At 42.1% G+C, this 124,214-nt stretch overlaps 2 protein-coding genes across 2 annotated transcripts; both read right to left on the bottom strand.

The window, feature by feature from the left end:
* Nucleotides 1-24,284: 24,284 nt before the first annotated feature.
* LOC117453322 (protein diaphanous homolog 1) lies at nucleotides 24,285-77,127 on the bottom strand. Its single transcript, XM_034092133.2, has 18 exons — nucleotides 76,215-77,127; nucleotides 45,796-45,822; nucleotides 44,959-45,123; nucleotides 44,362-44,463; nucleotides 43,033-43,163; nucleotides 41,877-41,960; nucleotides 41,725-41,788; nucleotides 41,129-41,268; nucleotides 39,884-39,989; nucleotides 39,206-39,316; nucleotides 38,879-38,997; nucleotides 37,546-37,662; nucleotides 35,155-35,270; nucleotides 32,351-32,415; nucleotides 30,460-30,639; nucleotides 27,886-28,461; nucleotides 24,595-24,709; nucleotides 24,285-24,451 (listed from the first exon to the last, which is right to left on the bottom strand). The coding sequence occupies exons 1-18, from the start codon at nucleotides 76,311-76,313 to the stop codon at nucleotides 24,285-24,287; spliced, it is 2,484 nt and encodes an 827-aa protein (XP_033948024.2). The 5' UTR covers nucleotides 76,314-77,127.
* A 4,958-nt stretch (nucleotides 77,128-82,085) lies between these two features.
* On the bottom strand, nucleotides 82,086-84,383 carry LOC139434591 (uncharacterized). Its single transcript, XM_071204527.1, has 2 exons — nucleotides 83,760-84,383; nucleotides 82,086-83,510 (listed from the first exon to the last, which is right to left on the bottom strand). Exons 1-2 carry the CDS (start codon nucleotides 83,862-83,864, stop codon nucleotides 83,040-83,042), a joined length of 576 nt encoding a protein of 191 aa, XP_071060628.1. The 5' UTR covers nucleotides 83,865-84,383; the 3' UTR covers nucleotides 82,086-83,039.
* Nucleotides 84,384-124,214: the final 39,831 nt, after the last annotated feature.

The following is a 124,214-nucleotide window of genomic DNA, read 5'->3' as shown; positions in this document are numbered from 1 at the left end:
AAAAGGGATGAGAGGCAATGATGAGGAGAAAGACATCGTGATACGGCCAATAGAGGAAGAAGAAAGAGGCCATGAGAGCTTCAGCCGGAGTTTGCCTCAATAACGATGATGAACACACTCGACAGACACAGTCATCTCCGTCGAGCGGTCAGTGCAGAACCTAAAGCGACCACTTTGAACTGAAATGTATGGTATTTTATTTACAGCTTTGAGTCATTGTAAACACGTTAAGTACACACATCCTGCGATCCACACTGCTGAGAACGCGGTGAGCACTTCTTTGCATTTGTGTATGTGAACCTTTGTCTTTGTTGCCGACGCTTTGGGGAAACTACGGCAGGTGTTTGAAATACATCAATAACGCGAGATCATAGTCAAACCAAGTAGCTGGAGGGGGATGACAACCATGATCTGGCAACCTCCACCTCTGCGTGGGAACCTGGGGGAGAGTCTCTCTCATCAGAGATCCATTGGGGTGCTGCAGGGTTTATATTCTATGAAATCAGTTTTATCCCATCCCAACCCCCCCCCCCCCCCCTCAAATATACGACACTATAGAAACAGATATAGAAACAGCCGTGCAAATCCTCTCTGAGAACATCTGTCTGCTGGCCTCTCTAAGGAATTGGCTGTAGTTGGGGCTAAAGAAAAAGACGAGCATGCCTGCACACAAATACACAAACAAAAAACACACACACAACCAAGTACACACACGTAATCCCACCATGTGCTTAGTGAGCCATCGGGGGACGTGTTGCCAATCAGACAGCTATGTGAGGCTGGGCGAATGAAAACAATCAAGGAACAACACACATCATTGCTAGGAGACTGGCACATGTTTTTGTGACTGAGTGTGTGTGTGTGTGTGTGTGTGTGTGTGTGTGTGTGTGTGTGTGTGTGTGTGTGTGTGTGTGTGTGTGTGTGTGTGTGTGTGTGTGTGTGTGTGTGTGTGTGTGATTGATTGAGTTATACACACATAATGCCAAGCAGAGAGCAGCCTCTGCCTAACCACTGCATTACTCCGGGGACTGTGGGGGGGGGATGTTCTGGGTCTTCTGTAACGACACGTTTGATGGTGAGAGCGGCACATACAGGGGAATAATCAGCGTTTGAGGATTCACTGATGCTCTGCATATATCTTTGGACAAAATGAATATAATGTAAGAATTATCTTTGCACTGCAGAGCTATTTCCATGATTAACCTGCGGGCTGACCCGGATGCGATTTGTTTTTCTCTAATAATTGTAAGAATAGGAATGTAGCGCACTCAAATCCCCAATCTCTACAATGACAGCAGACGTGAGTGCAATGTTTTGCTTTAAACACCAAAACTAGGACAAAAGCACACACTTTGTAAAAAGAAAACTAACATCATTTGCCTTTAAGGTACTGTAGGACAAGACTGTGCAGTGTCTTCTCCCTTCTACCTGTTGTGTGTGCCGTGGACTTGTTAGCTTGCAGGCGTGTGCATGTCTAGCAAGCTATTGCTCTTCCCTCTCTCTTGTCTTTTCTCACGGCTCAGTGAGTGTGTCAGACTGCATTGGCCCTCTTTCAGAAGCTACTGAGAGATGGCAGCGCCATTAAAATTTAACCCACTATCTCACCACTCACCACACACTGACAAGAGAGAGGGAGAGACTGGCAGAGATAGGCAGGCATGCATACAAGGATATACAGGCATGTATCTAACCGCAGAAACGCACACACACGTCCCACAGAGTGTGTGAGATGTGATGCCAAGCAATGAGATGCGACGGAGCGAAAGATCCTCTACAGATGGAATAAGAATAAGATGGAACAGATTACTGCTTGAAAACCACACACGAACACACATCGGATGCATCGATGGCTGAGGAAATGAGTGACATCAATTCAGAGGGGGAAATGGAGACCGTGTACGCGCACTGCATCCTATCAGTCGACACGTTCCCTCTCTCTAAATCCACATGTCCTATTACTTTCTCCCTCATCAGCTCTGGCTTACCACTCCTTCACAGGCGGCAATCTTTCTTTTAGTCCCCCTCCCTTTCCTTTATACAACTATCACTCTTTCTATTCAATATTTTTTGACACAGCTTTTTCATTTCTCTGTCCTCGCTTTACATTTCCACTTTTTGTCAGCTTTCTCTCTCTCTCGCTCGCTCTTTCTGCTCCTGTCCTTTTCTGCCCCAGTGGAGTGTGGGATAGCAGGCAGTGCTGGGAGGCCTATGGTCTCTTAATTAAGAAGCAAGGCGGAACGAGGCCACAGTTATAAAAAACACACACACACACACACACACACACACACACACACACACACACACACACACACACACACACACACACACACACACACACACACACACACACACACACACACACACACGAGCCTAGACCCTCTAACACGGATTCAAATCCTAGCCATAAAGCCAAGTCCCAATCCTTCATTTGCACAGTGAAGAAACTGAGGCACATACTAATTGCCGACTTACTTGAGCATGAGAATAGACAAGCATGTAAACTCGATTGGCATTCAGAAAGCATTATAGTGCTCATCAGATGTTCCCATTACCCGAGTTTGGAAATTGTTTTTGATGTGGAAACAACATGGACCCTACAAAGAAGAAGATGTGTTGCGTTTCATTGCAGAGAGCTTTTAAATTAGACGTTGATAGCAGTGTTTGAGTTGTTAGAAACAACTGAATGTTCTTGTTCTTACTTAAGGTATCCCTGACTGGAATCTATGTATCCAATCATTCTGGCACCAAAGCAATGAATGACCTAAATGTACCGAAAGTAAAACACAATTTGTTTATTCCGATCTGTTCCAAAATGTATTGTGTTCTTTCTCGTCCCATGCTTTACCCTTCTTGCTAGTTTCATGAATTTCAGGCGAGTAAAAAGACAAACTCAGCCCGAAAAAAACATTACCTCCTCGGCGGAGGCAACAAGAACTCAGTGCATGCTCACAAAGAAGAGCAACAGACACCGTTAAAGACCATTGCACTCAGGTCAGACTCACACACACAGGCTCACACACACACGATTCCCTCTTTCACACGACACCTAATCAGAGGCTGAGGACCTGGGTTGAAATCTGCGGGACTAGGACTCAATCAGCTACTGCAATCAGACACAGGACACACACACACACATTCACACACTACTACAATTACACACAGGGACGACACACACGTAATAAGCCCTGAGCTCACGGACGAGAGGAAGGCCATTACATTATTCAGTCTACCTCATCACCACTGTCACACACACACACACACACACACACACACACACACACACACACACACACACACACACACACACACACACACACACACACACACACACACACACACACACACACACACACACACACACACACACACACACACACACACACACACACACACACACACACACACGAGGCGGGATGGAAGCTGCTATTTTGAGAGCGCGTGCGTCCGTTCTCTGCGAAGGTGACTTTGGGCTGGCTGGAGTGGTAATTAGGTACACATACAAATGCCTTTCTCTTTCTCTTCGCCCCGTTCGCTTCAAAGTCTCTCTTTTTCCCTCCTTCTTTTCCACCCAACGTGATCCCCCTGTTTCCTTCGACATAGCCCCCGAACGTGATTACATTTCCGACATGAGTGAGGGGTGGAGAGAGAGAGAGAGAGAGAGAGAGAGAGCAGTGGAATGAAGAAAAAAGTGAGAGACAGATGATTGACTTGGAAAAACAAAGAGGCTCGAAAACCAGCCCTTGCACTGGATGTAGACTCACGCCGACACGCATTAGCATTCCATGCCCCCTGCGAACAAATACGTACACCTATATATAAATACAGTATATCATTTGCTCTGCAGGAGAGCAAGGCAAAGTGGAGGAACAATACACAAAATGTCACCCTGATCTTTTCAGTGCAGACGCACACACACACGGACGCACACACACACGGACGCACACACACACAGAGCAATGGCCATCTCATTTCCACAGACGAGTGACATTTTCTCTCACTCTCTTTTTCCATCTCTTCTTCTGCACTCTGTTGCGGTGGTGATAAAATTAGCATTCCTTTCCCTCCTCTGCTTCTCCCTCCCTCCACGGCTGGACAAGAGGTGAAGACCACAGGGACAGAAGAAAGGAGAAAGAGAAAGAAGAATAAAGAAGGGAACAAAGAAGACATTAAGAGGAAGAGGAAAAGAGCCTGAGAAAAGTGAAGTGAAGGAAACAAACAGAAAGTGTGACAAGATGAGGAAGACAAAGACAGCAAGAGAGAAACATAAGCAAGTGGACAGGACGCAGACTTGTGCAGGGAATAAGGGGGGAAATATACCCTCGTGGGACTCTTATCACCATGACAACCCTCTCCTGTCTTCTTTGCTGTCCAGTTGCATGATGAACTCTTCCTTCTTTAATGGACCTCAGCACGGACATAATATCCACTCAGCATTGCAGCCCAACAATCCACCTTTGGTGAAATAATGAGCAGCAATAAGTTCCAAAGTGCGTTGAAGGACTCATTTTGAGCTACGTGCGTGTATAAAGGAGCAACTTATAACAGCTGGGCAACCATAGCTGAGCTTCCTTTGTTAACTCTGCGCACGACTGCTCCACGTCCACAAACCTGTCCTGCATGTGTTTCTACAGGGTGAGGGCCCACAGAGAATAATTAAAAGCCAGAGACGCAGAGTCCTTGGGAGCGACTGCAGCAATAACTTTATGGGGAGAGAAAAAGAGGGAGGGAGGAACAAAAAAAATAGAAAAAGGAAAACTGACCTTTAAAAACACAGAGAAAGGCGGAGAGAGATGAGAAAGGTGTAATGGAAGATGGGGTAGTGGGATATGGACTGCATTACATTATGCCGAATTCAATGCGGCAACGAAAGAAAGAAAAAAGTGAGAGCAGGAAAGAAAACATTATTGGACGGAGTTGTTTGTGGGGGAGGGCCAGAGGAAGAAGAGAGAGAACGAGAGAATCCTAATCAGAAACCTGAGGAACAAAATAATAAGGCTGCCTGACAGCAAATGTCAGCTCAGGGAGGGTAGCAGATGGAGGGGGGGAGAGAGAGAGAGAGAGAGAGAGAGAGAGAGAGAGAGAGAGAGAGAGAGAGAGAGAGAGAGAGGGAGGAGAGGAAGAGAGAAACGAAACATTCAGAATGAGACAGGTGGGGTTGGAGTGATGGAGACACTTCCCCGTCATTGCTCCCTCCAGGAGGAAGGCATAGCACCTTGGTGATGCAAAGAGGCAACCTATCACCAGGAAAGATATTCCCCGTCTCCCACGGGAGGGGAGCGGCGCCGCCGGGTCAGGCGGGTGCATCCTCATATGGTGCCGTGCATAAATGTGTGTGCTCGTACACTAACACGTTCACCGCCTCGCAATGAAGTGTTGCCCTTGAGCCAACCTTGACTGCTGTTCCACTCGAGCTCAGCTTTATTTCCCAAATCAAAAGCCATCTCTTCCTCTCTCCCATGACTTCATCCTGCCTTGATGGATCGTGACGGTCTCACACTAAACATATTGATGTTACCTATATCTCTTCATTAGGAAACGATCCCTTCTTAGATGCATTTACATTCACTGACAGTTTAATACATGTGACCAAGAACATCTACAACATACAGTATGTAAATGCCGTTATGTCAGGAGGGCACACATGAAAGCATCGGGCATGTGCTCATATATTGAAGGATTTCGTTATGTGCTAAGAACCAGAACAATACGCAAATATAATATGTCTATCTGCAATTCAATTATTCTTTTATTAAGATGTTGAACTTGGGTCGGAGTGTTTAAAATGTAAACACTCAACCGTGTCAAAAAGCCAGGCAACAGTCAGTCGTGAATTAGATCATATATGCTTTCTTTTAGTGTGAACATGAGCAATGTGAATCTTAAAAGGAAATCAAAGTTGAATGAGTCAAACAGTTATTTGAATATACCCAAGGTCAATGCTGTCGAGGCAGGGTTATTCAAAAGCATGAATCGCAGACTTCATTACAGCGAGGAGAGATATCGCACAACATAACGTTTTCGATCCATGTGTCTGATACTGCCCGTTAAGCAGAACGTGCCACGTTATCCATTGCCATGCCAACTCTTTTACAGAAAGTCATTTTTAGATAGTTATATATCAGCAATTAAGATTATTGTCAAGTGCAAATGACCAACAGGTGGCAGTTACATTTGAAAGCATGTTGTGTGTTTTGATCTAACGGAGATCTCCAGCAGCAGCTTGAGCCGTCAGAGTATCAATCTGAAAGCTCAATCTGTGACGCTTCACATCTGTCAGAATCGCTTCCGTCAGTCATTATTAGCACTCACTTTGTCATGATCAGGGAGAGCGTATTTAGTCGTCACAAGTAATCTTTTAAAATGTCATGATCAAATGTGCACTTTGCAATGGAGATGAATTATACAACTGAAGTCACATGTACTTCAATTGTTGCCTTCTGCAGTTTTACTGTTTTGAAGATGAGAACTCTCGCACAATATATTTCAGTGGGGCCAAATAAAAATAATAAATGTTTTCTCATATTTCATTTAAAAGTAGGAAGAAGCATAGCACCGGGATATTCCTCGTAACTGACATATTATAAAAGCTACTCACACGCCGCTATCTTAATGCAAATATAATAACTGTACATGTTCACATTGGGATCATACTTTAAGGATTAAATATGAATGGGTATTTCAAATGTCACCTCGGGATGGGAATCTTGACAATTATCTAAACTTCCCCTGAGAAAAGAACATGCTTTCATCCCGAGCTATATCTCTCGGAGAAGGTCAACATGAGATAGAGGTTATCAAATACTTAAAAAGCTGTTCCTGCATTTCCCCATAAACCACGGTTTCAGCCTCGCACCTAACCCGTCCTCCTCAGTAAGGACTTCTTCCCAATCACTTGTTCTCCCGCTACACCCACTGAGTAATGGCGGGAGCTAAGGATGGTGGCAGAGAGCTATAAAAGCGTCATTTGCTCCATTTTCCTTGGGAAACCAAATTCACTTTCTGTCCCACGTTACAATCTATTAACATTCAGATGGCCAGCATTGCAGACCGAGCATTACCCGCCTACACTTGCTACTAATGACCCTCACACAGAGCGCACACATACACACACGAGCGAGGAGAGCAAGGACACAGGAGTGTATACAGAGTGTATACAGAGTGTATACGTGTGCGCTTGCATGTGCACACGGCAACACATACAGACTTAGATCCAGGCTGTAATGGGGTGAAAAAGGGCAAAAGGGGGGGAGAAAGGAAAGCCAGGGGGATTGTCAAGATTGGATAAAACTGTGTAGAAAAGCTAAGTATGTTTCTCAGAGATAACTTCTTCTCGCTCACTTTTTGCTCCTGATGGAGGAAACACCCGACCTTTCTCTGCGGCCCCACAAACCTTCCTGCTCCTCTAATCCGTCTCTCCTCCTAATTCTCTCAAAGTCTTGTTCACATTCCTCCTCTGGCTTTTCCTTCCCTTAAATCTCCCAAAACTCTTGGCACTCTCTTTGTCTCCTTGTTCACTTCTTCCATGTCTTTCTCTCTCCTTCTCTCACAGCCAATTCGCTCTCACACTCTCATCTCATCATCCCACCCTCACAGCAATCCTTTCTCTATCCCTCTCCTCCATTTCCACCACTCCTCTCGCAGGGAGCTAATAGCCTTCTCCTTTGTTCTTGGAGAACAGCGGGGAACAATGGCGGAGTGGGGCTTGTCGTTGTGGCAACAGGCATGAGACAAGAGAGAGAGGGAGGGAGACAAAGAAGAAAGGCAGAGAGAGAAAGAGCAGGCGCAGAGGGGATGCTGGTTGTTAGCCGGGCGGCAGGGAAGCGAGCTCTGGCTAATTACACTCGTTTCTATGCACACCGCAATTAAACTCTGATGCACACACATACTCCGCCCGCGCTCAGAATACCCATCGCCAGCCACACATACAGACGCACACACACGCGCTCTGCAACATCAGAGAGGAAGAGCAGGCAAGAGGGGAGGTGGAAGAAAGAGAGGCAGAAAGGGGGAGTCTGGGAAGGGAAAGAAAAGAAAAGACAAGAAAAGACTGAGGCTATTTTAAATCAATGCTACGGTTCTCTCGAGTAGCACAGTGAATGTGCTTTAAACCTCTGGCTCAAACGCACCATCACATCTATTTAAATACGCCACGTTGACATTTAGGATCGAGGTGGCTTCGTGACCTCTTCACACCCAATCATTGTCTACCTTCGATCCAGCCTTCTATACATCAATGTATCCATCCATCTAACCATCAAACACCAGCGAACCTAACATGGCCTATGTGCTCACGAGCCGGCCTTGGTTTCCACGCCCGTATCATTTCAATTCTCCCCCTCTCCGCCATCAGTTGTGTTCCTCCCACTCTGCCTTTACCATCCGTTAATCAGCTCCTCTGGCTCCATCCCTCCAGAGATGTCGAGCCTTTACTTCAAGCAAATTAACAAAGCAGGAGTAGTGGAGGGTGTGAAGGTGAAGTTAGCATACATGTGAGAGAGAAGGAGTTGAAACGAATAGACTTACATCCAGGTCACACCACCCTGGAACTTACAGAACGTATCCACCATCTCATAAACACCCCTTTCCAGCTGCCGTCATCCTTCTAGCCACGCACCAACACTTTTCCCATTAACCGACGCCTTGGAGAAACATGTGTTCCACAAGTCTGCCTGTCTCTTCTATTATTCATGCATTTTAATGCATGCCCAAAGTGCACGCATGTATGTGTGTGTACGCTGGAACATGTCGCTACATGTGTGAAGAGCAGCCGATGGGCTGGTCACAGCAAAAAAAGCAGCCAAATGATGTGTATGCGCACATGCATACCGATATGCAGACAGCTTCACACAGCAGCATGAACACACACACACGCTAACACACACACACACACACACACACACACACACACACACACACACACACACACACACACACACACACACACACACACACACACACGCAGGGTGCCAATGAGGCAGATGAGGAGTGAAAGGAGTCACATTTAACAGCATAACTTGTCCTGTTTCTCTTTCATAGCCCCAGTCCATTTTCATAATGCATTAAAACCACCGCTGAGAGGAGACGGAGACATGGAGAGGAGAGGAGAAAGATGGGGAGGGGTAGAGAAGGATGGATGGAGACACAGAGAGGAATGGAAAAGTGGGGACACACGAAACATTCTCAAAGTAATCTAAAGCTGTTGGATGTATGGGGGTGCGAGAAAACAAGATAAGGATGAAGAGAGTGGAGGAGTAGGAAAAGAGAGCTTGTCTAAGAGGCGAGATATGGGAATAGAAAGTGTCTGATAGAGGCACAGACAGATTAGGGAGGTGGATAAAAGAAGATGGGAAGCACTGATAAAACAAGTAAGGACGACGGCGAGAGATGGGGGATATGATTTAGTGACAAACTTTGTGTGCGGGTGTTAGCAATGCATGCGGGTTTCTTTGTGAATGTTTTTGTGGTATTCTAGTGTGTGTGTGTGTGTGTGTGTGTGTGTGTGTGTGTGTGTGTGTGTGTGTTTGTACAGTGACAAGGGGCAGAAGGTTCTCTGTTTCAGCACCAGCAGGCTGATGAGAGTTTGGGGCCAAACAGCCTGGAGGCAGAGCTGGCCTTGTTACTCTCCATCTCTCCCTCTCTCCCTCTCATACAAACAAACACACATTTTCAAATGTAGCACAGCCACAGCCATTCCAACAAGCAGAGCCTTTAAACATTAAACCTCATTTTATAATAGTGTTAACAGATGTTCAAATATTTACAACCAATATCTGCTTGTTTCATAATTAACTGATACATGTTATTAAAATATATGTTGATGTCCCAAAAGCAATTATTGTGCAAATCTATAATTGAAGTCCCATATGCCAGGGGTGTGCATGTAGACCGGTAAAGCTCTATTGCATGATATTGTGGACATTAATATTGAATCCCGTAATGCCTACAGCCTATTTTGCAGGACTGCCGATCCATCTGGGAATGAACTACTCATCTGAGCTGCTTCCTCTCGTTACTGGGGTTGTGTCATGTTGTCCTAACCGACCTCTGTTTAAAACTGCAGGCGGCTCAACTGTTTGTTATCAGGTCATCAAAGACTGTGGTGGCAAAATAAATGCGTGGCTGGACAAATTCAAACATCTGACAAGCTCAAAAAGACAATATATTTGTTTTGGGAGTGAGTGGTACTAGGGCAAACGTGAGTATGTATTCAACACACCTGAATTCCCATGTTGCTCTGAGCTGTGTGCATTTTGTATTATACACTTGATGTACAGTAAGCCATAATAATTAGATAGCATACCAAGGGTTCTCTGTTCCAACTTGGTTTTTGGAAACGTTTTGATTCAGTAGAGGATGAGCATCAACTTGCTCAAAGTTGAAACTAGCTTGAGGTACATAATCCATCAGAGCTAACCTTTGAGCCATGTTATTGTCATCTGTGAAACTGCTATACAACTGAGAGGGTGATGTGTGTATGACCTGGAGAGAAGTAATATAACTCACATTAACTCAAATAACCTTTACATTATGCTTATCCTAGTGTTGTCTCCACGTTTTGATTTTGCTACAACATATTTTAATGTGTAGCAACATCAGCTTTCAAATGCTCACATTACTTTAGGTGTTTTTAAAAAAATACAAAGTTCAGAAAGTTCACTCATGGATTACTTCTACTAGGCTGACAAGTGCAGAAACAAATAGATGCCTTGAGGGTAAGAACAAATGCAATCAAACCCCTAACGAAAAATGGATGGTGGCAATTTGTGTTACATGATTTGCTGTCGGGTAAAACATGCAGAGCACCCGGTGAGATCTATTAAATGTCTAATAACCTTCAATCAAGTCTACGGAGAGAGACAAGAACAAGTGATTTCTTCTTATCGGTCGGGAAGGGAAGAGTTAAGGAAGCAGTCGGATGGAGGCTGAGGCATCCAAAAGCCTATCTCCTCCAAGTCAATGGCGTGAAGGCTATCTCACACACACCTGACAGAGACAGAGTGCTGCCAATAGTGCCAGAGGGAACAAGCAAGAGGGAGGATGGCAGACAGTGAGAAAGGAAGGAGGAAGGAGGGTGCAGATGAGTGCTAGAGAAAGGAGACAAAGAGAGGGAGCCTAAACCAGAGGCATGAAAAGAGAGATGGATGGATAATGGCGAGCACAGTGGTCAGGGAACTAACGCTTGTTGCTCATAATGAGAAAAGCTGACAGAAGGAAAGTTGAAGAGGCAGCATTTTGTATGTGTGTGTTACGAAGACTACACATCGATAGAGGGTGAGGTTGTAAAAGCACTGAAAGCTCTAGCAGCAACACACTTTAATCAGGCATTAATACAAACAATATCATTACTGTCTGCCTGAGGCATTATTAACACACCTCACTGCATCTGGCAGGCACACAGAATTACAGTCCATGGAACAAGCAGGCATAAACAACGTCATCACTCTTCCTATTTTCCCGTGTTCACTCTGTCTCCAATCTCCTCATCTTCCTTTTCCCGCTTCTTTATTGCCTCTCATCTTTCAATATGCCTTTACAATAGTTGTATAAGATAAAGCACAGAGAGGGTATGGACATAGAACATCACATACATCCACAAAAGAGCAGCTCGATGGGTGTAGGAGCAAAAAGCAGGAAGACTGAAAGCATCGACTCAAGGACAAAAGGTAAGCCACTCGACTCTAGTCTGAAGGCAGAGCTGCTTCGTACAGACTCCATCAAGCAATTGTAAGTAAGCACAGCTCCCCACTCGCACTATTCATTTACGACAGAAATAAATACAAACTATGAAAAATGGGAAGCCAGATAAAAAATGGACATACAGAGAGGCACACCTGAATGCCGTAGCCTTCTTGAAAGAGCAGCAGAGCTATAGAAATCTCCCTCACACTCTTTATTCTCTTTGACAAAGCTCGTGTAGCAGGATGAATGAAAGCATACACGGGACCTTAAGGGACAGGATAATGGTGGCACAGAAAGCACAAAGTAGGAGCAGAAAACAGGGGCGAAGAGAAGACTGAAAAACCTCATTTCATGGATGTTCCTAGAGCATACGATGGGAGGGAAGTTGAAGGGAAAAAGATAAGTCAGTCAGAGCAGGAGGGAGAGAGAAGAGAGAGAAAGTGAAAGAGAGAGAAAGTGAAAAAAACTAAAGAAATACTTTACTTTTCTTTCTTGGTTCCGAATGATCCTCGGCCTATATACACATTCTAACAGAGTGAGATATGTGAACGTGCACGGGCGTGCGCGCATGTGAACGGATCACGCACCGATAACATTACACTCCTTAATTCCTAATTAATCCTGGATTATGGCGCAGGGCATGACAGGCCCAGGATTCCACCCTTAGCCCTGATGACTGTGTGTGTGTGTGTGTGTGTGTGCGTGCGTGCGTGCGTGCGTGTGTGTGTGTGACTTCACTGCGTTTCAGCTTGAGGTCTCATAAGGCCGGCTTGTTGTCGGGTACATGATGTTGGGAAATGAAGCTGACAGTGTCTGTGGTCCCCTGTGACACACACACACACACACACACACACACACACACACACACACACACACACACACACACACACACACACACACACACACACACACACACACCACACACACACACACACACACACACACACACACACACACACACACACACACACACACACACACACCACACACACACACACACACACACACACACACACACACACACACACACACACACAAACGCGCAAGGAGTCCCTAGACTACTAGTCTTGAAACGCTTATGAATTATTGTGGCGAGTTGCAAGAGCTCGTAGCATTACTTTACACATTTTAAGTGAGGACTCACGGGGGATATGTGCTTACTCACATATCAGACCAAGTCCCCTGACACACACACGTGTCCTGGTTTGAAAGCTGCCACACAAACTGTCCCCTCTGATGTATTCTGCATGACACTGCAGTCTGAAGTCAAAGGGCTTTACACACACCAATGCTAATGAATTCATGTATGTTCTATTGTACTTTGTAGAGGAGCTGAGACGTCTTCTTTTCTGTCTTACTGTTCTTCGTCCTGCGCATGTTATAAATGAGGAATACTAACTTCTGCCTTTAAATAAGTGATTCCCTCCATTTAAACCCAAAGATCTGAATCATTATTTCTTAAATGACTTTATCCTGTTGCTAAATCAAAATCAGCGTACTGCTTATGGAAATGGGAATCCACATGATGTGTCTCATGGTTATATCTGGAAGGGTTGGGCAAGTCGACAAAACCCAATTTCAGTGTAAACTAACAATAAAGTAGTTTTGCATGTCATACAATCCCACGAGGTTGAACCTGGCCATGGACCTTTGCTGCACACCCTCTCTCTGCACACTTCAGATCTTTCTCCACATTCAACTTTGGACTTTCCCTTTTGGTAGAATTACAAAAATGTTACAAAAAAGAACGATCGCTACATTTGTTCCACAGTATAAATTAATAATGTGCAACATATTGCACTGCGTGAGACAGTGTGTACAATGGTATGTTCTATGTGCTGCTCATTAAACCATGCTGGCTGCAAAGTCAATTGGGGGGGTGTAGGAAGGGGAAGTAGAGTGATGGATGGAGGGGGGCGGGGGGGGGGTCACAAAGGGATAGAGTATGTTGGGGGGAATTAGCATGCTTTCGTGCATTCTACACCTCAATGGAACACCGAGGGGCTTGTTGGTGCCTCTAAGTGCTATGCAGTATTAAGCAGACAATCTCTATACAATCCCTGTGGTATAGTGTGTGTGTGTGTGTGTGTGTGTGTGTGTGTGTGTGTGTGTGTGTGTGTGTGTGTGTGTGTGTGTGTGTGTGTGTGTGTGTGTGTGTGTGTGGACTGACTGCTAACTCGGTACAGTAAAGTACTAAGCTCTAAATAACCTATTGGAGAACAGACGGAGGACGCACAGACCCTGCAGAGAGTCAAACATTGTCAGAAGAGCGAGGCGTTCAAATGCTGGCTGCGGCGCGTTCCAGTCTTCAGAGAGGAGGAGCACAGATAGAGGAGGAGCACAGATAGCGGGCGGCACAGAGCAAAAGAAAAAGATGAGAAAGCAGGGAAAGAGCTCGGTCCATCTGTCCTCTCTCTCAGTGTTTACGGAGAGGAAAAGATGTTAATCAAGTCCCCTTTTGTAAAGAGCAGCGGTGTCGTCTCTCCTGCAGCTATCAGCGCATGAGGTCACGACGACCAACCTGAACACCTGAACTCTCATGTCACCTTTTCCTCACTCAAATGATCTCACACCTAACTTGACTTCGTTCCTCATTTGACCTTACGTCAATCTCCAACTCCTCAATCACTCTCGTCGCTTCACGTCTCTCCACCTTTTGATCATTTGTCATTCCTTCCTCCCTCCCTCGGTGCTCTCTTCACTCTTACACAGATCATTCCCGTCTCAATTCGTCCTTCTTCTGAGCCTCAATCATTCGGTGCCTCTCTCCTTCACTCTCCCCCCAATAACGCCATCCGTCTTCTCGTCGACTGAACCAAGATCAGTCTCCATCCATCTGCATCTTTGACCGTGATCTCTCGTGCTTTTTTCAGAATAGTACTAGAAACAAAGTTCAGAGTAATTGAACATAGTAAATAAACAAAATGAAAAAAGCCTTATTATTGAAACGTTCCATTGACAAATATAAATCTACAGGGTTCTCTTTGCAGTCTTGAGTTTCAGAATTCAAGTTGAAACCTGCTACTCTCATCCGCCACTTTATGTTCATTTGTTTTCTGCCAAACAATGCAGTTGCCTTTATGTTTGTTTCCTTCAACTCGCTTCAATCAAGCAGCATACTTGTTATCATCACCCCACCTACCAAATATGTCTTTCTTGGGTTGGCCACCAGTCAACAAACAACAATATGTTCAGTAACTTGCTCCTATAAAGCAGAAGTGCTGCATCAAGGGCTACCCACATTTTTCAGAGCCTTGATGAAAAGGAAGGCAGCATGTTTGTAGTTCTACGCAGAGTGCTTTACAGCCCTTAAAAAGTAACTACCAATAACACTGTGTAATCTTAGCTTTTTATTTAATTAAATTCTGCTCAAAAGATGTGCGTCTTTCAATCGAAAATTCCAAACTTTAATGATTTTTATAATATTCTTTTCACAGCCTGCCAATACCTGATGTTTATTTTATTATTAGAATTATTATTGCATTGCTGGTGTGCTGGGCTTGCTGTTTTAAAACCACTGCATTCTTTGAGGCTAGAAACTAAAGACGGTGTGAAGTTAAAGCTTGAAAGTCAAAATCAACATGAAACTTTAAAAGCAAAAAACCATCTTTGTTTTCAAAAAAAAAAAATCGCAAGAGACTTAAAAAGCATTCTTGAAGAGATCTTTAGCTTTCTCTAGTGTAGCATGCCGTTCACCCGAACAGACGGGAGTTTCTGCCGTGTGCATGCACAACGAGTCCTGAAAGGTTCCCTCTGCTCTCTGCAGACAAACGACTTTGAAGTACACTACATACTAATCTAAAGTCAGAAAGTATACATGCAACCCATGTGACTCGCATTACTTGGATACTAGGGCTTGTAATGGATGGTGTCATTTCAGCTTATTGAAATGGCATTTATTCAAGTCCTCCTACCGACTGATTCCTAACACCACTACACATCAAGTTTGTTCTGGGTCTTCACTGACATGTCACATCTTTGCTCCAATGAAACAGGAACAGGCAGATTTGGGGTGAGGCTGGAATAGTTTTGTCTCTGGAACAAGCAAACAAACTAGTAACGTGTCCAATGGAGTGTTGCTCACACCACAGGCTTTGTTCAGGCCAGGACAGAATTTGTTATGTTTTTTTTTTTCTAACTTCAATGTTCAGGCCCAGTCAAGCTCCTCTGAAATGGTCCAACTTCAAAGCCCACTCACTCAGATCAATACTTACAATAAAATAGTAGCTCCATTCACAAGACGACAAATTACTCATCTGCTTTCTCTCCCTTTCTTTTACTGTTAGTCCCTGATGCCCTGCTACCATCACCCGGCTTTGCCAGTCTCAGTTTCCCCCTGCAGTTAATCTGCTGGGTGGAGTGATGAGCACTTGGGGAACCAACGGGAGGAAGATGAAGGAGATGAAGGAAGAGGAGGGGGAGGGGAATGAGCGATGGCCATGCATTATTGAGCATACAGAGTGGACTTTTTAAGGGGATAAATGTGAAAGCATGTTTAGGGACAACCTTTTTCCCTTCTGCCTCCCCCGCCTTCTCTTCATTTATTGCCCTCCCTCCAACTTTCCTTTCCCCACGAGGATGGACACATAACTTATTCAGTAGGGAGGTTAAAAATTCAAAGCTATGAGGAAGGAGGTGCGGGGGGGAAACAGAGTACCTGAAAATGGTCAAAATGAAGGAAAGTCTTTAGGGAGTTTTCTCAAGTGCTAATCGAGAGAGCTCCTTGCTTTGATTAGCTGTGTGTGTGTGTGTGTGTGTGTGTGTGTGTGTGTGTGTGTGTGTGTGTGTGTGTGTGTGTGTGTGTGTGTGTGTGTGTGTGTGTGTGTGTGTGTGTGTGTGTGTGAGTGACGGTGAGGAGTGGGTGGTGGTTGTAGTGGGAGAGTATGAGGACGGGGGTGGTAGATGAATAGAGAGAGAGGGAGGAGAGAGAGAGCAGGAGAGGGTGTCGACATACGGTTTCATGCAGTGCAGTGCAGTGTAGCACACAGCATGGTGAAAAATGAAGGTGCCTGCAGGGCGAAGCAGAACCCACGTCTCACAGAACACGACACATGCAGATACTGAGTAATGGAGCCGGGGCTCCGGCATGCAAACACACACACACACACACACACACACACACACACACACACACACACACACACACACACACACACACACACACACACACACACACACACACACACACACACACACACACACACACACACACACACACACACACACACACACACACACACACACACACACACACACACACACACACACACACACACACACACACACACACACACACACACACACACACACACACACACAGTTACACAGATCCTGGAAGCAAATTAAGGTCAGAAAGTGGAGCATGGCCTGCTTCACCAAACCTTGTAAATGCCACTGGGTTATCCGTATTACACAGTCTCCACCAGCTAGCCATGTTACACCAGCGGCAATGAAATCTGGGCACGTTTCCACACAGAGCTCACACACACCTCTGCCAAGCACAAACTGGGCACGCTCAAATGCCTGGACATAAACAAGATACTGTGTATGTTAAGAAAGTTTGCACAAGTGTGTGCAAAGTTTGGGGGAATTGATCGTTTTAATATGTGTGACTGTGGAAACCCTGAAGACATGGTCTGAGCCATCAGCATACTCGGGTAGAAAGTCTAATGGCACCCTAATAACTCACAAGCTAGCCAACACTGCACTGGTAGTAGCAGCTTAAGGCTACTGTTAAAGAATCCGACTGAGATAGGGGGCTTTCCACTTTAAAGGACATTTTCAAATGGCTCTGTTGCTGCCATCTATCTCGCCTTTTCTCATTTTACAGCTTGCTTTATCTTCAGCCCCCAACAGTCTTCCGTCATTTTTTCTGGTTCCATCCCTTGTTCACTGTCTCTTTTCATAAGAACCCTTTTATCAAGCAGAGATAAGAGAAGAGAAATGAGCAAATCAGGAGGGAGAAGAGGAAGAGGAGAAGGAGGAAGGGAGATGGGGGTTCTTGCTCCTATCTTGTCAACTCCATCTTTGAAGTTGTTGCTCTTTACCACTCCATTTTGTTATTTATGCTATCAGTGACATCAAAGTAGGCTAAGTCTCCTGTGTGTGTGCGCGGCGTGTGTGTAACTGCCCTCAGGGATAGGTAGCTAATATTTCAAAAACTAAACAGAGGGAGTGGTGAGGCGGGGAAGCGACGCCATCCACAGTCAATCTGCACCGCTCTTCTCCTCTCCTTATCTCTCCCCGTGCTCATGATGAAATGCTTTCTAATCAGAGAAACAGCCTCAGTACGACTTCCCTTCCTTCTCCTTAACCCATCAACATGAACATTACAAACACTTGGCATCCCAGAGACCGAGGCAAGGACACACAAACTCTACACACACACACACACACACACACACACACACACACACACAATAATTATACATGTATAGGAAATCCAGGAGGGGGAGGAAAAAGAGCTGCCGTTACAAAGAGCAAAACAGGAAGGAAGAGTAGGTGGAATGAGTGTAGGTGTGCATACACATATCCCTCCATTACCACATCCTGCCATCTCTGCTCATGTCGTTTCCCTCTTGGCCAGGGTGAAAAGAGACAGCATCACGCGCACTGGGGATACTTTGCATCTGTTCCAAGCTTTTGAGTCTATCAGCCAATCCCCCAATTAAAGACACACACACACACACACACATCAAGATCACACACACACACACACACACACCCCCTGCACAGCTGTCATATCACTGGAAACATTGAAATGGTAATGGTGTCGGGATGAGACATTTGAACGCTGGTTGGCTGATTGGCTGTCTGACCGACTGGCTGGCTGTTTGGGAGAGGAGCCGAGTGAAGTGAACAAAGCCTATTCCGGTTAAAAACAGGATAATCTTCAGGAAAAAGAAAAGGCAGCAAGGAGATTAGGCACACACAGCGGTAACGCTCCAGCATGAGCACACTTCGCTCATTTGCATGTAAAACAGAGGAGAGAGGTATAACGAGGGAGGGATGGAGTGAAGAGAATGAGTAGGACAAAAGCGCGTATGAGTGTGTGTGTGTGTGCGCGCGCTTACATGTGTATGCTGCTGCTTGTGCGTGTGAGTGAGCTGTTGCGCTTGGCAGTGAGAGCCCATGTGAGCACACACAGATGTGTTGGAACCTGATAAGGCCTGATGAATGAGCGGCGTGTTGCGGCTGTTTCCAAACCATAAAGAGACGGTGAATGAGGGAGCGCTTGCTCTTGCTGCACTGTGAATACACACCGAGGCTTAGAGCGAGCAGAGCCAGCCTAATGCACCGCCACTGTTGAGGGCTTAAGAGGTATAGTTAGGATTTCAACTTAAGCACTGGTACACATCAACAAGCACACAAACAACCCATAAACATCAAATCTCGTGTTTACAGATTGCACCTGCATATCTTAAAGCTTGTCTATACGTGGGCTGTGGGTGCTGCTTCGATTCATGTCTCCCACAGACACCACCGTGCACAGACCCATGGTTATCCAATCCTGTGGTCACTTGTTGTGGAGGGAGCGAAAACAGGGATTACTGATATAAGTGGAGAAATGGCTGCATCTCGAAATGGAACGAATAAGAGGGAATAGAATAGGAAAGAATAGTGTGATGTTTACCAAGTGCTTTGTACAGCACTGGTGACCCCTGCGTCAACCTGCTTCTCCTCCTGCAGTCCCAGCATGAACGTTGCATGATTTATTAACAGTGCCTGCTACTGTGGGATACACAAGTACAAACATACACACGGTAATATATACAAACACTAAGAGACTACTTAAAACAAATTATAAACACCAGATGTTCAAAGCCAATACTAATTTAGCCCAATCGCACACAAACACTCTTATGGCCTAATAAAGTGAGCCCGTTCCTCATGCGGTCCTCTAAGTGCTGTATTAGTATTAGTGCTGTATTTAAAACAGTCTCCGGAGACTGCTGCTCTGAGACTACACATCCCATAAACTGTTATCTAAAACTCTCCCTAATTATACACAATCGTGCACACAAATGTATGCACAAACACACATCTCACAAATATGTCTTGGCTGTGACCTAGGGGGGATCCAACTGTGGAGAAACAAACATCTTCTAGAAGTAGGTTGTGTGGAGATTAGCAAACTGGGACGGAGGCGGAGACGGAGGGAAGAACGGAGGCCATGGAAGTACACAGCAGGGTATTCCCCTCTCTCACCTGTGGTCATTTATCAGACCGGTCAAAAGTGGAGCGGCGACTGCCCTTCCATCAGGTACAGAATCAGAAGAGACATTAGACTGCATCATTGCTGTGCACGTCTATAAACCGTGCTTTATGAACGACCCGGGGGTAAATCTACAATGTCGATGTATCACTCAGCTGACATGTTTGCGCCAGCACTGCAATCATTTTGCTGTAATGTCAAAATTAAAACAGTGCCAAGAGACATGTGTTATTTCATTACCTTGGACATTTGTCTTTGGCTGACAATGACCTTGAGCAAGTGTACTGCAAGAAAAACAAGTCACAACATGTTGTGAACTCTGTTGAGCAGATGCTGTCAGAACCTAACCAACAACCCTGCAGCAGAACGCTCCATGCCTTTTTGTCTTTTATTGCTAATGTAGTAAATATCTCATGCCTTTAGCTGATTGGTCTACAACACGTGAGAGGCCCCGAGCAGCACGAACACACACACGGCACTTTCTTTCTGATTGGTGGCTCATTAAGGAGAAAGTGCATGGAACAGACATAAGATGAAACTAACCATCACAATTACACGCACACCTACAGAGAAGGAAATTGATTTCTTCTGAACACAGGGAGATCAAAAGGCTTATTATAATTGGTTTGTAAATGTGGTTGAGCTTACCCACCCACTCTCTCCAACACATCCTCCACACATCTGTATGTGAAGCAGATGTGATACAGGTAGGTGCTGTTGGTTGTTGTGTCGGTGTTTACAGCAGAGATGTGCAGTGAATGGCATCACAGAGTGACTTCTTGGAATGGGGGGGGGGTCTACAAGAAAAGGAAATGAGGTCGTCGTACTACAACAGACCACAGAAACACAGCGAGGGCGTAGAGGCTGGAGAATTGGGATATGAAAATGATCCTCACATTATGAGGATTAATAATCATATATGCTCCTGGCCCTTTCTCTCCCGAATCAAATTAATCACCAGCGTTCCCCCTAGCCCAGCCTTTCCCTCTGCTCTCTCTTCTTTCTTTCTTTCACCCACCTCCTCATCCTCTCTCTCATTCTTTTGCTAATTGGGCTATCTGAGGTGCCGACTTCAAAAAGGCATCTGCTATCAAACACAGTCTGAAAAAGTGAGAGCAGTTCAGGGTATCTACACCCATTTTAGATGAACAGTGTATGAATTCAAGGCTCGTCACTGTCCTGCACTTTTCAAAAAAATGGATAACCACATATGAACGACCTGTGTTTGGATTCCTGTTATCTGTTATTACCATTAGAGAGAAGAAAACAAATACTAAAGAGTAGAAAACAGACACAGGCACTTCAAAGCGAGGGGGGGAGAAGCCTCCCGTCTGAAACCGAACACATTACGCCAACCACACATACTTCTCACGTAAACAATTTGGCTCTTTACAATTGCAAATAGTCATATCAGGTCTCCAATGATAACGCTCTTACACACGCAAAGCACAACAATGGGGGACAGCATGGCAGTCTTTTCCATACTATTCTTAAAGATAGCAGTACAATAGGTTTCTCTACCACAATTATTGTTGGAGATTTTGCTAGGTATGTTCTTATCAATTCCTTTAAATACCAAACTGTATCTTTGTGATCAACGACAGTGATAAGTCAGAAGGAATATTCCCAAACTGCTCCTAGAGGTGGTGCACTTCCTGGCAACCTTGACAGTTTGCATCCTCGGTAATCCAAAACTAACTCAATTAGAACTCAATCATATTGACAGCTTCATTTAGTATTTTCACCCTGGTAAATAAGATGTTAGCAGTAGCTACCGTACTACTAACGGTGGCCTTGGGTGCAATGGTTGTTTGGCAAGTTAAGTATTTTTAGGTGAAAAGACTTTAAGCAAAGAGGGCTTGACTGGAATAAATCAAGTAAGGTGAAGTGTTCCTGTGCGGACATGTTATATTCTTGCCTGGGCTCAGCATCACGGCTGGAATACAATCTTATCAGGCAAAAGAAAGCCTGTGAGGGTTTTAAAGTTAGATGCAGCTCAATTAGAGCAGATGCTTTACTACATTAAAAAAAGAACAACCAATGATTGCTTAAAGTAAAGTAGATCGTGCTCAGTGTTCTAATCTGTAAAAACGAAGATCTTAACATTTTTCCTTCATTGTTAGAAAAATATTTTGTCAGTGATTGAAAATATTCAGTTAATGTGACACTGCATAAAAACAATGTTGGATTCAGACATACCTACGGGAAAGAATCTGCTCTTGTGGGGTCAAAATCCATCTTAATATATCAAAAGTAATATATCATCAACAGGAGACAAACAATTAGGGATTGTTCAACGATTGTACCAGGATTTGTTTAGGTCATTTCCTACATGCTCAACAGCTGGTGGGAAACAGGATGAAGGATGAAGAATCACTGGCCTGATCTTCACTGCTGAACATGAGCCTGTTTTCAATGAGAGAACAGACACGTAGCTGGAGATTTACAGACTGAAACGGAAATAACTACATACAGTAGATAGAGAGCCGAGTATAACATACATGTAAACGTGTGCGATTGTGTGTGTCAAAGTGTGGAAATGTGTCCATGAGAGCCATGTGCAGCCAGAGGGCGTGTCTCCCCCCATCAGTGCTATGCTCTTCCACCAAGCGTCAGAGGTCAACACCCCCGACCCTGCCCTGAGCACAACACCCCCTGCACGTGTGTGTGTGTGTGTGTGTGTGTGTGTGTGTGTGTGTGTGTGTGTGTGTGTGTGTGTGTGTGTGTGTGTGTGTGTGTGTGTGTGTGTGTGTGTGTGTGTGTGTGTGTGTGTGTGTGTGTGTGTGTGTGTGTGTGTGTGTGTGTGTGTGTGTGTGTGTGTGTGTGTGTGAGAGAGAGATGGGGACTAGAGCTCCAGCTGTGCTGCTGGGCAGCTGATGGAGAGCAGGAAGAAAGGTCAGCAAGGGTCAGCAGTTGCTCGATGTGTTTTCTGTCTGTTTACAGTGTAACGAAGAATGGGAGGCGCAAGAGGAAGATGAACAGGAGGATGAGGAAGAGTGAAGACTCTTTTTGACTGAGACAAATGTAACATTTGTGATATTGGGCTATATAAATAAACATTGATTGATTGATTGATTGATTGATTGATTGATTGATTGATTGATTGATTGATTGAAGCCGGGCTTGCAGAAAGGGAGGGATTAGGAGAAGGATAGGGAGGTCAGAAGGAATGTATTATGCCTGGAGCGGTGTGTTTAAGCAAGAGAAGGAAGGACAAGGGGTGAAGGGTCGATCTGCATTACCAGAGCTGGTTGCTTATTGAGCGTGTATAAATGTGCAACCGCAAACGCACACTCTTGACACAGTGTGGAGTAAACCACACATGCTCTGAACAAACCACAAGATGCTTACACAACAGTTCAATCAAATCCTAATTATGTTATGAAGAATATGTTATTCTTAACTACCCGACAGATTCAAGAAACACACGGGAAATGAACAACACATACAGCGAAATAAACGCACTGGACCTGGTCTCTTTCTTTCTTTCTCTCTCTCTCTCTCTCTCTCTCACTCTCTCTCTCACTCACTCTCACACACACACACACACACGGTACATCCACACAGGCAGAGATACAGACAGGTGCGGGGCAATGAAAAGGCCACGGTGTCTTTATAGTCAGCTCTCAGAAAAGGTTATTAGGCATCAACCGGAATAGGACGGCTGTCTCAGCCAATAGAAAGTGGAGGCATGGGTGCAAGGGCCGAGAGGGTGGAGGGGTCAAATCAAGGAGTGACAGGCGGACGTTAGGACTTGCCATCCAGGTGAATGCAGATGGAACAGCTGCCAACACTGACATTTAACTGACATCAACAGCTAGCATTAGCAACGTGTGCATGTGCACTTCTGTTTATGTATATGACATAAGCAACTGTGTGTGTGTGTGTGTGTGTGTGTGTGTGTGTGTGTGTGTGTGTGTGTGTGTGTGTGTGTGTGTGTGTGTGTGTGTGTGTGTGTGTGTGTGTGTGTGTGTGTGTGTGTGTGTGTGTGTGTGTGTGTGTGTGTGTGTGTGCTGTGAGTAAATCTGAAGGTCAGACAGAATTATATACAAATCACACACGGTCTGTCTGTGATTTCCTGGTGTGCTGGTTATGATATGAATATGGAGGAGTTGGAGCAGAAGGCTTAGTGACACTGGGACAAGGTGATAGGAGTGGACAGGTGTGCGCGTGTGAGCGTTCGCCGGTGTGTCAGCGCTTTGTGGCAGGACAGCAGGTGGCTAGTCAAAGGACATCAGTGACCTTCTCCTTATCCCTCCCTCTCCCCTCCTCTCTTTGTCAATCTCTTCCTCTGTCCCCAAGTCCCAATTTATCACACAGGGCGCTCTGCCTCTGCACAACAAGTCACGGGCACGTTGAGCAGATGAACACATGCACAGGTGTGGGTGGTTTATTCATCAACTTTTGTGAGATTCTGTTTTGACACTGTGTTGTTGAATAATGTAAATGCAGTGTGTCCTCCAAGCAGAGTAAGTGAAGGGTGAGAAAGTCTGGAGAGGATGTGTGAAAAAATAACTAAATGGAAGTGTGTGTGTGTGATATGCTTACCTTTAGCGGCTGATGGAAGAGGATTGAAATAGACATAGAATTGGGGAGAGAGGGGGGGTGAGAAAGAGAGTGAGACATTGCTCATTACCGTGAAACACAACATAACAGTATAGGTAAATATAATAAAAAACAAGCCAAAGCCACACACTCACGCTTCGTCTGTGAGGAGAAGGCCAAGGTGAGTTTTGCAAAGAGCTCGTTGCTTTCAAATGTATTCTCTTTTGCCTTGATCCAGAAACTCTTCTCAGAGAGGTCCTCAGACCCGATCTAAAGAGAGAAACGCCAGAATAGACAGAGAGAAAGAAAGAAAGGGGGATTGTATTGTATCTGTTAGATCAGTGCTTCTCAAACTTTTTTCAGTAATGTACCCCCTTTGAAAAATGCTCTCAGCCGAGTACCCCCTGACCGACCCCGAACATTTTTGATAGAAAAAGCCTATATACATAATTACAATATAGTGATGTTCCATCAGTGTGTGATTTATTAACTCCTTCATGCATGCATTACAACAAACTAAAGGATTTTTTCATCTTTGTGCATGAAAAAAAAGAAGTTTTTCAATTGAAGTAATATGTTTAACAAACCAATGAACAAAATACACATATTTGACATCTTTATATGAGGACCCCCTTGGTGGTTCTAGAAATATTGTATATGTGACCTGCTCTATCGAAATCAGTCGCATTGACCCGAAGACACATTTTGAGTTGTATACACTGTTGGAAAGAGGATATTCCTAGCTTTCTAATGATATCAGGATTGTTGTTGTACTCCAAATATTAAGCGAAATATGTCACATTATATAATGACTGTCACAGAGTCCTCATTTTGAGAAAAAGGCCTTTAAAGTTTCCTCTTCTCTGGAATCCATCGATCTGATTGATTATTAGCGGAGCAAATTATCAAAATACTACAGAGGGAAGATATTTTCGAGTGTGTGTGTATACGTGTGCGTGTGTGTGTGCGTGTGTGTGTGTAATTTTGCGTTTGTGTGTATTGTGTTTGTTTCCCGGGGAAAACACTCACGAGAAGCACCGGCTGTTGTTGTGCCTGCTGTGACGTTAAGTTACTCCGTTCCCCGCTTGTAATTATGCCGTTACAAGCTTCAAAGTTGTATTTATTATCTGAATTTGCCGAAACAAGTTTAATATTCTGAAAGCCAAGACTTTGTTTAATTGAAATCAGATGAAAACAAACTGTAACGGACTCTGCCGTGTTATCTATGATTACTATACTCTTACATTCATAATGTCAGCCGGAGGGAGGGGGGGCGGCGCTGCTGGAAGAGCAGAGTGCGAGTGAGAGGTGCTTGTCTTCGTCCCTTTACAAGCTTCAAAAATGTATTTATCGTGTGATTTTGGAAATAAAAGTTTCATATTCTGAAAGCCAAGACTTGGTTTGTTTAAAATCAAACAAAACACCCGAACCCGAGTTTTTGACGTAAATCCACGTTTATTTTGAAATTAGCCGTTGCGACTTCCGACTGATTTCGATAGAGCGGGTCACATATACAATTGTGTTTTCTATTTCACTTATTGTACTAAGATTCTTTTTGTAATCATGCATGGTATTTTTTTTAATTAACCTTTTTGTTTTTAATCTCACGTACCCCCTGCAGTACCCCCAGGGGTCCGCGTACCCCCATTTGAGAGTCACTGTGTTAGATAGCCATATCATCAAATTGACTAAATTTCCCCAAAATGGTCATCTGTGCACCTGGCAAACAATGAGATGAGCAGATAAAGGAGTCGGCAGAACAAAAGAAACAGCCGGGCTGTCAAAGGAAGAGGCAGGGTATGATAGAGAGAGAAGAGGAGGTTGAAGGAAGGAAGCATGGCACAAAGAGGAGGAAACAGGTAGTTATTTCCTCTAATCTTCACAGATTGTCTCTACCACAAAGCATCTTCTGCTCCAGAGCTTCACACACAGAAACAAAAAGAAATACAGAGCCGGGTTCCATTCGTTCCTGCTTCGCCCTTACCCAGCTGCGTTCTCTACATCCCCCCCCTTTGTCTTGATATCGCTCTTCCTCCCCCTCCCTCTCTCTATTCTGGTCTAAAGTCACAATTAACTTTGTATGTTTTTCCTTTACTTTCTGAGTGTTCTCATTAAAGGGAACGAGAAAGAGAGAAAGTGAAACGGAGAGAAATAACTGGTAGTAAATGTAAAGATATCACTCCTTTCATTATGAACCAAGCCTGAGGGATGGGGGCGTTGGACAGAGAAGACAGAGAGAAGGGAAATGTGATATGGGGATGAGCTGAAGGAGCAAGAAAGAAAAGCAGGAGTGTATGCAAAAAGGAGGATGAGACCAAGCCAGAAAAAAAAGTTAATTTAAATTACAAAAGAATACTGTCCTTTCTAGCAGCAATTTAATTATCTTTCAGTGGCGCAGTTAAAAGAAGAAGGCTTATTAAAAAGCAATTTCTGTGACATCCTCGTCAAACACTCTCACCAGCCCGAGAGAGCAAGAGAGAGAGAGAAGAGAGAGAGAGAAGTTACAAGCTGATGAAGTCTGCTGAAGCCATTAAACAGTAGCTTTAGGCTACAGAAAGACAGAGGGCCGTTTTGATGTTTTAACCATCACAGATGAGAGGGTGGAGAAGAACATGAAGCACATGTCATGAGATACACGTATGCCTGCGAGTCACTTTAGGTCAACATCTCACTGTAGAAGCTCCCTCTCACCCGGAGCTATTTCTAAATATATTTTAAACTAAACACAGTAAGATTCACTTAACTTTAAATTAAAGTCATACCTTCTCATTAGGAGCTGAAAAACAGTAGGCTATATTAGCAGACACCTGCCTCATCGAAACAGTATACCCCAAAAACAAGAAAGTGTAAATTATTTTAATTGTTGTGAAACAATAATACCAAACAAAAAAACCTGTATGCAAGATTTGACATTTCTGGGGATTTCATGTGCCCAATTAAAAAGAAATGTGTTGCAGAAAGACACACAGCTTTAATACTGATAGTAACCATGTGGCCAAACCTATGCTGAAAAAGGTTTGTTCACAATAAAGAGAGATCTCTGAGGACATTAAATACTAACTGAACTCATAAATGATGTCAAACCTCACCTGTCTGGTTCCGTTCATCGTAGTCAGGTCAGGCCATGTATATAACCTGATAAGGCATATGTTTTGGTAACCATAGCACATATGCATGTCAGCATGTTCCTGATGAACAGGTCAAAAGCCGGTAGAACTGCTGTGCTTTTCTCCAAATCAGAACACTTTGTCAATTCATCACGTCCAATTAAAAGTGACAGGAGCGCCTTGGGAGCCCAATGGTTAGGGACCGATGCCATATGGCTGCAAAGTCCCATGTTCCCGCGAAATATCTACTATTTTTACTCTACCAGATAAATAACTGATGATTTTATGATCACTTTTTCAAAATGAATAATATATTGAACCATCTAACTAAGGACTGACCTTGCTCCAGTTGGCTCTCTTCAGTTGGACCTCAGGCTTGTACTCCTTCTTAGGCTCGAGTCCAAAAGGCAGTGAGGGTGGTGCGGGGGCGCCCCAGCCCCCCATGCCAAACGGTGGAGGGGGAGGCATGCCTGGGCCTGGCGGTGGAGGGGGGGCACCAGGAAACCCTGGCGGAGGTGGTGGTGGTGGAGGTCCCATCCCAGGTAAAGGTGGAGGGGGTGGTGGTCCTGCCATGCCCGGGAGGGGTGGGGGGGGTGGAGGTCCTGCCATGCCCGGAAGGGGTGGGGGGGGTGGAGGTCCTGCCATGCCAGGGAGGGGTGGGGGTCCTGGCATGCCCGGTAAAGGAGGTGGAGGAGGAATACACGCTTGACCCGGTAAAGGAGGAGGGGGAGGGGGACCAGGCATGCCTGTCTGGCCAGGTAGGGGCGGGGGTGGAGGTGGATGGGGCATACCTGCATTCTGGCCTGGGAGAGGAGGGGCGGGAGGTGGAGGCGGCAAACCTGGTGTTGGCACGGGAACAGTAACTGTGACAACTCTCGTCTTAGCCTCTTCCAGATCTTTAGACAGCTTTTCAATCTGCAGGAGAGTAATGAAGGATGTTATCATACATTTGAATCATAATATGACTCGATATACTACTGTAACTCTCCACACCACAAACTGTCATTTATCAGTATTTATGCATGTATGTATGTATACGTACAACTTGACTGTATATTGTGCATTCCTTGAATTGTCATTATTGTGTTTAGCTTTGGCAATCTCCACCATTTCAAAAGAATGGCCATGCCGACAGAGTGATTAGATTTGAGAGAAAGAAAGAGTGACGTAGAGAGGGATTCAAGCATGGGAAGGATTGATGGAGGATGGAGGACAAGTCACAAAGAGAAAAACATAACAGGGGGAATTAAGTCCAAAGAGGAAATCAAACGAAAAAAGTTTTTAAGAGGACAAACTGAAATTAATTTAAAGTGAGCGTGAAATTATTTTTTTTATTTCCACACTGAATGACTAATCACAGTATTTACATCAGTGAGGCACAACTCTTGAGAGAAACTGTCCAAGTCATTAAAATCAGCCAGCTAATATTGGCCTCTGCAAGGTCGGCGCTTTGAGATGGAGTATACTTTACACAACTCAGAGCGTAGTACAGAGAAGTTGATTCACTGGGTGTGTTCGACTTCCAGAAGGTGTGTTGAGTGTGAAAGCGTGTCTGTCTGAAGTGTAACAAATTGTTTGTGTCGTTTCCTCAGACTTTGAAAAGAAGACAGCGACAGACATAAAGGGCCTTGGAGGCAAGCTTTCTTAGTGAGGCAGCAGATGAAGAGTTGGGCACAGCTTCACACGGAGGGACAGTGAGAGATCTCTACATGTGAAGAAATCTTGGATGGGCAGCGCCTCAAACACAGAGGAAGTGAGCCATCTTAGTATGAGAAGCTTGTCTGATGCCTGGCTGGTGATGCTGTTGATGCATCGGACAACTGTGTGTGCATATGTGTGTTAGGGCTTTTGTGTGGTGAGACGATGACTCTGCTGGCATCAGCCACTTTGGATGAAGCTCATTTTGGAAGCTGTGTAGTTCTCTCGCTGACTGACAAACACACAAACACACAGCGGAACATCTTCACGTGGTCATGAGCACACATGCACAGAGGCAGACTGTTCTGGGTCACTTGGTGTGTTTGTGAGTTCGGGTGTCACTGTGAGTCAGAGTCCAGCTGGTGTGGCAGCTGGACTCTGACAGCTAAACAATCCTCATCTTTGCCTCCCTACTGGATGAGTGTACACACACACACACACACACACACACACACACACACACACACACACACACACACACACACACACACACACACACACACACACACACACACACACACACACACACACACACACACACACACACACACACACACACACACACACACACACACACTCCCAGTGTGTGTATCTTGGCCTTAAAACATTCAGTTGGTGCCATCTCCATCATTTTCCTTTCTTCTTCTTTCTTCTCCCTTTAGTCACTCTTTATACTCCAATTCCCCCACTTTCCACTTTTTTTTTTATTGAGTTTCTTAATCTCTAAAGGATTTGGCTTATTCTCACGATATCCTTTTAGTTTCTTTCCTATTTTCATGCCATGCTGGCAGTTGGCGAACTCATTTAAGGCCAGGGGGCTTCTGCGTTTGTGTGGGTGTGCATAGATGTTGGACAACTTTTGGTGCTTAGACTTCTGCACTATTGTATTCATCGAAGGCTCAAAATATTTCACTTCTTGCAGCTCTAGCAGAAGTTTCTGTTTTGTGTGGGTGTGTGGTTCCATTAAACTCACTGATTCAATTATCTGACGTGTCCTAATGTTCTGGTTATGATGGAAGTACTGTATGAAGTCTGTTGGAGCTGGTCACCTTGTCTGTATGAAGTGGTTCAGGTTCAGCTCACCTTTTAAATAGATGTAGGTGTGTATTGTAAGATGAATCCACTCAGCAAATACTTATCTTAAAATGCAAACAGTTCTATTTTTATACTTGGAGTTATTTGAATTCAAACAAAGGTAAGTATGTGTTTGTGTACCTGCTGTTGCAGAGTGCCTAGCTGTAGTTGCAGTCCCTGGTTCTCCTTTTCTCGGTCCAGCTTCGAATTGGCCAGCTGTTCCTTCTCTTGGCTCAAGTCCTGCAGCTTCTGCTCATAGTCACCCTCCAGTTTCGTCAGCTCCACCTGCAACTCGTGGCGTGATGTCAGCTCTGCATCCAGCTAATACACGTGTGGAAAGTCATAGAGAGGGACAGGCTTAGTTGCAGTATTCTTGAAGTGCAAAGTAGACTTTTTGTTGGCTTTTCCATTGTTGTGCAGTGCTCAATTCCAAGAAGAATTCTCTTGAGGCTGGCAAAAAATATTCTCTCAGGCACTAACAAACGATCCAATTGGCAACAGGACTGCACAGATACGGTGCTATTGTTGAGAAAATAGTGTTGGTGATGTGTATGTTTTATGAATATTCAGTTATACGCGTGCAACTTGTTCATAGTAAACCTGTCAGAGTAAACTCTTCCCCTGGATATTAGGCACAGACTCTAGTCAGCAAATATAAAGGACCTTTGTGCCAACAGTCTCATGTAACTGATACTAAAACAACAAACGTACATTTACCCTAAAAATATTATTTTAATTGAATGATTGAATTAAATTCAATACTGAATAGTATTAGAACTGAATTACCAAAGGAATATATTAAATATTTTACAGCATTCTTGGTATAAAATAAAGGATACAGGATTAGGTTAGAGCTAGGGGTCTTCAAACGAAAGATCCTTTTCTATACAGTTGAATTTAAAGGATAACTGAAGAGCAGTAAAAGCTCAACATAAGATGCAGAGCATCGATATCAAGCCCAAAGTTACCAAAACACCACGGCTCTCGACTGAGAAAGCAAAAGCTTTTAGTCGCCCTCTTGAAGCTGCAGCACTTGTTCTAGCTCAAAGACCAGTCGAAGCCATTTCTTACAGTCTAGTGCTTTCAGTTTCATTATATAATTGTACTGGTAATTAGTGTCAATTATTGAGTTAGGATGCTCTAGTGCACTTGTTCACGTCTCTCTTTCATTTTAAGCATATGCATTTTTTTTTAAAGGGAAAAAAGAAAATGTTGTACCCTAGTTTAATGTCCCCACTTTCATAAATTGTCAAGTGTTTTCTTCTAGGACACTTGACAAACAGGATAAGAGTATGCAAACAGACGACAACATGAACACACAGACACACATGGCCGTTTCATTTAATTTCCGACAGCCTCATCCCTAATTCCTGCCAAAGAGACTGCCTGCAATTACCCCTAGCACTGTGTGTGTGTGTGTGTGTGTGTGTGTGTGTGTGTGTGTGTGTGTGTGTGTGTGTGTGTGTGTGTGTGTGTGTGTGTGTGTGTGTGTGTGTGTGTGTGTGTGTGTGTGTGTGTGTGTGTGTGTGTGTGTGTGTGTGTGTGTAAATGGATATGATCCAATGTCAGTGTGTGTCTTTATGCATGCCTGAATGAAGGCTAGTTGCAGCTCTCTCTTTGCTATTATCCTGTCACTGGAACAGGAACATCATGCCAGCGGCGCGTCGCAATCAAGGCATTTACCCCCGTGTGTGTGTGTGTGTGTGTGTGTGTGTGTGTGTGTGTGTGTGTGTGTGTGTGTTATTTGCTAGCCTATAGAGTATTTGTCTGTCGGACACATGAATTATCATTTTCACCCTCTGTCCCTCCCTTTTTTCTTATTTGTCATCTCATGTCAGACAAACACCGGTCGCATAGAATTACAATCTCAATGTGTGTGAGCGGGAGACGTTGACTTTAACAATGTATGAATCTTTTTTTATTGTGACAGGTTGTGTGCTTCTGGGATGACGTGAAAATATGTGTGTGACTTGCTGTTGCTTGTGTGAGCATGTCTGGTTATTTAACGTGAATCATTTTGAGTGCGTTTCACCTTCTTTTCCAGCTCAGATGCCTTGGCCTCGCTTGTTTCTACCTTGGTTTGGTCCACCATGTTGTCTGCGGACAAACAGAGAGAGGACAGAATAATAGAAAAGAGAAAGAAAAAAAAAAGGTGGTGGGTAAGATAAGGGTTTCAGACAATGCACCTGCACACGTCTGGAAGTGAAGACATCGCACCCTTCAGTCTGGCACATGCGGTGCGCCCAGATACACATTCACAAACAGATGCATACACACAAAGAAAGCATCCTATCGGCCTTCCTGTTTCTCCCTTATCACACCACTCAAAGTCAAGATCTGCGAGAAGATTGTGGAGCCATCTCATTACAACAGGGTGCCATCTGTTGCATTCTGCTTCTACACATCATTACCTTTTAAACATCCAATACATACACCTTTGTCTGGCTGTGTGTCTGTGCAAGAGAGGTGGGAGCACACGAAATATGAAATCTGACACCATTTTATAATATTTTTTATATAAAAATAAAAAAAATACTATATAACAGTGTTAAAGTAATCCACTATCAGAGGTTCTTCTTGGTATAGGACCAGGTGAGAAGGACACATGCTGACCAATAGGGTTCCTTTGCAGAATAAGTGCAGGGCGGTGCCGTAAAATAACTAATTAACATGAAGATGGATGCCACAAAGTCACCGGATGAAAGACAGCTAATCATGATCCCAGGAGAGGGATCAAACAGATAGATAGCAGAGATAGAAGAGCTGGAAAAAGCTAAATAGTAAATGAAGTAATGGAATAACTTATAGAAAGTGAAATATACAGATTGTGAAGAGATAAAGTTTGAGTCTGAAAATATGGCTAGTGGAAAAAGAAGTGGAAGTTGCCTTATATCTAGATAGGGTAGGCAGAGCAAAAATGGGAAATCTATTTTGTGAGAGAGAAGATTTTGCCAGATGAAAGGACTTCACAATAATATGCCAACCCACACACAATTTCAGAGCGTGCATTTGTATGAGTTTACATGGTTATTGGATGCGTAATGGAAGAAGGGGGGCTGTTACTTCTGTCATGGTGGCAAGGCTAAATGGGACAAACTTGGAATAGAGAGCACTAAGGGAGCCAGAATATGGGGAGAAAACTGTACTGAATTTCAGAGTTCAAAGAAAAACACTAAATAATGCATGCAGGGCAGAATTGGGCTGCTTTCCACCGATAATAACTCTGGCAGCATTAAAGGAGGCCAGCCAGTTTGTGTGTATGTCAGGACCCATTTAGAAGCAGTGCAATTAGAGCCTCCTGCGGTGAGCAACGGAGACCCGCCATAAAGGAGTATTGAACTCTTGAGACATGGCCTGCAACTCCATTATGCTCTGGTTTGGTTTACTATAGTCAGCAGGTGTATCCTAGTCAGTTTCCAGTGCTGTCACTCAAGTCCACAATTCCACATGCACTTAAATGCATATGCACCACAGCCAAATTCAGCATTTCATGTGTGTAAAAAAAAAAAAGTGCTAGGAAATGACATGGATCAGGGGCCATCATAATGCTTTCCTGATACCCGTGGAAAAGTCTGTTATGTTCAATTCAATTCAAAACCTTTATTTATCCAGGTAAAATCCCATTGAGATCAATGATCTCTTTTTCAAGGGAGACCTGCAGCAGTAGGTTCCACAAGAAAACATAAACAACAGAACAACATGTTATTCCAGTAGCTGGTAGGCATTCTGTGTCTCACTCACAGCCACTTATGATAGGTTCACAAGGTTTACCATTTGTTTGTATCTGTCTTAAAACTATAGTTGTGTGCATACATGTGCATCAAATGACTTTAAATAACTTGCTGTAACCACTACTAGCCATTAAAGCTCGTTTCCAAATGTGCTTGCAATGGAAGCGATAGAGGGAAAACTATACAGTCAGCGTTCTGGGCAAAAACATATTTATCTGAAGCCAATATGAGGCTCTAGCAGTCTGTGTTAATCAAATCAAGTGAGAACCCTCCAAAGTCTTCCTAGAATTTCCTTTTTTCCGTTTCCCCTGAAACAGTTTTCTCCAAAAGTGTCTTCTTGCTGAGCTGCAGCAAAGGCATAGCAAGCTGAAAAGGCAGTGACTTTGGAAAGTACTCAACTTGATTTGATTAACTCAAACTGCTTAAGCCTAGCCTATTTTATTATCAAGAAGAACTCTCTAAAATGGTCCTTTTTACTCCAGTTGAAAGGACATCAGGACAGGATCTTTAAATGGCCCGTTTGAAAAGGAGGAATAATCACACCTTTGATGCCCAATTCAAAACCTTGTGAACCTATTAAAAAGGCACATGAACACATGTACCTGGGCCTTGCTGAATTCATACCCGTTTCTATTAATACATTCACCACAAGCGCCTGAGAGTTTACATAAAACCAATTGTGTGTCAGGGATCAAACGTTGGAGATATCAGATGAATCTCACCTACCATATAGTAAAATCACACCCTTAGCTAAAGATCATATTTTACCACCAACCTGTAAAACCTGTAGCACAATTCAGCTCAAAGGTACACTCTTCCACTCTGGCTCCACCCTGTGGTTGTACTGTACAACTGCACAATTGACAACCATGGAATTATACACTGTATTATGACCAAGGTTAAATCACATAGGCCAGGTATAATCATGTCAGGGTTTGTGGGTGGGGCTGGCCAGAAGTGAAACATGGTGTTGAAGTTTAATGACTGTGAAAATAAATATGGCTCTACATGTTTCAGGGTGTTTGTTGATGAGCCAGAAGGTGTCCTGTATACTTGAGAAAAGGAAACGGAATATCACATGTGTTTTCTGGTCCATGAAACTCACCTATCAAGCCTTCGATGTTGAAGCCGATGCTACGGCACTTGAAGTCCGGGTCCGCTCCATTTCTGTGAAGCACAACCTGAGCAATACACTCGTCTATCAACTTGTAGTACTGGGGCCTGCAGGATGGAGAGAGTGACAGATTTACAGAGAGATGGATTAGAAGACGGAGAGAAAGAAGTGAAGAGAGAAAATGGGAAGATGATGAGAAGGATGGAAAAACAATGGACGACAGTTAGTATGTGATGCTGGGGGGAAAAGGAAAGTGTCACTTTCTACACCATACTTCACATGTTTCGACCACAATGACATTTATAGCAAATGTTTTATAACAAATATTTGTTCTATACCAGTGTAGCCTGCATTAATAAGAACATAATGTTGAGCGGGGCATGGGACTGAAGAGATGAAAGGAGGTTCATTTGTGTGAACACACATGCTTCGTCACTTTGTCTCTGTCTGCTACTGAGATTGGCTGTCTGTGTGACCATGACAGTTTGAGTTTCTTGTCACAATGATTGATTGTGTGCAACTGTGTTCTTGAGAGTGTGTTGGTGTATGTCCAGCGCCCTGTGTCTGATCAAACCAGCTTCACACAGACACTCCATTTTGGAGGTCTCTTTTTCCCTGACCTCATTAGATGCTCTCAGAGTCACAAACTCAATACTTTATTTATTCTGTCTCCCTGCATCTCGTCTCTCTTATTCATTCTGCCTTTGTCTAACACTTATTCCACTCCTTCAATATACTTCAAGGTTGTTGTTTTTGTAAAGCTTAGATTTATCCGTGGAGCAAGAGAGACATCTAGTGTCTTTCTGTAAAACTGGAATAGATGTTTGTTTGGCTACATCCAACAGCTGGCATTTAATACAAGCCTGACCATGTTTACTTATTAGATATAATAGGAGAAATGTGGTTGGTAGGCCTGAGGATATACACATTTTGAAAAATTATAAAACACATATTACATTTTTAAATCTATAAGGCTGTTTGCGGTCTGTGTGCATGCTTAGTATGTGCATGACTAGAGGTATGGAAATACATTTAAGTGCATTTAAGTATTCTGTTAGATCCTCAGGCAACCGTTTCCACTTGAGCTTGAGAAACTGTAAGAGTAAATCAGCAGGTGCTCTTTCATTCATTCCCACACAGAGGCAAAGCCTCCTTGTCCCTGTACGTCTCTCCCTCATTCCCTCAACATCTACCTAGCAATTTGCTTCAACTCTCAATTTCTTCTTCATTATAGTCTCGCCCTCCACCTCGCTTCTCTCCTCATCACTGTAATTATCAAGAGGTATTTTCTGCCACGATACAGCTCTCCCTCCCCCTCACTTCCTGTCTCTCTGAGGAGTCCATTACAGACCACCTCTGTTGTGGATCACAGATCACCTGGATGGAGGAAGCAGGACAGGAAAGAGGGAGGGATGGAAGAGAGGGGAGGTCAAAAAGACCTCAGCTGGGACCATTTGTTTGGTCCAACCTACCTATTCAAGCCTCACAATTTATTCCCCAAACTGTGTTAAAAATAAACCACAATTTCCTGCCTGTCTGATAGCATCAAGGCAACGCTGACCATCAACACTACAACATCAAATGTGTGCATGCCTGGGCAGGCTGTTGTGAGTGTTTGCCTGTTTTCTGTGATGTTCAGTAAAGCAAACATTATTCTCGAGTGTTGCTGACTGTGAAAGTGGACATGCGTGTACAAATGTGCGAACAAACACTATGCCGTACAACTCTCCACTTCCTTAACATTATTCTATCCCCGTCTTGTCATTCAATTATTCACTCTTCTCTCCTCCTCTGTTTCCCCAGCTAAACCCCCACGGGCTTTGGAAGACACAGGGAGAGACATTAGCATATTTCTGGTGATAAGAGGTGATGGTGTTCATTTCTATTAAAATGGAATTGGACTTCTTTGCATGTATTAATTTCTCAGCCTTTGAACGGTGCTCTTGAAGACAAACAGCAAATGGAGGACTGGACTGAGAGAAGGGAGAGGAGGACTAATTCCTTTTGCCTTGATTGTTTTGCTGTACTTTTATGGGACTGCATTGAAACTGCAAAATCAATTGCCAGTGACTGTGACATGACTACTGTCTTTATGATATGGCTGCAATTGGGAATCTGAATTCTTATTCTAGAGTCAATCTCTGCATATTTGCCTTTTGCTACATGCACTGTTTCTCTGAATTCACAATTATTCAGACCATTTGAATAATTAACCTTATTGTAATGTTCACCCACAAATGAGATTTAACGTATGATAATGATAGAATGTATGTAGTCTCATCACAAAACCTATATCACCATTTCAGCTCTAATAGGTGAATGGCTGGGTCGGTGCAGTTGTGAGTGTGGACATGTATGAGTGTGTACATGTCTGTGTGTTACCTGGCCAAGTAGTCATTACGGACTAGCAGCAGGTGCTGCATCATGGACAGGAAGTGGGTTTCTCCCTTGGAGTCCTTCACTGTGTTGACTAGGATCTCAAACACTTCCCTCACATCAGTGAAGCAAAAGCAGTTAAGGCTTAATTAACATAATACAATAAAAGAGTTCTACATTTTTTTTTAAATATAAACAACATCTTTAACACAAAGTGACTATTCTGAATAGTCTTGCAGTAACTTTTGCTGTATATACACCATTTACAAGGCAACAAACCTGAACACTGAATATCATGTTTGAGTTCAGAATGTACAGTGAACTAGAGACCAGGCTTTTAATCCCTCCTAACATGTCTTGTACCACTACCCGTTATATCACACAAATATGTTTAGGTTTCAAAATGAATTTGACCTCCGTGGTTATTCAATGCTGCAGTAGGACTGTGTTTACACTGTGTTGGGTAGCCCTTGGAGACACCTGGTGTTGAAACATATTATTGCAAGCCACAGACTGCACACAGAATTACAGGAGTTGTTTGAATCATTTTTTAAGCTGTTAATCAAAGTGTGCTGTAGTAGTAAGAATGCCTTTCTATCAAAGATCCCTGTCCATCCTGGATGTCACACTGAGTCAAATAGCCTCAAACAGTAAGTGTTGTGTGATAAAGATCACAAGAGAGTCCTTTTAAATCTTAATCTGTAAACATGCTTTTTGTCAAACCAGGACAACATCATGATGGACATAAACGTTTAAAAGGTGGAGATCATATTGGAGAAGAATTGAGCTGCACACAACTTAGCAGTCATTGGACTGACCCTTCTCTGGACACAAATAAAAGAACAGATGGTTCTGACCTGCAGCAAAGCAATGTCAAAGTCCACCAGTGGTTGGATGTTTTGCTGTTTTTACCGCACTGCAGATGAGTAGCAAATGTCTGTGAGCTGCTAATTGGCAAAGACGGATTTGGCTGAAAAAAAGTCAGACAGGGTTACACTGCCCCTAGAGCCTGAAAGATTATGCTTATCAAGTATGAAAATATTCATTTCTGTTACGAAAAAAAAGGCACAAAGTAAGGGGTCGGGCTTATAACTAGAGAAATCAGATTTTGTGTGGATTGCTCCTTAAAAACTAATTTTATAGTAAAAGGACACGCGCATTGCTATTTCCTATTTGTTTGTACATATTCTTTCAAAACATTATAAGTTATTCCTTTGACACTAGCAAATAAAGTAAAAGCGAAAACACAAGCATGCAAAGTTATGTCGTAACCACGTATATAGATTTTCAAGGTCAAAACGTTGACCCTGAGGGAACATTTTGCCCAGTGGAAGGATATTCCATCTCAATGCGGATGTCATCAAGACGCGCTTTGAGGTCCTCAGAGTCATCTTCAGCCTGCTCATCAAACACGGTGAGTTGCACCCTCAGCTCTTCGTTTTCTATCTTCCGCACCTCCTGCAGAGAGAGCGATGGGATACAATGAAAAGGCAAGCGGGAGAATGACAGGGAGAATGTGACAAACATTGAGTCAGGACAGTTGAGAGAAAAAAATTCACAGCATAAGCAAAACAGAGGCATCAAGAGAGAGAGACATGAAGAGTAAGTACTTGTTGTGTTGTTAGAGAGTCACTTTGAAAACATCAAAAGAGAGTTTTTCCTGTACCGTCAGCAGCTCTCTGAGTCCCAATCTCAGCAGTTCAGAGCGAATATGGATCCTGAAGTCCAGCTCTTCTCCGCGGCTTATCAAGGCGTTGATTAGCTGCATGCAGCCACCCTGTTGAAAACACGCCGGAAAGTTAGCTTCACAATTAAGACTAACTGGAAATATGAGAACTATAATACAAAACACAATAACGGCCTGTCCACACTACAGCTTCGACAGCTTCAAAAATGGTTTCCAACGCGTCTGCCCATTCACTTTGAATGGGGTGACGTCACTTTTTGCCGAACTGCATTGTGGGAAGCAGAGCGGAGCTTTCCTGGCGTTTCAGGCTGCAAAAGTTGAGCAATGTTCAACTTTTGAAGCTTCTGAAGCTTTCGGTGGAAGCGTCAGCCAATCAAATCATATGCCAGTACAAGCTCTAGCCAATCAAACCGCTGCTTGTGTCTCAGGGGCGGGAGATTCATGTGATTGGTTGTTGGTCGAGCTTCAGACACGCCCAGCTCCAAGCTTTATTTGAACCTGTAGTGTGGACGGGCCGAAGGTATCTGCTGAGTCAGTCTTTTACAGGGCAGATTGCATTGACTAGGGCTGTCTATCAAATGCAATTGGGTCTGTGTCTTTTATCAACAAGAATACATGTGGGGATTTATAATTGGTAAAGTGCGTGTGGATGTGCACCTTTAGAGCGATGTTGTGATTTCTCATGCCAGAAAGGAGAGGCTGGAACCTTTCGATGTCCTGTCTCTCTGCCTCCTCTGTGATGGCCTCCAAAACACGCTCATGACTGCAACAAAAACAGACAATTATGCATCGGATATAAAACATCGCTATATGCTGTTACTAGAGAGGCATGCCAAGTTGCCCTCAGCCTATTGGCAAATGAGCTGACATTCATCCATGGCAGTGTCTGAGTTGATCTGTTTTGTGCATCAGTTTAGCACCCGATAAATGTGCAGTTATTTGCAGGCAGACTCTGAAGCAGTCGCTGGCATACCGAGCCGCTGGCTGGCTCAGGGAGGATGAAGGAGCACAATGGGTAGCGGCATGCACATGTGGTTTGTATACAAATGAAAGAACATGTTGACCGTGTGGGAGTGTTACAATGTCTCTCCAGAAATGGGGCCACTCTAGGTTGTTGGAGAAATAATCACCTTTCCAGCATTATGTGCTCCATGGACAGTGAGGAGCTCTGTGTCTCACATGTTGGATAAGAAAGGAAATAGACTTAGCTTAATAGCTTAATCAATCTTTAGTATCATTAGTAGTGAGCGGGCAATAAGTATAGGTAGTTGTTGTAGCAGGATGAAATGGCTTTTAAAGATGCTATTCAGTTATTTTTTGCACTCTCATTTGCACTATGTACATCATCTTTTTTGATATATATATATATATATCTATCCTGCTTACTTTAAGTAAACGGTTATTTTGTGTTTTTTTGTAAATATTGAGTGTACTTGTACTTTTAATGTGTGTTTTTTGTATTCCTCGGGACTTTGGGAAACAGTATTTTGATCTTTCTGTGTGTAAAAACATATTTTGAGATTGACAATAAAGTTGACTTTGACTTGATTCAAAAGAACACTCACCAGTTAAAAATGTGTATCGGCTCAGTAGCCAGACTAGGTGCATCTCTAGTTGTTACATCACATATTAATACACAAATACTACATTTACCTTGAAAATAATGAATGCAGAAAAAAGTGCATTCTGTCGCTTTGCTTGACAGTTTTAATTGAAACCTGACATACAGGTGAAAGAGACAAAAGTATGTTCAGTGATAAATATTAAATGCTGGATTATTCCTAATTGCCAACAGAAAACATATTAGACTTTGAACTGTGAACAATAATTGCTTTTCCAGGGTCATCATTTCTGCACATTATATTAAGGACATGGTGACGTCAGAATTTCCCTAACACCTACAGGTTCTCAGGATGTTCCATTATGGAGATGGCAGAAAGCAGCTTGACAGCGTCCACCATCATGTGAGACACCCGGGGGTTGATGGCTTTGACCAGCAGAGGAATCCCTTCCACTGACTCCAGCATGGATTTTAGGCCGCACTAAAGACAGAAAGAAAGTGTGATGATGAGAGAAAGCTAAATAAGCAAGATAACGATCAGCCTTTCATGTTTAAAATGATAGTGTTTACATCAGAATGGAATTTTCTCTTGCAGGCTCCACATCATTTACACTTATTAAAATGATGTGTAATTATTAAATGTGATAGATTCCTGAGATATTTATGCTAATTATCTAGTGTTGGTTGCATTCACAAATAAAAAAAATGAAAGCACAAGAGTTATTATTGACAGCATGTATTGAACAGCCAAGTTGGTCACATTGACTTTATGCCCTCTAGTGGAAGAAGTGCTACACTGCAGATAGGACACAACATGGGCTTAGAATGATTCTATTACTTGTTCTGTAACAAGTAATAGACCACAGGCAACAACAATGTAAACCATAATAAAGACAGAATGAAGTATTTCTATGCAATTAATAATACATTGTGTTACCTTGTTGTTCATGAAGGCTTTTAGACAGCGGATGATCTCGTGTTGACATTTCACTCCGATGTGTCTAGTTTGTGGAGAAAAGATACAAAAAAGACATTACAAACACACTGCCAAAGAGTCAAATTGCTTATCGTGTGGTTTAAATGTCTCACGAGCACTCTTCTTTGTCGTCCTGTAGTTTTCTAAGCAGATTCAGCAGCAGGGCCAGCCCCTCATCTCCGAAGTTCTGCACCCAACTGGAAGAGATGAGAGGACATGATCGATACACTGTACTTTCATAATTTCACATTTTATGGCTCACTTTCTATTTGGTAGTTTTTAACATTGACATTATCTTGTTAGAAATAATAATACAAATGTAAAAGTGTTTTTTTGTTTACATTTCAGCTAAAGCATTATTTGTTGCCTTCTTGGTACTCCTTTGAACGTACTGAATAGAGAGAGATACTGCGTGAATTGTGACAAAGACCTACTGAACCTACTCTTAACCTTAAAGTCCTTTTAGGCATGTATCATTTGAGTAGCACTAGCATGAAGTACTTGAATTTCTGGTGTTAAAGTAAACTTCAAATGTCGTTTTCTTTTAATGACGCATGTGTTGGCTAAATGATAACTTGTTATGTTGTGTATGTAGCTGACGCTGTAGCCTGTAGGCTCTCTCTCATACAGAAGAATCGCTGACACCGTGGTTAAACAGTGGTTTGTGTAAGTAACTGAACTTGCATTGCCGTCTGCCATTTTGTTGTGATGTGTTGTAAATTAATAATATATTTATATGTTTCTAGAATATTGTAATCGTAAAAAAATGTAGGGCCATATCTACCACAGCTGTGTGAGGAACAAAATGTTGCTACCTTTAAGTCAGCTTTTTAAAATAAAAGCTTCTTAATTAGCAAGTGAATCATATGTAAATAGGATGATATCACCTTTGCACCTGAAGACACTGCAATGCTTATTTTCTTTCTTTGCTTAAGTTCTGTCAAGTTACATGGCGATAATTAAAGATCAGTGAAGTTTCAATTGAGTCGAGGCCTCGAGTTCACACAAGGAGATTGACACAGTTCAAGGAGTTATTGCATGAATCTGGTTTGATGTGTTATTTGAATAGACACTGTGTGTACCTGGATATCAGTGTGTGTGTGTGTGTGTGTATGTGTATGTGTATGTGTATGTGTATGTGTGTGTGTGTGTGTGTGTGTGTGTGTGTGTGTGTGTGTGTGTGTGTGTGTGTGTGTGTGTGTGTGTGTGTGTGTGTGTGTGTGTGTGTGTGTGTGTGTGTGTGTGTGTGTGTGTGTGTGTGTGTGTTACCTGACGGGGTTGTTGTTGAGTGAGACTCGCAGAGATTCCAGACAGCTCAGCAGCTGTGCGTCTCTGTAGTCTGACTTTAACTCCTGGATATACATCATGGCTGATTTGGTGCTCTCCTTCTGGTTTTGACCCTAATCAACAAACACAAAATCACTTTGTTTTTTGCTTTTATATGCATCTTGTTACAGGTTGTAATTGGTGTTCTCTTTACAAGCAAGCACGCGGTCGGGCCCTAGGGCAACATTCAAGCCTAAATTGACATTTTGATTAGCAGATTTCAAGGGTACTGTGCGCAGTATTTTCTGTTAATAGGCTTATTTCAGTTAAATTAACTTAGGAACCATCTGTGCTTGCGTATATAGGTCCTTCTAGCTACTCTCTTTCACTATTTTGGATTATTTTACACCTGCTGCTTTATTTACCCAATGGTAGCTGGTCTTTCTAATGCTGGTTGTGACTCTACATTCACCAGGGAATATATTTGTATAATGTCTATAACAAAGCAGTCTTGAGTCAGCAACTCTATAAGCAAAGGGATCCCTGACCACAGAGTCAAGGCATTTGACTCCACATTTGAGTAATCAAATATTGTTAGAGCCATTTTCATTTAGTCATTATGGTTTGAATGTTAGGCTTAATAATTATATATGGATTTAGCTTAAACTCTTAATCATTTATTTGTGTGAGTCACCCTATGGTTTAAAAGATATTAATTTAAGGCTCACTTATTTGTTACCAAATGTGCGTCAGGTATATATGCATGTCTACATGCCTATATATGGCAGGACAATGGGACACAGCTGATTGTGATGAGACGGGGAAGCAGTAAAGTCTTTTGACCGTGCTCTTTTTGTTCTTTTTTGATACTGATCACTTTGAGTTACTATGAAGCGAGGAAATGTGTCTTCCTGTTTCTATGCCGTTTGGATCAATTAATAAAGCTGATCTCGTCTGAACAACGATCTCCGCTAAATTAGTTTGGAAAGAAAGAGAGGCGCGTCAAAAATATATATAAATATATATTATATAAAACCCACAACCCTGACAGAGAAGTGGCTATTAAATGTAGACGTGGATTAAAACGCCACCACAAATATAATAGTGTCACTGTATGATCGGATCACTTTTCTTATTTAGCCTAAAAAAAAATCCTTCTGGTTTCATATATTTTATCACTTTGGTTTTAAAAATAAATATGAGAAAACCCATACGGCATGTAAAGGCCCAACCATTTAGTTCTTCTGAGTGCTGAAAAACAACAACTTGCATGAAGCGGTCTGTGTATTCCCTGCAGCACTCTGTATAAGCAAAGTGTATTTTGGTACTGACCGCTTTAGACGTGTGGAGGTACTGGGAGACCATCTCTCGTTTGATCATAATGTCTTTTGCCCTGAGAGGCTGCTGCTTCTCCCCATTCAGGTTCATATCCACCTGAAGAAAGACCGGAGGAGGGGAGTTAGAAGAAGAGACAAATACGGTTGGATGACATTTTCATCTGTAGACTCATGCAATTAACAAACAGAAAATGCATACTAAAATGAAAATCACTTTGTATTTCATGACATATTTTCCTTTTAGTCTTTACTAAATTAAAGGCAAGGGATATAAAGCCCCCAGTGAGATGACAGTGGATGCTTTAACAGAAGTTTAAAAGTGCAAGGTTTGGATGTGCTAAGTAACATAATGAGGAGAATTATTAGATAATGTCATAACTTTTATAAATGTAAACATTTAAGTCGCAAGAAATGTGTGTTGTGTGTTTAAAGGAAGTACTTCACATGTGTGTTATTAAAGCATACATATTGGGAGCATAGACAGAAATAATGAAGGTAACTGAGAGGAATATACAATGTACACGTTTCCATGGCTGTTCACAGGACATGGTGAAGCTGACTCTTTCCCACACAAACCAACAGTCTTTCTCACCAGCATCTGTTCGAACAGGTCCAGGACAGACTCATCTGAAAGATCGTGCAGCATGGCACTCTGAGCGTTGATCTCGTAGTTGGCCGCTGAAGAGTGCCGCTGACTTGGGACCGGGCCGGGCTTCTCCTTGTCCTTCTTCATCCTCATGCTGGTGAAACGCTCCAACTGGATTATCAGACGACATGACACGGGTTAGAGGAAAGGGGTCGGAGGGAAAAACAAACCGTGTAAGCATCACTGTAAGGACACACAACAAGCTGGCAATCCCTAATCAACGCCCAATGTTAAATAAATGAACAAATGTAAAATGCATTAGGGCTATTTGTAAATGAGTTTTAGTATTTTATGTTTAGTAATAAAACAGTAGAAACCTTTCAACAAAGTGAGACGAGGATTAGGGATTAAAGGCGTCAAACATTTTGACAACAGACATTTCACACATGCAGTGAGCGCTGGCACGAGCAGAGCATAACACTCATTTTTTGATGAATGTGCTAAACCTTGTGTTGAAGAACAGACATTTTTGGTTATACATGTAATCTTGGCACATTCTGACAGTGACCGTGGAAAAAGATTCATGAATAATAATCTGTTAATATAAGTATGACTGGCATCCTCCATGAGTGCATCCTCAAAGCATGCACATACAGTGTGGTGTGAGTACAGCACAGGACAAAACACACACTTAAAAACATTTGTGTTATTGTGGATAAGGTTTGTGTGGCAGACATTGTGAACATGACAGGAAATGGATAATTGTCAGTTGAGTTATAGGTAACACGGACAAATGGACAAGTCAAGCACATATGTGATGGTCGAACGCAATAACAAACCTACCTCGTCAGGAATCAGGCGTTTGAGTTTCTATAAGGGACGAACGGATGATGGGGAGAAACATTTAATGGAAGGGAAGGAATATCAAACAAACGGATTGAGGGAGAAAAAGAGAAAGAATCAATTAGACAGAAATTAAATAAAACAGGAAACAGATCCAAGAAACTGTCTACAGAGTTCATAGGAGATTAACGGTAGGACAGAAGGAAACGCCATCAACAAATCACTGTCATAACTGAATGCAGTCATTGATACACATTTATAGAGAATTCATTTCATTAAATTGGAGTTAAAGTTGAGGAAATCAAAGGTCTTAAATACACGAGTGACCAATAGGCAGCAGATCAGCAGTCAACACTGATCAGTCAAAGGCTCAGAGACATTAATACATTTTTCAATAGTGGAAATGGCCAAATCTAATATATGTAAAATACATTTGCATCTCTTGGCCACAAGGTGTCAGGCTAGCTCTACTAATGTGCCCATAGGAAACCCAATGTTAGCAGAAACTCAAGCACATGCCCTGACAAAGTCCAAGCTAGGCAAATAACAGATATATCATTCAGAACCAATATTAAGGTTACGAAGTAGAGGGGATGAGCCTGAAGAGAAAAACACTGCTTCCAAGAACCTTATCAAAGTTAAAGTACGACAATATCCACATTTAGTTCTTGATTGAAAGCTGGCCTAGTATTACAAGATCAAGTCAATACTTTTCCCACATATTTTGACAGTGGAAAGCAAAAGTCACAAGACACTTCCAAGTGCCTCACTACGTAAACAACGTACAATAAATCCAAAAGGAGTTAACCTTGGGGGGGTCGGTCCCAGAGGCAGAGAGGTCAAAGCAGTGCTATTCACTGATGCTGTCCCTGTGTAGGAAAGGTGCATTAGCCTGTGTGTGTCTGTTGGTAGACAAAACAACTCCAGGTAGGAAAAGCTTTTTGAAACTGAATTTAAACTTCAAACGGTTTAAACGGGTTGTTGTGGCGTTGCTGCTTGTTGATCTCATTTATCAGTTTACTCAAACAGAGCTTCGCAGATATTATAAAGTCAGTTGATGAGATGAAATCATTGAATTTGAATCCAAGTTGAATGAAGATCAAGTTTCTTGTTGAAGCAAAGACAAGACCAAAAGAGAAAATAATAAACATGATTGTAGGTATCTGCAACTTTAACAATTCAAGATATTCATATTATTATTACACCGAACTCATCAACCTGTAGAGGACTCCTGCCGTGTTGTGAGAGCAAGCACACACAATCAAAGTGATCAAATAGTGTATTTTTTTTTTTTTCATAGTTACTATTCTATAACTTCGGGTGTTTATTTGCTGAATTTGTGTTTTCCCGTATACTTTATATTCCGATGATATATATTTCTATCTAATATTCTCTGAAAAGTGCGCTTCTCTTTGAGGTTAATATAAATAGTAAAAGTATAGACCTAAACAGCTTAAAAGTGTAAAGTGGCACATTATAGCAATATATCTGGTGACATCCTTTGCAACTTAGATTGTTTCATCCCATTTTCTTAAAAGCTCCACTTATTGTTGTCAGCGAGAGTCAAAATGTATTTGATTGTGTATCTTTTACCTCCAGTTTGCTCATTGCCTCAAAGCTCTAAACGAAAATAGGTCTAGAAAACTAAACATAGGACAGAACATTCCTACAGCTTACTGCGATACATCTGCTTTGCATCATGTGGATCCGGCTGGTGTAAACGCATATATCTTTGGTGTCTAGATACAACCATTAGTGTTTCCTAGAACACCCAGCAGAGACGTCTACGACCGTCATTAAAACATTCACACATGCCCTAAAAAGTTCTTAAGGGAGCCACTACTGCAACATCAAAAGTCTTTTATAGTCTCATTAAAACTCAAATTAGAATAGTAAAAGATCCCATTAAGAGCAAGGCCAGAAAGTAGCCATGCTTCCGGTGTCATTACTAGACTGACTAAAGTTTCACACAAAAGAATGACTAATGCTTTATTCTTTTCTATCAATCAAAATGTTTTTGTTTGTGTGTGTGAACACCTGCTGACAGCCTTGACAAACAATGTCATGTTTTAAAGGAAATAAATGATGTTGAGAAAGGCAATGAATGAAGGCTGAAGTGGGATCTGCTGCCACACACACACACACACACACACACACACACACACACACACACACACACACACACACACACACACACACACACACACACACACACACACACACACACACACACACACACACACACACACACACACACACACACACACACACACACACACACACACACACACACACACACACACACACACACACACACACACACACACACACACACACACACACACACACACACACACACACACACACACACACACACACACACACACACACACAGCAAAGAGTAGTCTTCACACATTCAAAAGATCACTGAACAAACACCAAAAGGGTATGTATTATTTTGTCTAATTCTCTATAGGTTTTCTCATAACCTTGGTGTAGTAATTAGGGATGCTCCGATTGCCAATTTTGGGGCCGATCGCCGGAATCAGTATCAGGATTTCTGCTTCACACACACGTTGCATACCGCTATTTTACGGTCTTTTTCGGACACCTTAAAATACTGCCAGACTGGTGAAGCCATTTTGGTGAGCTTGTTTTGCCGCGCACAGAGAAAAGTGTCACGTATTTGACGTCATGTGATCGGCTCTCCTGATTGGCCTTTATAGAGAGCGCACCGATCGATCGGCAGAGAGTGAATATCGGCCGATAACGATCAGCGCATCCCTAGTAGTAATTAAGCCTTCCTGTGCAATTGTCTACAATAATGTGGGCTGCCTAAAATAAAAAATAACAGCTACAGATGGACAGGTTCATCGAGAGCAAGAGAATAGGTAAAGAGGAGGGAGAAAGAAAAAGGCACTTAGATTATGTGGAGAGCATTCAAGGGAAGGATGGTTCCGCTTACACAGCTGCCATTAAACAGCCCACTTACCCATGCATACAGACAGGGGCTGAAACACAGACACACACAGCTGTTGTGGTGCTACTAGCCCACAGAACGGAAATATACAGCTAACAGCGGGCACAGAGGATTGTGGGAAATAATCGCTCAGGAAACTGAATATGAGGAAGGAGGAAGACAGTGATAGACATAAATGCGAAGGAAGAGAAAAATGTGTGTAAAGTGTTCAGTTCCGCTTTTCAACCCATGTGTACAGTTGACAATACATGTACTACTACTCATATATAAATTCACCACAGTGTTAGAGTGTTAGAGCCACGGCTGTCTTCGAGGGCGTCAAACGGGCCTGAACTGTGTCTCTGTCTGAGAGGAAGCATGAAGGCAACAGTGAATCGCCTCAGAATTAGTTTAAAAGTACCAAAGCCTCCGTTAAATAAATGTGAGCAAATGCTATTGAGCAAAGTATTGTAACTGGTTGTTTATACAGCTGGACAATATAGCTGAATTTAATACCTCAATAGTAAAGAGAATATTTTCAGATATACAGCAAATGTCATTGACTGTAAAAATATGTATCAAAAGACGTAACTGTTTATCTGCAACTGTTTTTCACTGGTAAGCATCAATTGAGACAGAACTCTTTCAAAACTGACTTTGTGTTAGATTTGAATTACATGTATATCATATATCAACTTAAAGTGGACCTATATCATGCTATATTTGAACAATATATTGTAGGGCCATACCTATATAACATACATTTTAGCCATGCCTCATTTTGCTCTATTTGTTCTTTCCAGCCCTGTTTTTGCAGGGGGGTGATTCTGTGAGCTGCAGCTGACCACGCCCCCCTGCAGGAGAGGGGAGCGTGCTTTGAGATCAGCTGCTGGGCTGTCAGAAGAGGGGGAGAAAAAGAGATCTCCCTCCTCCGTGTTTTATTCTTATATTATTATATAGAGTCATTATTCATTTGTTTTAAAGCTCAATAAATAACAAAGAAGACCTTTGACTGGCACTTTTCTAATTTTGTCCGGAAGATTTCAACTTTAACGGACATCTTGACCGGCGAACTGAAACTCTGCCGCACGGTCCCCTCGTTCCTTGGAAGAGCCCGGAGAGGTGGGGGTTTGTCATCTGCTGGTGGACTACCGGAGAGCATTACAGTGCTTGCCTCGACGGGGAGGGATTGCATTGAATTACAGCAGCGGGAGCAAACGCTTGCCTCGGGGAGGGAGAAAAAGAGCCACAGCAGAGAATAAACAGAAGGGCAACCATGGTAACCATGTGCGGGAAGTCTTCTTCACTGCTTTTGTGGCAGACTACAGCGCCACTTACAGGCCTGGCATATGTACTACAGCGTCTCCAGCGCTTTTGAGCGGCAATGGCCGGCCGTGGCCCAACCCTACATTCCCCTGATAGGTGGAGAGTTGGCCATATAGGCGGAGCTCCTCCTTCCTGACGTCAGAGAATTTTCAAATCTGTATCAGTCTGTATCAGATCCGTTGCAGCCCCGTTTTTAGAGATTTGGGTATGGAGGAAAAGAGAGAGGATTGTGTTTTCTGACACTTGGTGAGTTCCCTGACACACCGGGGACACATATTCATGTATAAAAGATGTACAAAAGTGCATTTTGCACGATAGGTCCCCTTTAAAGAATATTTTGTAAAAAGAAAGCATGATATGATTATATAATACACTGACCGTCCATAAACAATTATACTAAATCATTACGCTGCTCAAGTATACCATCATGAAAATCTCTATGAATGTGTGTACACATTCATAGAGATTTGTACACGTGTCAGTGACATTGATCCCTAACAACACTGAAAAATAATCCACACAATTAGGGTTAAGTTGAAAAAAAGTTGACATTACAAAATGTAATTTGTATTTGTTTATGCTAGGTGTTGGTGGAAATTAAAACTGCTAATTTGCAAGTGAGAGGATATTTATAAAATTAGGAAATTAAACACAATGCACTGATTGCTTCTTTGCAATTTTCTTTGCAGGACAAACCCCCTCCAGTGCCAACACGAAGCCCTTTACAAAACATCCACACATGCAAACATCCACACATACACACGCACGTTGAGCCTAAGTGTTCCAGAGGGAGCGTTAGTACACAGCCTTGAAGGCAGAGGCAGAAATAAGGAGGACAGGGAATGGGCTCTGTCTCTAGGACCAGACAGCCTAAGAGAACACAAATCAGCAGATGCATTTGGCTTGTGACACTGACAGCGATATAATGAGACAGTCACACACTGCTGGTGTTTCTGTGTGTGTGAGCACCTGCCCCACACACATATTGAGGCAGCAGGTCCTAAGGGTGGTGAGAGAGATTATGTCAATCAAAGCAAGACAACTAAGTAAATGCAGACTGACAGAAAACAGAGAGGCCACGTTTTCAGTGAAGTACCAACAGTTGTGTTGTGTTTGATTGATAAACAATAGTTTAATGGCTGGGCTGTACAATGGGGACAATTATTGTTTGTATACTGATATAATTACAAATGTGATAAGGATGTGACATGTTTTGTATTTGTCTTAGGGCTTGATTTACAATGGTGAATAACACCCCATCATTACAAGTAAATCTTATATCCTGCATTAGCTTCATTCCTGTAAAATACTAATTTGTCTACAGGTATGCATATATTTTAGTATTCATCATCACAGAACAAAAGCCTTAATGTTTCATGGTATATTAGTTGCAGTAGAATATATCCGGTAGGCAACATCTCTCTGATAATCATAGCCCTATACAGTTATAACTTGAACAACCTAAAATGTATTGTTACGGCTGCACAGATAGCACTGAGATCGGCCATGATGCTAAACAATTAAAAAGTCTGTGAGACACACTAGTAAGGTTTTCTTATTAAATCAGGATTATAGCCACTGGGCAGTAAACTGCCCTTAAACTTTGAGAACGTCTTTGCAATCAAATGTGTTCAAATGAATGGACTGGGGGTCTTAAAGTCCAACATAAGCTGGATTTACATATATTTCTGTGTTGTCAACATGAGTTATTTATCAGTGATCTCCAGGCAAGAATTAGTGTCACGCCCTGCCTGTTAGAGAGGTCCAATGGTTCTGATTCTGTCTCGGCCATGTCTGCCGGTTTGAGCAGCAGCTGGGGACTGGCCAGGGACCTTCGTTATAAAAGGCAAGAAAGCCTATAAAGCTGGATTGCAACATCAACAAAGTAAAGAAAGAATATTAATAAAAAAGTGAATTGCCGATCTATAGATAATTTACACCGCTTTGTACATTGCCAAACTAAACATACAACGTTATTTGTATGCCTATCAAATGTATAACACAGGAAATAATCCCATAAAACCACTGAGGAAAGAAATGACCTGTGTGTTAAGATGGATGTGGGACGACTGCACTTTTCTGGGTGTGTTCTGTTGCATTATGGGTAAAAGGGGGTATTGGGGTTGTAATATTTCTGGAGGAGTAGTCAGTGGGGACAGATTAGGGCCTGGGTGTCATGAACGCAAGAAATCATACCCTCGTGGGGGCGCGCTCATATGATTGGCTTAGAATGAAGGAGACATCTGATTGGCGATAGATAGAAAAAAATACAAGTACGAATCGGCTGACCGTCAGGGGAGTCTCAAAAAACCCACACACGAATGCACAGCGATCCGTGCACAGAAAGTGGTTTGTATTAGCAGGTTCAGAGGTTTTAAACGAAAAAAAAATATGTGAGGATCAAAAGTACATATGTAAAACTTTTTTCCGTATTTGGATTTTATTTACATGTATATGAAACGGAACACATTTGGGGGTGCATTGAAAAACACAAGTGTGGATCCGGAAATACAAGTTTGAATCCTTTTGCGGATCATGAAATACAAGTGTGAATCCTCCTGTGTGCATGTGTGTATTATGAGACTGTTCTGAGCCCATAAAAGTGGGGTTGGAGATGGAGGGTGATGTAATTGTAAAAGAGAGCACATTATTCCTAATGTGTATTTGGAGGAAAGATGGGTGTTGTTTCGAGATATATATGAAACATGAAAACGTCTGGCCAGTGAACCTTAAAAACTGGGGAGATGCAGGGTAGTGTGTGCGTCATTGTATTGCTTAAATTGTTGCCATGGCTACATACACAGTGCAATCATGATGTGACACAGTGGGAAGCTGCACTTGGGCAGGCACACCCAACCGAAAAGTTTCCTAGTAATACTGTCAAGCAGGAAATTACTAACAAGTTCAACCCAGATGTACTGCACACACAAACAAAGCTGATTGGTTAACAGGGTTCCTCAATTCACTTTGAAATGTTTGCCCTAAGATGACATTTCACACCCTGAACATGATGGGGCCCCTTTTGAGCTATCCAAGAACAATATTTGAGTATTCTACTAAAAGAGCGGGCCATGCTAATGTTGTAATCTTGTTTCAGAGGAACCCTGTCTGTTGACACATCCCAGTGTAGTTACAACTTCTAAGCAACCTATGGCAACCATTAACTTTGAAAACTTAACACACAGAAAAAGGGGCAAAGGAGAGCTGAGGTCCAAACTTCACAGGTCTCCTCTCCACTACAACTAGCTGCATTTGACCTCTTCCAATTCTTTCACATCCGATCTTCTCCACGCCGCACTTTAGTGTTGCACGGTGTACCGATACTTGAAAGGTACCGCGATACCCTGCCGTTAAAAACGGTACGATTCCTCCGTTTCATTAGTATCGGTACTTTAAGAATGACGGGGGAAAGTACTCCCGTGAAAAAGCGCCGTTTTAATAAGAGCCGTGTGTGTTCAGCGCTCTGCTTCCACTCCCTGCACTGCAGCCGTGCCTGCAGTCCCGCTCCTCTCAAGCACGTTCTAAGTCCCTCCCCTCTCTCGTGCACGCGGCCACGCACTAGCTGCCAGAGCATGTGAGAAAACGAGAAGCATGGCTGCAAGTGGGAGTGCAACTGCCGCTGCGCCTCGGCTTGTTGACACAAAAGACGCCAGAAGTCTGTGAACGGGCCGTTCAGGTGTTCAGAGCAGAGCTCCCTGTCGGAGCGGCAGAGCGTGATGTGCACTGAAAAGTTTTTCTGTCGCAATATTATCGTTGAGCAAACTTAACTAGCAAACTAGCATCACTATCTGCTAACGTTAGCTTTAGCCTTCGTTTTCTATTAGTTTTTTCCATAGGCTAAACGGAGGTGGTATAAGTATATATCTTGTACTTGAGTAAAAGTAGAAGTACCCAGGTCTTGTACTTGAGTTAAAGTAGAAGTACCAGAATGTAGGAACAATCCTGCAATCAAAATGTTCCTCAAATAAAAGTACAAAAGTATTATCATCAAAATATAGTTAAAGTAGCGACAGTAAAAGTAGAAGTGCTCAGGTCTTGTACTAGAAGCACCATAGTGTAGGAATACTCTGTTACAGTAAAAGTACTGCATTCAAAATGTTCCTCAAGTAAAAGTATTAAAGTAGCGACAGTAAAAGTAGTCATTGTGCAGATTGGTCCATTTCAGAATAATATATATGATGTTTTATAATGATTGATCATGAAAGTGTTCTCAAAGCTGGTAAATGTGCAGCTAGTTTGAATGACTTTGTAGACTGCAGGGTAGCTGGTGAAGGTGCAGCTAGTCTGAAGTACTTTGTAGACTGCAGGGTAGCTGGTGGATTTACTCCAGGTGGAACTAAAGTCTGATTCAACACTTGATTATATTTCACATCATTCATCCAGATCTGTGAAGTAACTAAAGGGATTAAATACATGTAGTGGAGGAAAAGTACACCATTATTTCTGAACTGTAGTGGATTAGAAGTACAAAGTAGCAAAAGAAACATTGAAATACTTAAATAAAGTACAAGTATCTCAAAATTGTACCCAAGTAGTACTTGAGTTTATTAATTTAGTTACTTTACACCAGTGGCTATAAAGATAGAAAGACTAAGCCTTGCACAGAGGCATGACAATACATTTTCAAAATGCTCAACAGTGCTGCCAAAATGTTAAACTCACTGCTACACAATTAAAATAAATGCTTTTATATATATTTATATTAGATGTGACTCTTTGGCGTTTCTGTTCTTAGTAACACTGCTGCTTTAGTTGTTCTGACTGCTAAAATCATCTGTTATTCCTAATTTTAAAGCCGATATTCCGTGTTTCCCTTTTTTTAAGAAAAGTATCGAAAAAGAATCGGAATCGCAATTCTTGACTTTGTATCGGTATCGAAACCAAAATGTTGGTATCGTGACAACACTACCGCACTTAATGCTCCGACACGCGTCAGCGACCCACAGATTCAAGGTGCGTTTGAGTGCACTGACTGCCTATGATTGTATATGTCGGGGCAAGTGGGGCATGTTTGCTGCATGACTGCTCCTCGTAGTTGGTCTACTGTTGTTAATGGAGACACAAAAGCCAACCACCCCCCCCACCCACCTCTACTTTAAACAAGGGACGCCACTGTTGCCATGTCTCTTGTTGCATCCCTTCCTGTATGTCACCTAACATCGACTGAATATACTATAATATTCAAATCTCATGACATTTGTTTAATTCATTTTGATTGATCACATTTCATTTCAACAGTGTTGTGTTCATTTGGTTTTCAGAATTGGGATTTTAGTTTCAAAATTGAGTTTGATAATACATTTTCAACATACATGAATATAACCTTGACTATAACCATTTACCAATAACACAAGTTTATAAAAAATAAAAAAACTACATTTTTCAGGGACTTTCTACATCATCACAAGAGGGTTGCCTTGCCTATATTCATATATGGGTCAGGAAAAGAGAAAAGCGGCCCTAAAAGAAAATATGGTCAAAACCCCCACAAACTTATTTTGTTTGGCTATTTTGTAGGGCTGTCAAGTTACCACGTTTACTGGCGTAACATTTTTTAACGCCACTAATTATTTTAACGTGCGATTAACGCATGTGTATTTGTCCTCGGCCCGCCCCGTAGTTTCAGAGCCCAAATGCTTGACGTTGTTGTTGTTGTTGTTGTTGTTGTTGTTGTTAGTTGGATGGTGGGAGATTATAGCGAGAGATATGGATACAAAAAAGGTGTTTTAAACAGCAAGCCAAGCACACAGCTGATGCTGACAGCCCCGCTCCTGCCACTCGCTTACGGCAGACCACGCTTGAAAGTTTGCCGGGGAGACGCCTGGACACGGCGTCTACGAGCAGCAAACTTTCAACAGCGATAGCTAAATAGGTGGCTACAGCTTAACATTGTGGAGGACGAGGGGCTGCGTTAGATAATTTGGATCGCATCCAACGTGTCGACTGCACATCACAGCGCATTATTTTGACCCTAGGGGAGAACTTCAGTCTCATGCTTTGACTGTTATGAAGACAGAGGAGCGGCATTTCGCCGACAACTGTAAACAGGCAGGGTTGGGTTGTAACGGAATACATGTAACGGCGTTACATAATCAGAATACAAAAATCAAGTAACTGTATTCAGCTCGCGTTACATTTGAAAAACGAGTAATCTGATTACAGTTACTTTCGTAAACCTGAAGTGAATACATTTTGGATTACTTATTGGAATTATTGGTGGAAAGATTTCCTCTCAACATGTAATATTCATTACTAGTACGGTACAGCCGATTCGAATCATCAGAGCCGCCGCAGATGGACCAAAAAAGCGTTTTAAAAAAAAAATCGCGGGTCCGCTCGCTCAGTGAAACAATAACAACGAAACATGGAGGAACAAAAGTCTGCGTTTAAATCGTGTGTGTGTGTGTGTGTATAGGTGTTTGTGGTTACAACACATCAGCCTGCGGTCGCTCTTTAGTCTTTAGCCTTACTAATGATTATTTCTGAAGGTATACACAGTGAAGGCGGTGCGTGAAAGGCACTGCGCGGCACGCTCGTCTTCTCAGAGGCTGAGTTAACCCTCCCGCTGCCTCCTGGTGCTGCAGAGATTTCAAGAAGTGAAGGAGGTTTTCATTCTATAAAACAGCTGTGGGCAGCAAATACTTTGAAAGTCACAGACATGAATACATAGATCAAGGCAGACTGGTGCACACACTCTCCTGTTTTGCCAATCCGGTGCTTAAACAAATATAGCTCTAAACCCCTGGCCGAAATGTCCTTAAAATTAAGTCCGAGTTCGACATTTTAATTAATGTCCTGCCAACACTGGCAGGACAGAAGGCGACACGCCCGTTCTAAGCCGTGTCCTTCACTCCTCACAAGCTGCATCCCCAAAAAGTGTATTATGTTGTTACATCGTTTCAGATGTTGTGTTTTAGTTGTGCTCTTGATAAGCCATTAAAACGGTAAAAACACGTTCAGTTTCCTTTTGCTTTTTGTGTCTCCTGTTCACCAAAACATCCATCTGTGATGGAAAAAGAAAGTAATCCAAAAGTAATCTATAAGTAATCTGATTACACGTAACTGTAACTGTATTCAGATTACTTTCAGAGCCATGTAATCAGTAATCAGTAACTGATTACATTTACAAAGTAACCCTCCCAACCCTGTAAACAGGCTTGTCTGTTTGAGCAACTGGCTCAGTGCAAAGAAGTAGACAGGGTGTGTGCTTCTACTTTTACTCAAGTACAAGACCTGAGTACTTCTACTTTTACTCAAGTACAAGATCCGAGTACTTCTACTTTTACTCAAGTACAAGATCTGAGTGCTTCTATTACTCAAGTACAATATCTATACTTATACCACCTCTGTTTATAGCCTATGAAAAAAACTATTAAAAAACGAAGCCTAAAGCTACCGTTAGCAGATAGTGACAATGTATGCTAGTTCGCTAGCTCAATGATTCATTAAATAATATTGCGACAGAAAAACTTTTCAGTGCACATCACGCTCTGCCGCTCTGACAGGGAGCTCTGCTCTGAACACCTGAACGGCCCGTTCTAACAGCTGTTCACCAGCGGTCCAGTCTGTGCCACAGTGACTCCGGACCACACAGTTAATATTAACGAACGCACCCGTAGGTAATGTAGCTGCTGAAGCTAGACCATCATGGCGGAGCAGCAGAGCCGACAGGCAGGACGACTCGAGCACACAGCTCGCGCTTCATTATAATATATAAAAAAAGAACACCATACGTGTCATGATGGCACATAACAGCTCGTGGCCACAGATTACTCCGGGTCCCAAACCCCCCCCATACCCCAAATTGTTTTTATTGCAGATCTACATGAATCATACAAACAACCTATTTTGGATTCAAAACAGCGAATTTTGCCGAAAGGTGACAAGTTTGCATCCCTGTAAATACAAAATAAAGGTAAGCATTAAGGTGCAGCATTTCGATGAACTGAAATAATCTGTATTTGAACTGTACTGTACTAGTAGCTAAGCAGCCAGTTTGACATTTGGACTTGCTTGTCATTGTATTTTCATGTTTTTTTTAAGAAAAATTAACTTGTCCACATTGCTTGCCGAAAGGGCAGATATGCTGGCTCTAATGTCTCCTGCTGTGGAGAACACCCTCTCGCTAGGGACAGAGGTAGCAGATACAGCCAGGTAGCGCTTTGCTAACATGGCAACATAAGGATATTTGCCGTTTGTAATAGCTTTGGCTCGGTCTGAATTTTTTGAAAGTGGTGGAGGCTTACATGCTAGTGGGAGTTGGGTTTGCACTTCAGTCTTTTGGTACCGGTGATATTCACGTTCGGGTGATGCCTTTTCAAATGAGTGTGCAAGTTTGATGTATTGCCAGCCGCGTAACCAATTTTAGTTGAACAATGCCGACAAACAGCTTTGGTTCGGTCCACCTGTCTTTGTCCGTCATCCTTGTACGTAACTGCGAAACCAAAATGTTCCCAAACCGGAGACTTCAATGATGCTGGAGGATTTTTGAGCTCAACTTTATCTGCGTTCGCCATTTCGACAGTTCCTCAAATTACTGACTAAATTTGAACGCATCCCTGTGACCAGCTCTCATAGTATGCCTCTCGTTAGGGCTGCTCGATTATGGCAAAAATCATAAGCTCGATTATTTGGGTCAATAATTGTAATAATTATATATATATATATTATAATAATAATAATAAAAAGTAATGATAATAATAAAAAAATAATCGTTTTATTTCTATTACGTTGTTTTCGTAATCGTTGCCAGCCATAATCGTAATCGCGAATAAAATACGATTAATTGAGCAGCCCTACCTCTCGTCCAATGAAATGACGCGTTGAACCCAATGTGAGCAAATTATACTGAATGCTGCAACGCAGCACCTGAGATTACTTCCAAAAAGTTGCTCACGCGCACATGTGTACCGAACCGAAGGGCCCAGCCCCATACCGAATAATTTCGATACGAATACGTATCCCGTTACACCCCATTGTGCCAATGATAATAAACAAACATTTGCATAAAGCATATTTGTCCACTCATATGTTGATAAGAGTATTAAAAACTTGAAAAATATTCCTCTAAGGCAGGGCGGACTGGGACAATAAGTCAGGCCGGGAATTATACACCCAGCCAGGCCACTACCAGTTTTGTGTGCCATTTTGCTGGATTTATTTGTCAATATTTACAGCATTGCTGCCCATCGTGATAGCCCTCTAGTTAAAATCTACTGGCCAAAAATAAACATATGGACATGGGTTACTATCTAAAAAAATGTGCAAATCTATTTAGGAACCCGTTCATGTGAACATATTTTAAGTGGGGGTGGACCTCAAATCCTATTGGGGGGTCCGGGGGCATGCTCTTTGAGGGGGAAATAAAGAGACTACACCCATATGAAACAGAACTGTATACATTTAAATAATCATAAAATCATAAGAACATGGCCATAACCAATAACATACCATATCCAATATGAAAAAACATTGTTTATTTATTTGTTTTTGGTTCATTTATATGTGTGAGTGTGTCTGTGCTCCTGAACCAGCTTCTCCTGTCTACCTCCTCTCCCTCCTTCTGCTCCTCTTTGAGGCAGCAGCAAAGACTAGTTTTAGCTCTCAACAAGTTTTAAAAATGTATCTTGCCTTTTTTCACCTAGTCAACATTTTATTTGTATTATTCATGCATATTTTACTAATCACTCCCCCCTCAAATGGAAATATGTGTTTACATAAATGGTGACCAAACCGTTTGAGACCCACAGAGAAGTTAACTATCTAAACACTCGGAGTCCTTTACCTCACCAGGGGCCTCATTTATAAAAGGGATATCCACTCAAAAAATGGCGTACGCCAGTTTCTACGCAATGTTTGCGATTTATAAAATACTAACTTGACGGGAAAACGTGCGGTCCTCCACGCAAACTCTAACCCATGCGTAACCCCACCTAAGCACAAAAATGGGAGAGACGAGAAACTGCGACACCGTTGGCAGAAGGAAGAATGGAGAGAAATATGTGGAAATAATACCATAAATAAAATGTTACCTCTCATTTATCATATATGAAGAATTCATTTTCAAACATTGATTAAAGCCAATCTTAAAATGATTAAACAAAGGCCTGTTCGAGACTCCTCAGTGCACACAAAAACATAACTTGGAGAAATAAATAAATACGGATATGTTATTTAAAACCACCTCAAATATGTTGTGTTAATGTTATGAAATGTTTTCTCATAAATGATGCGGTAAGCAGGAGAACAGAATTACGTCTAAACTGACGCCGTTTTGCATTTCTATAGGTTGTGGATACGAGCATCGTTTTATATACTATCATGTTTAATCGTGTTTTATGCCGTTTGCCAAGACTTGATAAGTCACTCGTAAAACACAGGAGGTATGGAAACTAAGAACACCATATGTGGTAAATTGTACAGCTAATATAACGCAACACATTAGTTGCATTTCCTTTAACTGGTGGATATAGGGTTGCTGGGGGGGGGGGGGGGGGGGGGGTTGAGATGCACAGGATGCAGTGGAGACGCTGCGCACAGCTGATCGACAGCTGGGACACAAACCACCAAATACAAAAACATAATTCAGATCCAGTCGTCATGACTCCACTCCGGAGGGATTCCCCGATCATTTCTTACAGTTTCTCATCAAGGGGGGGGGGTCTCCTGTCCCCGGTACAAACACACTGCCTGAGGAAGGCTATGTGTATTTTTTTTTAGAGATGTCCCGATCCGATCACGTGATCAGGGATCGGAACCGATCACGTGATTTTCAAAAGATCGGAATCGGGAGAAAAAGGAAAAAGGCGGAGGTTCCGTGTGGTGGAAAGAACAGAGCTACGTTCTACGTTCAACACGACCAATCTAATACGCTACCTGAGAAACAAACACCAACAACAACACGACGAGTACACAGCGGCCACTCAGGTAACGGCACTGAAACAACCGACACCTTTAAAAGGAAAGAGAAACTGCCCCAGAACAGTGAAAAGGCCAAAAAAATAACAGCCAAGATAGCTGAATTCATCGCGTTGGATGACCAGCCGTTATCGGTTACCTTTTTTTTCTCTTAATGCATTGCATAAAGATCGGAAAAAATCGGTATCGGCAGATTGTCAAAATCAAATGATCGGAAGCAAAAAAAGGTGATCGGGACATCCCTATTTTTTTTGTCATGAACCTTTTTCGGACCACTTATTTATTTATTTTGGTGACGATCCGACCTCCATGCTGCTACTCTGGTTCAAACTACATCCACCAAACAATATGATTTATCTCCACCTCCCCAAAATAACCAAAATCTGACACGGTGTGAGATATCTTTTTTAGCTGTTCTGTCGTCATTTCCTGTGATCTTCTTCATGCAGTCAGTCAAAATGAATGAATGAATGGGCGTTTCTTTGACTATTTATAGGCAAATATGGGCGTTACGTGAAGCCGCAAAAGCTGCTCGGCATTTCGAGTCGATTGTGATTTATAAAGGGAAACCGGCGTAGGAAGTTCTGTACGCACTTTCCTCGCCGGTACGCAATGTTTGGTGAATCGGAAAATGTCGGAACATTTCTGTACCTATTTTTTGGATTTCTACTATGTAAGCAACCTTCCCACGTGAATCCTACGCACGGCGTTATAAATGAGGCCCCTGAGCTGTAGTTATAAGTCTCTCAGTCTGACAGCAGAGGACTCTCCTCCACCTTGTTGTTGAAACAGCTCCTTATATCCGTTAGCGCAGCTAGCTAGCACCAGATGCCAACAACAACAATACACGTAACCGGTGCGCGCGCTTTCTCTCTCTTGCTCGCGCCACACATACACACACACACCCTCCCGAGCTTGAATGACACACAGAGACCAATCGAGGGCATTAGTATGATCTGTATGAAAGTGGCCATGTCGGCAGGCCACATCATGTAGACAGCCAGTCACCCTCTGTGAGGCAGAGTCAGACCCACATTTGCGCAGCGTTGAGGTCACAATACATACGTATAAACATATTTTTTTTAAAAATCCTCAGAGCAGCAGGCCACTTTGCAGGCCAGGCCATCGGGAAACCTCCCGGTCCTCCTGATGGCCAGTCCGGGCCTGCTCTAAGGTACATTTAGAACAGATTAAAACATGTGCGATTAATCGCGATTAACTATGGACATCATGTGATTAATCGCGATGAAATGTTTTAATCGACTGACAGCTATTTTTAGATCCAAACAAGTGTAAAGTCAAAAATAGTCGTGCCATAGTTGCAACACTACTTGTTATTGTGTTATTATTTATTTATCTCAGACTTATTTATTTGTGTATGCTGGGGCATCTTGTGATAACCTCTTTAAGATTGTTTGATTTTTACTACAAATTATGTAAACTAAAAAAGTAGGGTCCTGTCAGTGATGATATATTTGTTATTTGTAAGGCAAAGTGATGCCAGTGTGTCTTAGTGCAATCAAGAGTTAAAAGCATACCTGAGATCATATCACGCATAGCAATTTTAATTGCCAAGATAATCATGAGAAGAAATTTCACCAAGCGATGCCTACCACCAAGACCATCACCTAGCCTGACGCAGTAACCAATCCAGACCAGTTATACCTCTGTAAGCTGTTTTGTTTTATGACTCAATTCACAGACCTTAGCTTACTTGCACCTCTGATAGGTAACTCTTGATAACTCTGGTGGTGGTGTTAGGTCTGAAGAACCATTCAAATAAACCCTTGTTTTCTTAGAAGAGAAGAGGCTGTCACACAGCACATTTGAACCTAACACATTGTCTGCTCACAAGTGGAGCATCCATTAGCACACTTTGCAGTAAGACCCGCACACACACTGATGTGCTGTTCGTATAGCCCGTTCGTTCACACGAGGCCGTAACGGAAACGCGGAAACGGACCCTGCAAACGATAACGGGTCCGAAGGTGGATAGATCTGCAACCGGAACGCTCTGGGGGGCCGAACGGCTCCGTGTGTACGTCCTCTACGATAATTTCTTGATAACGATGAAGCCATAGCCCCGCCTCTCCCCACCTCTGCTGCTCACTGCTGTAGCATGGTCAGTAGCTACTGTCAGTAGCTACTGACCATGCTACTGACCATGCTACAGATGTTAGTGCAAAAATCTACAGCTCCTCTACCACAACCATCAGCAACAAGTGGACATGGAGAATTACATGAACTACATGTTGCTAAATCCACCGCGGGGCATAAACAGAAGGGCAACCATACTCTGGGGTCTTTGCTGCTTTTGGTGTATTTTGTGGCGAAAGTACAGCGCCACTTAAAGGCCCGGCATATGTACTACAGCGTCTCCAGGGCTCCCTAGCGGTCTCGTGTGAACGGAAGACTTTTTTGATATCATATTCGGTTCATTTGCATTTTGTTTGTGTGTAAATGGGGTCTAACACAAGTTCACATACTGTATACAAATCTCAAACTTTCACCTCCACATTAGCACACAAACTGGTAAGTGTCTCCCACACACACATTCTCACCACTTCCCTCGTACCCTAACATACTCGGTGCACTGTTACAGCACAGAGACTTGGCTGATATGCGTGCATCATTGACTGCTCCTACGGATGACTGCAGCCTTCTGAATCCACAGAGACACAGGCAGGGATTGTTCCTATGGTGGCTCAGAGGCCCAAGAACAACCAGCTCATTACACACCTATGCCCTTAGACAGGCGTAAGTAATGAGAACTGCCTAAAAAATAAACAGCACAAAGCTAAAGAGGGAGCGCGCATGAAGGTTCTCCGTCAGTGTTTGTGGGTTTTGGCGTGTCTCTTCACCTGTGAGTGTGTCGCCGCAGAATGAACTCATGCAGAAGCTGAACGCCATGAATCACAAGCTGGCACATAGCTGATTAAGATATGCTGTTAATTATTATTTGATACAAGCCGCTACCCAAATAGCAACCGATGATGTTAACTAAACAAACACAACAGCGGATAGGGAAATAACAATACGATTGTTACCTTCATTACATTAGCTCACATGACAATGTACAGTCCAATGTCATTTCCACAACCGGAATTCTATTTTGGAGTTTTTCATTTCAACACAAATATGTTGCATCATTTGAACAGTGCATTGTCTTTGATTTGTTCAGGCAAATATGCAAGCAGGACCGTTGAAGATTCAAAATGGACACCAATGACCACATGTTAGTCTAATTAACCTTCAACTAACTTTTAAATGTAGACATTAACCATGAGCTGTTATCAATACAATTTAAACGTACACATGTAAACAGTTGTTTAAGCAACACAATCAATCAACACACACATGTTTTGCTGTGCAGATATGTCGCAGCCCACCTAACCATACCTGCTATATGTATCACCTTCAGCTACTGTAAGGCCAAACTCCTTTGATATGTAAAACATATGGTGTAATAGACCAATTCAAATGATCCAATCCTCATTCCCTATGATACCCACAGAAATCCCCCGAGCCGAATTTGGCAGTAGACTATAAATGTGAGGGAGTTTAGTGCTATTATTTCTTTAAAGTAGCTCCATAGAAACCTACTGTACAGACTAAGCCACAGAGAGTTCTGTTGAAATGAGAACCTGAAATAACACTAATCTTTATCTAAGATGTTTCCATAGTGACAGTGCCATTCACTCATTACCTGGTGATGGCTATTAAAGCCTCAACTATACATCAGCTAACAAAGTGATTATAATGTGAAGTAATGACAGATTTCAGGTTAAGCTAAATTTCCTACAGTCCTCGCCAAGACACCACAGGGTGTGGATTTGTGTCCAGCAGCTACATCTCTTCGACAGCCTCGAATGGCTTAACGTCTTGCTCCATTCCTACAGGAATAGACTGTCCTGCAGACACTGCTGTGGGAGCGCCACATAGGCCCGTGCTGTCGACAGTCGTGGTGTACAGAGCAGTCTGAGATTAGCTCTAATCTGTCAGTGAGGACTGGGGAGTCACAGAGGAGGACTGACACTGTAATCCTAACTAAACCCACCCCATACACAACAAAGGTAGGAGCATTCATATCTGTGAGAATCAGTCTACAGGTCTGTCCATCCACCTCTCTGCTTACAAGTGAAACAGAGAGTATTTATACTGGGAACATCCCATCACGACAACACTGCCCAAAATACAACCATACTTGTACAGAAAATATTTCAACAAATACCTATTTTGTCATATAATACATTCATGTAAGTTAATGAACTTAAATGAGGTGACGATAAATAAATACATTTTACATTTCTGATTTTATTTCAAAAATATGTATCATTGCTGATAAAATAATAATCTAAGCTTCTCATCTACATAGCTGACGGCTTACATCTGCCTACATTTGTTTTTTTAATACAGTTGGCAGTATCATAAGGCAAGGCAAGTTTATTTATATAGCACTTTTCAACGCAAGGCAATTCAAAGTGCTTTACAAAAAATGAAAGACATTAAGCATTAAAAAAGAAAAGCTAATAAAATAAACATTAAAAGGAAAAATACATGGATAAAAGTTACAGTGCAGTTTAAGATATGAATAGTTCAATTAAAAGCAGCGGCAAAAAGAAAAGTCTTCAGCCTGGATTTAAAAGTAGTCAGAGTTGCAGCGGACCTGCAGGTTTCTGGGAGTTTGTTCCAGATGTTTGGAGCATAATAACTGAACGCTGCTTCTCCATATTTAGTTCTGACTCTGGGGACAGAAAGCTGACCAGTCCCTGAAGACCTGAGAGATCTGGATGGTTCATCATTTAGCAGGAGGTCAGAAATGTATTTTGGGCCTAAACAATTCAGTGCTTTATAAACCAGCAGCAGTATTTTGAAATCTATTATTTGACACACAGGAAGCCAGTGTAAAGACTTCAGAACAGGAGTGATGTGATCCACTTTCTTAGTGTTAGTGAGGACTCGAGCAGCGGCGTTCTGAATCAGCTGCAGCTTCATAGATTTTTTAGTGAGACCTGTGAAGACACCATTGCAGTAGTCGAGTCTACTGAAGATAAAGGCATGGACAAGTTTTTCCAAATCCTGCTGTGACATTAGTCTTTTAATCCTAGATATGTTCTTTAGGTGATAGTAGGCTGATTTAGTAACTGTTTTAATGTGACTGTTGAAACTCAGGTCAGAGTCCATGACTACACCTAGATTTATCTGTTGTTTTGAACATTGCAGGCTGAAGCTCAGCGCTAACTTTTAAACCATTACCTCAGTTTTATCTTTGTTTAATTGGAGAAAGTTCTGACACATCCAGTCATTGATTTGTTCAATGCACTTACTCAGTGTTTGAATTGGAGCATAGTCTCCTGGTGAAATTGTTACGTAAATTAATTAACAATCATAATTATCATAAGGTAACAGGCAATGGGGGAGGGGATTTCAAAGCTATTCTACCATCCAACAAGCACTTCTGAAGGACCAGCGGCTTATGAAGCGACATATCTTAGCCTAACCCAGCTCAATCAGCCTTATTTTACAGTATAAACACAAAAGTTGACACACACACACACAGTTTTCTTTACATGAAATAAGCACAACACCCTGACTTACTCTGGAAGAATAAGAATAATAAAAAGCAATACTCAAAAGCCTGCCATATGCTTCTTCAGCAAGTCTGTCTTTAAGAAGCACCAAAGTACAGAAGTTAGTCACAGATGGTGCAGTTTGAATGCACAACACACGTTCTGTCGAAGGCTTCATCATGTGGCTTCTGGTGTGTTGACTAAGCAGTATGTAACTTTCTATAATATTATTTGTTGGCAATTCCGCGGCAGACAGGAAACAGGTGATTGTATTTCACACCATCCTCTGCCTTGCATTGACATTGTCAACAAATGTTTTTTTTAATTAATGGAGAAAAAAGTAACGGTATCAGGATAATTAAAGCAAGTATTGCATGACAAAAGTATTGTACAGCGCTTCGGTGATGTGGTATGAAATCTTACTGTTCATCTACTTAGGAGCCGTAGTCTATCACTTTTTGAATTAAACATTACAAGCATTTATATGTCCAGTTTATTAGTTGTGGGATTTCCTTCTCTGTCATGTGTAAACCTGTGAAGCACAATCGCAAATGTTTCCCCATTGTGTTGACCAACACAATATTCATTGATAACCAAACACAGAGCTCACAACACTAGGAGAGGGGTAACACAGCCCAAAACATAGACCACTACCATGGTTTCTATTGTATCTAAGGTTTGAAAAGGTGATGATATTTCCGCCACTTCTCCAAACAATGTCCAGTAACTCAATAAATAATACCTTCACACAGCAGCCTGGAATGTTTTAAAGCTCCTGTGATGAAACCTGCTCTGTGTTTTAACATCATCCAGGCCTCTAAAGATGTGGGAGTGGGCCGTGTGCAAACATATTTAGTAGACCACTGGTACCTCCTTGTACAATGGATGGAAAGCAGGGAAGGAAAGAGATAAGGGTAAGAAATAATGTGGACCAGTACGGAAGGATGAGCGTTATTTTTGCACAACTTCCTGTCACAGCCCGCTGTATTTAAGCAATAATAACAGGGTGGAAACGCTGACACACGTACGCGCGCGCGTGTGTGCGTGCGTGTGTGCGTGTGTGTACTTACACTAGAACACTAGAAAGAGCGTCTCTAACGCTGACAGAAAGTGCAGGAGATGCAGAGGTGGCCGTTTATTTGGAATAAAAGACACGAGACAACAAAACAAATCATACGCCATTGTCTGGACTAGCCTGTTTATTCCTTGTACCTGCTTAGACTTTAAACCTATGAGATCCTTCAACAAATATTTGAGCAAGTGAAACTGACTATGGCAAAATAGCTCGGGGCAACAAATGCAAACGTCACAGGCATTTGGTGAAAGTTGTTTTCAGGATAGAGGGAAATAAGCATGACAAAGAATGACATGCAGAGAAACAGAATGCAGCTTCCTCTACAGCCTCTCAGTAACACTGCACAACACATGCATGGTACAATATGAAACACTACGCAAACACAGGCTGCAAGACCTGATTTCATGCACAAACAACACACAAGTAACACAAAGGGTGTCAGCTGCACTTTCTGACAAGGACAATGGAGAGTTATGACACCGACAGTTCTTCATCAGTAGAAGTTAGCTGTCAACCGGCCTAGCTTTTCTTTCCGTCTCGTCAACCATTATTCATACTTCCTGTCTGCTCAATGTCAGGCCGTGCTACTGTACGACTTAGCTTTGCACAGCAGTCTCAGAATAGGATGCATCTGATCAGCTTAGTAGGTGACAGTATGACATTAGTAGTAGCAACAACAAAAACACTTCCTCCTCAGCATGCGGTTGCTATGGTCTGGTCTAATTTGACAGCAACACTTGCCTTCTGTGAATTGTTCATGGTGACACAAACAGAAAATTAACTTCTTCTCCTTCAAGTGAATCGTGTGAAAATAATCACGATAATTGAAATTCACAAAGATTATTATGTTTTATTTATTTGAAATCAGTAAGCAAGGTCAAATCCTATATCATGCAATCCCTACTCGAGCTGCAACTTATGATTATTTTATTATGGATTCATCAGAGAATGTCTTACTATTTTTTTCTGTTGATTAACAAATAGAATAAATCAATTTATGATGTCAGCACTTAGGTCCACATTGTGATGTATCCTAGATGTGTTGTAATGTTTGTCTGGAATTCCTTATAAAAAACACTTTATAGATGAAATACCACACGGGAGTGTCTCCTTTTAGCAGAATGAAATACTGGACATTTCCTAAAGAGAGGGGATCTTCATCGTCTCAGTAAAGCTCTTATTCACAGTTGCCATAACACATTAAAGTGCCAGTCCTGATCAAATGTATTACAACATTCAGCAAGGTTAATGTGACAATTCAGCAGTCTGAGTTATTAGGTCCATTTAAGTGGGAATTATATTACAGCAATGTTACGAGGAAATTCCACGTCTGCGGTGGTGGAGAGGTAGCTGCTGAAAGTTTGGAGACTTTGGTGCCTGAAGCAGAAAGCTAGGACCGCCACCATTACATAGATACAAAACGATATTTCATAACTAACCAGCTCTCAGACAATTGATGTTGTCTGATTGATACAGGCTCACAAAGTGAAAGGGATGAGGAATAAAAAACTTCAGAAACAAAAAAAACAACCCAGGTGAAGATGAGATTCCTCTCTAAGTATGATATTTCAGCGGCGTGGTGACTCTGCATTCCTCTGTGTGTTACAGCACTTTCATTACACAACTGAGCTCTACCATCCAGTCACAACAGGCTTCAGAGCAAACCCAACAGCTGCTCGTCTCTTTCTGTAAAGCACAGTAGGAGCACAGCGAACAGAGAGCACTTCTGTGTACATGTTAGGGCTGTGCAATTAATCGTATTTTAATCGCGATTACGATTATGGCTTGCGACAATTATGAAAACAGCATAATTGACAAAATACGATTATTTTGCTGGGTGCGCTTTCGCCCCTCCCTAAAAGCCCACTCGGCCACGTGGGAGTGACATGTGTTGTGAGTGTTCAGCGCGAGCGAAGATGTCAGAACAAGAGCAGCAACTCGTTAAAAAGAAGGGTAAAACTATTTCTACTATTTGCAAGTACTATTGTCATTACATTTCACATCGCTAAAGATATGTGCCCAGTTAGCACTGTTAGCAACCAGGGCTTCAAGCAACTTGTCAACACGTTGGACAAGCGTTACGCGATGCCGTCTCGGTATTATTTCAGCAGGTCTGCGCTGCCTGCACTATATGACACATGCCGTGGGGAAGTTGAGAGAGATGTGGCTTCAGCTGACTACTTTGCGACCACAACGGACCTATGGTCTAGCCCAGGGGTGCCCAACCAGTCGATCGCGAGATGTGTCTAAAAATAGAACAACAATATTTTGTTTTATCGCTAATGTCCTGTAACATAATCTTCCTGTGCCAGAATAATGCACTTGAACGCATCAAAGCTTTGTGATTGGCCGGCGTGACCCCATGTGTCGGGGCGTGGCTGAGGGTCTTCAGTACAGGTGGCTTGTCACCTGCCTGCGCTCATCTCTGAAAACCAGACCATGTCAACAGGCTGGTGTTTCTTGCAAAAAATCTGTAAGAGATGAAATGAGCAGCCCTACCAGCATTTGCCATGGTGGCCTAAACATTTTTATTTGGTCTTAAATTCTAGTTCAACATTTATTTCCTGTTACTTCTGGACCATGACGGTTGGCCAGCCTTCAACGTTTAACTGAGTGGAATAATGAATATGTTTTACCAAAATGTTGGCTATATGTTAAGGAGTTTTCAGTAGGTTGTGACAGTGCACTGCAACATATTTGATTTAATTTATTTTGGTCTAATTTATTTTTATTTATCATATTAATAATATATGTTTAGTATGGTTTTGGAAGTGCGCTCCAACATATTTGTTGATCTTGTTTATTGGTAAAATATTATTTGTTTTAAAGTTCAATAAATGGTCAATGAATAATCGTCAAAATAATCGTGATATCAATTATTGACCCAAATAATCGTGATTAGGATTTTTGCCATAATCCCTAGTACATGTTATTCATTATTACGCTCGTCCATGGCAGATTATTGTAGAGCTGCAGTAAATGCACCTATTTTAACTATTGCGTTGACAATGATTAGTCTATCCGAGGATGTTGAAGAACTGGGATAGATATTTGAACGTTATATTCTGACATTTTACAGACCAAAAGATTCTTCTGCAGATAAAAATATATAATATTTATTTGCAGCCATAATTATTCCAACAAGTGTCTTCATTTCAACTTGTTATTAGAAATCCATTCTCTACATGTTCATCTATCACAGGTCTCATTAAGTTAAACATGTATAAGATCCACAAGAGCAAACCTGCTCTCTGTGAATTCAAACTTTTATTTCTGTTGTACTTTTGTCTTCATCTCATCAGTTATGTCACCTATCTTCCACAACTATAACACCTGCAACTAAATCCCTGACTTGGGGAGTGTGCACAGGAGCAACATGCGTGAACGTATAAACTATTGACAATTATTGAGAATAAAATCAGTCATTTTAGCTCCCCAAAGCCATCACCTGTAACTTGTTATTATCGTTGACTGCACCCCCACACTCCTGTGCATTTTTCTACCTCCATTAATCTTCTTATCTCCATTTCGGGTTTTCTAGCTTCTTTATCACTCCCTTTTTTCTCTCTCACTGTTACACACTCTCTCTTCTCTCCCTGTTTCTGCCTCCCCTTCTCTCTCTCTCTCTCTCTCTCTCTCTTTCTCTCCCAGTCGCTCACTGCAGCTCAGCTTTGCTCTGAAATACTCCCGTTCACTCCGAGCCAAGGGGCCCTGCCACTAGCAGTCCATAAAGCACTCCAGTTTCATGCTGGCACTCTGTCAACCTATTCTTCAGCTCACAGTATGCTCTTCTTCCCCTGAGATGTAGAGAACACGAACTGTGTCTGTGTGTTACTAGGGGGGTGTGTGCGTGCGTGCGTGCGTGCGTGCGTGCGTGTGTGTGTGCGTGTGTGAGAGAGAGAGTGATGGGGACTAGAACAGACATAAATAAAACGAAAGAAGGCAAAAGACACATTGTAACTACTCCACTTGCCTCAGACGACATGAGTCAGACTGTGATTAAAGACGTGTGACCTGGCTTCATTCAAGGGCGTGTTTGACATTAGGCTTCTGCTGAGGTGGTTCCCCCAGGAAGTCGGTGCACTGCTGCACAAAGTCACATGCACAGGCACCAGATTTCCTGCTTGAATGAAGGTGCACTTATCCTTGCAATTAGTCATGATCAACACCAACATGTTAACCTTCCTTAACCCGTGCCAAATGACGATGTATGCACCTTTGCAAAATACAAAGATGGATAAATGTTAGTCTGACAACGAGCAACAAGTGCCACATAAATACAAATGTAAAAAAGGTTGCGAGTGAAATTATTTGATTGCGGTATTCCTTTAAAGCTGCAACACAACTTCAGTTACAGGATGGGCCAAATGATCATGAGACGAAAATATGTCACAATATGCATCAGGAAAGAACTAAAACTTGAAATCTCTTCTATGATCTGATTTCAATTCAGAGAGCTACAATCCAATTGCTAAATAATTTGTTATGAACCCATGTGTTTTATTTCCAACTATGTTCTTATTGTGAGTCCACATGCACACTCAGATGAAATCAGTCCATTTGATTTGATAACAGAAGTAATCCAACAGGTACATTGACGCTGCAAGTAGGCCTGTCGCGATAAGCAATTAATTGACTTATCGTACGATAAATAAAAATGAACTTGATAACTTTTCTGACCTCGATAAATTGCCGTTTACATGCGTGTTTGTTTACATAAGGATGTGACCAGTATTTTAGCCAGGCGCGCTGTGTCTGCAGGCCCGGCGCGCTGTGAGGGGCGGGGCTCACACACAGCCAGGTCAGGACACTCTGCGTGCAGCCAAATTAATAATATAGAGCAGGAGACAACGTGTGACTTACTCGAGGGGAATTTGAAGTTAGATGGTGTGGGAATATTTGGGATTTAAGCCAAATCAACGAGGCGAACCTACGGACTTGAATGAGCCGGGCGGTGTGTCGCATTTGTTTTAAAAAGGTAGCAACAAAAGCTAGCAATACGACCAGAGCCTACGACCAACCTTAAACTGCACCTGAAACACAACCACCCCATTCCGTTTTCGCAGCTGGGAGCAAACACGGCAGCTCGAGAGCCCCCACCTTCCCTACAGTTTGCAATCAAAGATGCATTTGCCCGACAATGCAAACATTCAACGTTGGTGTTCCTTGCATATATCATTATATATATATATATATATTAGGGCTGTCAAGTTAACGCGTTAATAACGCAAAAAAAAGTTGTTGTTGTTGTTAGTTGGATGGTGGGAGATTCTAGCGAGAGATATGGATACAAAAAAATGTGTTTTAAACAGCACACAGCTGATGCCGACAGCCCCGCTCCTGCCGCTCGCTTGCGGCAGACCACGCTTGAAAGTTTGGCGTCTACGAGCAGCAAGCTTTCAACAGCGATAGCTAAATGGGTGGCTACAGCTTGCAGGACAATTAACATTGTGGAGGACGAGGGACTGTGTGAGATAATTCGGATTGCATCCAACGTGTCGACTGCACATCACAGCGCATTATTTTGACCCTAGGGGGGAACTTCAGTCTCATGCTTTGACTGTTATGAAGACAGAGGAGCGGCATTTCGCCGACAACTGTAAACAGGCTTGTCTGTTTGAGCAACTGGCTCAGTGCAAAGAAGTAGACAGGGTTGGGAGAGAGTGTAAGAGAGAGAGGTTCCAGGTTGTTGTACTATTTGTCATTGTTCCAATGATAATAAACAAACATTTGCATAAAGAGAGGTTTTGTGTGATTTAATTCATTTTTTATAATTTAATGTATTTGTTTATTTCAATTATTATATATAATTAATATATTTGAATATTATTTCACATTTCATTTGCAATGTTGAATGTTCAATAAAAAAAGTTCTGTTTGAAAGGATGTACTTGAATTATTATTATATATTATCATTATGTCAGTGGTCTAAAATGTATCGTTTATCGCAATAATTTACGGGAAAATGTATCGTCCAATAAAATTAATTATCGTGACAGGCCTAGCTGCAAGCATGAGCAAGTAAGTATATACTTAAACTCTATGAATGCTCAACTAAAAAGAGAAAAATATGTGCTGCTTAGAATCAGATACATTTTTCTTTTGATCACTTGGAGGGCCATTTCTGCAGTCCATCCTCTGACACAGCTGTTAGAGCCTGAAGGGAATACTATGCAACACAGGCTCAAAAGCTAACCTATGGTATTATAGAAAGAAATGCATTCAATTATTATGAAACGCCAATAAGTGGTAAACAGCCAATGAAGGTCTGAGAGAAATGTCCCAGAAGCCCCAGAAGAACTTCTACATGACAGACTTCAGCAAACCCTCCTCCTAATAAAAGAGTACCTGCCAAACTCAAAGAGATTCCCCAGAGCTCAAATCTGTGATCTACCAGTCACCTTGTATCCCACACAACTGTCCAAGACAGTGAACCGTGGCTAATCCACACTGCCCCTGCCTGCTGGGTTGATCCAGCCTGTTTGTGTCAACAGTCTTTATGGACGCTGATGATGATGCTTTCTCTCTGAAGAACACTATAGCGCTTCACAGAACACAGCTAAAGGACCAGCTTATGGCTTCAAACGTACTACATGAATCATGCTCAGTTACAGAGGTACCTGTCAGCACAGTGGATCCTGGTAAGCATTCCTGTGAAGGTCACGTATGTCAAACAACCTGTGTGTGAACTGAGACACACAGGTTGTTTGACACACACCCATGTGCTCACGATTACACACATTTTTAAACAGCAAGCGAACATTAAATCAATACAGAAGGTTTTTGTAAGATGAGTACACTACAGGGGTGATGTTGCGGTTGAGAAAAATGTGACGCAATGCATAGAGAGAGACTTGGCTTCTTATTGATGATATTTTGGGGGTTTGAATAGTATGTTTTTTTATAATAATACATACATTCTCCATGCTAAAAATGGCTATAGTAAGCTATTTGGGTTAATTGCGAAGTTTGTTAGTGACATTATTCCAACAAAAAAGACTTCAATCCTATTTCAGTCATCCAAAAACTGGGCCCGTGTCTCGAAAAAGACACAGTGACTAAAACTGGATAACCCACCCACACCGCTTCATTCAGTCCCTGGTGGCATAACGGAGAGACATTCACACAAGGATTTTGGGTTAAAAAGAAAGCTGGCTGGCAACAATACACACATCCTTCAGTCTTATATATCTCATCAAGATATCACTGGTATGTCTGAGGAGAGGTGAAAGCGGAGCGTGATGAAGTCAAGATAGTTGAGAGCCGATGACACACTGTAGATTAATGACAGCACACATGTCTACACCCCATAACCTCTTTCTGAACTATGAAAAAAAAAACCTCTTCTTAAGTCGGGCAGTGCTGCTGGACACATGCACTCACACCAGCAGGCAGAATGACCCAGACTCAGTGCTCTAAGGACATTGCACAATCAATGTCCATGACGCATGTTTACTTATAGCCCTACTTAACCTGTATGTGCAATTGAAGTACTGTAAAAATATGCGATTTAACACATACTTTATTTATTTTTAACCATATTTGTCACTGTTTTTAAACACTGAAGAAGCACAAGAACATGCATTTATTAACACTACCACACAGGCAGTTTTCCCTACTTTATTGACTGTGTATGTTCATTAAAACAATGCTTGTAACAAGAAACACAAACTCCTACAACTATCTCCTAGCCATAAGCATGTTGGCCTGTATTAGCATACTATCGACATTGAAGGTTCTCAACAACAAGCATGCAGGGTTCTGTATGTAAAAATAAATGTTATTTTGTAAGAAACTGTTTGAGTTGTGTGTGTGTGACCAGATGTGACTTTTGTGCATCATCTTTGGTTACCGTTCACAATATCAGTTTTCACTTGTTGCTAGACATTGCCAGGGGGTTAAGTTACGCAACAGTTTGCGCTGGCTGAAGAAAGACATAAGTACAGGTGACTCTTACTGCTCTGCTCTCACAGAGACACCACACTGAGTCACAGACAGGTAGACACCATATCTGATGTCATCCCAATGATTAGGTCAGCATGGGAACATTCAACGTCCCTCTGCCACACCTTACCATAAACAGTAAGGTCATTTGTTTGAAACAATTCCATTAAATAGTTTCAATTTGTATAGTGTTTACAATACATGAAGTCCTGTTTCTTTACAAAACACAACAGTACAATGCTGGGTCTTCATTTAGTGTTTCCAATGTTAACAAAAAGTACACTTGAGTTAGTTCTTGACGTGTTGCAATTTGACAGAATTGACTTACAGTTTATTGCACAGTCTCTGTTTTCATAGTTGGAGAGCAAGCTTCTACTTCCTCATATGTTGTCATTTACTTGTTGACCTGAATCATGATTCCTACAGGGTAACATGTTGAGCTCTATTGACAGCTGGTGCACAGCTCTTGGTTTGAAGGTAATTACAGGTATAGTGGCAGTTAGTTGCTTTGTAGCTTCACTTTGAAACATGAGAGGAAGAATATGTAACCCTCTATGGAGTAAGAGGCACAACTTTTGAACCCATGTACAAATCATTAAAAGTGCAACAAGTTGAACCTGATACTCACAAATTTCTTTTTCCCATCTCCATCCTCGTAGCTCTTCTTTGATTTCTTGTCCTTCTTGGGACCGGCCGCTGAAGCAGAGTTCCCCGTGTTTGGATCCATACTGATAATTTAATCCGTTTCCTTGAGTTGGGAGACAGAATAAACCCTTGTGGCGGTAATCTCCCCGAACTCAATCGTAAAAAAAATAGCAAACGTATCCTCAGAAGGTGTTTCAAAACTTTGTTAAAAAGCCAACTGTTGATTCCCTTGGGCCTAAACTAGTGCCTGGCTAACTTAGCCACAATTAGCACAATGCTGCTAATGATTTGGTAGAGAGCCAACTACACCAAACGAGCCCCTCGCTAAACCGCCTGTCTGTATCACTGAAGGAGGGAAATTCAAAGCACAACCCAAGCCCTCGGAAGGAAAAGTACGAACACTTCCTGTTGCGTTAATAAAATACAAAAAACGACTTATAGTATCCACGTGTGACACGAACCGATACGTTAAACAAAGTGAACTTTGAGTCTCGAAAGTATGCGGTAATAAGTGAGCTAACTGTTAGCTTCAGCTACGCTAGCTCTTCTGACAACAGTAGGTAAAGCCCCGTGGAAAGAAAAAAAACTCCGCTCTTCCCACTTCCACCAGTTGTTTCGGCGACTACAACACGGGTGACGAGATGGTATTACGGATGAATTGGCCCGACTTGTTTTCTAAATTAGTTTCCATGACTGCTACAAGTTTATTTAACTTTTAACCCCTAAATGACAGGGGGAAGCGAGCGACTACGGCTTTAGCGGCAGAGGAGTCTGTTCTTCTGACAGTGGGTCAGAGCTGCTGGGAGGAGCCTGTGCGTTGCAGCTACACCTGAGAGGATTTAGCTGACAGTTCTGCCTGCACATAGCTGTGGCTCCAGCCGTACTGACATCATTACAGCTCCATGAAAGAGTTACCCGGGCGGGATTCCTGGTATAATGAAGACAAGTCTCAATACTTGCTGTCCTGCTACAACAGAGGATGCTAAAGCCCCCCACAGACCGCAGGAAAGCAGAAGCTCTGCACATCTTACGTTGCAAACTGAAAACTCATCTATTAAGAACTGCATGACGGCCCAAAAAAACTCTGGTTCATGACCTCATCACACAAAATGTGTAATTATCTGAATACATTATTATTATTATGATTATTATTACTTGTATTATAATTATAGAGTCATTCAATCTATATTAAGGCCTACTAACATGTACCATGTTGTGTGTGTGTGTTAATTATTTTGGGTAGAGGTTCACATAGGCTACCGATTGGACCAAGAAAATATGGTGTGGACTGGTAGCTGGAGAGGTGCCAGTTCACCTCCTGGGCCCTGCCGAGGTGCTCTTGAGCAAGGCACCAATCCCCCAACTGCTCTGGGCGCCAGCTAACTGGCCGCCTCTTCACTCTGCCATGCACCTGTCCTATCCTGCATGTGGTTCTGTTTGTGCATGTATAAGACATTTCCCTGTTGGGGATTCATGAAGTATGTCTTCTTACATCCTTTGTGAATGCATGTGGGTCTCTGTTGTTACCCACATGAATATGATCCGTTTAGTTTCCCTCCTGACTTCCCCTTGCTTTTACTCTCCGGCCTCCCTCAGCCCCTCTCCATCTTTTAATTAATGTTTTGAGTGTTTATGGCTTCTGGTGCAAGTGTCATGCTCTATCACAGGGCTACTGGACCAGAGACCCTCCCAACCCTCAGACAAGTACCCACTTACCAGGGGCGCCCTCTCCTTTCCCTCACTGATCCTGAACACAACCTCCCCAAAAGGATGCACATTATATATGCAGAAGGAAAGAAGGAAACAGCTGAGGCGCAGCTTTTCTGCTGTTTGTTTACCTTCCTGAAGATCACACTTTTGATACCCAAGTGGTCTTTATCAAAAGTGTGCTCTGTTGCTATCACAAAGTGAAATAAAAACGTTTTGTTTTATCCTATACTGCAACAATTATCTCCCAGATTGATTTTGTGGATTATGGTATGCTCAATGTTTCACTTTATTTAATAAATGTAACTTGCATATTAAATATCTGTAGAGATCTGTAGAGCAACAGGGGATAAGAACCTTTGTTTTCCAACATTCTATCTGTCAGGACAGGTGCTGTCTGTTTGCTGTAACACGAAGTATCTGGGACACATCATCACAGATGAAATGGCTGATGATGATGACATGTATAGACAGCGGCGTGTCTTATATATACAAGCCAACATGTTGGCTAGAAAATTCTCTTGGTGTTCAGATAAGGTTAAGGTGAACCTCTTTAGAGCGTATTGCACTCCTCTCTATACTGCCCCCTTGTGGGTCAAGTATAAGAAGGCGAGCCTCCGGAAGCTCCAGGTTGCATATAATGACTGTTTGCGTATACTGCTTAGAAAACCAAGGTGGTGCAGTGCAAGTGAAATGTTCTGTAATGCACGAGTCAACACGTTCCATGCTCTTTTGAGAGGTCTGATGTACAAATTCATCTGTCGATTGAATGTTTCTCATAACTCTGTCATTATGCTGCTTTCAAATCCGTGTCTCAGTGCTGTACGATACCAGTCACCTCTGTGGAAACATTGGTATGGCTGCCTTTTTTTAGTTTGTATTTGAGTGTTGTATGTTTTGTAATAATGGACCAAGAGTCTCTTTAAATAAAGATGATGATGATGATGAAATAGTGATGGCTCTTTACGTGAGAGTTTCAGTGGATTACAGCTCCTGCTCATTTTGAGTCTTTGTCATCTTTACTGTGATAGAAAGTAAATGGCCCTCCTTTAATTCCTCCCTGTGATGAGGAGCAGCATTTGGTTTTCTGTAGAGATAATCAAGTGACTAATTGCAGAGTGTCTGATTTTTGCAAATGGGGGCGTTTGATGCGCTGGCAGGGAGAAATCCTATTTTGCCCAATGATTTTTTTCACAGGGGTGTAAACATAATTACAGATAATGAGAGGAAAGTTATTTGGGTGTCACATTTTTGTTTGTGTGTGTGTCTGTGTGTGTATTTGTGTAGATGATGTAACAATGTTCTTCGTCACGATTTCTATGTCATATTATTTCAAATATAAAATCAACGAAGAACAACAAAAAGCCCATACACTTAATTCCAAAGTCAAAAGAGCAGTGTAATATACAACCCACCACAAGCGGGCAGTACAGGCCAGTACAGTTATCAAGCCACCAATTTATATCACAGATATCCCTTCTCTACTGACTGACGTTTCTGGAGATAGTTTTAGTGCAGAACTAAATCAGTTTAAATGAGAACAAGTTTCCAATTTGACAATATACTTCCTTCCCTGTTGTTTTATTAAAAACAGTAGAATCAAAGCTTTTGAAATGAGAATGTATTGCCTGTAGCCATGGGCGTAATTTCCACTTTTCTAAATCCCATTTGTGTCCCCCCCACTTTTTAAATGTGTTTATTATTTTATTTTTTCGCAAGCGGTCATCGTCACGGAGGATCGTGTGTGTGGCACGAGCGCATCTTGTGAGAGAGAGAGAGAGAGAGAGAGAGAGAGAGAGAGAGAGAGTTAGTTACAGGGTTGTTGTTGTTAACATCTGGTGCTAGCTCGGAGCTAACGGATATTAGAAGCTGTTTCAACAATAAGGAGAGGGAGAGTCCTCTCCTGTCGGACTGAGAGAGATCACGTCAGCTCAGGGAGGTAATGGACTCTGTGCGATGAGGTCGTAAACTTTAGCCTAAGTTATCTCAGTGGGTCTCAAACGGTTTGGTCATCTATGTAAACAAATATTTCCATCTATGTAATATTAGTTGTATATAAAATAAGTTAAGAAATCCTTCCAATGTGTACTATAGGTCAGTACAAAAATAAACACACCGTTTGAAAGGGGAGTGATTAGTCAAATATGCATAAATAAAAAGAAAGAATGCAGACTAGGTAAGATAAAGATAGGAGAGGAGTTTATCAATTATGTGTTATTGGTTGTGAGAATATTCTAATGGTTATTTGATTATTGAAATATATACAGTTCTGTTTCATATGAGTATTGAGAGCTGTGTCCATAAATCTCTTAATGTTGTGCAAGTGCACCAGATTGATGCATTCAACTTCAATGTAAAGAAAAAAAATCTTCCCGGGGTGCATGCCCCCGGACCCCCCTAGAGGATGTGAGGTCATCACAAATAAAACAGGTTCACATGGATAGGATACTATATAAGTGTGCACACTCATTATATACACTACACATTTTTCTTGAATTTGTTAACACTATAGTCCCTAATATATTTGTAGAAAGGCAGGAAATAGAATTAAATTGAGAAAATGTTTCATTGCGGAGGACCCCCTGTTTTGTGTCCCCCCCACTTCTCAAACCAAAGTTACACCCTTGGCTGTAGCTAAAGACCACTCTATTGTGATCTCCTTTACAGCCAGGGCTGCCCCTCCACAGAACATGTGCAGTGCCTCATGACAAAATGTTGCGTTAGGGCCCCAATTTGGACAGCACTGTCTACAGCCCTTGCTATTATTTCTGTACTAACCTTTCCACATTAAACAAATCCTCTATCTGTACATTTCTATGACTTTTACTATTAAGTTTTGATGTCAAATTGACCAGAAAACCTCCATTCGGGCTTCTTACAGAATGTTGCACATTGTTATTACACAAACAAGTAATCATATCTCACGTATGTGAAGGGGATTTGGTGCATATGGCTAAGCTATATCTTCCTTGTGTTGTATTGATCACTGACCACTTTGTTGGATACGATGTGAGGGTCTAAGGACAGAGGGTGTTGTATTGTCATACTGATATTCTGTACACACTGTGAAGACCACTGAGACAAATGTAACATTTGTGATATTGGGCTATATAAATAAACATTGATTGATTGATTGATTGATTGATTGATTGATTGATTGATACACCTTGTGTAATGCAATACAAAAGCTGTGCCATAAATTCTACTTTAAGAAGCATATACTTTTGTTTACTTGAAAATGTTAAAAACCTCTCTGACAGTGTCAAGCAAAACTGATTTGTTTATTTTTAAAACAGAGATGTTCCATTGGATCCATGTACAAGACGTACCCAATGAAGTGGAATATGTATAAAATGTTAATCATGAGTCACATTACCTTCCTTATTTAACTAATAAGACCAGGGGTGCTGCTTCATTTCGTTGTCTTTATTGTGTAGTTGTTGTTTCTTATCTTTTAAATGTGCAGTTTTAACATGCATGGCTCGTGAACTTTTTTATTTTATATTGTGATCATACGTTTCCAAAAATAAATTAGGTTGGGGCGCCACCCAGTGGTGGCAGCTGCCGCAGTGTCACCAGAGTTTAAACAGCAAAGTTAATGTACTAGGAAGCAACTGTGATGATTTTTGATCCCTATGATGATTTAGGATGATTTATTAGCATTCGCAGATGTAATTTGCACTGAGTGGCAGTTATAGTTGTGGAAAAGAACATTAGAATAAAGAAGACAATTGCAACAAATGATTGAATTGAGAAGGCACACATTGTCCTGAACATGCTAAGTGAAGCAACCCAATTATTTGCGGAATGCCTTCTAAAATCAGCGTGTAGTTTATCATTATATAACTGCAGGCAGTGTTGGCCTTCTCTCCTCTGCTTGCAATGCGTTATTTTCAGTGTTTCTAAGATTAAGTAAATATTGTGAATACGCACCACAGACAACAATAATCAATGTGTGTTTCTCTTACAGACATCGGCTATACACACAAATGCGACCACACACACAGACACCGGATTAGATAGATAGGCTCATCTATCTATGTGAGACATGTTTTCCAACAACAAGATTGGAGAGGATTTGCGCATCACCGTTGGCACTGAAACCAACAACAGTTTGGTTTATCGCCAAATATCGTCATAAACTTCAGCCTCAGTTATTAGTTCTCCGGGTTATTGGTGGTATAAATGGCTGGCTAGAGGTTAATTAAAGTGAAAGTGCACAGTAAGGTTAGCAGCCCTATGGCACTCGTGGAAAGGCCTTTAAGAATGAATTAAAGGACAATGTCTTTCACATAATCATCAGCATCATCTTCAGCATCGCCATATAAGCAGGTGGAAAGACTGAGAGACTGCGACTTGAAAGTGCATTTGAATATATTTATGGGACAATATGGGCCTATACTTTGTCCTTTAATCAGCATTTTACAATGGAATGAGGGACATTTTGTGTTGATTTCTTAATTTTACAAGACAAGAAAGTTACAGTCATACAAAATATTATACAATCTGCTATAGACCCTTTCTGTTACCATAAGTCATATTTCCATGGAAAAAATAGACACATTTTGTCGGGGCCTGTTTGAAATACTGTGAATATCTGCAGATTGCAGACACCAGGTCGAATTTGGCTGCCATATGAATAAATATAAGCTTGCGAGTGTACTGAAAAGGAATATGTAATGTGTTTCCAAAGTGCAGTGGTGGCATCACGAGGGGGGTTGCAGAGGATGATGGATTGTTTCACATTTTATTAAGTCATTACCAAAATATATGAGTCACTAATTGAATCAGGAGTCATAGTGGTATCCTTCCACCTGAAGTAAGCCCAAGCCCCATTAATCTTCTGAAATGGCACCCATTGCCTGAAGGCTTCAGGCAATGGGTGCTTCAGGATGAAGGGCATTTTCTGGGATGATGCTTTGCCTTAAAGTGAAACATGTGGGCACACTTTAATTATGGCCCTGATTTAGGCTTTCCAACACAACTACTAAAGGCAACCATTTCGTTAGTCCAGTACGTGCAGCAGTTCTTGGGTGACCAGTTAGTCCTTAAACCCCAACAACAGCCTCAGAGTCCCAGGGATTTGTCCCGGGGGTCTAGCTTACTTGTAGGAGGTCCGGGCCTCTCTCAGTGACCTGTCATATGGCATGGAAGCGAAGAAAGAGTTCCGCAGCTGGCAGTTGATGAAGAACACAATGAGCAGCACCAACAGGAAGAGCAGCAGGCACATGACTATGTATGTGATCAGGTCCGGTTTGTGGAGCTCGCCCTCCCGGAGTCCTCCTCGCCCCACGGTGGGTCTCAGGAGAGCGGCCACGCCCACAGACCCCCCATGGGAGGCGTTCAGGGAGGAAGGGTCGTGCGTAGAGGACTGGGCCATGAGGACCAAGTCGAAGTCCGAGGTGTGGGTCGAGTTGAGGAGGATCTGTCTTAGCATTGCGCCCCGTGTGCTCACCGGCTGGAGGGTTAAAAAGACGCGGAGAAGGTTATGAAGCTCACTGACCCCGTGTGGGTTCAGCCTGGGTGTCCTGTCTCTGATGATGCACCGACAAAGAAGAATCCGTAGCAATTCCTGTGAGACAAATTTGGGAACAGCCTTTTAAGAAAGGAATATAAAAACTCATTCCATTGCAAGCAAAATGTCTTACAAGGTCACTGATAAACATCAAGTGACACATAGCCTACTTCATGTACAAATCAGGTAGCGATGCCTTAAGTTATAATGAAAGCAACATTGAGTAGACAGGAGTCAGGGTTACGTGCAATCTGTTGCCTACATTTCTCGAAATACCATATAGGAGCTAGTTGGAGAATTACTTACTTTGGTTTGTGCTGCGAAGAGTTCCACGGGTGAGCTGGAAAATACACAATCCCGGCTCCGCATTCCTCGATGTGCCCAACTCTGTCCGCTCCTGCTCCAGAGCATGCGCTGTGGAAAAACGGCAGGTTGATCTCTTCAAATGTCCATATGTCGATGAGGTGGGATATTAACGCAGCGTCCCCCAACATTAATGAATCCAATCCACGTGTCAGCCCAGACCAGCGTCCCAGTGAAAGAGCACTCTACCAATTTCACTTGTTGCTGTTTAAATCCAAAACCTCCTGCCATGCATATGGTCAAGCACAGACTGCAATATACTACACTAGTGATATCCAAATGAATCTAGGCTCTGTCAGAGAGGGTGAAGTTCAACGTTGCTCCCTGGTGCGCATACATGTCCTCTTGCGCGTCTTGGTGCGCATCGACAAGATATCCTTTGACTGTGCGTACTGAGCGCAGAGGAAGGACAAGCCGGATCCTCAGTTTCCCAACCCGTCCCCTTCTCTTTTATCCAGCTGCTGTGGGTCTGCCCTTACGGGAATATCGATTCAGTATGACTAAAATGAGACGAGAGAAGGGATTAACGAGGGACCAAACACAGCAGCACGCTGGGTCGTGAATAGCTTCCCATCTTCGCCCTGGGTCTTCTGACAAAGTGAAGGAAACAGGGGAGAGTGAGAGGGGAAAAGGGAGGGAGAAGGAGGAAGGGAGGGAGCTAGAGACACGTCAAGACGTGTCAATGTGTGTTACTTTTAAGAGTCACAAAACAAATTCTAATCAATCGATGTATCCATCTATCCATCCATCTGTCTATCTATCTATCTATCTATCTATCTATCTATCTATCTATCTATCTATCTATCTATCTATCTATCTATCTATCTATCTATCTATCTATCTATCTATCTATCTATCTATCTATCTATCTATATGTCTGTCTGTCTGTCTATCTATCTATCCATCTATATATCTATCTATCTATCTATCTATCTATCTATCTATCTATCTATCTATCCATTCTTCATATTATTACATCAAAGAGATGAGAGAAATTTGAGTCAGTCCATTTATTCTGGGTCAGTGTGGGGAATGTCTCACACTGGGGCGATGGGAGAACAGGAAAGGGTGTGATATTGGTGAGTGTGTGTAAGAACTCATAGAGGGTGATTACATTTTAGAAAAGGTCGACCAGGTACTCTTTGTCTGAGTCTTGGAGCCTGACTCATTTGCAGTCCTTTGTATTGAAGAAAGACTTAACAAGCCTACAAAACAGCTCTGCATCTGTGTCTCTCATGGCCTCGTCTGACTGTTTAGAACGTACATTTAGCTCTCTGTGAAACAGATTTGACATTGTAAAAAGGTGCTAGACTGGAGATTGGGAGCCAGGTTGCTCTTACGTGATTCCTCAGACATGAGCATGCATACAAAGGACCAGACCCTAAACGCTCTGCCGAACTGTTTCATATTCATCTGCACCTGTTTTGTCACAATGGAATGGCTGGCAGGCATATGAGCAAGGAAGGAGACGTGCACACACACACACACACACACACACACACACACACACACACACACACACACACACACACACACACACACGCACGCACGCACGCACGCACGCACGCACGCACGCACGCACGCACACACACACACACACACACACACACACACACACACACACACACACACACACACACACACACACACACACACACACACACAAGCACACACAAACAAACACGTGAATTATGTGAACTTACAGCAAACATTTTAAAACTATCCTCAAATTGGATCCATCCTGCATATAACAGACGAGAACAAGTTTGAGGCAAGTTAGTCTACAAATACCTTGTGGTTTCCTGGTGTCCCACATCCAACTGTATTTAACATTAAAGAGGATAACAGTGGTCACATGAAATCTGCATTCAGCCTGAAGCTTATAGTTTACATGGAGGGACAGTGATGGTTGTACGGCTAAGGAGATTACTATTTATCATTGCATTTTTGGATGAGGCACTCATTCCCTGCTTTGCTAGCTTGCTGCAATTCCCTTATCCCTACCAACTACTCACACACACACACACACACACACACACACACACACACACACACACACACACACACACACACACACACACACACACACACACACACACACACACACACACACACACACACACACACACACACACACACACACACACACACACACACACACACACACACACACACACACACACACACACACACACACACACACACACACACACACACACACACACACACACACACTGATGATACACACTCCTCTACACTGTCAGCTAACTGGAGAATTGGCTTTGCTTATGGGGTTATTTGTTTACTCTTATTTAACATTATTTCCAGGAAGGAAAGACAATTTGAAGATCTTCCCATGAAGCCTTATGCCTTTACTCTAGTAACGCGTAATACTATAAATTATTCCACCAAAAACAAAGCTTAATGTTGCCAACTCTTTTCCATTAAGGGTAGCCAGAAGCACTAGCTCCAAATGTCACTAAATCTATCGAGAAAGTCTCCTCAGGCCTCCCTCCAAAACCATTCCCATAAATTGTAATTAAGAATTCAAACATATCAGAATTAACATATTGATTGCTGTGTAAACAATATTTCAACAAATATTTAAAATTAAGAAAAATCCAAAATACACCACCTATTGTACACTATTAAGTTTCAGTCCCCTCAATCCATACCATGTCAAGTATTTATTTATTTTTAAATCTTTTTTTTTTTTGTGTGCAGACATGGCACCTTTATTTAGTACAGGACAATGTGTCTGTTAATAACATGTAAAGTTTGTGTGGAGTAAACATGGAGTATACAGTCTATGGGAGTAAACAGCACAAACCAATGCAATGGTATAAGCACTTGCAGCATTGCTTTGCTCAGCCATTATCACTAATCCCTTTGAGACAAAATTGCTTGAGTCTACAGAGTTTAGTTTATTTTATTTTTTGCTTTATGAAAGAATAATACTGTTTTGTTTCTCTCCTCGGCTGCAGCGACACACTGGTGGGATAAACCCAACAGCCAGCAAAACAAACTGCTTTTCACTGCAGGATGGCTACTAAAAAACAATGGTACCAAATCTCCCAAATCATTAATGATGAATCTAAATAATGAAACCGTCCCCTCTTGCAAGCACACAGAAGACACACTCACACACATACAGTAGCATCTGATAACAGTGATGCTCCCAGACAGACTCTCCAGACAAAAACACACAAAGCCAGAGAGAGACGGATTGTGCATGTGCACACACAAACACACACACAGGAGACATGTGTCGTGTTTAAACCACAAGCAGCAACATACAGACACATGCACACAAGCACACAAAAGCCTACACCCACACAAAGGCACATCCAAAGACACACAAAGGAAATCCAACCCATTCACACCTCACACAGCACAGACAATAATCACTAATGGCTACACAAGCAGCTAGGACTCCTTTATCTACTATGTCAATACAATTCAATTTTCTGCCTGACCGATTTCCAACATAAATCGTCAACAAACAAAAGACGTGACACTGAAACTCCTCTATCATTTTCTATAATTGTGCTCATTTTCTTCGACCTATCTCCCTCTTTAACCTCCATGGAAAAATCAGCCGTAAAAATAGGATTTCTCCCTGGAAGCGCATCAAACGCCCCCATTGGAAGAAATCAGAGCCTCTACAATTAGTCACTTGGTTATCTCTCCAGAACACCAAATGCTGTTCCTCATCACTCGATGTAAACAATGACAAATTAAAACTCTGAATAGGCAGGAGCTGTCATGTAAACACACATGTATAAAGAACCCCCATACACTAAATATGCAAAAATGACCATCATTCAAATCATATGTCATACCTTAGTAGTAATACAAATGCCACTTCAATCTCATTAGTATGCAGAAAAAGTGACAGGTCGCCCCGCCCCTTTTGACCGGAAGTCCCGCCTTATTTGACCGGAAGTCCCGCCTTTTTATTTTTATTTTGAAAACCGGAAGTCCCGCCTCGTTCGACCGGAAGTCCCGCCTCGTTCGACCGGATGTCCCGCCCCCGCTTCCGGCGGATGTCCCGCCCCCACTTCCGGTTTTCAAAATAAAAATAAATTAAAATTTAAAAAATGAGAAAAATAAAATGCCGTTGTTTTCAATCAATTAATATGCCTAGGATATATGTCCCGCCTCCTTACCACTTCCTGTGTGGTTAATCCTGTATACAGTATCGAATGTAACTTACAAATACTTGCAAATAACATGAAATTAATCAAAAGTAAGGCATCTAAAAAAACATATATTTAAACCTCTCTGTTTTTGCAAACAGGACATGACAGGACATGAGGGGAGAGAACATATGGTGGAGGAGGGGGAACACACACACACACACACACACACACACACACACACACACACACACACACACACACACACACACACACACACACACACACACACACACACACACACACACACACACACACACACACACACTTTCCCCGCCCCTCACCCTCTCCCTCTGTCTAAATAAAAAGCCAGCGTCTTTAGTCACTCTTAAATATTTTTCAAGTCGAGAGAAAATGGCCAAGAGACGTCTTGATATGAATGTAATCAGCGAGACACCGGTGACAACTTACAGCCATCCGTTGGGTGCTCCAATCAAGAAACGAATGCAGTTTGTATGCCGGGTTCAGACGCCTACAGCCGAAGAACTTCACGAAGAATGGATTCTAAAAAATGGCGATGTTTGGGGTTATATATTCAACTATATGGCTAATGAACTGCATTTCTACAATCTGAAGAATGGAGAAACGTATGGACCCCGTAGTGTTAAAGCGACACTGACCTCAACAGATTGGGCTGTGTTAACTCTGGTGTCTTCCCGAGATCTACAAGCAACCATTGTATCGGAAGAAGTAGTGCATCAAGAAACCATCGTGGAACCAGAGGTGTACAAGATATTTGCAAAGAAAAACAAAGAAACACAAACAGCATGCGAGATTAAAGAAGAGCCTGCATCTTTACCCCTCAATGTGGAGGAAGAAGAAGGAGATATTCCCACACAACCAGAGGGGAGAAGAGTCCTGACAGGCACCGTCTGGGAAACTAAAAGCGGACCCTCTGGGCGTTGGTATTACCGCTCAAGCCGTTTGGTGACGTTGGGTAAGGACTCCTCTGATGATTTTGTTTTGGAGTATTTTAATTCTACCTGCGGGGTATTTCAAACGTCCTTGAGGGTGCCTCTGACTGCATGGATCAACACATCCTCACTCCCAGGTCGGCCTATGTTGACGTTATGTCAAGTCCCCTGCCGGCTTTTTCCAACGCAAGGGGGGGGGCCTTAGCGTCCATTTTCAGCTTTCCGGGATGTCCATGTGCTTCTATGGACGATCATAGAAGCACGGCATTCATTTGTGTCGACTGCAATGTGAGCGTCCATTCTCATTGGATAGCGGAGAATTGTACACCTGGAAGTAAATATTCCCCTTACTGACGATTGATTTTACAGTGATATCTGCACTACTCATCGACTAAAAAACACCAGATTATCCTTGTTAATTACACAACATTGATTGGTTTAAATTGTGTGCAATGCTTTTGTATTTTTCCCCTTCGATTCGGAGAAACAAATCTTTTTTCGGAGTAAATGATGGCAGAAGACACTACACTACCCAGAATCCCCAGCTATCATTTCTCCCTGCAGAAAAAGAAAACATGGCCGAACTTCGTTTTATTCTGGGTGTAAAATGCCTATTTTAAAGTTAGTTTAGCCATTAAAATGCGTTTTGATGTCATTTGATGCGAGAAATATGAGTTGTTATTTCAGATTATGTGTGCAGTGGATGTACATGATCTTTAGTTTGCTAGTTATTACGAAGATTACTTCAGGAAATTGCGTCCAACGTTTTCATTGTTACCAAGGTGGTTGCTAGGGACGCTGCTATCGATATTATTTCTGTTATGTTGTGTAACTGTTTAATGGTGTTATCTTTATTGCTACCCCCTTCCCCGTCAATGTATAGTGTTGGTCCACAGCGCAAACATATTAGTTAACAAAATCCGCATCTAAAGATACGTTATTTCCCCCTGTGCAATTCCAGTCTCACATCTCACAGCACATCGTCATTAACAAATACCGGAAACAGACCGAAAACATTTAAAGAAAAGAAAATAATACCTTATTCCGAGTGTGCTTGCTTTTCTCTTTGAAAGTCATCACATAAAGGCATTGTAATACACGGTTCGGCTGCATAAAATATTACATATCTGCCGTAGTTCTGTATTTATAGCCCTGATGAGAAGACAAACATGAGGAACTGAAAACGTGACGTGGATCATAAATATATCAGCCATTGAACAACATCTTACATTTATTTTCACACAATACGTCTCTTTGCCGTATCAACACTAATTCGGCTCACTTTTATATTTGATCCAATTGGTAGATAGGCTGTATTTACACCATAAAGGCGCACAGATGATATAAAGAGACACCTGGTGGTTAAAGCATGTTATTGAATTTCATTATTTTTATTATTAGATATTAATAGGATCCCTATAAAGTATATTCATTACTCGTTATTCTCTACTAATAGTTAATTAAAGACTGTATATAATGACTATTTTGCACATCCCGTTCAAGATTTCAAGATGTTCTAAGGTTTATTGACATAGGCCTACACAACTATGGTGTAGTTCTGCACTGAATGAAAAACTTGGGTTGCAGGTTCCTCAACAGTGCATTACAAGACATCTATCAATATGTGTGCATACCTCCAGCAATGTTAACTATGTTGAAGCACTTATTTTAACTGATATTATACATAATGTATTATACTCTTATGATGTATGCAGATATTTCATCTCCGGCCTTGTCAGGTATTGAACAATCAATAAATAAAGAACACAGAATTGTTAAATATAAAACACAGAATTTGTGTGATTATACTAAATGATTTTCAAATAAACACCACTGCAGATTTAACTGTTACACATGCTGATGTAACGCAAATGTTCCAACTTGGGATCAATAAAGTATATCTTATCTTAAGCTGATCGATGGCTACTGCCATATTTGCAAAATGTGCCTCTGAACCTTGACAAGTGCATGTTTCAGGCTTATCAATTCATGTAATGTAATGTAATGTTATCAATTAACAACAGGAGGGGTCACAAACATAAGTCCAGCTGTTAAATAAAGCTCTTCTGAGCTTAGCTGGCGTGTGGGTATATATATTAATACTGCCCATTATGGGCACCAGCAATTTCCACCCATTTATTAATTATATGTTTTAAATGTGAGTGTTTCCTGTCCCCTAAACCTCCAGGGATGTACACAGTTTAATACTGGCAACTTCTTATTATGGGAAATACGAAAACGTCTTTTAAAACTACAACTCCCAGTAGAGACGTGCCATACAGAACATGTTGCGAAACAGAATAGCCAGCATGTGTAGTTCTGGGGAGGGGGGGGGACGCGGTGGACCCGTTCAAATCCAGTTTTGAACAGTCTGCCGTGGTTCCATCCCATTTCAAGTGCTGTTCGAGGCTCGGTAACCCTCGGAGCACACTCTCCAATCACAGAGCTTGAGGACTATCACGGGGTTTGTCAAACAGAGCACATGGTGTAGTCCAAACGATAGCTGGGGATTCTGGGTAGTGTAGTGTCTTCATTGCCTTTAAGGGCAGTTGACACAAACGAATGCCGTGCTTCCATGAGCGTCCATAGAAGCACATGGACATCCCGGAAAGCTGAAAATGGACGCTAAGGGCCCCCCCCTTGCGTTGAAAATGGATGCTAAGGCCCCCCCCCTCGCGTTGAAAATGGACGCTAAGGCCCCCCCCCTTGCGTTGGAAAAAGCCGGCAGGGGACTTGACATAACGTCAACATAGGCCGACCTGGGAGTGAGGATGTGTTGCATGGATGGAAATGATTGAAGGAAAAGCTACAAAGCTTAAAGAACTTTTTAAACAGAGTCAGACATCGATGGACATTATACTGGTGAAAAAGACCCTCACTTTTGCAGAGGACTCCGCCCCCCAGTCAACATAACAAGTCCCACCCACCTCAGCAGATCATTTAAAAAGTAGGGACCCCGCAAGGACATTTTTAGAGAGCAGCAACCATGGATCTGAGAAAAACCAAGTCTCTCCCCACGATATGCAGCCTGGATCAAACGCCTACAGGACCGCCATCCTCACCAACATTTTGGAGACCAGATCTGGACAGCGCTATGGCTGACATTGATATCACGGGGTGGCTGGATATGCCTCAACCTCCATCCAAGTCTCCAGAGGAATCAACAACAACAGTAGGCATTGATTCGCCATGCTTTCCTTATGCTCCCAAGGGTGATGCTACAGAACGTATTAGGACATCGGCATTCCTGAACACGGTAAAAGCGGTTGTAGTTCATCTGTTGGATAGAGTCGTGTACCTTTACAGAAAGGAAACATGTAACGGATGTCAAGTCGATCACCCCAGTCAGAGGCAGCACGAGTGTTTATTCCCTACCGATGAATACTATTTGGATCGACACTATGATGAAGTGGTAAAGAGACTGTGGACCGTTCGTTTCATTCCAGCCATTCGGGACGCTCTGCACCAGAACCACCTTCATGTGTCAGAGAGGAGAGTCTTTGGAGCTACCGAGGCGATTCTGCACAACCTCAGAAACACCAGACTCTTTGAGGCTAAAATCGAGAAACTATACGAACAGCTGGTAGAGAACGACGAAACCCAAATGAAGATTACAAGAGCAGCTTGGGCCTTCTGGCAGCATTAGGAAGAGTTTTTATTTTATTTTGATACTTTTTCGTTAAAGTATGTTTTATTTTTGATCTGTTTTTATATTTTACTTCTTTTGTAACATGTTTTTCTATACATGGGTGTGACATATCAATAAAATGCATTGTAAGAAAAACTGTCGTACTCATTACCTCATCGGGGCTGTAACAGGAAACATGTCTGAGAAACGTGTTATGCATAGGGTGTATTACAATCCATCTAATCCAGGGAGTTTAGGAGGTGTGGATAAACTCCATAGAGCTGTACAGAATGAAATGGGTAAACAAATAAATGTAGAGAAAGTCAAAGAATATTTATCTGAGCAGGACGCATATACTTTGCATAAACCGGCAAGGGTGCATTTTGCAAGAAACAGAGTTTTCGTACTCAGACCGCTGCAACAATTTCAAGCAGATCTCTGTGATATGCAGTCGCTGTCCGAATATAATGATGGCTTTAATTATTTGTTAACAGTCGTAGATGTGTTTTCGAAAAAAGCCTATGCTCAAGCATTAAAGAAAAAGACGGGTATAGAGGTTACCAAAGCTTTTGATACAGTTTTAACACACAGCGAGATCCCTAAAAAATTACAAACAGACGCGGGGAAAGAATTCTTTAATAAAGTTTTTCAAAACTTGTTGAAGAAAAGAGGTATTGCACATTATACAACAGCCAGTGACATGAAGGCATGTGTGATAGAAAGATTTAACCGTACGCTGAAAACTAGAATGTGGAGGTATTTTACAGCTAAAAACACTCATAGATATATAGACATCTTACCCGAACTAATTGAAAGTTACAATAATAGTTATCACCGGAGTATTAAAATGACACCAATGCAGGTGACAAAGGAAAATGCGGCTCAAGTGTTTCGGAACCTGTATAACCCCTCTAGCCAACGTAAAAAAGCTGCTGTCAAAATGAACTTTAAGGAGGGCGAGCTTGTAAGGATATCCAAATTGAGAGGGGTATTTGATAAAAAATATGAGCAGAGTTATACTGACGAACTATTTACGGTGTCTGAAGGCTTACCTCGGCAGCCACCTGTTTACAAGCTCAAAGATTATGATGGAGAAGAGATCAATGGGACTTTTTATGAGAAAGAGTTACAAAAAGTGAAGATAACCAATGACAAGGCTTTTCAAGTCGAGAAAATTCTAAAAAGGCGTGTGGTGAGGGGAAAAAAACAAATGTTTGTATCTTGGCATAATTGGCCCGAAAAGTTCAACAGCTGGGTTGATGCAGGCGAAATCAAAGAAGTATAAAAGCATACGGAATCAGCGCTCAGTCCTTCAGTACAGCCATGGAGATAAATGAAGGGTTCTACATTACGCTGCCGTCCAATGCTAGCATAGAGGTATTTCAAAACAATACAAGCTCTAGTTATCAAGTGAACCTGGCACAACCTTTACACTTAGATGGTTCGTGGCAGGTCGCCCTGACAGAAATATCATACCCGCACACCTGGTATAACTTACCTAAGGAAGCAGCATGGTTTGAGTGGTTTAAGAAATCAAAACCCCCCGATATGACCCCGAATAGCAAGTTAAGGCTTCATATTTTTTTATTTTTTTTATTTATTCTACTAAAATCATACAAAAACAAAAACGTATAATTCATACACACAAATGAACAAAATTAGTAGAAGCGGGAGGGCTGAAGCATAGCTTATGGGGAGTAGCCCTCCCGTGCATCATCATTAGCATCAATATAGTAATGGCACATATTTCGTCAAAAACGTATAGAAATTAAGGAGTACAAAAAAATAAAGAAAACTAATGAAAACTGGAAAAAAAATAAAATAAATAAAATAACAGTTAGGGCAAGAAAAAAGTAAATGCATATATAAGCAACACTGGGAATATCAAATACTTGTTAGCTGGAGTAATCTGCAAATATAATTGTTTTTACTTTAGTTTTGAATTGTTGATGACTAGTAATACTTGAAAGGTCTGAGTGAAGTCCATTCCACGTTCTAACTCCGATTATGGATAAGCTGTGTGATTTGATGGTTGTTCTACAGGGCTTGCTATACAACCAGTTAGGATGCCTGGTTGGGTATTTCCTAACTGTGGTTTGGAACTGCTTTTGAATGTTAGTAGGCATTTTGTTATGGTAAATGTTGTGCATAATCAGTACTGTTTTAAGTTTTACTATATCAACAAATTTGAATAGATTGAGTTTTTTGAATATGGGAGTTGTGTGTTCATATTTACCAACACCACAGACTATTCGTAATACTTTTTTTTGGGATGTTATTATTTTTTGTAGATTTGTTGCGTACGTGTTTCCCCATATTTCGGAGCAGTAATAAAGGTAAGGGAGAAATAGACTGTTATAAAGAGTTCTGAGTATTTTTTCCTCGAGAATGTTCTTAGTACGATACAAAATACCTATTATTTTTGACAGTTTAGTTTGTACATAATTTATATGATGCTTCCAGTTGAGTTTTTCATCAACAATGAGTCCTAAAAATTTACATGCACCAACTTTCTCTATCTCAGTATTGCAAATCCGTATAATACAGTCATTTCTACTCTCAGACTTTGTATTGAATAACATGTAATTTGTTTTGGCCACATTAAGGGATAATTTATTAACTGCAAACCAGTTACATAGTATTTCCAATTCTGCATTAACAATTTTAACAAGATCACCAAGATTATGATGGGAGCAGAGAATGGTGGTATCATCGGCAAACAAAATGAATTTTAACATGTCTGAGGTGTTGATAATGTCATTAATATAAATCAGGAACAGTTTTGGACCTAAGATTGATCCTTGAGGGACTCCACATGTTATAGGAAGATTGTTTGATTTCGCCTCGTCTATGTCCACATATTGTAGCCTATTTATCAGATAACTCTTGACCCATTCTTTGGCTTGACCCCTTATGCCATAATGTTCTAATTTGTGAAGCAGTATGGTATGGTTCACAGTATCAAAAGCCTTTTTAAGGTCAATGAATATACCAGCTGTAATCATTTTTTTTTCAATGTTGTTGGTAATTTCTTCAACCAATTCAATTACTGCTGAAGAAGTAGAGTGATTTTTCTGAAATCCATATTGGCTGGGGCATAGTATATTAAATTTGCTGAGGAATGACTCCAGACGGTTGTTAAAGAGTTTTTCCAGGATTTTTGAGAATTGTGGTAGTAAAGAAATCGGTCTATAATTATTAAAACTAGATTTATCACCAGATTTGAAAACCGGAATTACCTTCGCGATTTTCATTTCATTGGGAAAAATACCTTGTTGAAACGATTTATTGCATATATTTACTAGGGGGGCTACAATATTTGGTGCAACTTGTTTAACAATATTCATACTAAGTCCTAAATAATCTTTGGACTGTTTACTATGTTGAGTATTAATAATATCAAGCAGTTCATTTTCTGTGATTGGGTTCAGGAACATACTCTGTTGGTTGCAGTTTTTCAGAAAATCATCCACTTTAGATGAAGTTGGGCTGATTTTACTCGCCAGGTTGCGGCCAATTTCAGTAAAGAACTCATTAAAGCTATTTGCAACATCCGTTGGGGTTTTTCCTTCAGTTTGGAATTTCTTGAATTCGTTTCTGTTGTCAGTTCTTTTCTTCTTAATTATGCTATTTATTACCTTCCAAGTGGTTTTCATATCTCCTATGGCATTTTCTAATTTTTCAGAGAAGTATCGTTTTTCACAGTTTCTAAGGATTGTAGTCAATTTGTTTTTATACAATTTATAACGGCTTTCATCTTCAGTGCTTTTACTTTTCAAAAAAGTCCTATATAGTGCATTTTTCTTACAGCAAGCGTTTTTCAGTCCACGAGTGAACCAGGGTTTTGAGTCATTATTATTCCTGTTGCCAATCTTAATTTTAATATATGGACAACATTCATTCATGTTTTGCATGAAAATCCTTACAAACTCATTATAGGATTTGTTTACATCTTTAATCTCAAATACTTCTTGCCATTTTTCATTTTTTAAGTTAATATTTAATTTATTTAGAGAACTGTCATTTAATGTCCGTATAGTTATGTATGTCTTTTGTTCTTTATTATTTACAGGTTCTCTTCCGCAAATTGTGAATATTGGCAGGTGATCACTGACATCAGTGATGAGGGCCCCACTATGATGTTCCGTTTCGAGGACGTTAGTGAAAATGTTATCAATTAACGTTTCAGTAGTGCTAGTTAACCTGGTTGGTTTGGTTATTAGAGGGAGATATGTTTAGAGCTGGTTACTATAATAGCATAACTCAGCTCATGGAGGAACTAGGGTCCTGCTTCAAAAAAATTGACTCTGATGTCAGTTTATACTATAATCCGATTCACAGGAAAATCGAATTTCTAGGAGGGGCCCAGTATCGTTTCCGCTTTCCAAAACCCCTCTCTTACATGCTTGGAATACATTCAGACCAGTGGCTCAAATTTGATGATAAATCAGCAGCCTACCCCGCAGATATAAATGCTGGCTCAACACATCTATACTGTTATACCAATGTGGTCAGTCACCAGAGGGTTGGCGATGCTTTTGCTCCTCTATTGAGAACCGTAGATATAAGAGGATCATTCGGCGATACCGTAACTCAGTATTTTAATCCTGCGTATTACTTACCGGTAACCAGAACGCACATCGAGAATATACAGATAGAAATAAAAAACGATCAGAACAAACCAGTAAATTTCACCTACGGCAAGAGTGTAGTGAAACTTCATTTCCGACCGTCAAAAGCAGGACAATCTTTTACAAAACGATGATTGATCACGACCCCCAGCGTTTTGTGAGTTATTATGAAAATCAAGCGGGGGGATCCCTGCCGGGTTTTTATGGAGCCCCGGTGATGTACGGGCGAGGCATTGGCTCTATATTTTCGAGATTATTTCGTTTTGTAGCACCCCTGGTGAGAAAAGGGTTCGCCATAGCTAAACCTCATCTGAAATCGGCGGCCAAAAATATTGCGTCAGATGTCATCGGTAAGGCTGTCCGTAAATTCGGCCGCCAATCAGACCCCGAATCTCAAGAAGGATCAGGTGGTCTGATGGTTTTTGCAAGAAGGGCCAGGAAGAGACCTCCAGGCAAACGGATTCCGAGGGCTGTCAAGAAAGTAAAACACTCTGTCAAAAGAAAATCATTAAGCAAAAAACACCCTCGGAGAAGGAACGTATTGGGAGGAGATATATTTTAGAGTGTTAAATATAGCTCTTTTACATCATAAATCTGCAGAATGCAGCATGGCAGAACTGGATTTATTTTCTGCCCCTATGACACAACTTTCTATCGATGAAAAACACTACACAGAGGTCCTTCCGTTGTCTGCCATTACGGAGGACGGACCGATTGAATTTTTTATTCCCGGGGACGGGGATAAATACCTAGATATGAATGACACCTTGATACATCTCAGGATCAAAATAACCAACGCCAATGGGACTAATCTGGCAGCTGATGCCCCCGTGGCCCTGGTTAATTATCCTCTGAATACCATTTTTAGCCAATGCGACGTTATTCTAGGGGACAGGCTAATTTCTCAATCTAGCTCAACTCATCCTTACCGTGCTATGATTGAAACGCTATTGAATTACTCTGATTCTACTTTAAAAACTCAATTCACTGCCGGCTTATTTTATAAAGACACAGCGGGAGCTATGGACTCTGTAATGATTGCCGATGGACCAAACAAGGGTTTGGTAAAGAGATCTACATTCACAGCAGAATCCAGAGAGCTTCATCTGATGGGAGCCTTACACACGGATCTTTTTTTCAGCGAGAGGCTTCTCCTGAACTCTGTAGATTTGAGAATCAAACTCACCAGATCTAACGATGCCTTTACTCTCATGTGTGCTAATGATTCTACATACCGTCTAAAAATACTAGGGGCTTCACTTTTTATCAAAAAAGCCACCATCTCCCCTGCTGTGCGATTGGGGCACGCAGCGGCTCTGATGAGAGGAAACGCCCTCTACCCCTTATCAAGAGTAAACATCAAAACCTATAGTATACCAGTGAATTCCAGAATATGCAACCAAGAAAATCTCTTTTTGGGTAATATGCCAAAATACCTAGTTTTGGGTATGGTAAATCACGAAGCCTTCACTGGTAGGAGAGAGCTTTCACCTTTTAATTTCCTTCATAATGATATAGAATACATGGCTCTGTGTCAAGATGGTAGGCAGGTACCGGCTAAAGCATTTCAACCTCAATTTAACCGTGGGTCGTCAGTCAGAGAGTTTTACAACATGTTCACTGCTACGGGGAGACACATGAAAGACTTACCTCTGAGTATAGACAGAGATGATTTCGAACAAGGATATTCATTATTTGTGTTTAATTTAACTGCGGCGGAAGACGCTGAAGCCCTGTCTCCCATCACGAGCGGCAGTTTAAGATTGGAAATGAGGTTCAGAGTACCGCTGCCACAGACTACCACTTTAATCGTATATTCTTGTTTTGATTCGATTCTGGAGATTAATTCAAAACGTCAAGTGTTGGTAGATTATTACTAAGAAGACTACAACATGAATAATCATCAATTGGACAGTCTCCTGCGTCATATGGTGGGGGACTCTTTTGGGGGGGTATGGGCCTCAGACCAGCTCCCCAGAGGAAAACAAAAATTTAGATATCCTGTTTACCTGATTGTAAACACCCACCCATCCCATATGCCCGGAGAACACTGGCTAGCAGTGACTTTGGAGGAAGAGGAAGGGGTTGGAACCTTTTTTGATTCGTTCGGTTTTTCACCAGAAATGAATCATTACCCAAAATCCATCTTACATTTTCTAGAAAAACAATGTAAAACTATTTTATACCATAATCGGCAACTTCAGAATGTCATGTCTACAGCCTGTGGTCAGCATTGTGTTTTCTATCTATGTAAAAGAGCGTCGGGATTGTCATATGAAAATGTATTATCTCTGTACCAGGATGATGTGATAAAAAATGATATTGTTGTAACGAATTTTGTGAAAAAATACCAACGGTGTGAGAGACGTCATAAAGACACTCATTTTAATCACAGTGTTGGCTCTCTGCAGATGTTAAAGATTGTTACAAAATGTAGAAAATAAAAAAAAGGTCTGGAGACAAAATTACTTCTGATGGCTCTGTTTTTTTATTAGGAATAAAAAATAATACAACTTTAGGAGGTAAAATGTAACCAGCTAGGACTTAAATTCTATCTTTTCCTTATTCTTTTCTTCTTCTTAAGAGGGGCACTCGGAGGTTCTTTCCTCCTCTGCGGGGGTCCGAGATTTCCAGCCATCTCCCAAGATTTATTATTTCCTATTTCTTCTTCTTCTTTCTTCTTCTTATCTTCTTCGTCTTCTTCTTCTTCTTCTTCTTCTTCTTATTCTTCTTATTCTTCTTCTTCGGCTGCTGCTTATTCTTCTTCTTCTTAGTGCTTCTTCTTATTCTTTATCTTATCTCTTCTTTCTTCTTCTTCTTCTTCTTCTTCTTCTTCTTCTTCTTCTTCTTCTTCTTCTTCTTCTTCTTCTTCTTCTTCTTCTTCTTCTTCTTCTCCGTTTATTTCGCCCTCTCTGATTATACGATATTGTTCACGAGCGTGCAGGTTTTGAAAAGCTGATAAAGGAATGTTGAGCTCATTCAGACTATTTAGAAAAACCCGCCAGCCTTTAGGCTCGCGGACATTTGTTTTATACGCGTAGGACAAATGTTTAAATAAATCTAACATGTGTGAACCTTTTACAGCTGTACCCTTTTCTACAAATTCCCCCGTCGGTGTCCATCCATCTGTACTAGTGGTTAATTTGTTCATAACGTAATCGGCATTCTTACGGTAACGCATAGGGAGGTTTTGAAGTACCTCATGTTTTATTTTATCAATGGACGTGGCATCCTTTTCTTCTCTTTTTACCACCCCCTTGTCTTCAGGTAGAGTTAGAGTAATATTTCGTTCCTCAACCCCGTCTTGTTTGAGTAAGGCGAGATATCTCTGTAGAAGGGTGTTGTATTTTCTTATTTTTTCATAAGGGGGTAATCCTGTTTCATTTAGCACGGCTCTCATTTTTTCATCCAGAACATCTTCGGCAGTACGTCTCATTGCTTCCTTACTATGAGGGTTGTTTACACCATTCTGATTGAGTTGACTAAACTGATGAGGTGATAGCAAAAACATCTTTTGACTCATGATCGAACGAGCCCCCCTAAAAGTTGTCCTAGAATGGGGATCACAGCACCGAGCAGCGGCAAAAGAAAACCTCCAGATTGTTTTCTTAAGGCTTTGAATTTAGTTTTTAAGTTGGTCTTTTTATTGGCCAAGAGTTTGAAAAATTTCTTTTGCTTCTTGAGCTTCTTATACTGAATGCCTGACAGGGGGATATTACCTTTTAAAAGATTTAGAGACAGTTCACAGAATGATTGAAGAAAATCCGTGGAGCAGTTCTTGAGAATATCCTTGCGCTTTGAAGGCAGGGCTTGACATAAGGCCTTCAGCAGAGGCATGTTTCTTTTTAAACGGGCCGACATACTGTTTTTTCAAGTCTTCGTTTTTGGTACATAAACAACTAACCATTGATTAGGTAGTGCTCCCGATCTAAGCCTGTAGATGTCTGGACAGGTGGGGGTCATGTCTACGATTAAGTAGCCGTGAGGTTCTTTGGTGGCGTCTTCAAAACTTTGTAGGAAAAATGATTTATTACCAGGATGTATTTGTTGAGCAAGTATATTCATTTGTAATCTGTCTCTGGGGTTTTTAAACAAGACCATGTAAGTAGTATTTAAACTAATGGTACGACTGTTTTTTCCTTGGTGAAAAACATTTTGGGTAAGCATCATAACACTCATATTTCTATGATGACGGTACTGGGTGAAAAGTCTAACTACTTCAGGATGCTCAGAGGCCTGAAATATAACATCATCTAATATAATCAAATGACTCTGATCAGACGGAAACAACGATTCATCTTCAAATGATTCAGGCAGACCCTTGACAAACTTTATATTTTTATTATTTTCCTTCATTTCAGCATATATTGGCTGAAAGGAAGTGTAAATCCACACAATATTTTGAGGCTGGACATCCATCACATAAATACAATTTTGTAATACATTCTTGACAAAAAAAGTTTTTCCACACCCACTAGGGCCCACTACTAGACAGGAAAAAGGAACACGCAGTCGAGGGTCAAAATCAATTTGACTTGGTGAAAACATGTTGTCTCTTTTTCAATTATTTTCTCAATACCCAAAAGGCAAAGTATTTCCCCCCGCTAATAAACGTCTCTTGTCAAACACAACTCGAAACTTTTTGGTGAATGACACATTTCTCAAGGTGAAAGCCTCTTTATTCCTCACAATGTTGTGTTGCGGGACCTCAATTATCCTCCCCCTCTCAGGGTTTTGAACGTAGCCCTCCACCAGGTCGGCCAGACTGTCAAAGTTCACTCGTTCACAACATTTGTGCGTTTGTGTGATGCCTTTCACGCGCATCACAACTTTTTTTTGGTTTTTGGTCTGATAAGCATAGCTTTTAGGGCCTGCTGAAACAAACTCTTTAATCGTATCACCCCCCAACTCGTCTGTCAGGTCTCCCAGATAGACCCCCATCGGTAGGGGGCTCTCTCCTTGTCTGGTGACATAGATTATGCTATCTGTGTCGTAGTAGAATACTCTGTGTTGTAATTTCTCCAATTCACTGTACAGTTTCAGCCTGGCATACGCTGTGGTAAAGGCTGCGATGAATATGTTATCCACTTTGTTGGGAGGAGAGTAACAATTGTCACCGTAACACCACTGAACAAGAGCCGTCCGGTCGTTGAGGAATGAGAAATACTTAACCTTATGTTTAGCTGAAAACAAGAGGTTGAGAAATTCTTCGGTTTTGGTCACAATCTTAGTCTGAGTCAGGTTGTTTCTCTGCGCAAATTTACCCCAGAAACTGTTGAGACATAGCTTTGCCACTTGTCTCTTGGCAGGGTTTGATTTGATTTTATCTGCATCCAGCAAGATGCCCTGCTTAGCATGATAGTCTGCCACATACTTTTGTCTACTCTCATCATCTGAGGCCTCTGAGGGGTAACCTGACACTTCTTGTTTACCCTTCATAAATGCGTGTATATAGTCTACAAAAATGCTGTCACTTTTCTTCTCAAAATGCCACACCTCTGTGATCTCAGTCATCTTGTATCCCATGTCCAGGGCTTTGGTGAATTCAGGGGTCACCCAAACCCCTGCTCTCTCCTCTTTGCTATGCATGCAGGGCCCCTGTTGGTTGTTAAACTCTGCGCATGTGCGGCATAGAGTGAACACAAGTTTTCCAGCTGCAGTTCGGTGGGGCAGGACAGGAAAGTATAGACCCCTAGGAGGTTCTACTGTGGCTTTGATTAACCCGAAATAACTGCGAGGGTCTTTGAAATCTCGGAATATGATCTGAGGGTGTCCAAGTGGATATAGACCTGTGCAGTTTACAAAAGGGTAGAGTGAGGTGAAATCACAATAATGAACCAATTCATCTGCAGCTGCTGTGTGTCTCAGCTTTACTGCACATGTCCTCCCCCCGTATAAAGCATCGCGAGGGGTCAGCGGTTCTGGTGCTTTGTATACCCTGAGGAAAGCCTTCAAATCTTGATGGGATTTTTTCATCTCAACCCAGGTATGTTCACGCATAACGTTCACCCTGGCCTTGTGAACAGACTGCAGCTCATGCAGTTTTGCCTCACTAACAGCATGGAGATGCTCAAATGTGTCACCTAACAATGGATTTTTCTCATGCCCCTTATAACAAGACGGACATCCGTGATAGAAACAACCAAGAAATTCCCAGACAATCTTTTCCCCGTTAACTTCGGCAAAACCATCTACGACGAAACGTCCCACTCGTTTCTCTCCTTCATTCAACGCATGCTGAATAAAAACACCTTCAGTCTGAGCTACCCACTCCAACCACTGAACACCTGCATCTGAGTATGTCTTGTTTTCACGGCGGTAGTCGTCGGGTGGGGGAATTGCTAAGGTTTTAGGCGATAGAAAGTTTGTGGTAAAAACTTTCATACAGGCAGAAGCTATAGTCGAGCGACTAAAAGGATCAACTCCTGTCTCCCCGAGAAAACCTTTCCGAAATAATGTGGCCCCCTGGGCAAGAATGTCCACATAGTTTTTGCAGTAAAGCATTGCCTGCTCTCGGAAGTCAAAAGTACCCTGGCGTACCGTCTCATACCACGTGAAAAAGTCACTCTTTTCACCAGTTGTCATGCGTTCAACCCCATAACAGTGTGCGGGCGGGTAAGGGCCTATATAACTCAGGTTAGCCTTGGAGCTGAAACCGTGAGGGAAGTATCCTTTGATTTTATCTCCAAATCCCAAAGCTTTTGGCATGTCTGCTAAACGCATAGACAGATAAGACAGTGAGTCTATGTACTTGTGCCCGAAATCCTCGTCAGTAAAAGAGATCACTTTACTTCCCTGCATTATTAACGGGGGTTTTAACCCCTGTGCAATCATTGCGTTGATAATGAAATAGCTGTCAAAGCCCTTAGCATTGTGAGCGATGAATGTTGCATTCTTGAACTTTGGGCGTCTAAAATGTGTCAGAAACTGCTGTGCACAGTTGACTCCCTCTCCGACCCAAATTTCACCCCCCAAGGTTTTTGTACACACCAAGAAAGGTACATGTACCCCATCTGCCCCAGCGATTGTTTCAAAATCATAAAACACAATGTTGTCATTGTGTTCTGTCTCTTTAGGCAGCACTCCTATGTAACACAAATGTGCTTCACACCCGAGTTTAGAAACAGATGGTAGTTTTTCCCCGCATGTTTTACATTTTTTCGTCATACACTTGTGTGTTTTATCTGCTGTACTCTTGGGGGTGTAGTAAGAGATTCGACAATCTACACACTTTTTGTGTAAATCACAGTTGCTAGCAATGTCTGTTAACCTCTGTTTCTGTTCTTTATGTCGAGAATGACAGCCGACTGTACGGCATGTTTTGTTGCAGTCTTTACAAAAGATGGGTTTAAACTCATCTAGAGTGCATGAGGGATCTAGGCAGACATAGCAATGATCAGTACAGGTATGACTCCATTGAGAGCTATAGCCTGTATAACAATGTTCACAGACGTATGAAGAACCTAAAAACCCCTTCAAGTTCTTGACACCATAGTAGTGGTTCTGAAAGAGGAATAAAAACACAGTTTTATCTCTTTTGGGGGTGTCTGTCTGGAATTTACAGAGGGTACGATCATCATCATTGCTTCGGTAAAATACCACTATCTTGCATTTTAAAATGTCTTCGAATTTATCAATATCACTGAATGTCACAGCTGTATGATCTGTCAAACCCGCCCTCTTTTGAATCTCTTTACCCCGCTCAACCCCTTCATAATCGTTGAGGTTGTCGTGTAACAACAGAGCTAAATTAATAGCGAAACACAGTTGGTTGGATGAGTTCTGAACAACGTAAAGAAAACGCCTCTTCTTTCTAACAATCTCGTTGTCTAACATTTTACTAATCATCCGTTTACCATGAACCCCTCCGCGGGGAGATTGAACAGTTTGAATCACAATCTCCATGTTGCTTTCTGCCATTAAAGCCATATTCGATTGCATGACATTGAACAGCCCCTCCTCAAAAACATCTAGATTGTCTTCGGAACCATTTAAAATCGCTGACACGTTACCCCTTAGTTGTTCACCATGTAGTTCAATCTGCACGATATCTTCTCTCTCTACCCGTGCAAAAGCATATGCAAGCATGCTATGCACATTGCTCATCAGGCCCTCAAAATAGACTCCAAAGTCTGCCTCATCCCTAATAGGCGGTAGGACTAGAGACTGTCTCATTTCTGTGTTATTGAATACAGGTCGAGAGAAAACACTTGGCTCGGCATCTCCGCTTGTGCCTCCTCCATGCTGTGACAGGAGGCCTTGTGATTCAGATGCATTGCCTTCTCCTCCATGCTGTGACGAGGGGCCTTGTGATTCAGATGCATTGCCTTCTCCTCCATGCTGTGACGAGGGGCCTTGTGATTCCGAAGTATTCGGGGTGTCATTCTGATCAACATGACCGCTACTCTGCATGGAGCAAACGGGTGATTCTGGGTCATTTGAGCTGTCATTAACACACCCGTCATATTGCATGCTGGAAACGGGTAGGCTGGCGTCGGCTGAAGCTTTGTTATTTTGTCCACTCGGACTGGGGTTATTATTTAGAGGCTGATCTAAAACCCCTCGGTCCTCGTAGCAGTCTATCACCCAGTCCAAGACAGCGTCTAATGTTTTTGTTGGACTGCTTGAATTTGTTTCTGACAAGGCTGGGGGTTCGTTTACAGCTGAGCCTTCGGCATTTAGCTCACAGGGCCTATCGTTTACAACTGAGCCCCCGTCATACAACTCGCTGTTGTAGCCTGAACACGGCGGGAATGACATATCCCCGTATCTGAATTCATCATTATCGCTACATATTTCAAGTGTATCCGGTAAACCTTCGATAAAAGATTTTTCTATATCTATATAAGGATTTGTTTCTGTCGAGGATACAGCCTCGCTTACATCTGTTACGGCGTGATTTAGCTCATTGTTGCTGTCTGAATACAGTGAAAATGACAGGCCCCCATATCTGAATTCCTCATCATCGCTACATATTTCCGTTATATCAGGTAAACCTTCGATAAGAGACCTTTCTACATCTGTATATGGATTTGTTTCTGTCAAGGACACAGCCTTGCCTACATCTGTTATAGCATGATTTAGTTCACTGTTGCTGTTTGAACATTGCGGGAATGACATGTCTTCATACACAAAGCCCTCATCATTGTATAAATCACCAGTGTCCGGTAAACCCTCGATAAAAGATTTTTCTACACCTTTTAAATCACCCATGCTTGATCTTTTTTAGGAAATCACCCCCCACAAAAAATAAACAAATAAAAAAAAAAATCAGAAATAGATGGGGTATCGCTGAAGAAACATTTCACTTTGCTTCTACATTTTATGGACGTAAAGTCACCATATCAGGCTGATACATCAATAACAGTTATAACCAGATGGTGTAGCCTTAAAAAGCAGACCTTAAGAAAACAGCGGCTGTCCTTTGGTAACGGGGCAGGGATGGTCTATAGAGAAGAAGATAGAGAAATAAAAGAAGAAGGTATGAGTATGTTATCGTAATACCCATACTTATACATTTAACAAGAAAAATCATTTAGTTATCATATTGTAAAAAGCAAACATAGAAAGCATTTTATTTTTTACCTGGTAGTTTTTAATTCTCGAGCACAGTCTTTATTGAGGTTGTCAGGCCTGACTTGATGCAGAGATCCGAGCTGAGACCATTTCAGCTGTAGGACGGTCACAGCACCTGTTAGAGCATGTATGTTAAAAAACGTTATTCAGGATACTTTCACATCAATCTATACTTCATTTTATTTGAGGACTTAATCATGTATTTTGTATTTAGAAGGATACTTCATTAAAAGCTTCTTAAAAAATTGCAATCTACGTTTGTTATATATAATAGAAAAACCAACAATTGCATAGAGGTTCTTTAACACCCATCAAGCAGCATTAACTAACTAACTACATGATATTATAACATTAAAATAAAAGTACTTACTAGATATCTTTTGTCTGATGGAGGAAAAGTGGAGAGAGGCTGTTTAGATGTTCGGAATGTACTTATATAGGCTAGGCAATATGTAAATGACTCTAAAAACAGCCAATAGGATTATTCCTGTTTAACAAATTAGCGTTATATTGGCTTTTTTTTATGGCGGGGCAAATACTTTTTAGGTCTAGGAGTGTTTTTAACTGTAAAATACCTCCACTTTTTAGTTTTCAGCGTACGGTTAAATCTTTCTACCATACATGCCTATATGTCAATGGCTGTTATATATATATATATATATAATATTGTATACCGTTTTTTCTTCAACAAGTTTTGAAAAACTTTATTTAAAAGAATTCTTTCCCCGCAGCTGTTAGTGACTTTTTAGGGATCTCGCTGTGTGTTAAAACTATATCAAAAGCTTTTTGGTAACCTTACCCTTCTTTTTCTTTAATGTTTGAGCACAGGTTTTTCTAAATACATTTATGACTGTTAATAAATAATTAAAACCATCATTATATTCGGACAGCGACTGCATATCACAGAGATCTGCTTGAAATTGTTGCAGCGGTCTGAGTACGAAAACTCTGCAAAAAGGCTGACTTTTTAAAATATCTGTTTTTTATATGCTTTACTTTGATTTGGAGCACCCAACGGATGGCTGTAAGTTGTCACCGGTGTCTCGCTGATTAAATTCATATCAAGACGTCTCTTGGCCATTTTCTCTCGACTTGAAAAATATTTAAGAGTGACTAAAGACGATGGCTTTTTATTTAGACAGAGGGAGAGGGTGAGGGGCGGGGAAAGTGTGTGTGTGTGTGTGTGTGTGTGTGTGTGTGTGTGTGTGTGTGTGTGTGTGTGTGTGTTCCCCCTCCTCCACCATATGTTCTCTCCCCTCATGTCCTGTCATGTCCTGTTTGCAAAAACAGAGAGGTTTAAATATATGTTTTTAAGATGCCTTACTTTTGATTAATTTCATGTTATTTGCAAGTATTTGTAAGTTACATTCGATACTGTATACAGGATTAACCACACAGGAAGTGGTAAGGAGGCGGGACATATATCCTAGGCATATTAATTGATTGAAAACAACGGCATTTTATTTTTCTCATTTTTTTAATTTTAATTTATTTTAATTTTGAAAACCGGAAGCGGGGGCAGGACATCCGCCGGAAGCGGGGGCGAGACATCCGGTCGAACGAGGCGGGACTTCCGGTCGAACGAGGCGGGACTTCCGGTTTTCAAAATAAAAATAAAAAGGCGGGACTTCCGGTCAAATAAGGCGGGACTTCCGGTCGAAAAGGGGCGGGGCGACCTGTCACTTTTTCTGCATACTAATGAGATTGAAGTGGAATTTGTATTACTACTTACCTTATATATCTCAACCTTGCAGACATAAGGAACATGAATAGAAACCATTTCCCTCAGTTATCTTTGTGAATTATTGACACAGGTTGCAATTGTAATAATGAATCCTCTATTATTTAACCCTTAGATGCACGAGTGACTGGACCCTACTCTTCCATAAGTGGGTCTAAAAGGACCCGTATTAGAATAATATGTGTTTTTATGCCATTTTTGTCCTTTTGGTTAAGAAAAATCACGTCTAGAATATTTAGTATTATATTTTGGTTCACATTAGAAATATTTGAAATTGAATTATTATGCCCGAAAAGGCAACGTGGGCAACACCTCCGCTTCTCCGTCCCGCGGGCCCACCACCTACGGGAAACAACGATGGGGTCGGGTGCGCTGCCAGAAGGGTGGCAGTGAAAGCGGAGGGTCTCGACCGACCAGACCCGGGCGGCAGAAGCTGGCTTTGGGGACGTGGAACGTCACCTCTCTGGGGGGGAAGGAGCCGGAGCTTGTGCGGGAGGTGGAGCGGTACCAGTTGGATCTGGTTGGGCTCACCTCTACGCACAGCGTCGGCTCTGGAACCTTACTTCTGGATAGGGGTTGGACTCTATTCTTCTCCGGAGTTGCTCAAGGTGTGAGGCGCCGGGCGGGTGTGGGGATACTCACAAGTCCCCGGTTAGGTGCTTCGTTGTTGGAGTTTACCCCAGTGGACGAGAGGGTCGCCTCCCTACGCCTGCGGGTTATGGGGGGGAAAACTCTGACTGTTGTGTATGCTTATGCACCCAACAGCAGTTCAGAGTATACGGCCTTCTTGGAGACCCTGGAAAGAGTCCTGTATGGGGCTCCTGAAGGGGACTCTTTAATCTTGCTGGGAGACTTCAACGCACATGTGGGCAATGATGGAGACACTTGGAGGGGCGTGATTGGGAGGAACGGCCCCCCTGATCTGAACCGGAGTGGTGGTTTGTTACTGGACTTCTGTGCTAGTCATGGATTGGCCATAACAAACACCATGTTCGAGCATAAGGATGCTCATAAGTGTACATGGTACCAGAGCACCCTAGGCAGAAGGTCCATGATCGATTTCGTTATCGTATCATCGGACCTGAGGCCGTATGTTTTGGACACTCGGGTAAAGAGAGGGTTGTCAACTGATCACCATCTGGTGGTGAGTTGGGTGGAGTGGCGGGGGAAGCCTCTGGATAGACCTGGTAAGCCCAAACGTGTAGTTCGGGTGAACTGGGAATGTCTGGAGGAGGCCCAAGTTCAGGAGGCCTTCAACTCACACCTCCGGCGGAGCTTTTCGGGCATTCCTGTGGAGGTTGGGGACATTGAACCAGAGTGGTCGGTGTTCAAAGCCTCTATTGCCGAAGCCGCGGCGGGGAGCTGTGGTCTCAAGGTCCTAGGTGCCTCAAGGGGCGGTAACCCTCGAACCTCCTGGTGGACACCGGTGGTCAGGGAAGCCGTCCGACTGAAGAAGGAGGCCTTCAGCAGCCTCATCCGTGGCCGAGGCAAAGCAGCGGGTGTGGGAGAAGTTCGGAGAAGACATGGAGAAGGACTTTCGGGCGGCACCAAAGTTGTTCTGGAAAACTGTCCGACACCTCAGGAGGGGGAAGCAGGGGACCATCCAAGCTGTGTACAGTAAGGATGGGACGTTGTTGACCTCAACTGATGGAGTGTTGGGGCGTTGTAAGGAACACTTTGAGGAACTCCTGAACCCGACAACTCCGCCCTCTATGTTAGAGGCAGAGCTGGAGTATGACGGGGGATCAACACCAATCTCCCGGGGGGAGGTCACTGAGGTCGTCAAACAACTCCACAGTGGCAAAGCCCCGGGGGTGGATGAGATCCGCCCGGAAATGCTGAAGGCTCTGGGTGTTGAGGGACTGTCATGGTTGACACGTCTCATCAACGTTGCGTGGAAGTCGGAAACAGTACCGAAGGAGTGGCAAACCGGGGTGGTGGTTCCCCTTTTCAAAAAGGGGGATCAGAGGGTGTGTGCCAATTACAGAGGCATCACACTACTCAGCCTCCCCGGGAAAGTTTACTCTAAGGTATACTCGAAAGGAGGGTCAGGCCGATTGTCGAACCTCAGATTGAGGAGGAACAATGCGGATTCCGTCCTGGTCGTGGAACGACGGATCAGCTTTTTACTCTCGCAAGGATCCTGGAGGGGGCCTGGGAGTACGCTTATCCGGTCGACATGTGTTTTGTAGACTTGGAGAAGGCGTATGACCGAGTTCCCAGGGAGTTACTGTGGGAGGTGCTGCGGGAGTATGGGGTGAGGGGGTCTCTGCTCAGGGCCATCCAATCTCTGTACTCCCAAAGCGAGAGCTGTGTCCGGGTCCTCGGCAGTAAGTCGGACCCATTTCCGGTGAGGGTTGGCCTCCGCCAGGGCTGCACTTTGTCACCAATCCTGTTTGTAATATACATGGATCGGATTTCGAGGCGTAGTCGTGGGGGGGTCTGCAGTTCGGTGGACTAAGGATTGCACCACTGCTTTTTGCAGATGATGTGGTTCTGATGGCTTCATCGGTCTGCGACCTTCAGCACTCACTGGATCGGTTCGCAACCGAGTGTGAAGCGGCTGGGATGAGGATCAGCACCTCCAAATCTGAGGCCATGGTTCTCAGCAGGAAACCGATGGACTGTCCACTCCAAGTAGGGAATGAGTCCTTACCCCAAGTGAAGGAGTTCAAGTATCTCGGGGTCTTGTTCTCGAGTGAGGGAACAATGGAGCGTGAGATGGGCCGGAGAATCGGAGCAGCGGGAGCGGTACTGCAGTCGCTTTACCGCACCGTTGTGACGAAAAGGGAGCTGAGCCAGAAGGCAAAGCTCTCTGTCTACCGGGCCATTTTCGTTCCTACCCTCACCTATGGTCATGAAGGATGGGTCATGACCGAAAGAACGAGATCGCGGATACAAGCGGCCGAGATGGGTTTCCTCCGCCGGGTGGCTGGTGTCTCCCTTAGGGATAAGGTGAGAAGTTCGGTCATCAGGGAGGGACTCGGAGTTGAGCCGCTCCTCCTTCGCGTCGAAAGAAGCCAGTTGAGGTGGTTCGGGCACCTAGTTAGGATGCCACCTGGGCGCCTCCCTAGGGAGGTGTTCCAGGCACGTCCAGCTGGGAAGAGACCAAGGGGTAGACCTAGGACCAGGTGGAGGGATTATATCTCTTCGCTGGCCTGGGAGCGCCTTGGGATCCCCCAGTCAGAGCTGGTTGATGTCGCCAGGGAAAAGAAAGTTTGGGGCTCTCTGCTGGAACTGCTACCCCCGCGACCCGACCACGGATAAGCGGGAGAAGATGGATGGATGGATGGATGAATTATTTATTTATTTATTTTTTTTTTACATTGTGAAAAAAAAAGTTTTGAACATATTGATGCAAAGATCTCCGCTATTCTGAGACCCTCACAGTATTCCAGTCCATTTTCAAAACTCATCTCTTCTCCTCTTGTCTACTCATAGCCCCCCCCCCCCATCAATCCATGCCGGTTGATCAAGTTTGATAGTCCTATACCCCCCACCCTAACCTTTCCTTATATTGTAAAGCGATTTTGAATCCTTGAAAAGTCCTATAAAAATATAATGTATTATTATTATATTATTATTATTATTATTATAATTATTATTATACTGACAGGTATCAGATCTGTGTAAAATAATCTTCCTGAGAGGTGTCACTTGTGATGTAGTCTGTGTGTTCTACAGTGAATATATTCCTGACAGCTACAGGTGATAAGAATCAAAGGTTCCCATAGGATTCCATAGCAAATGCATGCGGGTCATTTTTGACCCACTTTTGGAAGCTTGGGGTAATAATACAAAAATTACAATTTCTTAAAATGTAAATCTAAAACGTGAATGGCATGATATCCAAAACATGTTTTTTGAGGAATAGCTGGAATATGAAATGATACATTTTTTTAATTAAAAAGATACTTCAAGAAAACCACCTCACCGGGTCCAAAAATACCCACTTATGCATCTAAGGGTTAATAGGATTACATATTAATTTTAGTGTGTCTCTCTCGCTCACCTTTACATTTAAGTTTAATGGTAAACCTTTAAAATAGAGGGATACCTCTAAAGAAAGTCGGCCAAATAAATCACTCTGATTGGTTGTTACCTCTTTTGAATGACGAATACACACTACCGCTGCCTGCTGGTAAGGACAGTTATTGCCACTCGTCGACTGAAGTCTTTGCGGTGTGTTCGTAGGCGGGCGGCGTAGCCAACGCAGGCGGCGTATCGGACGTAAAAGTCGGGACGCCTTCGGTACGCGTTCTTTGGTCTCAGGTTGGTGTGTCGCGGCCTTAAGCCAGACCAGGAAGCATCACGCTCAGACCTCAGTTAAGGTCAAGTGGCCTGCCTCTCAGCTCGAGAGCAAACAAAGCAGACTCAGCCTGTACGGACCACCGGGGTATTAAAAGTGTGAGCTTCGGGGCGGTAAACAATCAGCAAGAGAGGAGCAGAAAAACTGAGCCTCAGCTGTTTCCTTCTTTCCTTCTGCATATTTATGTGAATCATTTGGGGGAGGTTGTTTCAGGATCAGTGAAGGAGGTCTTGGGAGGGAAAGGGAGGGTGTGCCCCAAGTAAATGGATGCTTTTCTGAGGGGAAAGGGTCTCTGGTCCAGTAGCCATGTGACTCACCCAAGAAGCCCTAGACACTCAAAACATGAAAAATTAGATGGAGGGGGAGGGCGGTGTGTGGAAGCGAGGGAGAGTTAGACGGGAAATGAAATGGATCAAGAGGGAAATAACAGAACCAGTGTTCCCTGTAAGACATGCTGATGTTCTGCTGTTTGGGTGATGAGAGGAGGGGGAGAACGCAGAAACACCTCATGACTCAGCCACATCCGGTTTCCAGGGTTTTCTAAGGTCACAGCCACCTGCGATTCAGAACAAAAAAATTACGTGACAAGGAGGAAGACACGTACAATGTTGAAAGCAGCAACAAGATGGAAACAAACAGGTAGTGACAGAGAAGAGCATATTGCTGAGACTGACATAAAACTAACAGGAGATCAAACAAAGACAGAGGAACAAACAGAAACTGGGAGGGTGGGTGAGAGAGAGAGAGGGTGAAGGTAAAACAAACAGAATATGGAGCAGAACAAAAGGAGAGAAAGGAAAAGTGAGTCAGAAGATGAATGGTGGTGCATCAGTTATGGCTAGCCCATACAAGGGAAACTATGTTGTAGGTACATAAATACACGGAGAGGAATTGTTGCTCTATATGACGAGCAGCAGCGCTCAGGTTGTTATAAACATAACTTCCTCTCTATGTCTCACTCATTCTCCTTTCATACTCACACAGCGCTCTTACACACTGAATGAAAGAGTGTTTGCTATCCAGTAAATGATTTAGCTATTCCTGTACAACATCGTAGCCATTATTCACGGCTGTCGGTAACACTGTGATAAAAATGCAAAAGCAGATATGATAGAAACACTGAAGATGACAATGCGGATGGAGCTGTCGCAATGAGCAACATGCTGCCAACTGGATGTCAAAGATGATGAACGCTTTGACACAAAGGTGTAATGATGCAGGAGGTGTTGATGATGATATTCTGAGTCATGCCCTGAAAAAGAATTTGCCTGCTGTCAGATTATCGGCAGTTTATACAGGGATGGGATTGGAGTTCATTTTTTTGTTCCCGCTCTATCAAATCATCTTCCAATTCCTCTGGGTTTTCACTTGATCTATGAGGGATGCAAGATTTGGAAATATACAATGGGATTTCTTTACATTTTTCCAGATTATTTTCAAATATCTGATGAATGGATAAATACTTGTTATACCATTCGAGGTAGACCAATTGTCTCTCCTGATGACCTATAACTTTAAATTTTTCTTTGCAAACCTTAACATGGAGTGACTTCTCAAGATTCCATTTGTTTTAGACATATCCCTTTATACCTCTTACTTTGACACAGCTGTTCCCAATTTGGAAAAAGGGGAAAGAGTGTCACTGAAAATCAATCTGTAGGAGAATTCAGAAGCAAATGATCACTGAAATTCCAGAAGGAAATACATCCCACTGGTAAAGGAAGAGATATTCCCGTTAGAGGTTTAGGGCTAAATTGGCCCTTTGATTAGGTTGAACCACACAACAATGACTGCATGCGTGATTAAACCAGACGAAGAAGCATGACTCTCCCAACAACCAGGCTCTATGAATCACCAGCCATGTATGTAAAAGTGTGTTCTGAACCTCAGACAAGGCGCGGGGAAACCATGTTTTTCATTATGATCAAAAACTGCAATGTTTTTTTACAGGGATGAAAGTGATGATCAGGAAAAAACATCCCATAAGATACAAGCACACCAGACACATTCATCTTGTGTGTGTTTTCATGCGCAATTACGAGTTCACTCATGGCTGCGAGCGCCGGCTGAGCCACCTGGAGGGTTGTCAGGGAGATGTCAAATCCAACAAATCTCCATCCATCTTGAACCAGTGCATGTGAGAAATTCATAAACACTCAACAGGTATTTTTTCTTTCTTTCTGAAAGCCCCCCCTCCAGCCTCTTTCTTCTCCACTCCATCAGCCCTCTGACTGCTCCAGAAATGAGATATTGGCATTTCACCAATGATGGGACTCAAGAGTCACCACCATGGTTCTGTGATTTCTTTAAAGGTCTCCTATGGCGGCAAATCTCTGTCATAAATCGCGAGGGCATATGAGATCCACGCGAGCACAAGTCAAGCAGCCGCGGACGTATATTATTTTCGCGAGCACTAAAACGGCACTCGCGCGAGAGCAATATTGAAGCCTGAAGGGGAGAAACATGCCTTGAGCATGTGCAGCATCTACATGAGCTCTCCTTGGTCTCCTGCGCTCTCGCGAGCAATTCCTGCTCTTCTGCTCGTGAAACTCTGGCCTGCTCTCGCGCGCGGAGAAATGTTAGGAACAGTGGCGTTTCTATATGTACAAAAGTGGTGGGGCACAAAAAACTCAGATGTCTATATATAAGCTTCTGCAGAGAGGTGCATGGCTGGTGAGGCACTGGCACTGACTCTTCAGGTTTACAAATATATTAAATCAAAATATAATATTATTTTCAAAAGCTTTTTTTGTCTGATGCTTCAATTACTTTTAAACAGACAATTTAACAGAAGGATACCCACACAAAATGTAATTTTATCATTTAAATATTGAATTGTTCTCTCTTAGTAAGATTCCATTTTCAATAAAATTGCAGTCTTACCTTGACTTGAAGATTAAGTCCATTTGCCTATCCTTCTGGACAAAAATCTCTATTACTTTTTTGTAAAAGTCCTCCTTATCTTCTTGTAGTTTCAAAAGTCTATCATAAATCTAATCTAATCAATAGATTTTTGATTCGAAAATGATAAAAGTAGGGTAGACATGTGGATATTATCCGGCTGAACAAAACGTTCATTTATCTAACAGGTTTCCCACAGATCTTATTTTGAGCTATTTTCTAAAATCCTATGGAGAAATCTCGTTGCTTTTTTGTGGAGGGAAGCCATGCGCAGTTTACTTCCTGGTTTTAGGACGCCTCACTGCAGCTCTCTCTCCTTCTCTTCACACACCACACTTTTCGCGGCACAGGTACTTACAGCCAATCAGCTCTGAATTATGTGAGATGACGTATGGTGGGGATGGCAGCACTTTGCCCCTATGCTCATTATTTGTTGCCACACAAATTAAATAGGAAAATACTCTGAGCATGCGCAGTGTAGTTTTTGCAGTCACCGTTCACTTAGACAGTCAGAGGGAGGGGCAGGATCAGGTTTTGTCCCACATGGCTCTAAACAGCTCAATAGGCACACACTGTAGACACTAATTAGAAGAACACATACTAAAACAGCAATGTACAGACGAATCAGATGATTAAACATGATCTTAAAATATATTTTATATATTTTATTATTTATTTTTTGCATTTTGTTGTAATCATTATTTTAATACTTTCTGCTGACACTAGGTGGGGCTGTGCCCCACCTGCCCCTAATGACCAGTCGCCACTGGTTAGGAAGTGGGCGTACCGTGTCCCAGTAACGCCAAATCTAATTGGTTACACCCCTCCTCTTTTATGATTGGCCGTTGTCTGGATTCAAACCAAGAAGTACTGTTTGTCCCTCTCCAAACGTGATGAAATATGGCTGTGGAAACGTCTCACGTAAGTTACTTTACGAATGATTGTTTTAATTAAAGGCATGGTTTTGTATTCTGTGGTTATTCCACAAGAGCCGTCGTTACTTATAAATGGATTGAGTTTTTTTAGATAATACATTTTTACATATTTTTCAAAAGTATTCAAACTATTCTATTATAAAGATAAGAACCAATTACCTTTTCGATCTTGACATATGATAATATAAAATGTAGCTTTCAAAAACTGAATTTGGAATTAATCATTTTGATTACTTTAGCAAAATATTTTATTCACAAATGTCGCTTTTTCAAAATGTCCCCAGTTTTTATTGCCTTTCTCAAATAAATAATACTAAACAAAAAGGATAAAATGATGCAAATGTAAAAAAAAAAGTTTCTTGGCACTTTAATTTCTGAATGACCACTTTTTTTTATGTTCAAATGCCCTAAGCTTATTTTTTGGAATGTTTATGATGAACATTGATGTTTATGTGCCTTATTCTGTATTTGACATAATTGTTTCAATAAAGATTTACCACATTTCTTAAAAATATAATTAAATACAAATAAAATAGTGAATAGATAATTGTGGTATAGCGTCATAACTGAATTAACAAACTCTGACCAGAAGGAAATATTAGCTCCATCTGAAAAAAGGACTGTTACACCTTAGTTAGGGTTTACAAACACATATATTCAAGGAGTCTTACTCAAGTATTCATTTAGTTAATTAAAGTGTACTTTATTTTTCTTCACAGCATATTCTGAAACGGCAGATCCTGGAGAGACTCCTGTCGAAGTTTGAGCTTGCACTCATTCGAGCACCACTTGACCTGGATTTCCTGGAGTTTGCATGTCGCCAGGAGCTGTACCTCCTGCAAGCACTTTCAAGACATGTTGACATACCGCAAGGAATAATCCAAGCTCTTCAAGAGCTGTTTGGACTACTTAGGCAATATTTAGATTCAGAAGCCCCAAATACAGCAGTGGGATCAGTTATTGGTCTAAGAGGACGTCCTAAGTTTGGAATTGAGAGGCAGCAGTTGGTTGAGATGTTGGGGACAAACCTATCAGTGCCTTGCATTGCAAAAGTGCTTGGTGTTTCTTCCAGTACAATCTTTAGAAGGATGAGAGAGTTTGGCTTATCCGTTTCAGAACTTTATAGCTCCATCAGTGATGAGGAGTTGGATAACGTGGTCATATCTATCAAGAATGACATGCCCACTGCTGGATACCGAATGGTCAAAGGACGGTTGTTATCTATTGGTCTACGTGTACAATGGACAAGAATGGCTGCCTCAATGCATCGAGTGGATTCCATAGGCATCCTCTCCAGACTGGCTAGTCTGGGCTGTGTTGTGAGGAGAACATATTCAGTGCGAGGGCCTCTCTCACTTGTGCACGTGGATACCAACCACAAATTGATACGGTTGTGGTATTTATATTTCGCTAAGTGATTCAAAAATAATCTCATTGTAATGTCCCAGTTTTGGAGAATCAGTGTTTCAATTCCAGAGTGCTATAACAGTTTGTTCTTTGGTTTTTCCAGTTACAACATTGTCTTATTTGGTGGAGTGGACGGGTATTCGAGAAAGGTAAGACTGCATTTTACTTCAGTAGACACACATTAAACAAACATGTATTTTTTGTACGGGTTTACTGCTAGCTACTTAAAACCACAAGAGGTCCCAACGCTGTGTCCTGACTTTGCTTAAGGAATTTGGTCCAAATGGAGAAAGTGTATGGACTAAAAAGGAAGCAGCAAAGTCAAAGTAGATGTAAAGGAGATTTTGTGCATTGCCTATTTTTGTTGCACAATTATGAGTCAGTATACTGTATGTCAGTAGTGTTTGCTTATTTCTATTGCAACAGGAATTCTTTAATTCACAGTTTAACAGAATGTTGCCTAGCTATTGTGTGTAATTGCCCTATTCTTAAATATTTTCTGCTTTTCTGCAGGTAATGTACTTGGGTGCTTCAACCAACAACCGTGCGTCAACAGCCTATGGCTTCTTCCTAGAGGCAACACAAAGACATGGAGTGCCTTTAAGGTGAATTCACAGAAAAAAAGCACACTCTTTGCACACTAGATCAATACTGTGACACTTTTGGATGAGTATTTTCTTTGACAGTCCTTTGGTCAACTGTGTACATTTCAGGGTCAGAGGAGACCAAGGTGTAGAAAACGTACAGATAGCGAGATTCATGTTTTCGGTTCGCGGCACCGACCGTGGAAGCTTCATCTCTGGTAAAAGTGTTCATAACCAGAGGTAAATTGCAGCATATCTAGCAACTAAATTAGTGAGGTGGAATTATCTGATGTGTAGACCAAGCACCTTGCACTTAACCTATGCTAGGCCAGCATGAAAATAGATTACTTGAACTGGTTTTCCCTAAACCATGTATTTTCATCCATAGGATTGAGCGTCTTTGGCGTGATGTACGAGTCATAGTCACCAACAAGTACTCTGCGATACTGCTCTGCCTCGAAGAGGATGGTCTGCTCGACATCTCATCAACAGACAACCTCTTCTGTGTGCACTACATTATTCTTCCCCGACTTCAGATTGACTTGGGGATTTTTACAGAAGGCTGGAACCATCATCCACTCAGCAGTGAACGGAACCAATGTCCAGAGCAGTTATGGCAACTTGGACTGATGCAGACAAACATTGATCAGCCGGAGAGCCCAGAGGTATTGATCTTGTTTCAATATTAACCTCTCATTGTTAGAAGCCTGAGTTACCTTTATTGGATTGTCATTGAAGATAGTAATTACTTACCATTTACTTTGTGTAATATACATTGTCAAAAGATTACTTTTTTCCATGACAATTTTATTCAGTTTGTCTTATTTTAACTGTGTAAAATAACACAAACTATTACTTGATGTCATTGTTCCACTTTGTTTATAAGACATACATTTATTTCACCTAAGTGTTCAAAACCTGTTATGGTTATTAGGAGCCAGATGTTGACTGGGAAATTGCTGCTGACCACGATGGAGAAGAAGAGGATGCAGGGTTAGGGTTAGGGTAAGGAAGCAACCAACAGTGATCTTGTATTTTTCCTTCATCTCCTCTTCATCTCTCGCCGGTTCACCTGTAGACTCCGTCTCTCTTGAGTCTCCATCAAGATCACTCTCTGTTATCTTCGCAGGGGTCCCCCTCTCTTCAACCACGAAGCTCTTTTCTTCCTCTTAAAACAAGTTGAAAATTAATACAAATAAATGCATATTTTCACCTAAGCAATGTCAATAAATATGGCTATTGTTTTTAAATTGTTTTTTATGTGGATATTTTGAAGAAGAAAACCTCACTAGCCAGTCCTGTTTTAGTTATCATTGTTTCATCGCAACTATCATGATGCAAAGTTGTGTTTAAACTGAGACATGTAAACATGAATAAAACGGGTATACAAAGCTGTCATTGAGTTGCCTGTCGAAATCGGGGGTACAATTCAAGAACAAATAAGTTTATAAAATGTCAGGGCAGTAGTATCACCTTCATCTTCAATGTTTTGGATGAAGTCTTGCAAAAAGTTTATAATCCTCGATTCCCCTTTATTTGAGAAAGGCAATAAAAACTGGGGACATTTTGAAAAAGCGACATTTGTGAATAAAATATTTTGCTAAAGTAATCAAAATGATTAATTCCAAATTCAGTTTTTGAAAGCTACATTTTATATTATCATATGTCAAGATCGAAAAGGTAATTGGTTCTTATCTTTATAATAGAATAGTTTGAATACTTTTGAAAAATATGTAAAAATGTATTATCTAAAAAAACTCAATCCATTTATAAGTAACGACGGCTCTTGTGGAATAACCACAGAATACAAAACCATGCCTTTAATTAAAACAATCATTCGTAAAGTAACTTACGTGAGACGTTTCCACAGCCATATTTCATCACGTTTGGAGAGGGACAAACAGTACTTCTTGGTTTGAATCCAGACAACGGCCAATCATAAAAGAGGAGGCGTGTAACCAATTAGATTTGGCGTTACTGGGACACGGTACGCCCACTTCCTAACATTTCTCCGCGCACGAGAGCAGGCCAGAGTTTCACGAGCAGAAGAGCAGGAATTGCTCGCGAGAGCGCAGGAGACCAAGGAGAGCTCATGTAGATGCTGCACATGCTCAAGGCATGTTTCTCCCCTTCAGGCTTCAATATTGCTCTCGCGCGAGTGCCGTTTTAGTGCTCGCGAAAATAATATACGTCCGCGGCTGCTTCACTTGTGCTCGCGTGGATCTCATATGCCCTCGCGATTTATGACAGAGATTTGCCGCCATAGTCTCCTATTATGCTATTTTTAGGCATATATTATGGGTCTCAGATATATAAAAAAATATAAAAAACATGTGTTTTGCTCAAAATACCAAACAGATCATGCATTTTAGACATCCTTCATATCCCTCTATTCCAGCCCTGTTACGGCCCGTCTACACTACAGCGTCGAAAGCTCCAAGCTGCTCCAAGCTGCCCATTCACTTTCAATGGGGTGACGTCACGTAGCCGCGCTTTTTCGCCGAACTGAATTGTGGGTAGCAGAGCGAGGCGTCTCAGGCGTCCCAGGCGACCAGAAGGTGACCAGAAGTTGAACATTGTTCAACTTCTGGTCGCCTGGACGCCGGAGTAGCCAGCGCCAGCCAATCAAATCCCGTTTCCCAAAATCTGACAGCTGAAGCGCTAGCCAATCAAACCGCGTCTAAGCTGGGAGAGATATCCCGCCGTTCATTTCTATATTTCAAAAAAAGTCGGAGGAGAAACTAACTATCGCCGTAGCGAATCACCCGGTTTTGTATGACCAGACCCTCTTCACCTACCGGGATACAAACCGGAGGAACCAGGCATGGAGGGAGGTGGCAGAGACAGTGGGGGAAACTGGTAGGTTTTCGCCTGTTTGGGGAGTTTATATATATATTGCTCGCATAAAATCCCCGGGGGTTTTTGCTTTGTATGTCGGGGGCGGGAGATTCATGTGATTGGTTGTTGGCCGTGTTGCTTGAATAAAATCCCCAAGCTCCAGACACGCCCAGCTCCAAGCTATTTTTGGAGCTGTAGTGTGGACGCTCCGTTAGAGAACTGCAGGTTCGGGGTCCTTAGCTTGAAAAAAAAAAAAGAGGAAGGGGAACTAATGCCTGCTCAGAATTCTACGAGATACTCAGCTCAATGTTGCCGTGATTAAACGCCATATCCTGTTCCAAACCACATCAAGGATTATTTCTCAAACAGTATGGAGCTGAAATGCTTTTTCTCTTGTGTGTTTACCACAAGGTGAGTTCCTTTTTATATCCTGCTTCTTACACATGCTCTCTCCAGTACAGTTTAGCTCTGAGAGTTAGCGATGCTTGCTAATGTAAACAAAGACCATATTACGTCCAAAACACGTCGCGCATTGTTTCTGATAGCAACGTTTCTGATAGGGCCGTTTCTGATAGTTCCGTGGGTCCACATTTCCGATATCATATCGGACGCAAATCTGGATCAGCTCCATTGTGCCCCCGTTTTTAGAGATTTGGGTAGGGAGGAAAAGAGAGAGGGTTTTATTTTCTGACACTTTGTGAGTTCCCTGACACACCGGGGACACATATTTATGTACATCAAAAAGTGCATTTTGCATGATAGGTCCCCCTTAAAGGCTGTGACGCCAGAAAAGTAAAAACTTGTTTTTGGGGTACATTTTGTGGTATACTTATAGGTATAAGTAAGGTTGTAATTTGAACATGCTTTGAATGGATCTGATTGTAAGATCGTGACAGCTTCACGCTCTACAATTGTCCTTTGCTTCGTTTAAGAGGTTTGTCCTGATGAGCTCCTCTCCAGAGGGCTTTCTTCTAATGAGATACTGTGATGAGAGACGGAGACGGCTCAAGGGCGTGATTGATGTCTTCGATAGGGGCTTTATGTGTGTGTGAGTGTGTGCCAAATAAGACGAGTGACACTTTCTCATCTGTGAAAGCGAGACAGAAGACAAGCCTGCGAGTTTAAGACTTCCTCCGTCTTAATACATCCATTAATATGTGATTGTGAGCTTTTATTTGTTTCTGTACAAACAATCCCCAATGTTTAATGAGAGCGTCACAGTCTGGTGTGTGAGCGCGCATGCATATGTGAGTAATCACGCCTCAGTGAGTGTATAATGTGTGCAGATTTCTGGCAGAGTGGGACGGTTTGAGCCCACCAACTGTGTGTTCACACTTCTAAAAATATACCAGGAAGGCATATTTATTATACAAGCAAGAAAGCATATTTATTATACGTGTGCCTGTTGGTAAGTTTGTCTCTTGAGTGGGCTTCCAGGTGAGTCCAATCTCTCCTCCAAAACCCTGGAATCACTGTCTTTCAGAGGCAGGAGGTCACATCGCTCACACAGAGACAGAAACAGAGAGACAGATGGAGAGAGAGGGAGGATGAAGAGGACGAGAGGGAGGAGAGAGAGAGAGAGAGAGAGAGAGAGGAGGAGAGAGAGAGAGAGGGAGGATGAAGAGGAGGAGAGAGAGAGAGAGAGAGATTTCATATCGAAAGTCTGCACGAGAGCGCTGAAGGAAATCAGATAATAGAATTTCCTGTGAACTTCCAAAAGCCTGTCTTCCTCCTCGGACTAACCTTGTTGCTATGGAGATGGTCCAGTAAGGTTCTCGACTTCTGTATATTTTGGGGTACAGAATTGCAGGGACTGCAACAAATTTCAGGGACTAAAAAATAAACTAATTCAGTCTTTTTTCTATTGAAAAAGTGTTTGGGCATTTCTTATTTCTTGTACAGTATGGTGCAGCAAAAAGGATAGAAAGGAGAAAGGAGTGGAGGCAACAGAGGGTGTGAGAAAGATTATAAAAACACTGAAGAAAGTAATGAGCAAAGATATGATACTTTTCCTATGCCTGAATTTGTGATTAATATACTGTTCCCTTAAAGTGCAACAATGTTTCTAAATTCACAAAGTGCATGGTTGCCATTGAGGAATCTTCACCGTGAACTGAAGTGCAAAGTGCAAACCTTATGATTAGAAGCTTCTCGTGAGCTCTGCAGAAAGCAGGACTCACTGATGAAGGCCGAACTGATGGAAAAACAGATCTCCTTCACCCATTGTCAACACAAAGGAGAAGAAGAGTACAAGGTTTGCACAATTTACACACACACACACACACACACACACACACACACACACACACACACACACACACACACACACACACACACACACACACACACACACACACACACACACACACACACACACACACACACACACACACACACACACGTTCTCACTCCCATCCCGTCACATATTGACGGACGGTCAGGGCCCCTCCCCGTCGCTATATTACGTACAGGGTACCCCTTGCCCGTCAGGCTTCTACGGGCAGGGCGTCCCATAGACCTTCATAGACCACGTGATCAACAACAATGGCCGACCTTCGTGTTATTCTCGGTGGAAAATGCCTATTTTAAGGTTCATTTGGCCATTAAAATGCGTTTTGATGTTATTTTATGCGAGTAATCTGAGTTTTTATTTCTGATTATTTGTACAGTACATGTACATGATGTTTAGTTTACTAGTTATGACGAAGATTACTTCATGAATGTGTACACATTCA

Source organism: Pseudochaenichthys georgianus, chromosome 10 (genome assembly GCF_902827115.2).
Source record: "Pseudochaenichthys georgianus chromosome 10, fPseGeo1.2, whole genome shotgun sequence".
Classification (NCBI taxonomy): domain Eukaryota; kingdom Metazoa; phylum Chordata; class Actinopteri; order Perciformes; family Channichthyidae; genus Pseudochaenichthys; species Pseudochaenichthys georgianus.
This window is presented reverse-complemented; position numbering and strand designations above follow the sequence as displayed.

What these genes read in the sequence shown, in the direction of transcription:
- LOC117453322 (XM_034092133.2), bottom strand. Translation starts at nt 76,313, where the DNA reads ATGGATCCAAACACGGGGAACTCTGCTTCAGCGGCCGGTCCCAAGAAG. An exon ending in AAGCCTTCATGAACAACAAG is followed by an intron (nt 41,269 to 41,724) that starts GTAACACAATGT and finishes TTCTGTCTTTAG; the next exon opens with TGCGGCCTAAAATCCATGCT. An exon ending in ATGGAACATCCTGAGAACCT is followed by an intron (nt 39,990 to 41,128) that starts GTAGGTGTTAGG and finishes TTTTTGTTGCAG; the next exon opens with TCATGAGCGTGTTTTGGAGG.
- LOC139434591 (XM_071204527.1), bottom strand. Translation starts at nt 83,864, where the DNA reads ATGCTCTGGAGCAGGAGCGGACAGAGTTGGGCACATCGAGGAATGCGG. An exon ending in TCTTCGCAGCACAAACCAAA is followed by an intron (nt 83,511 to 83,759) that starts GTAAGTAATTCT and finishes TTTGTCTCACAG; the next exon opens with GAATTGCTACGGATTCTTCT.